The sequence below is a fragment of the Hemiscyllium ocellatum genome, chromosome 32 (genome assembly GCF_020745735.1).
Source record: "Hemiscyllium ocellatum isolate sHemOce1 chromosome 32, sHemOce1.pat.X.cur, whole genome shotgun sequence".
NCBI lineage: Eukaryota > Metazoa > Chordata > Chondrichthyes > Orectolobiformes > Hemiscylliidae > Hemiscyllium > Hemiscyllium ocellatum.
This window is the reverse complement of record NC_083432.1, coordinates 25,770,776-25,898,584: the sequence shown is the minus strand read 5'-3', so window position 1 is coordinate 25,898,584 and position 127,809 is coordinate 25,770,776. Positions and strand designations below refer to the sequence as shown.

Here is a 127,809-nt window from a genome sequence, read left to right as displayed (position 1 = left end):
ACATCTCAAACCATTCACCCAGCCGTTTGAACTAACAGACCCTCTCAGCTGTCTAAATATAGCTGTGAAATCCAATCTTTCTTTTGATAGTTTGACCATTATTGCCTTAATCTGTAATGTGTTATGGGAGTGATTTCTGTTCACAATTAATAAAAAAAAACACAACAATGGTATCAGATGTTTAGATTTTGCTTAGCGCATTTTTTGTTGCACTTTTTAAGAGAATAATAATGCTATCAGAAACAGCCATCACTATTGAAATGGCCTAAAAAGTTGGCCCTTTGGCTCCCACACAAGTATAAGTGCATCGAGTATTATTTCCCAACAGGAAACATGGAAATGTTTTTTGCAAAGCATGTGACAGGAACTTTGAATGAGGACATATCTTTTTGTGATGTATGCCTTTTTCTAGTCTCGCGTGGAAATGACAACTTGTGGCAAGCTGTAGAAGATGAAGTGTCACTCAATATTGATGGGAGCAGGAAGAGTTTTGATAACAACTGGTCTCTTGGACAGGTGATCTTTAAAAATAAGTTCCAGGCATAGTCTGTTTCTATGTAGGTTTGTCAATTTTTTTTTCTCTGTTCAACTTCAGCTCAGACTTACGGATAAAAATTCGTTCACTTTGCAGGAAGTAAATATTTGGAATGATTCAGCCCAGATAAAATGGGATTGAGTTCACACTATGACTTCATTGGATCTACTTCATAATTTGTATCGATTGTCTATTTGAAGGACATTTGTTAAGAGAATTGGAAAAATTCACATTGGTTAGCAAGTTTAAAAAAAAATGGGATAAGCCAAGGTTCTTCACATTTCACTTTATTGTTAGAACTGTTGGGGAAATGGCTGATAATGTCTGGAGTGATAAATGTGGGAACAGCAACTTTGCGCATACCAATGATCTCAATCTTACACACTAAGGTATTTGAAATTTTTCAGGCTATTTCATTTTATCCAGTTGAGATCCTTTTACCATACACTTGAATCAACAAATAAGCAATTGTGAAGCAGAATTGAAACAAATGAAATCAGCAGTTTTATTTCTCAGTAATTTATGGATTAAAAATACTTTTAATCAGTCAGTGGTCTGTGCACAGAAGTCATTAAATTTGAATCTTGAAACCAAACTGATGTGATTAAGTAGACTAGTGTTTAAATTTTCATGTATCCAATGAGTTTTCACTTTTTTAACATGCCATCCCATTTTCTAAATGTAGTGCATCGAAGTGGACTTTAAGGAACCAAGAGTGTAACTGCTATAGTGTACTGATGTGCTGTGAAAATGTAACCAGCTGAAACTGAATTTTTACCAATACTGACCATCATTTTGTTCTGTACTAGGAAATAGTATTGGAAACTCTGCCTGAATTTTAATTAGTCCCAAGCCCTATTTATTTATTTTCCCTTCACTTCAGGTAACACCTTGATTGTAAAAATAATTCTTTTCAAAAAGTTCCATTTCATATACCCCCCCACCCCCCAAAAAAAATTAACTGACCGTCACAATAACTTTCTAATTCTGGTGCCTTGAGCATTTCTGATTTTCAGTTGCTCCACCCTTGGTGATTTTCATCAGCTACCTGGGTCCCAAGTTCAGGCAGCACGGTGGCTCTGTGATTGGCACTGCTGTCTCTCAGCGCCAGGGACCTGTGTTCAATTCCTGCCTCTGGCGACTGTGCAAACTCCACACAGACATTCTCCTGGTGTCTGTATGGGCTTTCTCCCAGAATGCAAAGATGTACAGGTTAGGTGAATTGGCCAAACTAAATTGCTAATTCAGGGGTAAATATAGGGTGGATGAATGGGTCTGGGTGGGTTATTCTTTGGTGGGTTGGTGTGGACTTGGGCTGAAGGGCCTACTTTCATACTATAGGCAATGTAATATAATCTAAGGAGTTACCTTCCTAAGTCTTCCAGCTTACTTTTTCTATTTTCTTCAGACAACTTTAGGGTCAGCTTTTGGTCATTTGCCCTGAGATCCTGTGTGCCTTTGTCTTGAACTACATTGTTTCAGTCAAGTGCCTTTGTGTAGTAAATAACTAAAAATACACTAATGCAACCTGTCCATATCCATGTGATATATAAGGTGAGTTTGTGTTTTCTATGCTAAATGAGAAGATTCCCAGTGTCATGCTTTTACTTGGGTTTCCATGTAACATTTTGGCTGTTCCAGTCACGTGTTGTCCTGAGGTTCTATGGCTCTAGCAAAGAAAACTGAATAATTTAGTCTACAATAGGAAATTGACTTGGCTTTGAATTTTCATCATCATACCTTCAATTGATGCCACCATTCCTGGAAGTAGATATTTTTGCTCCTAATCAAGACATTGGGTGAAACTTAAACTGAGTTTGGTAGCAAATTTGATTCATTTGGTCATTAGTGAGTTTAAATAGAGCTGGAGCTGGCCTCAGAGTGCCTTGCAGTATGTTTAAATTACCTTGCCTTGATGAAACAGCTGCCTGATTGACATAACTGATCCTATCAGCTGAATGTAGATGGTTTAACTGCTGTTGATTTTTACTATGGAAGGAACCTAAACTAGTTGGTGACTCAGTTCTATCTCAGACATTTCTGAAACTGCATGGTCAGAAGATTACACCTGAATTGACACACATCATAGGGTAACAAACTTCTTTCTATAAGACCATAATAAATAGGAGTGGAAATAAGGCCATTTGGCCCATTCAATCATGGCTGTTGGGCATTTCAACACCACTTACCTGCACTCTCCCTGTATCCCTTAACTTCTTGCGTGATTAAGACTTTATCAATCTCTGCCTTGAAGACATTTAACCTCCCGGCCTCCCCTACACTCCACGGCAGTGTATTCCACTCTGGCTGAGGAAATGTCTCCTCCTTTCCATTCTAAATTGCCCCACTCTAATTCAAAGGCTGGGCCCACCAGTCCTAGTAACCCTGCCTGATGGAAACAATTTCCCAGCTTCCACCTTTTCTAAGCCATGCATTATTGTGTAAGTTTCTATTAGATCTCCCCTCAACCTTTTGAAGTCTAACAAATACAATCCCAGGATTCTCTCAGCCTTTCATCGTATGTTACGCCTATCATTCCAGGGATCACACGGTAATTCATTGTATACAGTTAACAGGAGTTGCTTTAAGGTTTATTGCAGGTGAAAGTCTTGCATATTGTTGGAAGCTTGTTGTGTCATTCATTACGATCATGCTTGATTATCCAACTTCTTGAAATCTTACAATGTTATGGTCTTAGCTGCTTTCTATGGTACTGAACTTCACTGGCTCACTACTTGTTTGAAGAAATTGCTCCATATCTCAGAATGAAAAAAAACTGACTTTGTATCCTTAAAATATGACCTGATTTTGGACATTCGCATACAGTCGGAAGTACTGTTTGTGTCTATCCTGTCTAGTCTTGTTAGAATCTCAGAGAAACCTGAAATTCTCAATTTTCTGAACACCAAACATAATCCTAATTTGCTTTTAATAGTTTGCATCAGTTCTGCTATCCAAGGAATCAGTCAAGTAAACCTTTTGCTCTCCCACTATATCCCCTAAATAGAGACAGTGTACAAAGTTTTAGGGTGTAGTCTCATGAAAGTACTGTATAATTGCAGGAAGGTATCCCTGCTCATATCCTTGAATCCCCTCACTATGAAGGCTAACGTGCCATTTGCTGCCTTAACTGCCTGTTGCACCTGCATGCTTCCCTTGGGCAATTGGTCTACCTTCCCCTCTCCATAAATTGTCAATCGGATGATCTTCCTGGTTTTTGCCATCAATATACATTTATTGACATTATGCTGCATTTGCCAACACTCCCCTTGTCCAAATCACAGACGTATCTCTGCATCCTGCTCAGTACTCATCCTTCTAGCCAGCTTTTGTCAAATGCAACTTCGGAGGAGTTAGATTTAGTTCTTTCAATCAAATCATTTATGAATTGTGAAGATATTTCATGAGTACTTACAGGAGTTTTCCATGAAATTCTGAATATTTGAGTAATTCATCTGCAGTGTGCAGCTAGAACTGGGTTCATGACTCTATAGGTGGGCTCACAGGCTCTGTGTAGTCTCCCTTTATTCCTAAGTGATCGGTGAGGCAATAGTTTAAGGATTACTTGGGAGGCAATTCCTCATCATGGACTTGCTTGCAGCTGCAGAAACATCCATGTGCCTGAGTCATGGATGTCATTGGTTGTAGAACACACCTTGAGTAGTGGTGAACAGCAAACAGCTGTTGTCCAAATTGGTGCTCATGATAGGAGTAGAAAAAAGGATGTGGTTCTGAAATCAGCATTAGGGGAACTAAATAGAAAACTTGAAAATTACTCAGTTGCACATAGTGCTGTGAGTATAGAAATAGGTGGACATGACAGCTGCATTGTTTGTCCAGCAGCCAAAAGCTCACCTTTCAACTTTGAGACTGTCCTGTGGGAGAGGTGACCTGCAATGAAACAATCAGAGCTGAGATCCTTGGGCCATTTTGCTTTGGAGAGCATCAGGAATGCCAAGGTGCATGATACTTATGAAAGAGAGCATTAGAATATAAGGACATTGGTCAGGCCATTTTTGGAGTACTGTGTTGCGTTCTGGTCTGCCAGATATAGGAACGATGTTGTGAAACTTGAGGGTGCAGAAAAGACTTAGCAAGATGTTGCCAGGATTTGAGCTATAGGGAGAGGCTGAATAGGCTGGGGCTATTTCCCTAGAGTATCAGAGGTTGAGGGGTGACTTCATAGTTTTAAAAAACCATGAGGGTCATGGCTAGGGTGAATAGTCAAAGTCTTTTTGCCAGGGTAGGGGAGTCTGAAACTAGAGAGCATAGGTTTTAATGTGTGTGTGTGTGTGTGTGTGTGTGTGTTGGGGGGGGAGATTTAAAAAGGGACCTGAGGGGCAACTTTCTCATGAAGTGGTGGTGAGCTTCCAGAGGTGGTTGTGGAAACTGATACAATTACAATATTTAAAAGACACTGGATGGGTATATGAATAGGAGGGCTTAGAGGGATATGGGCCAAATACTGGCAAATGGGACTAAATTAATTTGAAATATCTGGTCAGTGTGGATGATTGGACAAAAGGTTCTGGTTTCATTCCGTACATCTGACTCGACAACAGTAAGTTAATTGGTGGGATCAAAAAGTAATTGAACCTAAATTAGGCTTACTGTATCTGTGCATGGAACATAGGAACAAGTGCAGACAATTTAGCCAGTTGCCATTTAATATGCTAATGTGTTTTATTCACCCTATCCCTAAAAGGCTTTACACAATTATTGATCAAAAACTTCTACTTCAAACACATGCAAATTGATTGTCCACAGCCCTCCTGAAGTGGTAAATTCCAAAATTTCACCATCTCCTGAACTTTTCAAAACAAAAATCATCTATCCAATCTGGCATTTCCCCTTATTTTTACATTTGCCCCCTGTTTCTTGACTCTTCTCTAGCAAGGGGAGACCACTTGCCTGCATCTACCCTCACGAAGGCACATTCACGATGCTGATTTTGCTCAACATCGACTCTCCTCTTCGGATGATGTCTGACCGGCTGTGCTTTTTCAGTGCCACACGTTTTGACTCTGATCTTGCAGTCCTCACTTTCTTTCTATCCTGTCTAACCCTTTCTATATATTGCACAATGGCTTTGCAGAACATCTAGATGCTGTGAATAAACTAGAGTATCATTTAATGTCAAATTGACCCTGAGCTTCCAATAGTCTGCCACTTGAACAGCCCAGTGTGTTTCTGCGCTAATGTTGCTATCTCAGACCTGCTGCAGTGTTCCCATGAGCCTCCATGCAAGCTTGAAGAACAACTTATTTTCTGCTTGTGCACTCTGCAGCTTCCAGGACTCCAAATAGAGTTCAATAATTTTTGAGCCTGATTCCAACCTTCCACGTTTTTTACCTACCCCACACCCTATCCTGTTATTACATAGTCATACAGCATGGAAACAACCCTTTGGTATGGAACAGTTGGACCAGGTTTCTAAAAACTTAGAGTCCCATTTGCCTGCATTTAGCCCATACTGCTCTAAACCTTTACTATCTATGTACCTGTCCAAATATATCTCAAATGTTGTAATTGTACCTGCATCTACCACTTCCTCCGGCAATTCATTCCATACATGCGTGGTAAAATGTTAGCCTCTGGTCCCTTTTTAAAATCTTTTCTCCACTCACCTTAAACTTATGCCCTCATTTTGGACTCACTGCCCTCACCTTATCTCAGTCTTTCAATTTTATAAACCTTGGTAATGTCAATCCTCAGCCTCCTACCCTCTTTGGTGGTGGGGGGTGGGGGGGAAGAAAGGAGAAGAGAAGCAGGGGAGGAGTCATCCCAGCCAATCCAGCTTCTAATTCAAACCTTCCAATGGTTCTTGCTCTCTGGGCTTCACCTCCTCCCCATCACTGCTACCACTTCTGGTACAGTATAAATACCAGTTTTTCTAAGCCATGAACAGTTCTGATGGAGTTACTGAACTAAATGTTAACTCGTTCTCCCCACAGGCTGCCATATCCTTATTTTCTCCAGCAATTTCAGCTCTTTGTTTGAAAAGGATAGATAAAACACCAAATACAATGGGAGAATCTCACTGTTTAAAACTCTATAGAATACAGGTCAAATTTGACCAATTTCTCTCTCTGGACTGCCCAACCATCCCAGGAATAAGTAGAGTGAATTTTTTAATGCACTCCCTCCAGGGCAATAACATCTTTCCTGAGATAAGTGGACTAAAACTCCACACAGTATTCCAGGTCAGGTTGAACCAAACTCGTAGAAAATTGCACAAGTGTGTGGTGGTCACTGGGGTATGTTAAATAAGATTGAGTTGCAGGTACAGGTAGTGAAGTGGAAATATGATGTGGCTGTGGAGATTTAGCTCAAAGGTGCCAGACTGGGTGTTAAATAATTTTGGATATAAAATGTTTGGGAAAGGATTAAAAAGTGGAATGGGATGGAGGTTTTAGATGAGAGAATTGCAGTGCTGGAGAAAAGTGGATGTCCCAAAGGTTTTTCAGGATATAATCAATTTGATTTTAGTGGAGGGGTATAAAGGAGTAAACTTGCAGTGAAATTTGAGGTGAAAAATTAGTCATTACAATGGGTGACTTTTATCTCCATGTATATTTGAGTAAGTAGTCTAAAGCGCAGAATGTCGAGTTTTTAATGTGTACAAAGTTTTTTCTAAGGACTGAAAACATACCAAAATAAAGGCAAACATTGTTTTGGATAGGCTGTCCATGCTCAAAGTTGATAAGACAACAGGTCTGGATAAAATGCATCCAAGGATGCTGAGGGAATTGAGAATAGAAATTGCAGCGGCATTGGTGATAGTTCAATTTTCCTTCAATTCAGGAACTATGCCTTTGCTCTTATTTTTTAAAAAAAAAAGCAAGGATAAGCCAAACGACTTCAGACCAGTTGGTGGTTGGGAAACTTAAAATAATTTGGAGCAAAGTAATAATCAGCCCACAATTGTGCACGATTAAGGAAATCAGCACTGATTTCTGAGGGAAACATTGTTTAATAAATTTACTTTCTTTTATAATCAAAGGATTGATCAGGGCAATGTTATGTCTGTAGACTTCCAGAAGGCATTTGATTCAAAATTTTGAGAGAAAGTTAAAGATCAGGGAATATAGGGAAGTAGCAATAGGGATGGGTGTAACTGCAAACGCAATGCTTTTCAGTAATTGATCCAACTGCAGATGCTGGAGATCTGAAATGCAAGCAACGCGCTGGAGGATCAGGCACTATTTGTGAAGAAGACAAACAGTTAAGATTTTGAATCCAGTGACCCTTGGTCAGGACTTTTATTTATTCTGTGAAGACTTTAGTGCCATTCATGAGGGTTCAATTTAGGGAGTTTTTCTGATATGTCAATTGTATTGACCTTTTTTGGTAGTTACACAAATTCAGAATTTACAGATGAGATCCAGTTCTGATGTGTTGTAAACTGTACAGTTTAGAGATTTGTAAGGGCATTGACAAGTTTGTGGAGTGGGTGGATAGGTTGCAGATGAACTTCAATTTGTAGAAGTATGTGTCGGATGTGATAAAACAAAAGGGAGTGGATGAATAGGAAAACCTGGTTGTATAGCTGCATAAATCAGTTTTGGATGCTATGCTTTAGGAAGGATGTGAAAGTATTGGAGAGACTGCAGAAGCGATTTATCAGAATAGTTCCAGGGCTGAGGTATACCAGTTCTAAACATTGGAGAAGCTGGGATGACTTGAAATAGGTTGAGAGAAGTAACAACATTTGAGTAAAACAAATAGGGGGGAGAAACGTTCCTTACTTGTGGAAAGGATCACAATGAGAAATGTTTGAAGTAGTTCTTAAATGAAACAAGTAATGAGAAACATGTCCACACAGTGATTTGTTCAGGTCTGGGTGTAGTTATGGCAGTGGCAAGTTCAACCTTCAAAATTCAAAAGGAATTTGGAAGGAAAAAAATTGCAGTGTTGTTGGGTGAAGGCAGGAAACTGACACGAGTTCCAAAATTCCTTTGGAGAGCTGGTGCAAACACGACAGGGCAGATTCTCCCTCCTGCCCTGTAATAATTCTGTAAAATTTAACATCTGGTCAGTCGTATCTTTGGAATTTGCACTTCCAAACAAGATTGTTTCAAATCCACTGTGGACTTATGAAGTTCAGCAAAACAGATTACTTGCTGATCAATTAATAAAAGTAAAACACTGCAGATGCTGGAAATTTGAAACAAATACAATGCTGGAGAAACTCCGGTAAAGGTGCAATGATGTAGAGAGAAACAATGTTTTCAGTACAGTATGAGTTTCTTCAAAACGGAAGGTGTTTAAAAAATGTCTATACTGTACTTTTTTTGACGAAAGGGGTGAAGTGAACAGGTGGTGTCAAGACCCAGTACAAAACACAAAGGGGTTGTTCACGGTGGTGAAGTGGGGAAAAAAAAGGGGTGAAACATGGAAGTTAATTAAGGTGTGAAGGGGGAAAAATGGGTCCTCTACAAAGAGCAAAATAAACCGTTCAGTGGTTTGCATTGCTACTTCACATCGCCAGGGACTCCGGTTTGAGTCTACCATTGGGCAACTGTTTGTATGGGCATCCTGCCTATGCTCTGGCTTCCTCTCACAGTCCAAAGATATGCTGGTTAGATCAATTAGCCATACTAAATTGCCCATCGTGTCCAGGGATTTTTAGGTTTCGCAGATTAGCCGTGAGAAATGCAGGGTTAGCAGGATAGGATAGGAGTTGGGTCTGGGTGGGATGGTTTTGGAGGGTCAGTATGGACTCTGGGCCAAATGGCTGCCTTCCACACTTGGGATTTTATGATAAACAAGAAGCAAGACTAGGCTATGGGATAATAAAAGCTGCAGATGTTGGAAATCTGAAACCAACAATACTGGGGACTTTCAGCAAGTCTGGCAGCATCTATAGTGAGGATTATAGTTGATGTTTCATGTTTGTTGTGGTCGGAGAGAATCTAAGAAAAATAGAGAACAAACATCAGGCAGCCAGTTTCTGAAACTGGAGAATTCAATATAGTTTCTTCAGATGTGCACCAAGCCCTACTGAGTTCCTTCAGCATTATGTTTATTTCAGAAATTCAGCTTCTGCAACATTTTTGCTTTCATTATCTTGCTTAATTCACTGCCACTTGTCTTCCAGGTATGCCTACCTAACCTTCTCTCTGGGATTTCAGTTCTAACCTTTCAGCTTGTTCACTTTAATTGCTTTCTATCTCACTGCTTGTGTTTGATACATAGTTTGCTAAAAGTTGCTTCAGAACCTAATCTCCTTTCTTACTATCTCCAGCTTTGCCTTACCCCGTATGAAATCCAGCTGAAGTTGCATCCTTCATGTTTTAAAACCTCCCCCCCCTTCTTCCCACCTGCCCCAGGATTACGTATCCCAATACTCATCACAGCTACTTGCACTGCATCTTAAAATTCACACTCTGCATCTGCAAGTGGCAGCGCAAATCGAGCCCACTACCTCCCACAGTTACCTCAACTATACTTCCTCACATCCTGCTTCCTATAAGGATTTCATTCTATTATCCCAATTTCTGTCATCTCCACCTTCCACCAGGCTGCCTCTGACATGAGTTCCTTTATCCTTAACCTAGGATTGACCCATTGTGATTGACTGAACCTTCAGCCTGTCTAGATTCATCTCCCACACTCTTACCATCACCCTTTACCATCCTTCCCTGAATGAAATTAGGGGTTGGTCATGTCCTCACTTTGCATCCCACTAGTCTCTCCATTCAAAGATCATCCTCTGCCATTTGAGCACCTCAGGCAAGATGTCACCACCAATCACACCACCCCCCACTGTCAGCATTTCCCCCAAGGCCTGTTCCCTCTGTGACAGCCTGGCCCATTCCTCCATTACTCCTGACTCTTCCTCACTCCCCCATGGTACTGTCCAGAAAGTGCAACACTTAGCCATTTGCCCCAAACACGCCTTCCAAGTGAAGCAGAGTTGTACTTGGACTACTTTCAATCAAGCCTACTGCACTTGCTGCTCACAATGTGGTGTCCTGTACATGGGCAAGTTCAAATGCAGACTGGGTTAATACGTCTGATCTTGTCATAGGAATGACCCTGATCTCTCAATTGCTTGCCATTTCGATAAACCATCTTGCTCTATCGCCTAACTACGCTAGTGCTTATTTTTTCCCCCAGCACCCATAGTGTGTGTGTGCAGTTGAGAGACACAAAGTGTACAAATCTTTATTTAATTTCAACCACCAGGAAGAAAGGAAACACTCGAGTGGCCAGTGACAAGCAGTGCCCTTCACATCAAAGGGCAATGCTTGTGTGATCAAAACAGTGAAGGAGAGAGCAGGGACTAAATCAAAATAGAGTTGGAGGGGATCACCTTGCTCTAATGCTAATGCTTCCATCTTTGCAATAGGCCAATGTTCCAACAAAGCACAATGTAAGCTGGAAAAGCAATTCATTTTCTGCTTAGGTACTTTACACCCTCAAGGTCGTAACATTGAATTCTACAACTTCAGAAAATACCACTGTTGCCTGGTTTCCCTTTTGTCTTACATTCTTCTCTCCCAAACCCCTTCTAACTTTCTTGTTTGGTCAAAGAGAGGACTCTTTCACACATTTTATATTTCCTTTTCTCTTTCACCATCATTAACAACTCCTTTGTCTCTTGCACTGTACTTGTATCCCACCTGCCTTGCTCCTCTGTTAAAAGTATTAAACAAGAAAAAAATTTGCAACTTGTTTCAGTTCTAAAGAAGTCATACTAGACTCATAGTTCATCTTGTTTTTTTCTTCATTGATACTGCTAGACCTGCTGAGTTTCTCAATGTTCTTCAAGTTTGTTCTTCATGGCAATAATATTAGAAACTAATTACTGCAATTTTACATCTTTATAATTATAAAGAAGTAGTTTCCAGTGTTGTAGTTGCTGAGTTTCATCAGCATTTACTTGAATTGTTTTAACCTGATCTGAATGTACTGATCTAGCCATCTGAACTCTGAGTATTCCAATTAACCACACAAGGATCACAGGCTTATAATCTGGCACAAGAAGCTTATGATAGAGGCATCCAATTCTAAATCTGCATTCTATTTCTAGTCACTTCTCAAAATAAATTCTCCTTGTGTTTTTCCCCCAAAGCAGTAGGCCATTCATGACACTGACTGCAAAGCAGATTAGTTCAGACAATTTCTTGCCCTGCAACAGTTTGGCTTTTTCTCTTACTATGCAACTCAGATGGAGCTTTGCCCTGCATCTTTCTCTTTGACTGTTCAAAGTCCTTTCTTTGCATACCAAGATATTCTGAACCTTAATAGAGGCTGACTGAACAGTTTGTCGTTAGCCTAACTTGTGCTGGGATTCTGCCGTTACTATAAAATGAACTTAATTTGCCACCGTGTAATCCTGTGGACGATATCCGATCTAAACTAACTTGGCAAGGAACAAATAATTATTGCTGTACCTTTCAACATATAATTAACACTCGTTAATATTTTGCATGTACACTCCTTTTTCCAAAAAAATCGTACCTTTATTTCAAAAAATAGTTACTACATTTGCACAATTTTTCTCAACTGGTGAATAGTCAGTTTTAGAACACTCATAATTAAATAGAAGATGGGTGTCATGTTTGTGTATTAAAAAATTAAATTGCAAATGCTAGATCTGATTAATTACTGGCTAATGTAAAGTCACAAAATGCTGGACTTCTGTAAAAGGTTTGCCAACATTCAGGGGTATCAGTTTCGAATAACAACTGATAAAGATGATTCAAAACCATTGCATCTATCCCTCTTTATGGTTGACTGGAGTTTATTTTCAAGATAAAAACAATGACTGCAGATGCTAGAAACCAGGTTTTGGATTAGTGGTGCTGGAAGAATCTGCAGTTCAGGCAGCATGTCTCTGATTTGGTTGTGTTACAGTTACTTCCCCTTGCTAATAAGTGTCTATCAAGCTCAACGTGAAACGTTCGGTTGAGCATTCCAAAATCTGACCTTTTTAATTATTATTTTAAGGCTGCTAAGCTTTAACTAGTGTAGGGATTGCATTTGTTTTAAGAAGCAGAAGTAGGGAAGGCAAAGGTCTCTCTTTAAAGTGCACTGCTGATACCTGGAAACAATTGATTGTGATTTTTAAAGTGCAAGCCCTGCTCTGGGCCCTTACACCGAGAGGGTCAGGGGGAGAGGTGGGTGGAGAGGTTTTCACTTTGGGGTCACTGCTGGACTGGCGGCGGAGTCACGCTCTCGCTGTGAGGTACAGGGGTGTCCGCGGTCCCGGTGTGTTCCCAGGCGCGGCCGCTCTGAGGGAGGTCTTTGCTGTGAGACACGTGAGCACCGTCACAGGTTGTCTCGCTTGGAGACGCACGGAGGCGGCGGCGGGGGCCGGGAGCCGGGTTCGGGTGAGTGTTGTACCGGGTCAGCTCCGTATTTGAGCCCGAGTTTGTACACGGCCCGGGTGTGTCGGGGGACGGGGACGGGGTTTGAGCGCTGCTGGCGGCACTTTACCCCGGCCATGACTGGCACTCGAGGCCTGAGGCCTGGCCGGGGTTTACCGGCTGCTGGGCCCCGGACCCCCCTCATCCCGGGGGTTTACCGGCTGCTAGGCCCCGGGCCCCCCTCATCCCGGGGGTGTACCGGCTGCTAGGCCCCGGGCCCCCCTCATCCCGGGGGTTTACCGGCTGCTAGGCCCCGGGCCCCCCTCATCCCGGGGGTGTACCGGCTGCTGGGCCCCGGCCCCCCCTCATCCCGGGGGTTTACCGGCTGCTAGGCCCCGGGCCCCCCTCATCCCGGGGGTTTACCGGCTGCTAGGCCCCGGGCCCCCCCTCATCCCGGGGGTGTACCGGCTGCTGGGCCCCGGCCCCCCCCCTCATCCCGGGGGTTTACCGGCTGCTGGGCCCCGGACACCCCTCATCCCGGGGGTTTGCCGGCTGCTGGGCCCCGGACACCCCCTCATCCCGGGGGTTTACCGGCTGCTAGGCCCCGGACACCCCTCATCCCGGGGGTTTACCGGCTGCTGGGCCCCGGACACCCCTCATCCCGGGGGTTTACCGGCTGCTGGGCCCCGGACACCCCTCATCCCGGGGGTTTACCGGCTGCTAGGCCCCGGGCCCCCCTCATCCCGGGGGTTTGCCGGCTGCTGGGCCCCGGACACCCCCTCATCCCGTGGGCCGGAGGCTTGATCCACTATTTCGGAAAGGCCGGTGTGAATGATGACAGATTCCCCAGTCAGTGTGTGTGCAGGCCGCTGGATCCCAGAGCTTTCTCCCCTGGGTTAACCTCCCCTACTCACCTACAGGCTCCTTCCTTCAGAGCACGGTTCCAACATGCTCGAGTTGTTCACACATTTGCTGCAGTTTTATGTTTTCTTTGTGGTTGAAATTGTGATTCAGCATCAGAGATCGGTTTCTCTATTGAGATAAGGGTAAAGTTGGCTTTCTAGGATCTCCAGCCCCATCCTGCTTTGCCGAACAGGATTAACTGGACTTGATGCCCTGTTTGTGTAACTATGGATGGTCCCTGTCATTCGCCCTTTTCACATTTGGAATTGCTATTACACTTAACAAACCATTTATTTGCAGAAGAAAGGTTCAGAGATACTTGACATGTTGTCATAAGTTGAGTTCCTATCCATTTTCAGCCTTTAACAAAGATAACTGTGTGTGTGTTGTCAGGCAATATTTGGGTGCTACACTAAATTATGTCAAAATACGTTCCTTGTTTTTTTTTAAAACAAATTTATTGATGGGATGTAGACAAAGTCAGAATTTAATGCCATTCCCTAGATAACTGAAGAAGGGTGACGGGACCTGAAATGTTTCCTGTTTTTCTTCTCCAATGCTGGCAGACCTGAGTTTTTCCATCAATTTCTGGTTTTCTTCTGCTTTCCAGTATCCACAGTTCTTTGGTTTTTTTTAAACTGAACGTATTGATTGGTCCAGCATGCAGGAGCCTCGGTGTTTGCAATTGTCCAAAAAGTTTGAGGTTTTCTGAGCTTGTTTTCCAATTACTTTGCCTTCGCCAATATTCCCAATTCCTTCGCCTCTGCCGACATCTGCTCCCAGGAGGACCAATTCCAATGCAGAACAACCCAGATGGCCTCCTTCTTTAAAGACTTCAATTTCCCCTCAGGCGTAGTTGACGATGCTCTCCACCGCATCTCCTCCATTTCCCGCTCCTCCGCCCTTACTGTGTTGCCTGACTTACTGTGCTTTTCCAGGGCCACATTTTTCAACTCTGATCTCCAGCATCTGCAGTCCTCACTTTCTCCTAATCTATACTGTTAAGACCAGCTGCACCTAAACTATTGTCATCCAGTGCTGCAGCATGCCACATGATTAGGCAAGTGGAGAGGGTTTTTAACTAAGTCATGGGGCAAGGGATCGAATTTAACAAGATATGATAAACTATAAAGTAGACACAAGGCAAGAGACATAGCAATTAAGGTGGGCAACGATAAGTTGGTCATAAAAGGAAGGAATAAAGATTACGCATGTAAATGTAAATGGACTGAAAAAACTCTGAAAACAAATCCAGGTAAGCAAAATAAGTACGACACGATGGCCATTATGCAGATACAGTAGTGGGATGACATAGATTGCGACCTGAATGTTGAAAGCTGTAGGATGTTCAGGAAGGTCAAGAATATAGAAAAAAATTCGAGTGATGTCTCTGTTGCATAAATATTTTTATTAACAGTGAGGGATGACCTAAATTTAGGAAACCAAGAAGTTGATTGGGCCAAGATGACAAATGTAAAGACGAGAAGGCACTTGTGGGAGTGTATATAGACCCCTGAACAGTAACCCACAGGAGGATGGAGCAAAGAAAGTGAGAAATCATGAGAGCTTGTCAGAAATGTGCAGCTATAAACATAGGGGATTTTAATGCACATATAGATCTTAGAAATCGGATGGGGAGAAAGTACCAAAACAGGAGTTCCCTTATGGTTTGCAGAATAGTTTTAAGCATGTTTTACAATCAGAGAGCAGGCTGTACAAGATCGGGTATAAGCAAGGAGATGGGATTAATTCGCACTCTGATTGTGCAGATGCCATTTGATTGCAGTCATCATAATAAAATTGAATCCTACATCCAGTTTGAGCGGGGGTAGGAGTGGGCAGTGGAAGTTTGGACAGCATACGAAATGCAGCAGAGTGACTATTTTCCTTAATCATGTTTGAGTGCAAGAGAGAGCTGGCTAGAAATGTAAGAATAGACTTAGTCATAAAGATGTACAGCACGGAAACTGACCCTTCAGTCCAAGTCGTCCATTCCATTCAGATATCCCGACCCAATCTAGTCCCACCAGCCAGCATCTGGCCCATATCCCTCTAAACCCTTCCTATTCAAATATCCATTCAGATGCCTTTTAAGTGTTGTAGGTGTACCCACCTCCACCACTTCCTCTGGCAGTTCATTCCATACATGTACCACTCTCTGTGTGAAAAAGTTGTCCCATGGATGGTAAGATTTTTGGTAGATACTTAAGAAGGAAAAGAGTTAACAAAGTAAGTGTTGGTCTTGCAGAACATGGAATGCTGTTAAAATCCCAGAAATGGGAGGAGGTAAGACAATTGAGCAGGCAGGTAGGACTCGTTTAGTTTGGGATTCTGGTTGGACCGATGAGTCTCTTTCTATGCTAGATGACTCTGTCCAGTGAAGTGATACTGTCCAAATCATTGGAGCTGCATCCTGACAAGTATCTGGGTCCTGCTAGAATTCATCCCAGGCTCATACAAAAGTTACTATTGAAGTAATTGATATTTCATTCTAATTTTGCAAAATTCTATGGATCTGGGAGTGTTCCATTTGAATGGAAGATAGTGAATGTAACCTTGTATTCACAAAGGGATAGAAAGTGGGACACGACAGACCATTACTTTAACATCTGTCATAGGTGAAGTGTTAGATGCCATTTTTAAAAACAAATCTGTTTGTATTTTTATTTCAGATCTCCAAAGTCTGCAGTACTTTTAGCCAAGTTTCTTCATGTTGCTTGAGTTCAGCTTCATTCGTCTTCTCTTCCCTGACTCCAGGGAAGTTCTTGTGTCTTGGGTACCAAACTAGGCAAAGTGCTCAGTGCATGACTCCGCTACATTTTAGATGGACGTAGCATGTCAGTCAGACCCATTAGACTAACTCTAACTCGGCTAGTGGTCATGAACAGCAGGGTGTGGCTGTGAGTGAGGCAGGTGGAGGGATCCAGGAGGGAGAGTTGCAGGAGTCTCAGCCCTTATCCTTGCCCAGCAGACTGAAGAATATTGCTCCCTGTGTGGATGGGAGTGGGGAATGCAGGGAGGATGAGCTGACGGACCACAGCACCGTGGTGCAGGGAGCCATTCAAATGGGGGGAGAGAAGAGAAATGTAATTTTGGAGAATATACTTAGGGTCATACTTAGGTTCTCTGTGACCACGATCGAGAGTCCTGAAGGTTGTGTTGATTGCCTGGTGCTGTGGTTTGGGATATCTCATCTGGGCTGCAGAAGAACTTGAAGTAAAGATCCAGTGGTCGTGGTCCACGTAGGTACCAATGATACAGGTAAAACTAGGGCAGTGGTTCTGCTAAGGGAAGGAGCTAAATTTAAAAGCAAAACCAAAAAGTTAGTAATCTGTGGATTACTACCTGAGCCATGACCTAATTGGCGCAGGGTCAATAAGATTAAGCAGGTAGGTGTGTAGCTCAAAGATTGTGAAAGAATGGGTTCGAATTCATGTGTCACTGGCACCAGTACTGGGGATGAAGGAACCTGTTCTGATGGACAGTCTTCATCTGAACCGTGCTGGGACCAGAGTCCAAGACAATTGCATAACCAGAGCTGTAGACAGAGCTTTAAGTAGTGGGGGGAGGGTTCACTTATCTGGGAAATTAGAAAACCAGAATTAAAAGAGGAGCTAAGAGTGCACAACTCAGGAGAAGTTAATATCTCCAGTACAGACACAAATAGGACATGGTTAGCAATCAAACTTCAAGTATATTGAGCAAATGAATGACACTGAGAAGAGGGATGATTAATACAAGACTGAAGATGTTATATCTGAATATATACAGTATAAGGAATAAGGTAAATGAGCTTGTCACTCAGATCAAAATTGGCAGGTGTGACATGGTGGGCATCACTGAGATGTAGCTGTAAGGAGATCAGGAGTGGGAGCTCAATGTTGAAGGATATACATCCTATCGAAAAGATAGGCAGGTGGGCAGCGGGGCTTGGGTTCCTTGATTACTAAGAAATGCCATTAAATCAATAGTAAGAAACAAAGTAGGGTCAGATGATGTAGAATCTGTGTGGGTAGAATTGAGGACTGCAAGGGTAGAAGAACCCATAATTAGAGTCATGTACTCCAAACAGTAGTCAGGAGCTGGGGTACACTATACACCAGGGGAGATAGGAAAGGCAAAGTTACAGTGATCATGGGGGATTTCAATATGTCGGTGGATGGGGAAAATCAGGTTGGTAGTGGTTTGCAAGAAAATGAATTTGTGGAATGTTTGCAAGATGGCTTTTTAGAAAAACTTGTGATGGATCCCACTAGGGAACAGGCAATACTGAATTTAGTGTTGTGCAATAAGGCATATTTGATTAGGGAGCTTAAAGTGAAGGAACCCTTAGGAAGCAGCGATCATAACATGATCAAATTTACCCTGCAATTTGAGAGAGAAAAAAGAGAATCAGAGGTAATGGTATTTCAGCTAAATTAAGGCAACCACAGAGGCATGTGTGAGGAGTTGGATAGAATTGACCGGGAGAGGGACCTCGCAGGATACACAGTGGAACAGCAATGGTAGGAGTTTCTGGGAGTAATTCGGGAGACATTGCACAGATTCATTCCGAGGGAAAAAAAGCATGTTATTGGGAGGGTGAGGCAATCATCCCTGACTAGGGAAGGCAGGGACACCATCTAATCAAAGGAGAAAGCATATAAAGTAGTAAAGAACAGTGGGAAACCAGAGGATTGGGAAGCTTACAAAGACCAACAGAGGGCAATTAAAAAAAAATCAGGAGAGACAAGATTAAATGTGAGGGTAAGCTAGCCAGTATTGTAAAGGAAGACTAACTGTTTCTCTTTTGCTCTTTAGATATCTAAAGAGACAAAATTGGACATTGGAAATGATGCAGGAGAGATAGTAGGGAACAAAGAAATGGCTGAGGAACTGAGGAAGTTTCCCAAAACGTCAAGAGAGTGAGGGGACAGAGCTGAGTATGGTGACCATCACTAAGGAGAAGGTCCAAGAAAAATTGAATGGCCTAAAGGTGGATAAATCAACTGGACCAGATGGACGACACCCCAGAATTCTAAGGGATATAGCTGAAGAGGATAGTGGAGGCATTAATAGTAATCTTTCAGGAATCACTAAATTCAGGAAGAGTCCTGGGGACTAGAAAATCACTAATGTAACACTTGTTTAAAAAGGGAATAAAGCAGAAGATGGAAAGTTGCAGACCAATTAGCCTGATCTTGGTCGTGGGTAAGATTCTGGAATCCATTGTGTAGGATGAGATTTCTGGAAGTGTATGGTAAAATAGGGCACCCATTCAGCATGGTTTCATCAAGGGGTGGTCATGCCTGACAAATCTGCTAGAATTCTCTGAGGAACTAACAAGCAGGTTAGACCAAGGCGAGCCAATCAATGTTATCTACCTGGCTTCAAGAAGGTCTTTGACAAGTTGTCACACAGGAAGCTACCGAGTAAGGTAAGGGCCCATGGTATTAAAGGCAAGGTGCTAGATGGATAGAAACCTGGCTATCTGACAGAAAGCAGAGAGTGGGGATAAAAAGGTCCTTATCAGGATGGCAGCCGGTGCAAGGCTCAGTATTGGGACTACACCTTTTGACCTTCTGCATTAACGATCTAGATAAAGGAACTGAGGGCATTCAGGCTAAGTTTGCAGATGTTACAAAAGTAGATAAAGGTTTAGGTAGCATTGAGGAGATGGGGAGGCTGCAGAATGATTTGGGCAGGTTAGCACAGTGGGCAATGAAGTAGAAGGTGGAGTACAACGTGGGAAAGTGTGAGGTCATGTACTTTGGGAGGAAGAATTGAGGCATAGACTATTTTCTAAATGGGGAGAAAATTCACAAGTCTGAAGTGCAAAGAGACTTAGGAATTCTAGTTCAGGATTCTCTCAAGGTAAATTTGCAGGTCGAGTCAGTGTTTAGGAAGGTAAATGCAATGATGGCATTTATTTTCAGAAGACTCAAATATAAAAACAGGGATGTACTCCTGAGACTCCGTTAGGCTCTGGTCAGGCCACATTTGGAATACTCTGCACAGTTTTGGGCCCTATATAGCAAGAAGGATGTACTGGCTCTGGACCGTGTGCAGAGGAGTTCATGAGAATTGTCCCAGGAATGAACATATGAGGAAGGTTTGAGGACGCTGACTGTATACTAAATGGAGTTTAGAAGGATGAGGGGAGTATCTAATAGAAACTTCCAGAATACTAAATTGCCTGGACTGAGTAGCTGTTGGGAAAATGTTTCCATTGGTAATAGAGACTAGGACCTGTGGGCATAGCCTTAGAGTAAAAGGAACACCTTACAATAGAGATAAGGAGAAACGGCTTCAGCCAGAGAGTGGTGAATCTCTGGAATTCATTGCCACAGAATGCTGTGGAGGTCAGGCCACTGAGTATGCTTAAGCCAAAGATAGATTGGTCCTTGATTGTAAAGGGGATCACTGGTTACGGGGAGAAAGTGGTTGAGAAACTTACCAGCTGTGATTGAATTGTGGAGCAGACTTGATGGGCTGAATAGTATAATTTCTGCTCTTATGTCTTATGGTCTTATCCTCTGCCTTATATTCTGTTGGTTAATCAGTATAGCTCACCATTCTATTTGTTCTGTCTCAATTGTAACATCTGTATGTCCCCACCTCATGTCAGGAAAGTCTTCAGTTCAAGTCCCACCAGATCCAGATATATATCATAATATATCTGAATAGGTTGTTTTGAAGCCTTATTATAGTGCAGTGATAGTGTCCCTACCACTAGATTAGGAGGCCCAGGTTCAGGGCCCACCTGCTCCAGAGGTGTATAATGACATCTCTGAAGGTGTTGATTATTAAAATAGTCTAAATAATGTAAAAACAAATCAGGTCATAGAATCATGGAATTCTTACAATGCAGAAACAAGCCATTCAGCCTGTCAAATCTGCACTGATCTACAGAGCAAGACCAAGACACAACCCAGGACAAAGTGAGGACTGCAGATGCTGGAGATCAGAGTAAAGTAGCCCACCCTTGTAACCCTGCGTATGTTTTTTTTTAATGTGGGCCAATCTGCCTCACCTGCCCACCTTTTGGATTGTGTGAGGAAACTGAATCACTTAGAGAAAACTAACGCAGACACAGGGAAAGCGTATAAACTCCACACACAGTCACCCAAGGCTGGAATTGAACCCAGGTCACTGGTGCTGTGAGGCAGCAATTCTAACCACTCTACCATGCTGTTATTACTCTGAACCAGGAAGCCTGGTTTTCATTCCCACCTATGTAATAACATCTCTGAACAGGTTGCTGTAATTCTGTTCGTAGATTTGTTTGCAAGGTTAATGAATGGTGAACCCTTGTCATTGATGTTTTGATGGGATTACACTTAAGACACCTTTTTTCGCCGTAACAGCCAGTGCTACCTTTCATTTAGGCTTGGAAATAGTCCCATTACTTTTATCAGCACTGAAATATTTTCACACACAAAATGTTTGCTGATGAAGAGCTCATGCTTGAAACGTTGACTGTCTTGCTCCTTGGATGCTGCCTGACTGGCTGTGCTTTTCCAGCACTACACATTTTGACTCTGACTTCCAGTATCTGCAGTCCTCACTTTCTCCTACATGTCTGCAGAGTCCAAAGTTATACTTTCATAAGAAAGCTTATTCTTGACTTGACTTATCAACAGACTTAAGTTGAACTAGTCACCAAGTTTTAGATAATAAAGTGGTGGCTTAGTGCATCTGGATGTTGCCATGCTCTAGGGAAATAGTGATAAAGATCCTTTCACCACATCTATTGCTGTTCCCTGGCACTGTATTTATCAAGTTGTAATTTGACAGCATGGAATCAAAAGGCAAGATTGAAGGAAATCATTTGGACCACAGGATCTGTGTTAGTTCTTTCAAAGAACAACCGTTGAATTCCAGTAAGATTGTTTTCTTCCAAGTATATATCCAATTACCTTTTGAACGGAGCATGTCAAACTGAATTACTGTGCCATCATGTGCTGCATTGTAAATTCTAACCAGTTATTCTGTTTTCAAAAACAAAATCATGATGCTTCTCATTGTCAGCAGAGCTGTAGTAGAGGAGGTAGAGCAATTTCACTAAATATTATAATTCAGGCCTAACTGTAGTACAGATTATTTAACAAGTTAATCTTGGACCTGATGTTATGTCATAGCAACTGATAGCCTGTCTGTCCTGTGCCCAACTGTGCACTACTTAGAGATGCTCCAATCACATTTGAAAGATGTGGAAAGATGGTATGAGCACCTTCCTGGCAAGTTCTTTGCAGTTTTGTCAGATTCACCTGGAGAGTAATGAAAGCAGCGTTGGGGTTAGTGTCAATTTTCATTTTAGCTTCAGGCCAAAAGCAAAGGATATCATGACATGGATGTTGGAACCTTAAACATTATGAACAGTTAATAAATAGGCAACACTGCACTTTGCAATAGCAGTGATTTTGTGTATATGTGCCTAGCTTGAGATTTCCCCCAAATAAGTTGAGTTACATTATGCCGCCATGGTAAGTGAATGGTTCAAATCTTTCAGTGTGCACACACTAACAAGCAGGTAATCCAGCCTTTCACATTGCCAGTGCTTTATCCCCACCCACCCAGTGTCTGAGGTAGGCCGATACAAACTAACAAAAACAATTCCTGTGTGTTGTTTGATTGTAGTATTGCTACCATGGCCCCATATTTTCTGCTCATCTGATAAGAACTGTTGCCAACTTTGCATTTTGATTTTTTTGTTCTAAAATGAGTGGCCGTGTAAAAATATTGGAAATTGCTATACTCGAGTTGTTAGAGTGTAAAGTCAGAGTGTGGAGAGAAACAGAATCGAGGAACTTTCTTTTTATTGTGGAAAATTTAGTTAGTGCTATTAACTCCCAGTAGGGGTCAGTACTCTTGCAGAATCCTTATAGTAGTTCCACTGTAAACCTGGCTAAGTTTGCACTGACACTTAAACCATTTTTCGGAGTGAATTAAATTCCCTTAATTGTGAATTACTTTTGCTCCCAACTTATCAGATTTACTTTTCTTGAATGTAAATTACAGCAATTGCATGTTATGTTTGATTTCTTAAAAGAGACATTATTCATTGTGGATTTGCTGACCAAATAACTCTCAATACTATTGTTTTCTTGCAGTTGGTAAATGTTCAGTGACATTGTGAGATCAAAGAGTGTTTGAAGTGCTTTTTTTGGAATGCGATTGAAGAGTTGAAAAGAAACTTAATATTTCAAGTAGATTTTTATAGAAGTTGATTTTCTGAAGATTTTGTTCACAAATCCTGTTTTGGTTGTGGTTTTGAGGGAGTTGAGTGTGGAGGTGCTGTACCATTCGAGATGGAGACAGGCAGTTTAAACAACAGAGTTTTGTGACTGTCGGAGGCTTTTAGTAGCAGAGACATTTGTGCCTTTCTTATTGACCAGGTATTTAATCAAAATGTACAACAGTTTACAACATACAAAGGTATATGTTGTACCACTATATCCAGTCGTGGTTAGTCTTTAGAGCCACAACAGTGTTAACCTTGTGAATGCCCTGCATACTGTAATGTTTCCAGCCAAAACATGTGAAACAATTAAATTATTGGAAGCAGTTACATGGTTAACTAATAGGTCAGGTGGAAATTTGTAAAATAGCATGGTCATTCAATCATAAATGTTATTGAATGTTTGTGGGTTTTATTTCACCCATTTTCACTCTTGTTAAACTGCATCATGTGACACAATCTAGTAACTAGCCTACGCCGTGGACAAAAGACTAGTTTTCATAAGTGAACATGAGTTGACAATTTGAGGAGACTGTTTAACTCTGGACCATTGTAACCAAGGCTAGTCTCATCGTCAGCAAGAGACATTGGATAATTGAGAGTTGTGACTATGTCTCCCTTTTCCGCTCAAATGTGTGGAGATCAATTACACTCCTACTGAAAGAGCCTAACTCAACAGCTGAAGAATTGAATCTGTGACTTATTGATCTGTAGAAACTGGTTACTGTATATATGTTGTGATGTTTTGGGAGAGTTATTGTAGGGAATTCTGATTGGGGACAGTCTTAATTTCTGACTTACATTGCTTTAAGTAATTAAGTGTAATACCTAGGTTATTCTAGATATTTGCTAGTCTTTCTCATCATTTGAATGTTTGGCTTGAATTTGCTGTATAACTATCTAATTTGAAGAAATATTATTCTATAAATTAGTAGGGGGATTATCAACATTGGTAATGCTGCCATTGGATAGACTGTGTTGTGGTTCATAACTTCTCTGTTCCATGTGCTAAGCTAGTGGGCTGCAAGGTAACTGTTTTTATTTTTAGTGTTCCTCCGTGATCTAAACAGGACTTCAGAATGTCTGAATTTGAAAGTTTTAGCTTCACTTTTGACCTTGATAAAATTACAGCTGTTAGGATTTGAAAAGCATCTGTATATCAAGGTAGAAGTTGATTCAAGACATCTCGACAATGGTATTTCATTTGGTGATGCTGCATCTATCTTTTGGGTGGTTGGGATGGAGGAGTAATTTTAAAATCCTGATTCTTCTTTTGATTTACAAAATCATTTAAAATTTGTTTTGGTTCTACATTCTCCATTTTGTAAATTGCCAAAATTAGTGCATTGCTCCTATACAAGATTCTGTTAAAAAATTTCAAATTGATCATGGATTTAGGATCATGCACTTTTTAAGGTTAAACCAAATGACATCTTGTCCTTTTGCTTCTGCAGGTATTGTTTTGCCGGCTTAACAGCTCAGCAAGTGCCAGCAAATTGTTATATTAACGAAAAGAATCTATTTCCAACACGATGAGGGTAAGTTTGGATGTTGAAAATACTTGTTTCATTGATTTCATAACCATTGTAAATTCAGGTTCTTGCAAACAGGGACGGCTCTTTCTTGCAGTCTAAATGAGTTTTTCTTGGTCGTGCCTGAATTAGTTTATATTTTAAAGGTGCTTTTGCTTAACTCCCCGTTCCCAGAATTTTATAAAATGCTATTTTGGAATGAGTGGCAGAGAAATTTTTCACGACCTCAAATACCTGCAGTTGATTATTTAGCTCAATATCTATCTGTTTAGATATATTGCCTAATATTAACTGAAAATGTGAGGGTTACAGTTTGGGGAAAATTTTACCCAAATTGCTGAAAGGGTGATCCATGTGATCAAGTGCTGTGCTGATTTTGTTCTGCCCAATATCGTTGACTTCAGTCAACAGTGAAACCAACCTTACACCCAGTCCTGTGTTTCCTGACCAGATGAGAACAATGTTAACTGTAGGGCAGTGTGTAAAATCAGGATACTTGCACCACCTAGGAAGTATGGTGAAAGTTGCAATTTGTGGCCCTTCAAATTCAATCCTATGCTTTAATTTGTAAAGCATTACATTGGCAATTTAATGATTTTGATGTTAGGTTTTCATGTATGTGTAGCTCTGCTTACTGTATTGCAGTTGACTGTAGACAAATTTTAAGGTTTTGTTTCTGGTTTGAGATGCTCATGCATATAATTTCTTCTTTAACAATACAGGAGCAATAATTATAAAATGCAAAGTGTTGAACTCTTCTATCTCTAATCCTGAGCTATTTGGAGTCTGATTGAATCCCGATTCAAAATTTTAAATTAGGGTGCTTAACAGTTTTTGCCGTCTGTACCGTTTGTTCCTGGTAGTTAATTTGCTGTTTTGTCTAGCAAGTCATTGCTCTTCAAAAATAACCTGTGAAAAACTTTGAGATGCTTTGATGAAATGCTATTTTAAAAAGTTTGCAGACCATAAGCGTGTAATTTCAGTAACTTACGAAACCTTCCTGTCTGCTGCATCATTGTAGTCGCAGCAACTTTTTAGTAATTCTGTTTTTGATTTCAGATGGACATGGAAGAAGGAAAAGGAGGGACAGGCCTCCGCCAGTATTATCTGTCAAAAATTGAAGAACTCCAGGTGACCGACCATGCCAGAAACAAACCTTTGGGAAGTTTAATGGGAGAAACAACTCAAATAAATAACTCAAAACCTCAAAACAGTGAAAATTGCTAATCTGTATTTGTAGTAACTAACTTCTTGCTTGAACTAATTGAAGTGAAAATGTTAATTTTACATGAATTTCATCAGCTCCTTCACACTGATGTTTTTTGAAGAGGGATGCTCCTAACTTGGTTTGGAGGTACAGTGGCAAAGCCCCTCGCTATATCCAGCATAAATCAATAAAAAAACTTTGTTGCTTGTCTAGTCATGCAGTTTCAATCATGTGAGTCCAAGATCAGTTGCCAACTAAATTACGAAATAACTTCAATTTACCAACTGACTTTGGATTTTTATGCTGTCATCAACCTTTCAGTGCTGCAGTATACATTTATTTACATTGAGAATTGGTTAAATATTTTAATGATTCCTTAGGCACTCCCATCTCGTGTGTGAGAATTGATACCACCCCAAATGAATAATACTGTGCTCAAATGTTCTCGGTTAATATTTTCTTTCTCTCTCTGTTTCTCACAGCTTATAGTTAATGATAAAAGTCAGAACCTCCGACGTCTGCAGGCTCAAAGAAATGAGCTCAATGCTAAAGGTAATCAAATATGTTGTGGGTAAGGTGTTGAATTGGGATTATGCTACACCTCTGATCAGTGATATGTAAACTAAGCTTTTACTACTGTAAAAGAATTGAAAACTTAATTTGCAGATAGTAAAAGTCTGTCATTAGCTATTGCTTTACTTTATAAATCACACCAAGTGTACGACTAGTTTTGGTAAATGACAATGTAATACAGGTAGAACTCATTTTGTGTAACTTATTTGATTACTTCTGTTAAATGAATTTTCATGCCCAACTTCATCCACCCACTTGCTGCCTACTCCAATGTAGTTAGTCCTGATGGGCCAAAGGAATATATGTGGAACTAGGGGTATTGATATAATTGGATAATTTTTGTATTTATCTTGGATTTAGTTTTGGTTCAGTGACTTTTAGTTTAACTGGAATACACTAATTCTGAAGTGGGTAATCAACCAGATCAATAGGGCAATCTGTTATGTGTTCTACAGTTATTCAGAAAAGCCACGATCTTTTTTTTAATTTAAAAAAAAGGATAAATTCCTTTGTTTATGGATTGTCCTGAAAATAATTTTCTTGGGTTCAGATGATGTGAAATGGAGGAGTAACCATGTCCTTTTTTTTTTGGTTTGAATCTGAGATTGATTTAATATATTTTTGTGAAAAGTATTTTTGGGTGGTCTGTAGGATGATACCATTTTATGATCTGACCTTAAATAATACTGAAACTTGCATGAATGTAATTGTAAATGTTTCTTACAGTACGCATGCTACGGGAAGAACTACAGCTGTTACAGGAGCAGGGATCTTATGTAGGGGAAGTGGTGAGAGCAATGGACAAGAAGAAGGTGCTTGTGAAGGTAATTTTGCAATGTCTTATGCAAGTGTGTACCATAACAGATGTATTGCATATGTGTGCAATACTAAATAGAGAACTTAGTCTGATAATTTGGATACTGTACAGGCTTATTTTTCATAAGCAGAATAAGTTTTGTAGCATCTCTGTATTCTATTCCCAGTAGCCGGTTTCAATAATTATGTTTGATTATAAAACAGTTCTGAATGACAAATTCCTAATACCTGTTGGTCTAGAGTTTGACCGTACAAAATAAAGATTTTAATCTAAAAATTGAAAATTTAAATATTGCACAGCATGATTAAATTTATGCATTGCATTGTCTCTTGAATATCTTAATTTTCATTGAAGTTATTGATTCAAGATCTAAGTCACACCTGAAAGCGTGGGCATTGACTTAGTGTTCATATAAGCTGTGACTATGAGTTTAATATAGTTTGTAGAGTTTGACAGTGAGGTCTAACATCGAAGACATCAGCATTGAAAAAGTCAAAGGGACAAATTTCTAAGTTTTCTTTGGATAATTTTTAAATTTTTTCTTTAAGCAACAAACTTTTTGAGTGAAAAGAGCAGTACAGGTAATTTCCTATTCCGTGTTACTGACCCTTAGACCCCAGAATTAAAATGGATATAATTCCGGGAGTATCTTGCATGGAATCTGAATGGTGCACTGGAGGCTGATGGGATGCTTGCTCAAGATAGCCATTTTTGTAGAAATGACAGGCATCAAAATTACATGAATGACTTCTGTTGTAGAATAGCTTTCCTATCAAGGTTTGTTGTCCTCGTGTCCATTTAGTAATCGTAATAGATTGACATTTGTGCCCCATCCTTGTTGACCACACTGACTACTGTTTCTGCAGCGGTGTCTGAGAGAATGGAGTCTTCGTGTAACAGTGTAAGCAGATCAATTTCCTGTATTTGCGTATTTTCTTTTTCAAACACTGGTGAGGCTGATGTGTGCTGCTTAGTGGAACATAATGTTCTTGGCACTGCTGCAGAAGATGAGATTCCACACTTAACTGATCATTCAAGCATTTAGGATTATGTTAGTGGATTACAGGGCTGGTTGCTTAATCAAATATTTAGCTTTCAAATAATGGAAATAGGGTAGGACTTCATTAGGGGAATTGTATCTCTGCTGATTAATAACACTCTCTTGCTCATCTTGCTTCAAATAATGTAATACCTATAATCTTCCAAGTTCCTCTTTAGTTTTTTAAGTTGCTGCTTACGACATGTAAGGCATGTATTTGAGTAGGAATTATTAAAGGTTGATCTCTGTATTATTAATTGATGGGTGGTTTTAAATAGTATCCTAGCTGTAAGTGATACAGCTTGAAGCTGTAATGTATGGCCTCATGCAGTGTAAGGCAACTGGTTTGCATTTGAAACATCTTTATTATCATTTTGTGAGTATAAATTTAAGGGTCATTTATACCATCCTACTGACCAATAGCAACTTGTATTTCCATAGTACTAGTTCATGTAAATGTGCTTAGGAGATCATGAGTTGAAACAGGCCACTATGCTCCAAAAGACGACTGATACCTAATGATTATTGTTAAAGAGGTAAATGTTTAATGGAGGTGTCCAAAGTGACTGCTAGCCAGAGAGCTGTTTGAAAATATCCAAAATGGAGTGAAATGATAATGAAAAATTGGAGATGATGCAAGGGAAGGCTACAAGTTTAAACTGGCAAAAAGGGCTAGATGAGGTTGGAGGAGGAGGAGGAACCAAAAGATGGAAGGAAATGCAGGTCAGTTTCTTGAATTCCCTGTGTAGAGGAAGGCAAAGTAGGGAAACATTGACCAACATGATTAAAAGAAAGCAGGAGTCCGGATATGGGTGCAGAGTTTTGGACATATTGTTATAGTTTGTTTACGGTGAAATTTAGGAGACTGTGTCAAGAGCATTGGAAATTTGAATGTGGAGTTCATGATATGAATAGCATGGCAACTGAAGGAAAAGATGCACTGCTGTGAACCGCAAAGTGGTAGTATTGGTGGTGGCTTCACTGTGGGGATTTGAGCTCTGCTTGGTGCACTAGAGTGAAAAAGCACAATTCAGGTTGAGTGAGATGGTGAAATATCACTAAGAAATTTGGAGCAAAAGCCATTTAGCCCTTTTTAAGGCTGTGCTGCAATTCACTATGATCATGGCTGATCATCCAACTGCAACTTGATCATGCTTTCTCCCGATTCCCTTTATCCCTGAGAGCTATGTTCAACTCCTTGAAAACATTGACTGATTTGATCTCGACCACTTTCTGTGGTAGAAAATTCCATAGATGCCTCATTGGGTGAAGATATTTGTCGTCATCACAGTCCTAAATGGTCTCCTTGTTTTCTTAAACTGTGCCCCAGCTTCTGAATTCCCTAGTCATTGGGAACATTTTCCTGAAGTTACCCTGTATAGCTTGGTTAACATTTTTAAAATAGTTTTTGAGATTCTTTGTTCCTTTCCCACCCCACCCAAATTCTAGTTGTACCTCTCCCTTTCCCAGTTTATCACCATTCAGGTAATCTGCCACCCAAGTGGATAACTTCACATGTATCCACATTATACTTTATCTGCCATGCATTTGCCCACTTAGCTTGTTCGAATCATAGCGAAGTATCTCTGCTTCCTCCATAGAGGTCAGCCTCCCACTCAGCTTTGTGTTGTCTGCAAACCTGCACGTTATATTTAGTTCCTTCACTGTCTGCCAGCCAGTTCTGTATCCATGTGACTCGACGTGCATTAATCCAGTGGACTTTAATTTCACATTCTAATCTCTTATGTAAGGCCTTCTGAAAGTCCAAGTAAACTGCACCCACCAACTCCCCCTTAACAACTCTACCAATTACATCCTGTCAAAGTTCAAATTAATTCTGTACTGGAGGGTGATCCTCTGCTATGGTGCAGTGGAACCTGAACTGCAAGCTAACACATTACCACCTTTGCTGTCTAGCACAGTGTCAGAGTCATACAACATGGAAACAGACCGTTTAGTCCAATCAATCCGCACCGACCATAATCCCAAAACTAAACTATCCTACCTGTTTGCTCTTGACCCGTATCCCTCCAAGAATTTCTTATTCATGTACTTGTCCAAATTTTAGATAGACCAAGGTTTTCTTGTGTAGTTCAGGAAGGGAAAAACACAATTTAGCTGAGAACAGCCTCTCTCTTTCTTCTCAAATGTCTGTTGTCCGGGTCACAATCTGCACAAGATCATAATTCAGTTTATTTTTTGTTTGAATGGCATGACTCTCTTTTTGAAGTGATTCAGTCTTTGTACATACACTACAATATGACATTCCATTGTTCCTTATCGGGACTCTGTCTAAAATCCCTGTCTGGATTACACAGGCATTGATTTTATGCTCTTCACCAAGTTTTGGCTTGAATACCTTAACAATAATGTCTTTTCATGGTTCAGTATCTGTTAATAATTTGGAGTTCTCCATTGTTATGATATTTGAAAGAAGTTGAGCAAATTTATCTTGAAGAGGTTGTATTGGAGAATGTTCTTCTTTGTCCTCAAGGTTTATATCCGTCAGCAACTAACTACATGAGGAGGAATTTTGGATTTTGGAGCCTATAGGTGAGGAAGTAGCAAGAATCACAGCTGTGGAAAAAAAAATTGGTTTGGTGTACAATTAACTAGGTATTGCTCTATCATACAGATCCTTGCCATGGTGTGACTAGTTCGCACTCGCTTTCTACCGGCCAAGTTTTTAAATTTTAGGGGAAACACTATGCAGATGTAAAAAGTAGAAGCTTCTCTACAGTATGACAACTCTGGCCCACTTATACCTTGTGTTTGTTCATAACAGGATTGATTCTTAAGAGCTCCGAAATTCATGAGAAAACTTGGGATTTTATTTTTAATATTTTACATTAGTGTTGATCATTTCACATCATTTTTGAATTAAAATGGAAAGATTGTTAACTCTTTTTAGTCAGAATATACAGAACTTAATCTTGTGTTTTTTCTATTGTAGGTTCATCCAGAGGGAAAATTTGTTGTGGATGTTGACAAGAATATTGATATTAATGATGTAAGTGTGGGATTGCATCTGCAGATTTATTTTATACCTTGTGTTAAATTAAAAGTCTTCGAATATGCTAGCATTGATTTTTTTTTAAAATTGTCTGTATTGACTGTAGAGATTGAGTACCAGAAAGTGCTTAAAGATTAATGTACAGTCCTTTTTTAAAACAGATGATCTTCTGAATAACTCCTAGCAAGTCATATTTTAATTTTTTTTTTAGGTGTGCTACCTTTTTGCATTGGATGGGGATTCAAAGGCTAGAGACTCGATTATAAAGATTTGTTTTTTTTTCATTGAAGCATAAGAACATAGAAGATATAAATTGGGTGCTGAAAGGATTGATTTAAAGGGATTCTAACACATTTAACAATGAATTAAAATGAGGTTAAAATTAGTCTACTTCAGATGAGGCTAAGAATTCTGTTGCATTTCAGTAGAATCCCGACAAAAATTGTAACCAACATTAGAATTTAAGTAGATAGCTTTCTGCTCTGAATTTATTTCGAAATGAGCGTGCTGTACTCTGCAAATGCTATATTACTATTTTTATTCCAATTTGTATATGTAAAACAGTGTCTTTGAAATGAGTATGGATGAATTTCTAAGTTGCCGCTTTAGACTCAGACAGCCATGTGGTCAGATTTTCCATTGGGTTAATTTTGAATTGAGTTTCCTTGATTACTTTCAGGACTTGGGAGATGCATTTGTAGAGTGCATTTTTCAGTATAAGTATGATTGTCACATGGATGTTTTGGGGTTGAGTCACATCCAAGACAGAGAATACAGTAGATCTGTGGAGTATGCCCATTTGGCTGAGAGTTTAATTCAGTTTTCGGTCTTGCATCAAATTCCTTGCAATCAAGATGATGTGTGCATTGCTCTTTGTAAAAGAAACTGGATTTGAATTTGTTTTTGAATGTCTGGCATTCATGATGTGATAGGAGCACTAATTATTTTTCTAGACTTGGCTTACTAAGAATAAAAAATTGTTGACCTTTATTGACATTTTAACTTCTGATATTTCAAACTGGATATCATCAAGTCTGGGGTGTAACCTAACGTCTATACTGGTCCATCTGAATGAACCTCCCCTATTATGTCACAAATTTCAATTTTCACTCAAACACCTTTTCCAATAATTTGGTCTCTTAGAAAGATAAGGGCAGTAAATCCTTGGGGATGCCACAACTCTGCAAGTCATAATCATACAGCATGGAAACAGGCCCTTTGGCCCAACTTGTCCATACCCATCAAGTTTCCTAACTTGTCCCATTTGTCTGCATTTGGCCCATATACCTTTAAATTGTTCCTATCAGTGTGCAAGTCCACATGTCTCTTAAATGTTATAATTGTACTCGCCTCTACTATTACCTCCTGTTAATGCTTTCCGTATATACAGCACCCTCTGTGTGAAAATGTTGTCCCTCAGATCCCTTTTTAAATCATTCCCCTCTCACTTAAACCTATGCCGCCTAGTTTTAAATGAAAATGACTAAAATTGGAGGAAAAGACCCTGGTTCTTTGCCTTATCCCATGCCCCTTGTGATTTTATAAATATCTACAAGGTCACCCCTCAGGGAGAAAGTGAAGACTGCAGATGCTGGAGATCAGAGTCAAGAGTGTGGTGCTGGCAAAGCACAGCAGGTCAGGCAGCATCCAAGGAGTAGGGTAGAGAGAGGAGAGCGTCTTCAAATCACCCCTAAGCCTCCAGGGGGAAAAAAAATCACAGCCTCTCTTTATAAGGTAAATGTTCCTCCATGTTAATTACCATCCTGACTTTGTTTTCCTTTATTGTCACTGGGACAAGATTCTGAAACTTGCACTCTTGTAGCACTGGATACGACGTGGTTTGCAGTGTTTCAGAAAGGTGGCTGTCCACCATCTTCTTGAGGACAAATAAGTTTGGGCAGTATAAAGTACACTTGTCAATGTTTGCACCCTTGAATGAATATAAAAGAAAAAGGTTTACCTGTATTTATGAAATGTGTGCATTACTTTCTTGAGTAATGAGGATGATTTATGCTTGAGGCCAGGTGTCTGTAATTTTCTGCAGCTATTTAATAGTAGCAAATTGATTGCTAAATGATATTTTCCCTTGCGTGTTCATCTCTTTTTCATTTTGAGAACTTGCTGATTCCTTACATTCTTTGTTATTTACAGGGATTAGTTGTTTTACCTTAACTGTTGCTTACAACTGAAGTATTTTTGTTTTAAAAGGTAACTCCTAACTGCCGTGTAGCTTTAAGAAATGATAGCTACACTCTACACAAAATCCTACCCAACAAAGTGGACCCTCTGGTATCTTTAATGATGGTTGAGAAAGTTCCGGATTCTACCTATGAAATGATTGGTGGCTTGGACAAACAGATCAAAGAGATTAAGGAGGTTATTGAACTGCCTGTGAAGCATCCTGAGCTGTTTGAAGCTCTTGGCATTGCACAACCAAAGGTAAGTTTGACATTTTTTTGCCGTCTCCTTTTTGCTTCCTGTTCCCTTTATGAAATTAATCTATAATCTTGCTGAGTATTCTTTCATGTGTAGTGAAGATTTAATAGGAGAAAGTGAGGACTGCAGATGCTGGAGATCAGACTAGGAGAATGTGAGGACTGCAGGAAGGCTGAAGACGGGCTTATGCCCGAAACGTCGATTCTCCTGCTCCTTTGATGCTGCCTGACCTGCCCTGCTGCGCTTTTCCAGCAACACATTTTTCAGTAGTGAAGATTTAATATTGAGTTTCTGCTTAAAAACAGTGACGTGCTTGCCTTGTTATGTGCATGCATTTATAATAGACAACTTTAAACTTTCGAGGTCAAAATTAATATTTTAGTATGTAATATGTCAGCAGGCCTCTTAGCTTCCTGGGGGCTGAAGGGAGGCCTGTCATCAACAGTGCAAATGCTTGCCCACCCTTTAGATTATTCTTCTACAGATGTCAAACCAGTATCTATAATAATAAGTACAAATTTATTTGATTTAAATGCCACCTGCTTTGAACCAGTTGTTCAGTTGCGTCCTTTCTTGGGCATTTGCTTTGATTTAAAACATTTTGGAATTCAAGACCAGATGATGAGTTAATGGTTTCCCATTTAATGTGTGTATTGATAGGATAAGCCCAGAATATCACTTTGAGTTAAGAGATGAAAAGATTTAAATTAGTGAGAAATAGTTTTAGTTAATTGAGAACATTCACTTTACTGGGAGTGTCAAATATTTGAGCTAGTCTGCTCTTTTAGAGGAAAATGTTTTTTCCGTATATATTCAGAATAAAGGTAGTGTTTTCAATATATTAGAATAGTGGAAAGCTGAGCCTCCCAGGATGTGTCTGTGTCCGCCGAAGAACTGGGTTCACTTACCAAGGCAGGGCAGACAAAACAACAGGAAAAGAATGGGGTCTAAGGCTGTCCTTGTGGTTACTCCAATCCATGAATAGTAAATCAGCTGATAATGGGAACTGAGTACTTGTTGACCTCTTCTCAAACATAACCACACTGGTTTCAACTAAGTTTAATAAACACATGTAATATTTCTAAAGAATCATTTTATTCAGAGTAAACACATCAACTTTTATTAAACACCTGGTATTTGGTTGTCATTATCTTTCAAAATCATCTAGTTGCAATGTTTTAATGGATTTTCAAAGAAACATAGAAATTAGGGGTAGGCCATTCAGTGCTTCAAGCCTGCTCCTTCATTCATTGTGAGCATGGTAGATCTTCTAACTCAATAGCCTGTTCTCGCTTTTCCCCTTTATCCTTTTTGATCCTTTTATCCTTGAGTGCTATATCTAATTCATAGTCATTGAGGTCTACAACATGGAAACAGGTCCTTTGGCCCAATTTGCCAATACCGCCCAGATTTCACAGTTTGAACGAGTCCATTTATCTGAGTTTGGTCCACATCCTTGAAATCATAAAATGATTTGCTCTTGACTGCTTTCTGTGAGCGAATTCCAGGGGTCAAGAAGTTTTTACTCATCTCAGTCCTAAATGATCTACCCTGTATCCTTAGACTGTGACCCCCCACTTTCTGACTTCCTGGTTATTGGGAACATCCATCTTGCATTTAACTTTTCTTGTTCTTTTAGAATTTTAGAGGTTTGTATGAGATCCCCTCATGTCTTAATTCTGATAAATATAATCTTAACCGATTTCAACCTCTCCTCATCGATCAGTCCTTCCATTCCAGGAATCACTGGTAAATGTTTGCTGCACTCCTCCCAGTAGCAAGAATATTTTTCTTCAGATAAGATGAAAGCTCTGCATAATACTCCAGGTATGATCTCAGTAAGACATCCTTGGTGCTGTATTCAAATCTTTTTACTATGAACTCCAATGTTATTTATTGCTAGAAGTGCCTGCTTACCTTCAACAACTGGTGCAGGAGGATGTCCAATCTCATTGCATATTCCTCTTTGGGTGTAGTTATTGAGGTATCTGCCTTCCTGTTTTTGCTCCCAACATGAATAACTTCACACTTGTCCACATTATATACATCTGCTCTGCATTTGTTCACTCACCCAGCTTGTCCAGATATAAAGGCATAAAGACAAGGAGCAGAACTAAGGTATTTAGCCCCTTGAGCCTGCTCCACCATTAAGAATGCTCCTAGCTGATCTCACCTTTCTGCCCATTCTCCATAATCCTTCAATAAATAAAAATCCATCCATCTCCTCCTCAAATTTGCTCAATGTCCCATCATCCACGGCACTCTGGGGTAGTGAATTTGTGTCCATTTTGAGAGAAGCAGTTTCTCATCTGAGATTTAAATTTACTACCCCTAACCTTAAAACTGACCTCCTTTCTAGATTCCCCCACAAGACGACACATCTGTTCTGTTGACTTTGTCAATTCTGTCGAGCATCTTATATACCAGAATTAGATCTCCTTTCATTCTTCTAAACAGTAGAGTATAAGCTTAAACTGCTCAATTCTCTTTGTAAGGCTAACCTCTTGCCCTTGGAATCGATCTAGTGGAGTAAGGGGACTGAAACTGAGTGTTTCCCCAAGTGGGGTCTCACTAATGCCTTATGTAGTTGCAGCAATATCTCCCAACTTTTATATTCCATTCCCTTAACAATAAATGTTAAAATTCCACGTGCCTTCCTTATTACCTGGTGTGAGCTGAAAATGTGTTGCTGGTTAAAGCGCAGCAGGTCAGGCAGCATCCAAGGAACAAGAAATTCGACGTTTTGGGCAAAAGCCCTGGTGTACCAACAAGTTTTCTATGATTCGTGTACAAAGACACGGATCTCTGTATACCGAACCACTCTGAAAATTTCTCTCCATTTAGATACCTTCAGCAACTGGTGTTGGGGGATCTCCAGTTTCATTACATTCAGAGAGAGGAATATGCATAGCTACTGAGACATCGACCAGAAAAAGATCTAATCATTCTGACTCTGCTTTTTTTAGTTAGCCAGTCTTCTAGCCAAATTAATAAATTGTCCAAATCCCCAATGTGATCTTAACTTTATGTGCAAAACCTTTATTAAATATGTTCTGGCAGTCCAGATATACTACAACTGCAGGACCATTTTTGTTTTTCTTTGTTATATCTTCAAAGAGCTCTACAAATTAGTGAAACACTTCAATATGAAGATTAAATCATGTTTTTGCATCTTCCTCACAGCTCACCACCTCCCCTAGCTTTGTGTTGTTTACATGTTTGGAGATAATACATTTAGTTGCCTCAACTAAATCATTAATATATATTGTGAATAGCTGAGATCCTAACATTGATCCGTACAGTACCCCACTAGTTGCCTGCCATTCAGAAAAAGACCCATTTATTCCTTTTTGATTCCTGCATGCCAACCAGTTTTCTATCCATTTTATTATGTTAGCCCCCCCTCTCCAAAATTCCTATGTACTTTAATATAAAATTAATTTCTTACATGGCACTTTTTCAGAAACCTTCTGAAAGTCCAAATAATCTCCCACATCTATTGGCTTCCCTTTACTAGTTACATCCTCAAAGAATTCCAGTAGATCCTGCACTGTTTTCTAAGAGCCTCTCTAATTGATGAGTTTATGCTTAAATGTTTTGTTCTTTATTTTACTTTCCCATTTGCCGGTGTTTTTGTACCGATGTTTGTTTTTCTTTTTCCTGGTGAAAGTGAGGGTTGTGAGAGTTTGGAACTTTCCCTCAATAGGTAGTGGAGGTGTGTTCACTAAATACTTTTAAGATTGAAGAAGGTAGATTCTTTATAGTTAAGAGAATCTATGGTTATCAGGGATACATGGGAACAACATTTCCCCATAAATCTTTGCTGCTGCACAGACCTGGGAGGCCCTTCTGCAAGTGGAAGCCATCGATTGGCATGTCAGTATGGAGGTTCTCGCCAGCTGCACAGCTCACAAGGAAATGTGGAATTTGAAATACAAACCAACCGGGCATGATTTTACTGAATGCCTTTGTTAGCTCAAGGGGCTGAATGGTCTGCATCTATTCCTATTGCATGTCCATGTGTGTATGTAAAGTTAATGCTCTAGAGCCTGGTGCTGGCGGGGGTTTACTCATTGCTTCTCCACAAAAGCAGAATCTGAGTATGATGTAATTCATAGTGGATTATTTGAACACATTCCTTGCCTAATAAATTACACTGCTCCAGCACTGTACAAATCATGCTGATTGGAACTCTGTTGAAAATGTAATAAGCTATTCATACTTAATGTGTAGGTTGGGAGTGAGTACATGGTTTAATTTCCAGTGCTATTTTTAAAAATTGATATCTGATATCCAATTGAATTAAAACTCTTATGTTGTGACTTGTTGTTCTGGATTTCCAGCACTGCGGCAATATGTTTGTTTATTGCTTTTGAGTGAAAAGTGTTATTATCTGGTACATTTTTAAATGTGCAGTAATCCTTTCCAGAAGGAGAAACAGATGTAGAAAAATTACAGAAGAATATAGTCATTAATGTCTTTCTCATTTCATATTTTAAAATTTTGCAGAAGTGCAAGTAATTACTGAGATACTTATTGTTTTGAGCAGTTAATTTTAGTGCTTTGGAACCAAGTTTAGAAAATAATCACTCAAGGTACTCTGTCCTTTCAATCAACTTTAATGTCTCTATTACTCCCAGATGATAGAATTTCAGTTTTTAAAACGTGTTACTTGCTTTTACTGATTTTCTTTTTCCTCCATGACCTGTTCCTCAGTAAAGAAAGCAGTTCAGATTGTTATTTCAGAGAAAAAAGAAGTCTGTGAAAGGTGCTGGCTGGCAACTGATCTGTACAGGATCCAAGTACTTGGTGTTCAGGCCCACTGTGTACCTGATATTTATGGAAATGTTCAGTTCAGTTCTTGCTGTAGTCATGTCCAACTTTTCACTCATTTTATTCAAAAGATTTGAAAATAAATATAATCTTCACAGAGATGAATGTGGCTGAGTCTTAACTGCCCTTTGAAATGCCTTAGCGAGCTACTAAGATTGAGAGCAGTTTGGGATAGCAACAAATGCTGTGTTCACATCCTATGGGTTTCTTAAGAAAATAAATTTTCAGAATAGAACACTTTGAAAATCTTTCCCTTTTAATAAACTACCCTCTTGGCAATTAGGTCAGACTGAGACAGCAGTTCATGAAGGTGAAAGCAGTTGTTAAATTTTTCTTATTTACACATTTTACAATGTGTGTTTATTACAGCTGAAGTAAATTACTTTAAATGAAGACAGGGAGCCAAAAACTGCTTGGTTTTGGAGACTATTTTCAAACACAACACTCCTCTGCTAAATAAGCTTTAAAGATATGCTATTGCCAAGCCAGAAATTGTGTTTTCAAGGTTAATTTACAGGCTGCTTGCTGGAATGCCATGGTAAAGATAGTCTCTTGAAACTCTCTTGTTTTTACACATTTCCTTGGTGACTTGCTTTCTTGGTCTGTAGCTGTTTTTCTGGCCCACTGCAGAGCACAATCACTTCCTGTCCAATAAGGTTCATTTATAGGGCTTTTACAATATGTTGCTGTGAATGGAATGGAGTGTTTATTTCAACTTTGTGCCTCTTAGTATTTTGCACAACTTCAAATCTAATTTCACTGGCAAGAGAATGCATGTTCTGTGACTGATCTGGTGGCGGCTAAGAGCATTTTTCTAAGAACAACAAGACATGCTATCTTCTGTTAAGGAGCAAAAGTAGCCTTTAGTAGAGGGATGTGCTCTTCCTGTCAGATGTGGAAGTTTAGGGAGAGCTTTCCATGTTACTGATGATGATGTCTGCAGAAAATGTCTTTGGTTGTGAATCCTATCAGATCACATGGATTGGTTGGAGCGGCAGTTTGAGGCAATGAGGAATTTACAAGAACTGGGGGTGTGATGGATGGTACTTTTATAAGAAGGGAGAAAAGCCACAGTTACTATCAGGTAGATGGATTAACTCCAGGAAAGGTAGGAGGGGTAGGCAGATACTGAACAAGTCTCGTATGGCTATCCCTATCTCAAACATGTATTCAGTTTTGGAAAATGTAGAGGGTGATGTACTCTCAGGGGAATGTAAGACAAACAGCCAAATTGGTATTGAGACTGGCTCTAATGTTATAAGGGATAAGTCTGGTTCCAAGTGATTGGTTTGTGATAGGGGACTCTCTCTAGTCAGAGGCAAAGACAGACCTTTCTACGGCAGTGAGAAATCAGAATGGTGTCACCTTCCTGGTGTCAGGATCAAGGAAATCTCTGAAAGGGTGCAGAATGTTCTTATACGGGAGAGGGACTAGCAGGACATTATTGTACACATTTGGAACAAACAATATAGGACGGGGAAAGAATGAGATTCTAAAGGGCGAATATAGAAAGTCAGGCAGGAATTTAAAAAGGAGGTCCTTGAGGGTAGTGTTTTCTGGATTACTCCAGGTGCTATGAACTAGTAGAGTAGGAGTTGCAGGATAGAGCACATGAATGTGTGTGTGAGGAGCTGGTGCAGGGAGAAGGGTTTACATTCTTGAATCATTGGAATCTCTTCTGAGGTAGAAGTAACATGAATTGGAAAGGGACTGATATACTGGCAGGGAGATTTGCTAGAACTGCACGGGAGGATTTAAACTAATAAAGTGGGGTGTGTGGCCCAAGGAGGTAGTGAGGAAAGAGATCAATATGAGACTGGTACAGTTGCGAAAAGGAATGAGTCAAACAGTAAGGACAGGCAGGAATAAAGCAGAAAACAAGGTAGAATTGATAAATTAAACTGCATTTATTTCAATGCAGGGGGGAGGCCTAACAAGGAAGGCAGATAAACTGGGCATGATTGGGAACATGGAACTGGGATATCACAACAAGTACAGAGATCTGGCTCGGGGATGGACAGGGCTGGCAGCTCAATGTTCGAGGATACAAATGCTATAGAAAAGATGGAAAGGAGAGCAAGAGAGGAGGGGGGAATAGCCTTTTTGATAAGGGATAGCATTACTGCTGTACTTGGGGTGGATAGTCCTGGGAATACATACAGGGAAGTTATTTGGGTGAAACAAAAAGGTGTAATTTAATCTCCCAGTGACAAAAGGTTCTAGAAAGTCTTATGAGCGTGTTTTTGTTGCAACTTTAACAGAATCCTTTGTGTGACTGAGTTTAGCTTCAGATACTCCGCTGAATTCATTCTGGTTAAAGCCAAATAATCGAAGGCTCATTCGTGCAGGGTTTTACTAGGCATTAGATCTCATCTATTTTTAACTGTTTTTTTAGGGCGTGCTGCTTTATGGACCTCCAGGCACTGGGAAAACATTGTTAGCAAGAGCTGTGGCCCATCACACTGACTGCACTTTCATCCGCGTTTCTGGCTCTGAACTTGTACAGAAATTCATTGGCGAGGGTATGTGCTCAAGACCTCTGTTTAATGTTTCCTCTGAAGAATGGCATCGCTAATGTGCTTTCTCACATAATGTCAACTTTGGTTAAATGAACAAGTCATGGTGTTGGGTTCAACTCTGAACCTTTTGACTTGTCTGTTTCAAATTTTAATTTTTTGTTTGCTTGCAGGCATTGCTGTCTAGGCCAGCATTCGATGCCCTTCCTAATTGCTTTTAACAAGACAGTGGTGATCTGCCTACTTGAGCCATTGCAGTCAATGGACTGTCAGGAAGGGAGTTCAAGGATTTTAACCTTTTGTGGTCGTGAAAGACCAACTATATAGTTGCAAGTCAAGATACTGTGGGGTTTGGGGAGGAACTTGCAGGTATTGGTGTATCCATATATCTGTTAACCTTGGCACTCCTAAATGGTAAAGGTTGCCGGTTTGGATTGTGCTATCAAAGGAGTTTTGGTGAGTTCCACAGCCAAACAATAAAGATACGTACATAATGTAACTAACAGAATTTACTCAGCCTTTGTTTTCCCCCCCATCCCCACTGCCGAACTCCTTTTCGGTGGTTCTTTTCTTTGAATTTAGTTAATTATTTATGCCTGGGCATCGTTCTGTTGGCAGTCATCTGGATTCTCATTAAACTGCCTATTTTTTTGATGTGTGTCCTGTCGATGCCCACGTGTCTCTAAACAAAAGTTGGATCCTGTGCTCACAAACAACATTCACATTAGCGTTTTCCAGTAAAGTAATTCAATAGGGATTCAGACTGGCCTGTTCCAAACCCTGCCCCTGTCATACTGTGTTGGATTGTAGAGGTTAGTTGCATCCTCTTGAGGTCTGGCTGAGATCAGATCATTCAGTGCAGATCTAACATGTTAGCTGATCTCTGGTTGTATAAGATGTTTGGGAGTGACATGTAGTTTAATTTCCTTTTCATTTTTTTCTTTCTTGTTTGATTTACACTGATACAAGTTGAGATTCACATTCATTGTCACTATTTCAGATAGTGGTTGTTCATATGTCTGCCCAGATATTGCACGATAGGCTACTCAATAGTGAAAGAATGAAAAGATATCCATCAATCCGGATTTAGTCACCTGATATTCTAACACCAGTATTTTCAGTGGGTTTCACTGGATGTTGATTACCAGTTAAAATTACTGATCTTCTTTCCCACTTTTGTCCCCCCCCCAAGCGTGGGCGATACTGATGCCAGTGTGGTTGCATATCACCATTTTTCCTGAGATCGCCTCATCTCTAATGCTGGTGACTCCTTGTAAATATCAAAACACTCCAGAAGACTTCCTACTAATGCCCTGGAGATGTGCCAACCAGTGTGACAGCTGAGCAAAGGAACTATTATTGTAGGAGATGTTCTGGAATTCAGCAATAGAAATTGTATGCTGGCAAATGAACAAGTATTATAAATGGAGAAAAATCATCTTGGACTCTTGGAACTTTTGGTAGTCTTCAGCTCATTCAGTTGCAATTTGCTCCCACCCTGATTTGAAGTGATCCCATGAGTGTGTTGCAATTGTCTCCTGAGCCATTGAGTAATACTGTCTATTCTGATCTCTTAAAATGTGAAGTTAATTTTAGTTTAGAATAGATGTGGAATAATTTAATGCACCTTTTTTCTGTAGTGGTAGAAATTGGGCAAGATAATACATGCTGTTCACAAAACTTCAATGAATTGTCAATAACTTTTACATAACCAGTGCAGGCTTAAGCAATAATTTATCATCAGTGTTTATGTATGCAATTTTGTTGAAACATTGATCACCTACCTGCATACAGGAATTTGTAATTCAGATCGATACACACTTTAAAAATATAATGGTTTAACAAGAATTTTTAAATGTATTTTGCAGGTGCTCGTATGGTACGTGAGCTGTTTGTTATGGCGAGAGAGCATGCTCCATCTATTATTTTCATGGATGAAATTGATTCTATTGGCTCTTCGCGATTGGAAGGAGGTTCGGGTGGTGACAGTGAAGTGCAGCGCACCATGTTGGAACTTCTCAATCAGCTTGATGGATTTGAGGCCACTAAGAATATTAAGGTATGGTTTAACTTTGCTAAGTGTTTCTCTCGTTTGCACGAACTAACAGTGTGCACCAAAATATGGTTGCTTAACTGCTGGAAAGGAAGAGAGGGAAAAAATATTTGGAACCTTTTTCTGTAGGTGAGCTTCTCTTCCTTAATGCTTCAGTACTGCTAGAAGTAATTGAATGTCTAGAATTTGTTAATTGGAAATTGCCTCCTGTGCATCAGGCCATGATTATTTATGTGGAGAAGTACATCCCTTTGTGCATACAGAGGAGCCGCAGCTGAATAGTAGTTCCTGGCATTTATCTTGGCAATGAGAGGCAAAGTTTCTGATTGCACAGAGGGCTAGAAGAATAAACATGTAGTTGATGTCCGGCCAGAGAAAAATGAAAATAATCTGTATGGGTCCTGAACAGAATCTAAATTATATTTGTCCTGCACATCACTGATTGCAGCTGTTTCCATGTTTGGCACAGGTAATTATGGCAACTAACAGAATTGACATTCTGGATCCTGCTTTGCTGCGGCCGGGACGAATTGATCGGAAAATTGAATTCCCTCCTCCAAACGAAGAGGTGAGTTTGGAATGGTATCATGCCTGTGGATGACCAGAATGATGCTCTTGAGATGTTGTTATTTCACAAAGAAAATCAAACTTGCTTTGTACCATCAGTGTTTAGTCAGAAAGTGACATTCTTTGGAAAGACATCTGCATTTTCTGTTTGCCAACAATTCAACATTGGTGTCTGTAAATGGAAACTCTGCATCTGTTTTGGCCCTACTCTACTAATTTGTTGCAGATGGTATCCTGAGATTGTACTCTGTTTCTGATTTTTGTGTTGAGTGCCTGAATGTTAGAAAGATGAATGTCATCAAGATAAAACTAAATTTTCTAGCCATCTTTATGAACCATAACTGGAAATGAGAACTCTGTGCTTAATTAAAGAAACTTGAATAGTTTTTTTTATTGCTTAGAAGTATTTAATTAAAAGGGTGCTACTCTTAGTTTCTAAAGCAGTTTTTTTTTCTTTTGCTGCCACAACACAAGCTTTTAGTTAAGCATGGCACTTTGATTTACAATGACTTACGAAAATCCACGTGGCTGGGTACTGATAATATTTCTCTTCAAAACCAAGTGAATCCAGATTCTGCTTTGATATTAATCTAATACAATTGACTGGCCTTTGAGCGAAGCAATCTGATTGTCAACACATATTCAATAACATGCACACACTTGAACTGCTTTGATGAGTGGATATCTTGTTTTTGCTTCCTGACCCCCCTCCTTAGGCTCGTCTTGACATTCTGAAGATTCATTCTCGCAAGATGAACTTAACACGTGGTATCAATCTGCGCAAGATTGCTGAGTTGATGCCAGGGGCATCAGGTGCAGAAGTTAAGGTGAGGTGTTGTCTAGGCACTAGGTATGTGCACTAGTGCCAGCCCATGACCTTTTTTCATTTAAAATCTGGCTGTATTGGTAAATCGTATTCATTGTAATCAGCAATAGTATTTCCTAAGACTTGAATCTAATCCAGTCAAGAAGCAGAAAGGTGTTATAAATTTAGATATTTCCACTTTTAAAGTTCTTCATTAAGAGATTTGTTTTAATGTGAAAATTAAAATGTTTAACTCACTGCACACTTGTTAATTTGCAACTTAGTACATCTGACTGGATGGTAGATCAGTAATGTTCAGTTATAGCTCCACTGTAGTGATTAAACTTTTTCAATACAATGTACTGTGCAGATTGTGTATTACGTCAGCATCACTGTGACCTCGTATCTGCAGTAACTGTTGGAATAGTTTTTGAGGGATGCTTGTATTCTGCAGGGTGTATGTACAGAAGCTGGCATGTATGCCTTAAGGGAAAGAAGAGTCCATGTCACACAAGAAGACTTTGAAATGGCAGTGGCCAAGGTATGATATTTTAAAAGTTGTACAGATCTGACCTGATTGAATATCTATAATTTTTCTGACCAACAGCAAGAATGCATTGCAAATTATTTCTCTCAAGAAATCTTTGGAGTTTCATTAACAAAAATACAATACTTTGCAACAAGATCTCATGGCAAAGTACTCTGCACTAGAAACATTCCTTGTAAAAAGAACTTTATCCTAACGTGTGCTCTTTCACGTAATATTCTGTTTAACATCCCATAGCCTGTTTATTGCATTGTGATCCCTTTTGAAATTGACTTCACGTGTGGTACCTTTGAAGGGCTGCGCTTGCATGTGGCACTCCCTGCTTGTGCATTCTGAAATACTGAGCTGTTACATTCAAGTGACTTGTTTAAATTGATAATTACCTCACTAGTAATTCCTAAACCAGAAGACATAGTCCTACTGAAAATTTTGTTTGGCTTTGATGAAGATATTTATTAGTTCAGCTTACCCTTCCTATTAGAAAATGATTTTAAATCATTGACCTGAATTATTATCCATGACAAATCTCTGCTGTATGCTTTTTATCTACTCACGGCCCATTTAAAAATCCTTTAGCCAAGGTCTAACCAGTGTTTTGTACAAATGTTTTAAGTTCTTTACTCTTGTGCTCTTATAATCCTATTTATAAGATCCAAAATGTTGGCCATTTTTATATGGTTATTTAGTCCTGCACTTTTAAACAGTCTTGTCTCTCTCTCATCTTTCATTCACCCACATATACTTGAACAGCACTGCTCCTGTGATGGATAATTTCAGCCTTCAATCTGAACAACAAACTCTACATTTCTTGTTTTGCTGGCAAATTCTATCAGGTGTTTTAAGGGAATTTTGTTTTCTTCCTCCCTTTTAATTTTTTCACTCTGCCACTTGTGCAGCAGAAATTAAAAACAAAGCTGTCAAAGAGAATCCTTATACTTTGTGTTTTTGCTGATATACAATTGCATTATTTTCTAATTTTGAGAAAGGAAGGCTTCTATGTGATCAGCAAAACTGATCCATGACCATAGTTGAAAATGCGTTGCTGGTTAAAGCACAGCAGGTCAGGCAGCATCCAAGGAATAGGAAATTCGACGTTTCAGGCATAAGCCCTTCCTGATGAAGGGCTTATGCCCGAAACGTCAAATTTCCTATTCCTTGGATGCTGCCTGACCTGCTGTGCTTTAACCAGCAACGCATTTTCAACTGTGATCTCCAGCATCTGCAGACCTCATTTTTTACCCATGACCATAGTTGTCAACCTGTACATTTACCAATAATAAAAGTTGTTTGAATCTGCTTTCAGAACACATGAGCATCAATGAAGATTAATTTAATAAAGGTTGCTTTGTTGATCATGCTGTTACACTCTACTGTTCAATGATTATCTACCCTGTTCATTTGCTAATCTTTTCCTTAATTGCAGGTTATGCAAAAGGACAGTGAAAAGAACATGTCTATCAAGAAGCTTTGGAAATAAATGCATGTAAAAAGATTTGTTACCATGGTGATGGAAGATTTTAATGGTTTGAAAATATCTAATCATTGTAAACTTTCCTGTCTTTAATAAATATTCATAAAACCTGAAGCTCAATACGGTGGTGTTTTTGAATGCTTATTGGTCATTGATTGTTGATTTTAATTTGTTTTGCACACAACTTTCTTTTCTCTTCCACTCCAATTACCCCCTCCCCCCCCCCCAAAAATCTAAATAGTGTGAAGATTTCCATGAAGAATTAAGAAACTTGTTTTCTCAAGAAATTTGCTTAACATTTAGTCTAAGAAACCTACACTTGGTATATTGAATGACTTGTCTCAAAATTGTTTTTACTTGGTCCAACAATGATAACAAATATTCATTCTGACAAATGGCAGTGAAACTGCCCAATTTGATGGAACACACACAGACTCTTGCTATTTTGTGGTTAATATTATTTTGAATTACATCTGTCGCAAGTAATATAACTTGGGAGAATCCCTGCATCCATTTCTCCCAGTTCTACGCCATTCTAGAAAAGAGCAGTTATAAAATAGAATACAAATCAACTTTGTTATGGTCTCTTTCCAATGCAAGAATCTCTATAGGAGACTTTTACATAACTTTATTGGCTCTGGTACAAATGTGGTCCCAAATAGAACAGAAGCACCAAATTGCAATGCATATAGACATAAGCGTTTTTGTACCTGTACAGCAGTGCCTGTAAAATGTATCTGACATTTTTTCATGTTGAAACTTCCACCCAGTGAGTGTCAGTGAACTAGTAACATTTTGTATTTCTTAAGTACAACTCTGCTTAAGGGCTTCAGAGTTCCCATGAATCCACTCATGGAATGCAGTGCATAAACCAGTATTAGAGTATTTATGTTGGTGCTTTACTGGAACTGCTCCATAACATGGTTGTAAAATTAGAACCGTGGTTGTCTTGGTCATATTTTAAGGAACCATTAGCTCTTTGGAATGAAATAACATTTCAGCCTCCTTTTCCAAGGCTCTGCAATATTCAAAGTGTCAAAATTAACAATTTAGGAAATATATAATGCAATACTTGAACAAAATTTCACTTTTTAAAAATCAGTCTGGTACCTAACTAATACAGGCATTCTCTATAAATATCCACATATTGTACCTTAGTCCTGCACACCACTGCATTGAATATAAAAGCATCAAAACATTACAAAACTGTAAATATAAACATGTAAAAGCATAACTTCGGTCATTACAGTATTGGCTGTATGAAACAGGAAGAATGTCTGTCATATTTTTCAATCAACTTTTTGTTCTAGTTTTGTAGCATATATTCCAACATCCCCACCTTGTGCTTGAAAGCAATTGTATTTTCACTCTGAATTTACTACTGGGAATGAAGCCAAATGCTGTTTGTCTGATTCCTGGTACACCTCATCCATCTGCCATGAGGTACGTTTTGTTAATTATTCAGTCCTGTTGCAAGGTTTGTGAAGGTTTATAGCTCCGGTTGAGATTTAGAGTGTAGGTTTGCTTGCTGAGCTGTAGGTTTCATAACCAGACATTTCGTTACCTGGCTAGGTAACATTATCAGTGGTGACCTCCAAGTGAAGCGAAGCTGTTGTCTCCTACTTTCTATTTATATCTTTCTCCTGGATGGGGATCCTGGGGTTTGTGGTGATGTCATTTTCTGTTTGTTTTCTGAGGGGTTGATAGATGGTATCTAGATCTGTGTGTTTGTTTATGGCGTTGTGGTTGGAGTGCCAGGCCTCTAGGAATTCTCTGGCATGCCTTTGCTTAGCCTGTCTTAGGGATAGACATGTTGTCCCAGTCAATGGTGGCTTTTTTCATCCGTGTGTAGGGCTACGAGGGAGAGAAGGTAGTGTCTTTTTGTGGCTAGCTGGTGTTCGTGTATCCTGGTGGCTAACTTTCGGCATGTTTGTGGCAGTCCTTGCATGGAATTTTGTAGATGATGTTGGTTTTGTCCATGGGTTGTACTGGATCATTTAAGTTTTAGTTTTGGTTTGAGAGTGTTGGTGGGTTTGTGTGCTACTAGGATTCCGAGGGGTCTTAGTAGTCTGGCTGCCTTTTCTGAAACTACTTTGATGTATGGTAAGGTGGTTAGGCTTTCTGGCTGTGTTTGGTCTGCTTGTCATGGTTTGTTCTAGAGGAATCTGCGCACTGTATTTTTTGAGTATCCGTTCTTCTTGAATACATTGTATAGGTGGTTCTCTATTTTGCGTAGTTCATCTGTGCTGCAGTGTGTAGTGGCTCGTTGGAATAGTGTTCTGATACAGCTTCATTTGTGGGTGTTGGAATGGTTGCTGGTGTAGTTAAGTATTTGGTTAGTGTTTGTCGGTTTTCTGTATACGCAGGTTTGTAGTTCTGTTGTCCTTTCTTTCGACTGTGACACCCAGGAATGCGAGTTTGTCGTTTCTTCCTCTTTGGTGAACTTTATGCCTGTGAGGGTGCTGTTGATGATGTTAAATGTCTCTTCTATCTTGTTTCGTTTTGTGATGACTAATGTACCGTCTACATAGCAGACCCAGATTTTTGGTTTGATGGTTGGTAGGGCTGTTTGTTCTAGTCTTTGCATTACCGCTTCTGCTATGAATCCTGATAGCGGAGATCCAATGTGTGTGCCGTTGGTTTGTTTGTAGACTATGTTGTTGAAAGTGAAGTGGGTGGTGAGGCACAGGTCCATTAGCTTCGTGATGTTTTTGTTGGTAGTGTGATTGATGGTGGTTGGTCTGTGTGTGATGGTCTCTTCTAAAAGTGTGGTTAGTGTTTCCTTTGCCAGGTCGATGTTGATGGAGGTGAACAGTGTTGTTACGTCGAATGAGATCATTGCTTCGTCTTCCTCTATTTTGGTGCTTTTGATGATTTTTAGGAATTCCTGGGTGGAGTGGATGGAGTGCTGTGACTCTTCTACTAGGTATTTCAGTCTTGCGTGTAGTTCTTTGGCCAGTCTGTAAGTTGGTGTTCCAGGTAGTGCGACTATAGGTCTGAGGGGGGGGTTCCTGGTTTATGGATTTTTGGTAGTCCATAGAATCGTGGGGTGTTGGTCCCATTGGGTTTCATTTTCTGGAATTCTGACTTGTTTAATTATCCGGAATTGTGTAATTTTCTTAGGAGATATGTAATTTTGTTTCCTAGTTGTGGGGTCGGGTCTAGTGCCACCTTTTGGTAGGTGTTGGTGTCTGCGAGTGGTGCATTGGCTTTCTCTATGTAGTCCCTTCTGTTCAGAATAACTGTGAGCCGACCTTTGTCTGCAGGTAATATAACGGTGTTTTTGTCTTTTTTGAGGTTTTCTAGAGCTTTCTTTTCTTGTGTGTTCGGTTTGTTTCCTTCCCTCTTTCACTCAGAGTAGGTGCAACTGTCTGTCTGATCGTTTGTTGTGTTTCTTCCGTGAGATTGTTGTCCCTCAATGTGGTTTCTAATGCCGCTAGGAAATCCTTCAGGTCAGCGTCTCGGTAATTGAAATTTAATCCTTTTGACTAGTACCGCTTTTTCTGTGTCCGATAGGGTCCGGTCTGATAAATTCTTTATCCATGCCCCTGTTATCGGTTTTGTCTTTTTTTTGTGAGTTTGTCAAGTTTTTTTCTTTAGGTCCCGATTTTTCTTTATCTGTGTTTGTCGCTGTTTGGTGTTTATGGCTCGTTCTACCGCGCCTGTCCATTCTTGATTTGTTGCTTGTTTGAATAACGGTTTTTGGCGCGCAATTTCCTGTTTGTATTTTCGGAGTCTGTGGTGGGTGTCATTGATTAGTTCTCAGAGCATTCCGGCCGCACAGACTCCGAAAATACAAACAGGAAATTGCGCGCCAAAAACCGTTATTCAAACAAGCAACAAATCAAGAATGGACAGAAGCGGTAGAACGAGCCACAAACACAGATAAATAAAAATCGGGACCTGAAGAAAAAACTTGACAAACTCACAAAAAAAGACAAAACCCGATAACACAGGGGCATGGATAAAGAATTTATCAGACCCAAAAAGCGGTACTAGTCAAAAGGATTAAATTTCAATTACCGAGACGCTGACCTGAAGGATTTCCTGGTGGCATTAGAAACCACATTGAAGGACAATAATCTCACGGAAGAAACACAGCAAACGGTCAGACAGACAGTTGCACCTACTCTGAGCCAAAAGAGGGAAGGAAACAAACCGAACACACAAGAAAAGAAAGCTCTAGAAAACCTCAAAAAAGACAAAAACACCATTATATTACCTGCAGACAAAGGTCGGCTCACAGTCATTCTGAACAGAAGGGACTACATAGAGAAAGCCAATGCACTATTTGCAGACACCAACACCTACCAACATGTGGCGCTAGACCTGACCCCACAACTAGGAAACAAAATTACATATCTCCTAAGAAAATTACACAATTTCAGACAATTAAACAAGACAGAATTACAGAAAATGAAACCTGACGGGACCAACACCCCATGATTCCATGGACTACCAAAAATCCATAAACCAGGAGTCCCCCCTCAGACCTATTGTCGCACTACCTGGAACACCAACTTACAGACTGGCCAAAGAACTACACGCAAGACTGAAATACCTAGTAGAAGAGTCACAGCACTCCATCCACTCCACCCAGGAATTCCTAAAAATCATCAAAAACACCAAAATAGAGGAAGACGAAGCAATGATCTCATTCAACGTAACAACACTGTTCACCTCCATCAACATTGACCTGGCAAAGGAAACACTTACCACACTTTTAGAAGAGACCATCTCTCACACACACACCAACCACCATCAATAACATTACCAACGAAAACATCATGAAGCTAGTGGACCTGTGCCTCACCACCCACTTCACTTTCAACAACATAGTCTACAAACAAACCAACAACCTACCCATGGGATCTCCGCTATCAGGATTCATAGCAGAAGCGGTAATGCAAAGACTAGAACAAACAGCCCTACCAACCATCAATCCAAAAAGCTGGATCCGCTATGTAGATGACACATTTGTCATCACAAAACGAAACAAGATAGAAGAGACATTTAACATAATCAACAACACCCTCACAGGCATAAAGTTCACCAAGGAGGAAGAAATTGACAAACTCGCATTCCTGGATGTCACAGTCGAAAGAAAGGACAACAGAGAACTACAAACCTGCGTATACAGAAAACCGACAAACACTAACCAAATACTTAGCTACACCAGCAACTGTTCAGAACACTATTCCAACGAACCACTACACACTGCAGCACAGACAAACTATGCAAAACAGAGAACCACCTATACAATGTATTCAAGAAAAACGGATACTCAAAAGATACAGTGCGCAGATTCCTCCAGAACAAACCACGACAAGCAGACCAAACACAGCCAGAAACCCTAACCACCTTACCCTACATCAAAGAAGTTTCAGAAATGACGGCCAGACTACTAAGACCCCTCGGAATCCTAGTAGCACACAAACCCACCAACACTCAAACAAAAACTAACAAACTTAAAAGACCCGGTATATCCTATGGACAAAACCAACGTCATCTGCAAGAACTACCACAAACACTACATAGGACAAACAGGCAGAAAGTTAGCCACCAGGATACACGAACACCAGCTAGCCACAAAAAGACACTACCTTCTCTCCCTCATAGTCCTACGCACAGATGAAAAAAGCCACCATTGACTGGGACAACACATCTATCCTGGGACAGGCTAAGCAAAGGCATGCCAGGGAATTCCTAGAGGCCTGGCACTCCAACCACAACGCCATAAACAAATGCATTGATGGCATGTAGATCTATCAACCCCTCAGAAAACGAACAGGAAATGACATCACCACAAATCCCAGGAACCTCACCCAGGAGAAAGATATACATAAAAATCAGGAGACAATAGCTTCGCCTCACTTGGAGGTCACCACTGATGATGTTACCTTGCCAGGTAATGAAACGTCTGGATATCAAACCTACAGCTCAGCGAGCAAACCTACACCGTAAATTCAGTCCTGTTGCCTACATATTTCAGTGACATGGTATTAAATCACTTATAAAGTTGAACAAATAATGTCTATTTGCAGACACTGAACTACTTCAATTCAGTTAAATCTCAAAGTAGTATGTACTCAAGTCAACTGACAACATGACAGGGAGTCTGGTTTTTTTTTTGTCAACTGCACTCTAATGTACTTCCTACTCAGTATTTAACAAAGAAAACTATTCCTACATTTGTGAATAGTTTTAAATACAGGTATACTTTGAGCAAATATTTAAGGGTATTTGAACAAAGGGGCCTCCTTTTGAATTGAAAATGTTTTAAGTTTTCAATAATTGTCCTGCAGTCGCCCAATTCTGCACTTGGCCGACAGTTGATAAACTGAATAAAATTTGGATTTTATGCTCAGATTTTCTCTCTCAGTGCATTCAAGCTGATTGTTTATATATATGTACCATTTGCAGCATTTTGTTTAGGACGAGGTTTCATCTAGTGACGTCCTCAGATAATTGTCTTTGGTAAGGCCTTGCATCTTTGCATCTTGTGTAAAATAACCTCATGGAAGAATCAAAACAACCTCACAAAAGAAAAATGTTTGGATTTGTGGAACCTGGTGGGCAGTGAAGTGTAACACTGAACAACTATCAGTAGGTAGCTAATTTTGTTTACTTTTTGATGGCAACATAAACTAGGTGGTTTTAACCTAAGTAAAATGACAGTGTAACTGGACAGTTTATCCAAAGGCCAATTTTAAGTAATTTTGATTCCATTTTTTAAATTTGAATTTAGAAAGAGTTTCCATTATGGTGACCATTAAACAATCATGACTTGTCACAAAAAAAATCATGTTGTTCACTGTCCTTTGTGGAAGGAAATCTTCCATCTTTTCCTGGCTGGCATAATATGTGACTGTAGATCCACTACAACTGACTCCTAATTGTCCTCTGAAATCGCCTAGCCTAGTCACTTGGTTTAACGGCATTAGGGACAGCAACGAATGCTGCCCTTACCAGCAACTCCCTTCCCCAATTTCATTAAATAATATTTTTCTAAAACAGTTACATTAAGTAACTTTATAGAATTCTTCTAGTGCAAAATTTCCTTTTCTGGATTTGACTTGGGTTGTGAAAATGGAACTATTTCCCATTTAATCTCTATCCAGTTATACTTGCTGGAAGTGGATGTATATTTTGGATGAGGGAAGATGTGGTGTTAGATGAGATTGACTCAATGGCTGCTTAGCTACTTACTTTAAGAGAATGGTTACTTGAGTTGCCTCTAGGCAAAGAAACCTACCCAACATTGCTGTCAGTAATCAATCAGCAGTGAAGGAAAATCTGTCAACTTAAAAATTCATGTATTGTATGACATAAGTTATTGATGGTTGAATTATGCTGACTTGCTTTTAATGCGACTAAATGCAGTAACTTAATAAAAGCAAAAGCATATTTCAGAAAACTGCGCACAAACCACATTATCCCAAAATGTACCACAAACTCAAGATCCTACGTTCTATAAATAAAACGCTTTCTACGGACATTTAAGAAGTTTTGACTAAAAATACCATCTCGATGGAAGCAGATCCATTAAGAATCCGATGACTAGCTGAAGCAAGATCAGCTAACATTCTGGTTGGACTGTATGACTTTAATGTTCATTTGATATAAGGAAATTGCTACCCCAGTTCATATCTTCCCTGAAAGAACAATGTGAGGCATAATTATGCAGTTTAATGACTTTTTCTTAATATTATAAATGAACAGGACAGAGACATCACCTCCTGGTTGCAGATATTTTGATGCCTTTTTTGCCCAGCCACCTAACTAACCACAATCTTGCACAATTTCTCAACACTTCAAAATGCATTCTAAACTATTCTACACTTTCACAGCAGTCATTTCTGTAAACCATTAAATCTAAAGCTTTGCAAGATCTGAATCTCAGATTTAACATTTAAATTTGCACTCAGCATTTTGTAATTACAACAAATGTAACTTATACCTGAAATATTCAACAGTCAAGTACCTTTATAAACGTTGTTTTCCTTAATCTTGAAAATGAATTTTTGTTGTATATTTAAAAAAAAATTGTACAATGCTATAGGAAGCTATTTTTTTCCTAAATTATATTTCTTAAGGAAATCCTAATAAAATTGCATTTTTAAAAACTCTACAAAGGTGGAATTAGAACTTCTCAGTATTCCTAATAAGATCCTCTAATTATTTGCTTGGATCTAGCTCTCTGTTCAGATTTACATTAAGGACCCAGATCTTTTTCTATTTATTGGGCATTAAGGCTTTGGCTGGTGTATCCTAATTATATTACACTCCATATGGCTCTAGATCTGACAGACTTTATGATGATTATTTAGAAACTGAACAGAACACCAATTTGAAATTGAGTTGTACAAACCTAAAATCAAGTTCAATGTTTATTACAATTGGGTTGAATAACACTTTCACCCCCCGGTGACTCTTGATTACATCAACTTTGTCCTGAGAGTCTGTTTTCAAGTTTAAGTTTTCAAGTTTAAATTTACAATGGCGTTCAGCAGTATTGGAAAGGAATTTAAAAAAAAATCACTGGTGCAACTTCAAAGGAACATTTTGAATGCCAACAAACAATTATTGTTTTGAACTAATTAAACAAGAGAGGAGATACACAACCAATGCCTTTTTCCTATTATCCCCTACTCTGAACTTCGAAGTCCATATATTATTTAGAAAGCTATAAAATGGGATTCTCCTCTTGTTTTCAAAATTGCTGAATGATTTGTCAGAAACATTACCTTATATCTTTTTGTAAAACCTGATGGTGTATTCTGTTAAAGGCCCAAGTCTATCCCGAACCTCCTAAAATGATGTATCAAACCAGAATTCTTTTTGATTCCCCATTACATCCACAAATGGGGAAGAGATTCAAAACACAAGTTTTTCTTTTCAGCATCAGTTATCTTGGCAATTCTTAACACCATGATTTCTTTGGGTTGGATGAAAACTATTGTGATGGTACATGTTTAGATTCGTGCATGCAATGTGAATGATGTTTTAACACTGACAAAATGTCCTTGGAAGAGATGAGTTCATAGGATGCTAATAAAGAAAAGGCAGATTCTACAGCTCAGCAGAAACCGTGTGAAGCATTTTCCCATAAGTAACACACCTTGGAGTCTGTCACTGCAAGAGGACAAACTGGGTAAGATGCACATTTATCGCTGATCTAAACAGGGCAGTTATCTGGGTAATAGAATACATATTCGATTGATACAGATTGAAATAATCCTTCAAGCAGTGCACAATGACTTTATTTATGACCGTTAGATTGGCAAACTGGAATTGGAACTATCTTTTGAGACTGAACGGATTAAAACTGTAGGACAAGAGAGGATTTGAGTTTTACAAAATGTGAATTGGGCAGAGACATTGTTTGGTCAGGTCAAATGTCTCCACAATATTAACCAGAAAAGATATAAGAATTTTTTTATTGCAATCTGGTAGCTGCATAGTCTCCTAACGCAATATCAAATTTTGGGCAAACATACTCCAGGATAGGTCTGACAGGGTAGGTGTTCAAATTATACACCCCCGCCCTCTGGCCACACCCATACACCCCCCTTCCCAGTTAGGAATTTAGAACAAGGGTGCGTACCTTTCAGGATAAGGGGCTGATCATTTAATGTCTGAGGTGCAAAATATCTTGAAGGGTTGTAAATCTTTGGAATTCTCTGCACCATGATGGAATATATTTTAAGACTGAAATAGAGGGACTTTCTGGTCTCGGGAATCAAGGCGTGTGGGACGTGTGTGAGAAAGTATTGTTAAAACTTAAGATCAGCCATGATTGTACTGAGTGGCACAGCAAGTTTGATAGGCTCCATAAGTGTTGATTTTTTTTTTGTGTGTGGCTTCAGGTTTATTACTTTGCTTTGAATTTCGAGTGCAAATGTATTCATATGTCAATAGTGCAACCACCAAGTTGTAGGCATAAGTGTACCATTAAACTTGTTTCTGATTTAAGTGCTAGGATGCCTTACAAGAATAAAAAATGGCTTTTGTTCCTGTGAGACTGCAGCTATCAGAAGTAGTTTTAAGTATAACCCTTCACTGTCCAAGGGGGTAATTAAGCTCCTGAAGTTCATGAAATCATCATGCTCTTTATGAAGCCACCAGGCTACTTTGTGGACTTCTGAGCACAGTCACTCAGTTGTGCAATCTTTTTCATTCCAACACACAAAAAAAGTGCAAATCTAATGGCAGATTTGGGCCATGCCAGAGGCCTTTCAATCAAATTGAGTTCCTGGAGTTTGTATATAACCAAACAATGGGTGAACACCCCTGAAAAATTGAGCAATGGCTTTTAAATAGATCATTTTTTTCCTATTACAGCTGCTATTTCTCAGCCACTAGTGCAGCAGAAGGGTAAGGAATGCTACAGACAGGTATCAAATTTACAGTTTTTTTTATATAAAAATATGGCTAGAATGTCCCTAGCAAAGTAATTTCTCTGCTTGTGATCTACAGTCTAACCAGGTGTGTTTCTCTGACATCGAAGAAGCAGTGCGAGTAACATGAATGTGGAGCTCCAGTTACTTTGGAAGGGAGGCATCATTATACCTAAGTGATACGGATTCCTAGTACTTGTTCCAGTTCTTGTCTGCGTTGCTGAACCTGTATGGAAGAACCAGAGATTTCAAGTTTTGAATACTGTAGCCCTGATATTATACTGCACAACCTTTTACTATGTAGCATTAATAATAGGATTGATGTTGTCACCCTTCCAATGCCTGCTAAATCAATTGTTAGATGATGTAGCAGTGCACCTTTCTGACAATGACTGGGATCACAGCAGTGCTTTTAAAATAACCCTTCCATGAAAACATTGGAGTGGGCCATCATATTTAACACTAGTGATTTTGAGGCTTTTTCAAATGTTTGTCTAGACTGTATAACACACCTGCTCCTATCAAACCATCTGCCTTAGAGCAGCAAGTCTGGGTTTGCTGTGTTGCCTTTGCATACTGAAGTGACTGAGATCAGGATTGTGCAAAGGGGAGAGATGCACTTTAGAAAGTAAATATTTTTGGTCAACTAAGCATCCTTTCAGCCACTCCAAGGGCATTAAAATTAAATCACAATATGGTACGCTGGCGAATGACTTGGCATTTACAGCAAGTTTTCTTTGTAAACCTTTGGTACAAGCCCATAAATAACCACTTCATAAAAATGGAATTGGGAGTTGATGAGATTTTTCTCCAGTTATGTCCTGATCTTAAAGACGCAATTAACTACATCTCCATTTGGAATGAACACCACACATATTTTGCTATCCTTTACCTTCTATGACAAGTTGTTAACTTAGGGTCCTAACATTAGGAACAGCAGCTAAATGAGTTTTTCCCTCCAGAAACCGGAAGAGTGAGGAACTAAAAATAGCAAATGTATTGCAATTCTGTAAAAATCAGACATGAGATGCAAAGACCATGAAACCTCCCAGACAGTGTCCAAATGCTCCTCATGGCTAATACAGATCAATCTGGTGAAGGTGATCCAAAATCAGGCTTCAATTTTAATCTATCATTTATATCTCTCAAAATTCCACAATAAGAATTCTGATCTAAGTATTTTACCAATAGGGTTTGACTGCATGTTTCATTGTAAAGACATCTAAACTCCCCAAGTCTAACTCCTATTCTTTTTGAGATGGTGATGGCGAGAATCGTCTAAGTTTGCATATGTTCTCTTCATCAAACTTCCAGGCAGCCTCAGAAAACTAGTGAGCAATCAAAAAGGCAAAACGGTTACATAATATTGAGGGTGTTGTAGAAGGGAGAGAAAAAAAAGATTTTGTAGTACAGCATGTGGAGTAAACTTGCAAGTGTGGATGAGTTCTGTGAAACAGAGTTCTGCAGAAGGTTAGCAATATCGCATGAGTCTTCATTTTCACATCTCTGGGCTTTAGATGTGTCTGCAGTTCAAGATTCTGAGCAAAGACCCAGCTATTTCCTCAGAAGAAAAGGAAAGAAATAGAAACTTAGGAGTAAGTCAACCCATAAACAATGTTGCTCGCACAGAAAACATATCCAAGGTTAACCAGGAAACTTGAGAGAGTAGAAATCTCATGGTAAGTGTGGTAGAAGGAAATAGCTGATTATGACAGGTTTTCTCCTCAAACCTGTGATCCCAGCTTGCCAATATGGTTCTAATAATCCAAGTAATCAGTGACTATATGTTATAACATTTCATGAGTCCAATTTAGAGGAAAGATCATCTGAAAGTTTAATTCTACTTTATTTTCCGTAATGCTGTCTGATTTGTTGGCCACTTGCAGCATTTCTATTTAATATGGCCATTCAGATTTCCATAATATTATGCTCTATGGCTGTCTTATTTTGTTGACTCAGTACTAAATAGAAACATCAGCAACTGGAGACATAAACAACAGGAATGTGAACTTCAAACGTGATCCACATTACTCCATTGTGTAGGGGATTTACAAATGGCCAACTTATGAACACTTGTACTTACAAGCACAGTCCCATACAATGCTGTAATGTCAAAGACCCTACATTGAACATTTTCTGTACTTACGAAGAGCTGCTTTATATTGCCCTGCACTGTGTTCCAACTTGCGTACGAATCAACAAACGGACTCCAAAAATGGAATCTATTCGCAATCTGGGGATTTGTCTGCACAGTCTTTACAGACCATGCAGACAAAAATATATCATTGTGAACAATATTTCTTGTACCTTTGAGAAAATGAATCGTCCAACCCCTTCCTGTGTCCATGGCTCATGATAAAACTCAGCCCTTCTCTCCTCTTCTGGATTTCCAATGACATCAGTCATAATCTGGATCCAATTCAGAGCATAATAAACTTAGAAGCTTGGCACATAAAATGTCAAAATTAAACAACCACAGTGCAACTCAATTGCAATAAAATTAAACTGAATTTTAACCATTTAGCACAAGATAAATAATTTCAGAAAATGATTTCTTCATAAACACCCTTTCACTAGCAATGCCAGCAGCGAGAACGGAGTTCTACCTGCCTTCAGCTAGGGCTGCCCTACTTCCATAGGATCACTCTGAAATTACTCGGGCAAGTAGATCACCAAGAGCTTTGCAGACATTATCACAATCCTACAGACACAAATTACATTGAGCTACGAGTTGCTTGACTTTTATAATTTTAAAGTCTGGTCGTTGTATTTTATAATTTTGAAGAATGTGGTGTTTAATACAATTTTACACCATGTATTAAACACCAACTGTAATTTCACCCTTTAATGATTTTGGTGGTGGTGTTTAAAATGATTAAAACCTTTACTGAAACAATGGCAATAGAATGTCAGGCCAAAACGTGCAACATTCTTTTGCCAGTTTCCCACTACATAATTGCATAGCCAATGTCTTTTGAAATGGTATCTGCAAAAAGATAATTAGGGTAATCCTTTATAGTACTTCCTTTCTCTTTGAACACTTTACACACAGTTAGTTGCTGAAGGCAGTGTGCAAAAAGCCAGAACAAGATGTCACTTGTATACAACAGTAATTCAAGATCAGCTCATGTTCCCTGACCTGCTGGTCACTGGCAACTGTTCAACTATGCAGGTGGGAGATAATATTTAACTTGTTTTCTCTGGACTCCAATGAATTGACTTTGTTTGTATTGATATGAGAGTTTCAACTAGTAAAGAAGCAGTGCTAATACTGCCTGAATAGCTAAGCGTATTTGGGCAGAGATAATTAACTTCTTGCGAGATATGGGGGTGAAAGGTGATGGGACAGGCAGCAATATGGAGTCATCAAATCAACTATGATCGTACTGAATTGGTGGAACAGACTCAGGGACAAAGCAGCTGATTCCTGGTTCTAATTCTTTATGGTCACCAACTTCCTCAATTCTGCATATTTATTCACAATATGAGGTCAAATATGGAGCCAAAAATCTTCATTCAAAATGATGCAGATATTTTAACAGCCTAAACTTCAGGAGTTACTTAAGTAAGGAAATAGTCATGGTTCTTTTTTCCCCATTGCTGATGTGTTTATGTCTTTTTCCCCTGTTCATGTTAAGACATGGGCTGTTTTCTGGTACTGAAGTGAATCAAAGCTCCAGCAATACCTTTGAAATATAACACGATGGATAAATCCTAGATGAAAAGATATTTAATTATACAGGGTAAATAGAAAAGCCAGGCCCTCTGAACTAGATGGTATACATTAAAATCACTGTAAATTGAACACAAGTAATTATTTCAAATAATCTACAAGGCATTTGGACAGAAGCGAATGAGCTTGTTATAGAGGGGGTTCTTTTTCAGACATATTGTCACCATACTAGGTAATATCTTCAGTGAGCCTCCAGATGAAGGTTTCATCCAGAGGCTCACTGATGGTATTACCTAATATGGTGACAAAACATCTGAAAATGAACCTTCCAGCTCAGCGAGCAAACCTACATCCAGAACCTCAACCTGAGCTACAAATCTTCTCAAAACCTGTCAGAGAGTTTGATGTATTGAGGGGCTGAACTGCTGATACCAAAAAAAAAACTTGCGTCAGGAGGACTAACCTTAATATCATTCACCAGGTTGTTGCATTTCAGGGACAGCAAAGTTTGGAAAATTGGTTGCAAACTTTATGATCTTCAATGATCTTAGTTTAGATTATTTTGGTTCCCATATTTTAGACCAGTATTATCGATAACTCGCAACATCCTGTCCTTTTCTCACCTCAATATCTAGGTGTAGTCAGTCATGTGCCCAGGAATCAAACAGGAAATCCTGGTAATTCCTTTGATATTCTGGCCTCGTCTTTTGTATTTTGAAGATTGCAATAAGTCACAACTGAATGTACTAAATGCAGTGGCTTCTTCTTGTGTTCTTACCTTGTAATCTCGACATTGTGACTTTATCCAATCCTGGATGAACTCTTGTGGGTGGTTGCTGAAGCTCAGCATGAAGTCACGTTGGATCTTCAACTGATTGATAGATTCAATTGTGTCATGAATCTAGAAAATAACATAATTACTTATTATTCTATCAAAACACTTTCAGAATCTTCCCTGTGTCATCAGATGATCAAAATGTAGCAAAACAGCAAAGTGTAAAATGTGTGTAAGTCAGCAATTGTTACTTTTGCTCATCTCTTGCAGTGTAGTCTGAGTGTGTTAATGGCAAAAACATGGAAAAAGCCATCCTGCTTCGTTTAGCAGACAATACACAAGCCACAATTCATATTTCAACATGGCTAACATTGTTTGGCAAATGCATTCTTGATGGCCCTAATAGGGCAGGAAGCGGCATTCCATAGATTAGCTGGTTACTCGGTGTTACCAGCGCAAAACACACCATTTTTAAAGATAAAATATTAAAACATAATTCACTAAGTTTCGCTCTCTTTAACATTAACGATTCAACTCCGGGTCACAGGTTGTGTTGAGTGGACATTGACAACAAGGCAGTGATTGGTCAGGTCACTGACTGCTAGATACCATGTAAATGAAGGGCCTGCAGTGAGGGCCATACTTTGCTGAAGGCGCAGAGACAGACAAGGGAGAAATCTGAGCTACCTGAGGCATTGCGGATACTGGAATACATTCAGGGTATGGCCGGGTGGGGGTTGCTGGCAAACATATTTCTTCATCCATGTTTGACTTCCTATTGCCCCCAGTGGTTGCTCAGCAGGTTCCTTGTGGTGTCTTTGCACCATTATTTTCAGTCTGATCACAAACCCCTTCAAGTGAATTCAACATAACTGAATGCCACTCCATTGTTAAATCCCTCCAAACTGAGGACAGACTGACCTAGTTGTGTGAAAATGAAGTGCTCCTCTGCTCCTCTCCATAAAGCCTCGCTACTAGCCCTCTGCTAGTTGCTTAATAGCCACCAGTTTTCACCGGTCGGGTTTCAGGAGACAGGGGAGAGTGTGCAAGTTGCATAAAGTTGTGCAATCACCAGTAAATAGAGGGAGCCTAATCACTTTGCTGCTGCCAGTGGGCGAGTTGTCCATACTGGTCTGTTCTTGCCTCTGGTTTAATTGGGGAAATTGCCCAGCAGGAGCAGCAGGCTAACTCAGTGCCTTCTGGACAAATCACCAAACCCAGATTTGCTGCTTCAGCAGGCAGCATTATGGTTTGCCGTATGTCAGTCCCAGCCGTGAGGAGGCACTGAAATCTCAAAAAACAAAGCTTCTCTTTTGCAAAAATCAAAACAAAAATTGTACTGTGGCCATTAATGTGAAGAGCAGAATAATTTATTATACAAAAACAAAAGAATCCAGAGGGTGGATTTGTGTGAGGATTTGCTTTTTACACTGGAATTGGCAGGTCATCTTTTTATTTGTCAGTACTGAAGGATCTTATCTGTCATCCCATCATTTGCTGTTTCTATTCTAGAGATTACTCTGCATCACACAGCAGGGTCACCACAGTCTGAGGTAATCACAGCCAGTATGATTCTGTGAGCTCATGGCTTCTGTAATCCCTCGACATGAAAGCAAACCAAATCTCCTCAAGCGAACTAGAAAAATAAACTGAGCTCAACTCTTGGACCTTCACATCGCTACCCTTGCATACCAATGTTCATATTAATTTCCATATAAACACTGAAGTGCTAATTTATTAAGCAGCGTGAAAAGAGATCAAAGTCATGAAATGGCTGATGATAAATCAATAGGAGTACAAGAATGTGAGGTCGGCAGTGGTCAGATTTCAGTACAGTCCCTCAACCCTTTGCCTCCTGGGCACTTACGGACCAATTCTTAGCAAATCCACTAGAACAACATTCAGAACTAACTGACGAATGCCACTCAGAATACAAAGACTATTAGAGATATCTGGCATCAGTATTGTTAAGTCCTAGGGGCACTGACTATATATACTCTCTCCTTCTCCAGTACTCAATCAAAATAGGAGGTGACCTATACTCTGTTGAGAAATTTAATATTTTAATCAAAGAACCTTTAACACCTTTATAAAAACAAAATGCTGTCACTCATTATAACAATAAGAGAACAAAGAAGGGTTGTGACTTCTAGTTTAAAAGGGGCAGAAAAGCTAATACAGCATTCATAAAGCAAGATGAGGCAAAGATCAGACCGAGGCCAGTCTTTGCTCCAGAAGTTAACTCGAGAGTTTATGTAAGTATCTGCTGCAATCCAATTCTTAATTCCATTGAATCATAATACCAGTTCTCGTCATAAATTTCAATTACACTGTTCTGATTTTTAACTGAACTAGGTTAATTTCCCCTTAACTATTTCCATGAAAACCTGTTTAATTTCAATATCCTTCCTTCATAACCTTTATTATATTACCATAAACCATTAACAGCACATCAATATACAACTAGAGGCAGAGCATTCAAAATAAGCATAATATTTCAAATGTATTTTTTTCCGATTAGCAGAAGACTATATCCCTGATGAAGGGATTATGCTCAAAACGTTGACTCTCCTGCTCCTCGGATGCTGCCTGACTGGCTGTGCTTTTCCAGCACCACAATCTTCAACTTTAATCTCCAGCATCTGCAGTCCTCACTTTCTCCTAGGAGACTGTAATAACCAAATTCGACTCATCATCATATTTCAATGCATACATCTCAAAACAAAGCTAACCTTGCTAACAAAAGGAATATTGATGAATGTTTTCTAGTGCACAACCTCACAGCTAAGACTTTTTGATTTTCACCTTTGATAAGTGACACAATTTATTACCATTGAATCCTTGTTCAGGTATAACCTCGCATTTATAAATTCATGTTAAATTCAACCTCTTAATCCACCTAATTATTATGCTGAACTCACTCCCCCATGTCACACATTTTTTGTGTCATTGTATATTATTTCCAAGTCTCTCAATTTATAAATTCTGTAAACAAAATAACCCAGTTTGAGAAATGTTCATTTTTTAATCCCTACTCATCAGCCTCTACTCTCCATTTCCAAGTCAATTTTCAAAAATGTTTACTATTTTACAGTTGATTTTTAAAAATTAACCAATAGAACCATTATCAAATGGAATTTGAAAATCTAAGTCAATTTCCACACATTTAGAGTGTTTACCTTCTTAAAGAATTCCAGTAAATTGTTAGGCGTGACCCTTTGCTTTTAAATCTATGCCAATGCCTCCTTATTGAACTCTTGCGAAAATATTGTTCTGACTCACCGAGGCAGCATGCTGGAAATTGAATGTTGCTATTCTCAGAATCGCCTCAAAAAAAATGACTTTATAACGTACACAGAATTATAGAGCATGGAAATACACTCTTCGGTCCCATCAGATCATGCTGACCATAATCCCAAACGAAACAAGTCCTACTTGTCTGCACTTGGCCCAAATCCCTCCAAATATTCCCTATTCATGTAGTTATCTAAATATCTTTTAAATGTTACAACTGTACATGCATCTACCACTTCCTCTGGAAGTTCATTCCACACATGAACTACCCTCTGTGTAAAAATATCTTTTTAAAATCTTTCTCTTCTCACCTTAAAAATATTCCTCCTCGTATGAAATCCCCCTGAGAAAAAGTAACCTGCCATCCAATTTATCTGTATCCCTCATGATTTTATAAACCTCCATCCGGTCACCCCTGAAGTCTCAGCCTGTCTAGCTTCTCCTTACAACTCAAACCCACCATTCCCAGGAATACCCTGTTAAATCTTTTCTGAACCCACTCCAATTTAATAGTATCCTCCCTATAACAGGATGACCAGAACTGGACACAGTAATCCAGAAGAGGTCTCACCAACGTCCTTTACAAACCCAACATCCTAACTCCTGTAGGAGAGAAAGTGAGGACTGCAGATGCTGGAGATCAGAGTTGAGAGTGTGGTGCTGGAAAAGCACAGCAGGCTAGGCAGCATCCGAGGAGCAGGAGAATTAATGTCTCGAGCAGAAGCCATTCATCAGGAATGATCCTAACTCTACTCAAAAGGTCTGAGCATTGAAGGTCATGCAAAACCGTATTTTACAGAATACAGGTGACAGAAACCAGGATTCTGTATCGACAAAAATTACTATTTATTACAAGTAAATGGAGCATAGCTAAAGGTAAACATTTCTGAAGTACTGGTGTATATATCTCTACTAAAACTCTAAACCTCTTATAAACGTACCCTTCACTATACATATTCGGATAGGGGAAAAAATGGGTGTTATGGATGGAAGGAAAATTGGGAAAACAGTTCAGTGATTTCTGTTCATAGGATTTGCTGAGATGGTTCCGGTGTTGATCAGAGACCTATTCTCAGTATTCCTTCTCTGGATCGTTTCACAGGTTTGCAAGAACCACAGGATGGTTGGTTCAAACTTATAAAATGTCTCTGACCTATTAAACTTCACAGCTTATAGCAATAGCAGAAAGAAAGATAAAGTGGCTTTCACTGCATAGAACAGAGAATGCTCCTGAGCTGGTTTGATCAGAAGGCTTCTCATTCTCTTGTTCACAACTGTTTAGCAACGTGAGCTACCATCAAATAGTTGCTGGCAAGCAGAAGACCTCTATCATTGATATCTGGTTACTGGTCCACAGACCAATCAGCTACTGGTTGCTGGCTGAATCTCAGCTCCGATTCACCTGCAAACTATACTTCAACTATGCTTCAATCAGCAGATCTGTAATTTGGGCTAATAATTAGTACTGGGTTACTTGCTTTTAAAAACTGCAGTAACTGTTCTGCAATCCTACTAAATTTGCTTCATTAACTATCCTTCAACTATGATTTCTATTCACCTACTTCAAACCCCATCTTACCACACTCCATTCCAAGAGCAGCTTGCCACTCTCTGTATATCTGCTGACAAACAGCATAACTGGCACCCCCGCCATCTTTAAGAGGCTGCTGTGCACCCAAACAAGAAGTGGCAATCTGACATTGTCCCTCACCAGCAACGTAATTGCACAGCAGTTATTGCTGCTTATGGCACATAGCTGCATTTCCCTCTGACTCTACAGTCATCCCTTGCACTCACCTCAGAGATCAGTGCATGGACCCAGGACTGTATTAGGCCCAGACCTCTGACCGACTCCAGGGAGCAGCTCTCTAGACACGATTGAACAAACCCCTAACTGTTCGTATGATGTTGGCTAACAGCTTGTGATGACCCGAAAGGACTGACCATGCCCACACGTTGTAGCCAGACGTACCTGCATGAGCAGTCCAAGATGTCTGACTATACCAAATCCCTGTGCCTATGACTGATGGTACGGGGACTCCCTGACAGATATAGACCTCCATGACTGTACGGAGTATTACTCCCCACCACTTTCTGACGTGGTCATTTAGTTGAAAAAGCTTGCATTCCATTTGCATGCAGGTAGCTGACACAGTGTGCCATGCAGCAAGATGCCTTTCCTATCTTGGAAACATGCATACTGACAAGCAGTCTATCTGTGTGGCAGACGTGAAGACTGCAGATGCTGGAGATCAGAGTATAGATTAGAGTGGTGCTGGAAAAGCACAGCAGATCAGGCAGCACCTGAGGAGCAGGAAAATCGATGTTTCGGACAAAAGCCCTTCATCAGGAATGAGACTGGGAGCCTCTGGGGTGGAGAGATAAATGGGAGGGGGGTGGGGCTGGGGAGAAGGTAGCTAAAAGTGCACTAGGCGGATGGAGGTGGGGATGAAGGTGATAGGTCGGAGAGGAGGGTGGGGTGGATAAATGGGAAGAGAGATTGGCAGGCAGGACCGGTCATGGGAATGGTGCTGAGCTGGCAGGTTGGAACTGGGTTAAAGTGGGGAGGGGAGGGGATATGAGGAAACTGATGAAGTCCACATTGATGCCCTGGGGATGAAGTGTTCCGAGGTGGAAGATGAGGCATTCTTCCTCCAGGCATCGGGTGGTGAGGGAGGGGCAATGGAGGAGGCCCAGGACCTGCATGTCCTTGACACAATGGGAGGGGGAGTTGAAATGTTTGGCCACGGGAAGGCGGGGGGGGTTGATTGGTGCGGGTGTCCCGGAGATGTTTCCTAAAGTGCTCTGCGAGAAGGCAGCCAGTCTCCCCAATGTAAAGGGGACCAAATCAGGAGCTACAGATACAGTAACGACATTCCCACCAGTACCTTTCCACTGACACTTTTATTCGTTTGGCTGAACTGGTCCTCACCCTTAACAATTTCCCATTTGAATCCTCCCACTTCAGACAGATGAAAGGGGTAGCGCCATGGGCACCTGTATGGGCCCCAGCGGTGCCTGTCTCTTTGTCGGTTATGTAGAACAGTCCATCTTCTGTAGCTACACTGGCACTACTCCCCACCTCTTCCTCCGCTACGTCGGTGACTGCATCGGCGTCACCTTGTGCTCCCGCAAGGAGGTTGAGCAGTTCATCAGCTTCACCAACACATTCCACTCCAACCTTAAATTCACCTGGACCATCTCTGACACCTTCTCCCTTTCCTGGACCTCTCCGTCTCCATCAATGACTAACGACGTAACACTGACATTTTTTACAAACTCACCAACTCCCACAGTTGCCTGGATTACATCTCTTCCCACCCTACCTCCTGCAAAAATGCCATCCCGTATTCCCAACGCCTCCGCCGTATCTGCTCCCAGGAGGACCAATTCCACCACAGAACACACCAGATGGCCTCCTTCTTTAAACACCACAATTTCCCTTCCCATGTGGTTGAAGTTGCTCTCCAACACATCTCATCCACGTCCCGCACCTCCTCCTTCAAACCCCACACCTCCAACCACAACAAGGACAGAACCCCCCTGGGTCATCACCTTCCACCCAACCTCAGCATAAACTGCCGACGTTTCCGCCACCTACAAACCAGGGATATATTTCCCTCACCACCCATTTCCGCAAAGACCTTCCCTGCCTGAATACCTGGCCAGGTCCACGACACTCATCAACAACCACCGCCACCGCATCCCCCACCCCACACCTTCTCCTGTCACCGCAAGAAGTGCAAAACCTGCACCCACACCTCCTCCCTCACCTCCATCCAAGGCCCCAAAGGTGCCTTCCACAACCAAAGTTTCACCTGCACACCCACCAATGTCATTTATTGTATTCTTGCTCCCGATGCGGTCTCCTCTACATTGGAGAGACTGGACACCTTCTCGCAGAGTGCTTTAGGAAACATCTCCAGGATACCTGCACCAATCAACCCTATTGCCCCATGGCCCAACATTTCAACTCCCCCTCCCACTCTGCCGAGGACATGCAGGTCCTGGGCCGCCTCCACCGCCGTTCCCTCACCACTCAACACTTGGAGGAAGAATGCCTCATCTTCCGTCTTGGAATTTCAATGTTTTAGATTAGATTACTTACAGTGTGGAAACAGGTCCTTCAGCCCAACAAGTCCACACTGACCTGCCGAAACGCAACCCACCCAGACCCATTTGCCTACATTTACCCCTTCACCTAACACTACAGGCAATTCAGCATGGCCAATTCACCTAACTTGCACATCTTTGGATCGTGGGAAGAAACCGGAGCACCCAGAGGAAACCCACGCAGACACTGGGAGAACGTGCAAACTCCACACAGACACTCGCCTGAGGCAGGAATTGAACCCGGGTCTCTGGCGCTGAGAGGCAGCAGTGCTAACCACCGTGCCATCAGTTTCCTCATTTCCCCTATGCCCACCTTACCCCAGTTCCAACCTGCCAGCTCAGTACTATCGTCACGACCTGTCCTACCTGCCAATCTTCCTTCCATTTACCCCAGAGGCTCCCTGCCTCATTCCTGATGAAGGGCTTTTGCCCAAAACGTCGATTTGTCTGCTCCTTGGATGCTGCCTGACCTGCTGTGCTTTTCCAGCACCACTCTAATCTTGTGTCTGTCTGTGCAGAAGAGCACCTGAATAGGGCAGCACTGATAAGTTTAATCTCTGGCTTAAGAACCAATGTGCTGACTAGCATGGCACATCATGGAAGCTATGACCATGCTAGTCAGCACTAAATGAGCAGGTCAACAATACTGAGACTCAGCCTGGCGCAATGCAGGAGCTGGGTCCCTGTCCTTCTGCACAAAGTGACATTGAAGCAACCTTTCAAAGCTGGTCTATTTTGCAATGGAACTCTGTGCTTCCTTAGCATCTTACCGGTGGATTGGAGTGGTAATATGAGGATCAGGAGGGATGATTAGATGCCAATGTGTGAGGATGAAGGATGCTATGGATCATGCCATGAGATGCTGTTTGTTGCTGAGCAACATGGAGGCTGCTTGCAGCCAGAAGTGAGCTGGAGTTGCCTGGAACCTCTCTGACCTCCATGATCCAGATTCCCTGGCTTCTGGTTTACTCGGATAGTTTGCAAGATAGAAAGCTGTACATTAATAAGGTGAGTTGTGCCATTAATAGGATGGTTAACAAGCAATAGCTCCCCCTCCTGCCCCTGACTTAATGGTTCCATTGCTTTGATGTCCAGCAGATGCACAAAATTTGCAGCAAGATGCACCTAATATGGAGACAGTCATTTCCAGACTTCTCACGGGGCAATTCTGCCACATTTCTCAACGTTATTCACATTGCTCAGACATCTAAAATGTTCTGTTAAATCGACTCAAACATTTTTGTTTTACTGGTCTTAGATACATCAATTCCAAAAACTATATATTCCTTGGAGAATCTGAGATACATCGGATCTTATTGATTCTAGCTACCCCATTGATATTTAATACTTTTGAGCTATTTCTACTGCATGAGCGATCCTACCCTAAACATCTATTTACGGATCTGTTTCATTAGAACTGGAATTTGTTTATGACCATCAAGGAAAACATCCTTTAGCATTTTTGATTCCCTTCATAGATTTGTCAATTTATCCTTTCAATGATTTTTGTAAGGCCAGTTCTGCTAACTCCAAAACTTGTCACTGTCTATAAACCTCATGTAAGGCATGCGATGGAATACTCTGCACTTGCCTAGATGTCTGTAATTCTTGTAACAGTCAGGATGCTCAACAAAGCAGCCTGCTTGATTGGCACCTTATCCACTATCTCCAACATTCACTCCCTTCACCATCAACACACCATGTGAGATTAACTTGCCAAGGCTCTCTGGACAGCATCATACTACCTGCAACCTCTACCAGCTAGAAGAACAGCGTCCGCAGACACATGGGAATACCACCATGGAGGTAAGTTTGCTCGCTGAGCTGGAAGGTTCATTTTCAGACATTTCGTTACCATACTAGGTAACATCTTCACTGAGCCTCTGGACGAATACCACCATCTACAACTTCCTCTCCAGATCACACACTAGGAACTATCCTGCTCTTACTTCAATGTGTTGGGACAAAAACCTGGAACTCTCTTCAACGCCACACGGTCGGTGTCCCCACACCCAGAGACTACAGCAGTTTCAGAAGATGGTTCATCATCTCCTCCTCAAGGACAATTAGGGATAGACAGACAGACAGTTTCTGCGTTAATGGTGCTGGAAGAGCACAGCAGTTCAGGCAGCATCCAAGGAGCAGCGAAATCGATGTTTCGGGCAAAAGCCCTTCATCAGGAACAGACAGACAGTGACATTCACATCCCATGACTAAATAAAAAGAAATTTGGAAGACCCATATTGGACTTGAAACATAACTCTCTTTCCCTCTCCACAGATGCTGCCAGATCTGCTGACTTTCTCTTACAGTATCTTTGATTTCACATTTGCAGCATCTGAAGTATTTCGCTTTACAAAAGTGGTGTGTTTCAGTGCAATTCACCCAAAAATCGACCAAAACCATTTGCTGAACTTCATGTGCAAATAATCCATGTGTTTTGGCAACAGTTAGCAAAATTCTGCAACAGAATGGTCACTATCTTGGGAACTACCCACTCCTGCCCACCCCCCAAAGAACAAATTAATCAGCATTTCCACTATTTCTATCTATTTGTGGACCTTCAAGGAGATTTTAAAAAGTTAAGCTGTTTCTTTGAACCACAAGGACAGAAACAGACAGGCTGTAAAAGATTTTCAATATAAGTTTAACCGTATGCCGATGTAACTACTGGATGTACAGTTTTTGCTTGAAGTCATTTTCAGTTATTTTTATTCAAGCTAGGATTTTACCATTGGTGTAGATGTGCTGATGTAACGAGGAAATACATGGGCATGCTACAAGACCTGCCCCAAATTTTGGTGCTGACAATAGGTGCGGCACAGTGGCTCAGTGGCTAGCACTGCTGCCTCACAGCACCAGGGTCCCAGGTTCGATTCCAGCCTCGAGTGACTGTCTGTGTGGAGTTTGTACATTCTCCCAGTGTCTGCCTGGGTTCCCCCAGGTGCTCTGGTTTCCTCCCATAGTCTAAAGATGTGCAGGTCAGGTAAATTGGCCATGCTAAAGTGCCCATGGTGCGAGAAATGGGTCTGGGTGGGTTAATCTTCAGAGGGTCGTCGTGGACTGGTTGGGCCAAAGGGCCTGTTTCCACACTGTAGGGAATCTAATCTAATTAATTAAGTCTCAAGAGCTGCTGGCCAATCAATGACAATGGCAATTTTCAAGTGCAATGCTGCACAGTTTAAAATATTAAAGTGAGGGGTCTGCTTCCATGATTCTATGACTCTTTTATATACTTAAGTAGGCGAACTAAATAACCATGTCCCTAAACAGTGCAGCTTGTTGAGTTACTCCAGAAGACTTAGAATCCCTATAGTGTGGAAACAGGCCTTTCAGCCCTTCGAGTCTACGCCTCCCCTCTGAAGAGCATTCCACTCAGACCCATCCCCTACCCTATCCCTGTAGCCCTACCTTTCCCAGGGCTAACCCACTGAATCTACACATCCCTGGACACTATGGGCAATTTAGCATGGCCGATCCACCCAAACTTCACATCACGAGGAAACCAGAGCAGCTGAAGGAAACCCACGGAGACACAGAGAGAATGTGCAAACAAGAAGAGTTGCCCAAGGCTGGAATCGAACCCTGGTCCCTGGCACTGTGAGCAGCAGTGCTAACTACTGAGCCAATGTGCCGACTTGATACACAGTAAACAATGAACGTACAATAACAGTGCACTGATCACTAATTACCGGAGGCTGATGTTGCTAAATGTTATAAGGCTTTATTAAAAACTCTTTCAATCAACAACTCTTCCAAAAAATTCACCAAATACCCTTAGATAACACTTTCCATACCCATGACTATTTCCATATAGAAGGATAGAGGCAGCAAAAAATGGGTACATCACCATGTGCAAGTTCCCCTCCAAGCCACTCATGACCCTGAATTGTTAATATATCGCTGTTCCTTCAGTATCATCGAGACAAAATCCAGGAATACCCTCCCTAACAGCATTGTGGGTCTACATACAGCACATGGGACTGTATGGGGTATCATGCTGAGGTTGTACAGTACATTGGCGAGGCCTCTTCTGGAGAACCGTGTATAGTTTTGGTCACTCTGTCATAGGAAGGATATTATTAAATTGGAGAGTGTTCAGAAAAGATTTCCCAGGATTTTGTCGCGGCTGGAGGGTTTGAGTTATAGGGAGAGGCTGCATCGGCTGGGACTTTTTTCACTCAAGTGTAGCAGATTGAGGGGTGACCTGATAGAGGTTTATAAAATCACGAGGGGCGTAAATGAGGGGAATACCAAAGATCTTTTCCCTTGGGTGGGGAGATCAAAACTAGGGGCATGTTTTTAATGTGATAGGAAAAAGATCTAAAAGGAACCTGAGGGGTAACTTTTTCGCACAGAGGGTGGTTCATTTGTGAAATGAACTGTCGTAGGAAGTGGTTGATGCAGGTATAGTTATAAAAACATTTGGACAGGTACATGAATAGGAAAGGTTTAGAGGGATATAGACCAAATGTAGGTAAATGGGATTAGTTTAGTTGAGAAATTGGTTGGCATGAACGAGTTGGACCGAAGGATCTGTTTCTGTGCTGTATGACTACAATACTTTCTCCCATTCCTCTTCCAAATGAAGGGGAAACCCAACAAGATGCCCATTTTACGTACACCGCATTATAGAAAGGACATGGAAGCTTTGGAAAGGGTTCAGAGGAGATTTACTTGAATGTGGTTTGGTATGGAGGGAAGGTCTTACGAGGAAAGGCCAAGGGACTTGAGGCTGTTTTCATTGGAGAGAAGAAGGTTGAGAGGTGACTTAATTGAGACATATAAGATAATCAAGGGTTAGATAGGATGGACAGGGAGAGCCTTTTTCGTTGGATGGTAATAGCTAGCACATGGGAACATAGCTTTAAATTGAGCAGTGATAGATACAGGACAGATGCCTGAGGTAGTTTCAACAGTAGTAGACTTGCCAACATTAATGGCATTGGATAGATATTTGGATGAAAATGGAATAGTGTAGGTTAGATGGGCTTCAGATTGGTTTCACAGGTCGGTGCAACATCGAGGGCTGAAGGGCTTGTACTGTGCTGTAATGTCATAGATGATGTCCCAAAATGTTTTAAAGGGCTAAGGAAGTGAACATTGTAAGCTGACCATGGCTTTAAGCAGTGTTCAAACTCTCAGTAGAATTCTTTTGCTGTTTATTGTTAGGACATGGCATTATTGCTCACCCCTGATTTCCATGTAACCTCTTCAATTACTGCCAAATAGAAAATTTTTGTTAATCAGACCTGAAGGATATTAATTGTCCTTCAGGAAGCTAGTCTTTTGTACACTGATTCCTTCACGAAGGTGGCATTCCATGTTAAATATAAGCTAAACTGGTGTGTTGCAATTTAAGACCTGGATCTTGGTCACCTTTAAGACTTAGTGTCTAAATTATCCGGTGGGCGTTATTTCAAGTAGGTTGGAGTGTAAGAGCAGGGAATTCTTACTGCAACTGTATAAGGTGCTAGTGAGACCAGATCTGCGATACCGCAAGAAGTTTTGGTCACCTTATTTAAGGAATGATATCGCTTCGTTGGAGGCAATTAGAATCAGAGATTCATACATTATGCAAACAGACCCTTCGGTCCAACTCATCGATGCCAACCAAATTTCCCAAACTAAATTAGTCCCATATCAGAAGAGGTTTCCTAGGATGATCATAGGGATGAGGCTCTCTCTTCGGAGCAAAGGCTAAACAGGTCAGGACTCTACTCACTGAAGTTTCGAAGAATGAGAGGTGCTGTCATTGAGACATAGTGGCATTTCAAGGGGCTTGACAGAGTAAATGCTGAGAAGATATTTCCCCTCGTAGGAGGGGCCAGGACCAGAGGACAAATTTCTTTTCTCTAAGGGCTGAGTGTCTTTGGAACTTCTTGCCTCAGCGAGCTATGGAGGCAGAGTCCTTCTGTATAACTAGGCCGAGATAGATAGATTCTTGATCCGTAAGCAAACCAAGGATTACAGAGAAAATTCAGGAAAGTGCATATGAGGAATTAAGTTTCAACTACAATCCTATTGAATGGCAGAGCAAGCCTGAGGGGCCCAATGGCCTAATTCAGTTTGTACTTCTTATGGCCTTATTATATAGCTGCAGAAAATAGAAATGGAAAAGGAATTCATATTCATTTTCCTTATATTTCTTTACCTTAATATCCAGCACTGCAATTTCCTGCTGATTGGTTGTTGAAAGGAGGAAGTTGTTCATTTGACTCTTCAAAGGGTCATCAACTTCTACATCAATGTCATAACATGCTGTTTTCTTCTGATCATTAGGATCCACACTGTGTCAAACAATAAGAGATTTAGTGCCATAATGCTCTGTATCATTATACTTCGTCACTAACACAACGTCTAAATAATTGCAAAATGTCACACAGATTATATAAACCTTTGCTTATTATAACAGCTGTAAGATAGAATTGGATATTATCCAGCCTCCACGTTACTGTATTGAATGTTTTATGGATATTCTCCTGCTTTACCCAATTGCTAACAGTCTGCTACTGCACCCAAAATCACATATAGCCTCTACTGTGGACCGTATGCACAGTTATAAGTGAATACTTTTCCAGTTTGTGATAGCATAGGAGCCTCTTAATAGAAATCACTGCCAGTTATCCCATTTTAGAACATAATAATATGACTATGTAGCTAAATCCATTGTCTGATGTGATGGTGTATAGTACCAATGCAATTCATTGGAGCTGGTGTTATGGTATTCAGGGAGAATGACCTGTATCAAATTTGGTGTACAATGTACTGGGAGAGAACTGCCCTTCAGTTTCAGCAACCTGAAAATCTCACGAGTAATTCCAGTCAATGATGCTTTAGCACAATTATCAGCAACTTTGCCCATTGAATTATATTCTTCCAGTCTTCTTTGACCATTAGGCAAGGGCTTTATTGACTTTTTCATTGCTTCCTTGCTAGATTAAAAACCCCACGTGACCCCTCATTGTTTACTTTGCAGGGGTCATGATAAGAAGCACTTTTACATCAGGTGCAAGGTCAGGAGGTTGGTGGTAGTTTTCAATGTGAATAAAGTTACAGAAGAAGTCCGTCAAGTGCTGTGTGACCTTTAAAACAATGTCCAGCATTGGTCTAGATATTCAACTACTCACGTTGTTGTTGAGTCAAATAATTGTCACAAGTCTGAGCGTGTGAACCACAATATCGACCCCCTTTCACTTACCTAATCATGTGATTGATAATGATGGGATCTGGGTGCTGCAGGAGACCAGCCAACTTTATCGGAATTTCAGAGAATTTCATTCGCATGCAGTTAAAGATCTACGAAAACAGATTCACTGTTAACACAGGAGACACAGCAAAAGGCACCAGTAACTGTTGTGCCTCTCAGTGTGAATCTCAGCTTTATTGACAACTAGGCTATTAAGGGTTCTGTGTTTACTACTGACTTGGGACTCCTTAATGAAGGGTTCATATGGACTCCCATGTTAAAATTGTGCTTAAGTAGTTCGACTCAGATGGACTGATCCAATTATAAATAAAATATGACTGTCCAAAATAACCCAATGCAGCATACAGCAACAACTCAATTAAATATCACAGTAAAAATGTTGCTAACTGGCACACACTGGAATTGGTGACACTGGTAAATCAAAAATGCTGGTTGGGCTTTTGCAGTTTTTGGTGGTGGGAGAAAATCGAACAAAAATATATCCTGACATTTACTACTTGTAGTAGATCTCTCCACATGGGCTCTGTGGAGAGTAAAAGTACTTCAACTGTTCCTATTATAATCAGTTCAGACTAACAATGTAGGTACTGAATACAGTAACAGTGTCACTTGTGTTGGGAGGTCTAGGTGTATTGGGGAGAGGGAGATATGGGATAATTCAGCTGCTGGTAGCATCGTGGTGGGTTTTTATTGTGGTTGGACTTGGACAAGAGCACCAACCTGGGAATAGACCGAACAGTCAGACTTTAATTTCTAAGAGTCGAAGTTCCTAAATTCAGCCTTATTGTGAGAGCGGTAGCACATGAAGTCTGTGCAGAGGGATTATGTTAACCTGATTCAAATATGGCACGAGGAGAGGCCTGGATTATATTGCATGTATTGTGGTTTCAGTTGGTGTAACACCTTCTGAGAACATTGTGAAAGCAGTAAAGTGATAAAAGGAAATTCAGCCACATTGATGAGAGCATTTTGGAGATACTTTATTGGGGAATAATGCCTTTTTCTTCTTTGTCAGGAATGTACAAGTACTCAGCTGGTGGAATTGTGTGTGTACACGAGGGTGGGAGCTGACAGCAGAGACGTATGGAGCATTAAAATTCTTTATTCAGCACTTATCTTGAAATGCTAATCCTGAAAGATCATGGTGTTCTGATTGAGGATTTATCCATCAAGTCTTTTTCAAAATCCTCAGGCTGACAAAAGAGATAAGGACTGACAGCCATGGCTTTGAATCATAGAATCCCTACAGTGTGGAAAGAGGCTATTTGGCCTATTGAGTCCATTCTGACCCTCTGAAGAGCATCCCATCCAAGCCTAATCCCCCACCCTAACCCCACATTTCCAATGGCTAATCCAATTAACCTGCACATCCCTGGACACAGTGAGGCAACTTAGCATGGTCAATCCATATTGTTAAGAGTCCAGGACTTCATACTAACCACTGTGCCTGTGTTGGCTCTTTGGAAAAGCCATAAACATTTACAGCACAGAGCAAGGCCAATCCGCTTATCATGTCCACGTCTGTCAACAATGATACTAATTCCCTTTTTCCAGCTTTTGACCCATAGCCCTGGAGCGTCTGGTAATGCAAGTGAAAATCTAAATACTGCTTAAATGCTGAGAGTTTCTCATGTAACCATCCTTGCAGGCAGTGAGTTCAGACACCCACCACCCACTGAGTTAAAAAAAATTCTTCTCAACTCTCCTCTTAGCCTTCTACCACTTTAATCTCATGCCTTGTTGGCACTGCCCAAAGTTCATTAGCACACACTGTTTCAGATTGAATTCCATTTGCCATTGCTCTCCATATCTGAGTGATATTGTTCGCAGTTTACATCTACTCTCCTCTCTATTGAACATTCTACCAATTTTATTGTCATCTACAAACTTTTTGATAAGACCCCCTACATTTATGTCCAAATCATTAACATTCACCACAAATAGCAAGGGTCCCAGTACCAAGTCCCACAGAACCCCACTGAAAGTCAGATGTTCAATCACAGTAACATCCTCTACCATCACCCTCTACTTCCTGCCTCAGCCAACATGTCACTTTGTCTTAGATTCATACCTTCTTGACCAATCTTGACCATGAGGGACCTTATTTAAAGTCTTCCTAAAGTCCACAAACACTCATTAAATGCATTACTCTCATCAACACTTCATGGTCACCTCCTCAAAAAATTTAATAAAATTTGTCAAACATGGCCTTCTGTTAGCAATCTGTTCCATTGCCTTTTCTCTTCAGGTAAAAACAATGACTGCAGATGGTGGAAATCAGATTCTGGATCAGTGGTGCTGGAAGAGCACAGCAGTTCAGTCAGCATCCAACGAGCAGCGAACTTTGGATGCTGCCTGAACTGCTGTCCTTTTCTCTTCAGCCCTGGCTAGTATTTCCTTTGTGAGACCTTAATGAGGTTTTGTTTTTGTCCAAACTTGCAGCACATAGATTCTTGAGAAGAATTGGACTTTAATGTAAGACACAGGAATGAAAACATTGTGTTATTCTAACAAAAACTTGGGAAATACCAAAGACTGGATCAACGCTTTGGAATATCCTGAGCCTTTTACTGGTTTTATTTTTGTACTTCCTTCATGTTTTATGTGGTTTATGCCATGCATTGACTGCTCTCCAATATGCCTCTGAACTTAACTGTCATTTCTGAAACTTGCAACAGCAACTTTTAATCTGCTTTTCCTCTTGGAGAAATTTCCCTTAAATCTCAGTGGCTCTCCCTCCAAAGTCTGAGGTGAGGAACTCACAACATCAGTGATCCTGGGAGAGACCTCTGCACATATACACTGCAGGTAAAAGCTATCTTCTCACCTGTTTGAAGTAGCGATTGCAGTTGATGTATTCTTTTTCATGGCTATCTTGCAGCTTGTTCTTCTTTATGTACAGCCACAGTGCCTGCATGATATTTGCCCGTGTCTGAGTGTGGACACCCAGTAATCGTGCCAACCTGGCGTCCAGTTTGTACTGTGGGGGCTGAAATGGAAGGGGTCTTTATAGGCGATCCTAGGCTACACTTTTTGTTCAGTTTCAGAGATTAGTCAGGAAATACCCATAAAATAATATAACAGTGCATCACATGAAATGAAACTGCCAACCCCTTTGACAAAGCCTTGACTGCAGACTCAGAACAAGGCAAGTCCCCTTACCAGCAAACAAATACATGTTCTACTGTACAACAGCTGAGGTAGGCAGAAGGGAGGACTGCAGATGCTGGAAACCAGAGTTTAGATCAGAGTGGTGCTGGAAAAGCACAGCGGGTCAGGCAGCATCCGAGAAGCAGGAAAATCGATGTTTCGGACAAAAGCCCTTCATCAGGAAGGAGCCTCTGGGATGGAGAGATAAATGGGAGGGAGGGGGTTGAGGCTGGGGAGAAGGTAGTTAAAAGTGCACTAGGTGGATGGAGGTGGGGATGAAGGTGATAGGTCGGAGAGGGGGGTGGAGTGGATAGGTGGGAAGGAAGATTGACAGGTAAGACCGGTCATGAGGATGGTGCTGAGCTGGCAGGTTGGAATTGAGGTAAGGTGGGGGGAGGGGAAATGAGGAAACTGGTGAAGTCCACATTGATGCCCTGGGGTTGAAAGGCTTTTTCCTGAAACTTCAATTTTTCTGCTCCTCAGATGCTGCCTGACCTGCTGTGCTTTTCCAGCACCACACTAATCTAAACAGCTGAGGTAGGTCACCCTCAGAGTAACATGATCTAACCAGTTCTGTTCAGTGTAAAGAAGGGGCTGGAATGTTATTTTCTTTATAAACAACATGATGAGGTTTCCTTCATTATCCTGCAGCTTTCTGGTCCAACAATATTTTCTCATCCTCCAGTTAAGTGACTAAGTTAGTGCTCTGTCTGTGTTTCCCAGCTTATAGTTCTCTTACCCATTATGGTGTGACTCCTAAGCAATGGCTATTTTCTTTTTTTATTTGTTCAGGGGATGAGGATGTCACCGGCTAGGCAGCACTTATCGCCCATCTGGTTAAGAGTCAACCACATTGTTGTGGGTTTGGACTCACAAGTAGGCCAGACCAGGTAAGGATAGCAGTTTCCTTCCCTAAAGGACATTAGGGAACCAGATGGGCTTTTTTGGACAATCAACAATGGTCATCATTACATTCTTAATTCCAAATTTTTTAAAGAACAGAATTCAAATTCTACCATCTGCTGTCACAGGATTTAAACCCAGGTCCCCTGAACGTTATCTGGGTCTCTGGATTAACAGTGTAGCGATAATATTGCTAGGCCATCACCTCTCCCTGGTTTTGTAGCTATTTACAAATTAAGAAATCTTAAGATACTTCCAATCAACACAATGAATGCAGGTAGTTACAAGTATCTAACTGACATTGTTTGTTGTTTAATTTGGGTACAGCACTGTAGTGGTTCATTAGGGATTAGTGATTGAGAATATGTGAGCTCCAACTCTACCAGATAGAGGTTTTGAACTCAAATTTAATAAACAAGAAATAAAAAGCAGACACAAATATGAAGGGACTATGAAGCTGTTGGACTGTTACGACAATCTAACTGATTTACTAATCTTATTAAGAGAAGGAAAACTGCCATCCTTGGCCAGTCTAAACGATATCTGACTCATATTTCTCTTAACAGCCCTTTAAAAATTTACTCAGTTGCAATAAACAGCTGCCATAAAGTTGTGGAAAGAACCTCACTATGTGGACTATGAAAATATGAGAAAAATGCCCACAACCATCTTCTCTGATCACACTAGGAGAAGTAATAAATGACACCTTTCCAACAATGCCCACATCTTGAAAATACAACTGCAAAACAGCCTCATACAAGATATTAGTAAGTACTGTCTAAAGTAGCTTAGGTTCCATTGAATTAAGGAATTCCTACCTGGTGGTCCAGCATCAATAGCAGGGTACACTTTACATTCACATCTCCTGGTCTCTTCACCTGAAAGCCATCTGTCTCCTGCGTTGTGGGCATTCGGTGCCACTGTAATCCAAGAGATACAAGTCAACTTATACAGCACATCTAAAGAATTTATAATTTTTCTTTTGTTAAGTATTTATACCCAAGTGGGCAATGATCATATCTCAAGCCTCTGCTAATGTTTCCTGTGCCACACAAGCCAGTAACATGTCTAATTTTCTTAAAGTCTGTCTAATTAGTTTGGTCAATGTCTCAGGGGGCAACTCACTCAAAACATAGTGAACTGCATTTAATAATCCAGCAACAAGCACAAGTTACATTGTATACTAACAAAGAAAAATGTCCCAATGCACTTCGCAAAGGTCTAAGGAAAGTAATAGACACTTAAGCCAGGAAGGAGTGATTAGCATGGACAATTAGTTGGTTGGTCGGTCAAAGATAGTTTTGAGTAAGGGTCTCAAAGGAAGAGAGAGGGAAATGGAAGGGCAAAATAATTTTGTGTAAGTATCCCAGAGTGTGAAGCAAAATTAGTTAATGGCTCAGTTGTCAATGTTGGGACAAAGGGATTGGAAGGGTTAATCTTTGAATGAGGTGATTTCAAGCTCAGAGGAGAAAGTGAGGAGTGACACCAAGAAACCGGTTAACAAGAGCATTAAATCTGAGGCACCAGAGGACTGGTGCACACAGAGTAACCTATTCCAACTGAATGCCTGAATAGCATTTCAGGTGTACTTTTACTCGGTGATAACATCTGGGCCAATAAAATGCACCAGATCTCCTTTTGTGAAGGTTTGTGTTCACCCCACAAGGAGTGGCATACATTGTAAACATCACCTTGAGATTTTTAATGGTGTCAGTTGATAATCTTTTCCTTTTCTCACTGTTTATATTCACCAAGGCCTGTGTCTACATATGACACTCAACGGTCTAAAGCCTTCTGCTGAGCAAACATACGATAGCTGTACTGAAAACTGCAGGGTTGCTATTATAATCCCTGTTACCGTTTGGAACATAATATAGATCCACAAATATGAACAAAAGCAATATGTTCCACAGCCTGGGGCTGCCAGCTCTTTTGTGCAGTATTAATTTTGCTAAGAAACATTTGATTCCTCTGAGGAAAGAGAAAAAAAGAGGGAGGCAGTCACAAAAACACACACACAGGGTTTCTCACCTCCCACAATAGGAACAGATGGGAGTCACTAGCACACACATAGTAGCAGCTGTCAAACACATTGGCACCTTATACAGAGCGATCAGATTAGCTTTATGCAGGGCAAAGCAAATGGGATGAAAGCCAACAAACAGGGAACTTTATGAAATGTGTCATGGTGACTGATATTTAATGTACACAGTGAATGGGTGAGTTGTGAAGGAGTAGCAGTCACATTATGTATGTCTCCTGCTGTATAACTGGTTATCTAGCTGGCTAAGGATATCACATTTCCCATGTTTTGTGTTGGTTCTTGTGATATATTACCCTCCACGCTGCAGGTTTCATCTTTAATATTAACGAGGTTTGCAGTGGCCTGGTTCTGCATAATTATCATACCTTTTTGGCAGTGGAAGTTTCCTGATTATCAATTTTAGTGCTTCCTGCGCAGCCTAGGAGTGAGGGGAAATCACACTGTGATCTTGTCTTGTTATTTAACAGAATTGTTGCACGGTGGTCAATCTTACCTCCACTAAGTGATTGTCCGGTCCATAGAGATCCTTGTCCAATTCGATAACCAGGCTCTTGAAAAAGGATGAGAATTTCCTTTTCACTTTTCCAGGCTGTGAAAGGAAAATCAATCCATTTAAGTTGCCTGGTTAAATGCACTTCTGCTTATAAATGGGCATATTGCTAAGGTAGGATGTTAACTTGCTATGAAAGCCATTCAAACCTACTCACTAACTTGCTACTAAGGGAATTTGAGAGTGAGTCTTCCATTTTCTCTATCTGCTTGGATTGTGCTCCATACCAGCAAGGCCAAGACAAGGAACTCACTGCAACAATACCTTGATTGTAATTAAGTGCTCTTACAGTTTTGTAGCATTGATAAACTGTTTCCCTATTCCACAATGTTATTTCCATTTTCAGAGATGTTATACAAATCAAATTGAGGTCATTTATTTCAATTATGTACAGGCATTTTAGTTTCAGATGGCTTTACAAAATATACAAAGTATAGTTTATGGATCTATTCAAGTAAACATTACATGTTATTGCAAATAACATATACCTATTGCCGTTTGGTTTTGAGGTTCTGTTAATTGTCAATTACAGTGTTGCAATTTATAATTTAGACATAATCTCACAACTGGAGTGAAGCCTTAAACCCTCTGCTGGACAGTCACTACTGTGATCTAGTATCAAGTGTTCACTAAAACCATGTTAACTAGCTATTAGCCAGGTATTAGTTAAACCTTTCATAAAAGGCATGTATGCCTACAGTATTCAGTTAAAAGAGCTCTAATATACAAGGTACCCCAGCAGCTTCACTGTGAAATCACCAAACATTCTCTACCAAAGATCCTCATAGCACTTTCCAAACCCACGACCATTTCTATCTAGAAAGACAAGGGCAGCCGATACATAGGAATGCTACCTCTTCCAAGTTCCTCTCCAAGCCACTCATCATCCTGACTTGGAAATATAACGCTGTTCCTTCAGTCGCTGGGTCAAACTCCTGGAATTCCCTCCCTAATGGCATTGTGGGTCAACCCACAGCAGGTGGACTGCAGCAATTCAAGAAAGCGGCTCACCATCACCTTCTGAAGGGCAACCAGGGACCGGCGATTGAATGCTGGCCAGCCAGCCACACTCACATTCCACAGATGGAAAAAAAGTTTAAGTTAAAAAAATATTAAAATGGCCATTCACAAGCAAACACTGTATTCTCAGACTTATTAAAAGGGAGCAAATAGGACAAGCTTTCTAATTCATACATATAAGACCATCATATGGTGGTACAGGAAACAGTTCCAAGACAGAATAATCCCACTCACATCGTCAAGTAGCTTTCCTTCCACCCGAAGCTCCCATGATGCAATAGTTTCTCCTTCATCACCCTCCGGCTTGGCTGGAGTGAAGGTGTTTGAGATGTAGATCCTCAGTTTACGCTTTTGCTGAAATTAAGAAAACATCAAGTGTCTCAGAACCTTTCCAACGGGGACTTCTGCTGATGATAAGAAATTTTGGAAGCCTTGGTGTGGAAGTGGGCACTATCAGAAAATATGTAATACAGACAGAGAAACTAGAAAAATGAAGAAAAAGGAAGTGGATGGGAAGTTGTAAAATTAAGGTTGTGAAAGAACCAACCGAGACCTCCTGCTCCAAACCAGGGTCTCCTAGTCAGGATGATTTTGGCCAAATACTTGACCATGGCTGGTCCTAGGCTAATCTATGATTGAGGCGGCACAGTGGCTTAATGGTTAGTACTGCTGCCTCACAGTGGCAGCAAACCAGGTTCGAATCCAGCCTTGGGCAAATGTCTGTGCGGAGTTTGCACATTCTCCCTATGTCTACGTGGTTTCCTCTGGGTGCTCCAGTTTCCTCCCACAGTCCTAAAATGTGCAGGTTAGGTGAATTGGCCATGCTAAATTGCCCACGTTGTTAGGTGCGTTAGTCAAAGGGAAATGGGTCTGGGTGGGCTACTCTTTGGAAGGTCGGTGTCGAATTGTTGGGCCGAATGGCCTGTTTCCACACTGTAGGGAATCTAATCAAAGATCTATTTTTCCTCCAACTGAGCAGAAAACAGTAACATCCTGTCTTCAGCAGGTCTACATACCTGACCTTCTAAATGATGGTACTAAAAAGCTGACCCAACCCAAACGGAAAAGAGACCAGTCTTAAACTCACAACCTTGTGATTGGCAGCAAATCAGCTCTTCAACCTTAGGCGCACGGTTGATGCACTGATGGATACTGTTTCCTGGAAACCTCTTAATCTGGTCGAACACTGAACTGCCAGTGAGTCAACTAATTTAAAAATCACTTCTGTGAATGTTTTGATTATGTAGCCTTTGTCTTGTGACATCTTTTTGTTAAACACGGTTGTATAATCGCAAGACACTGCTGATGTGCGACGAAGAAACATGACCATGCATAATTGAGAACAGAGAATGAGAACATAGGAGACTATCGATTAAAGCTTAATAGTTAATAATCCCAAAACAAATGCAATAGAATTGAGCCTTTTGACGTGCTGTACCATTAAGGGTTTCTTCATAGACTCTTGAATCTCCAGCCTTTTCCTCATGATTGTCTGATCCAGTTTGCGCTCAAAAGCTAAGAGGTCCATGTAAGCTTGGGATTCAGGGACAAGCTCTCGGATCTGTAAAGTTAAAGTTAACAACATATTGAAGCTGCTTTGGACTGAAACAAAAACAACCATACAGTAACAAATTTCTTTCTGTTGTTGCTTGCGAGGTGTTTCATTTACTGTTGCTTACTGTATTGTTTTCACTGAGCAGACTAGAATATAATTGTAAAATTATAATTGTAAAAGTGTGAATATTTTACACTATTTTCATTTGAAATTACAAAAACATGCGGGCGGGGATCCATTTGCAGACCTTCTTGTCTCAGTCTTAATATCTTGAAATAGACAACAGAGAGAAATACTGATGCTTCTTAGCCTGTGGTTCCAATATATCATTCCTTGAAAATGCTAAAAGCCTTTTGATTTTTATATGGAGGCATGGAGCACAAAGCAATTGCTAGGGTGCAATTAGCTTACTATGTGCAAGTATGGAATGCCCCATTGTGGAACAGAAGACAGGGAGTGGATTAATTCTCGGGCCAGACATCGGAGACTATTTCCATTGAAGCAGCCTAAGGTGAAGAGATGTTTTAATCGAAGATTTTTTCCAAAAACTATGAAGTGTTTTAATAGGCAAAAATGAGATAGACTATTTCCTGTCATAGGAGTTGGTATAAAATCTTCCAATTCGTAGAGAGGTGCTGAGGTAAGACCAGTTTTAATTAAAAAGAAAATGATGAAACTCTTGTCCAACCAAGTAACCTCTATGACAGCTGACTTCATTATCACAATGGGGCATCTTTCCTATCACTTTCTTATTTTAATTAAAAAGAAACTACAAAACCATTAAACAAGTTTTCCTGCTTTACGCTTGGCTGTAGTTTAATCCTAAAATTTGCGAACAGGTAGAAAAATGACCCCTCCCCGATACCACACAGTCACCATTGTAACAAGTATTTACCAATGTAGCTATTAAGTCACAAGGTGTGCGATCTATTAATGTGGGAGTTTGGTCAAGTCTTGGCACTGACAGCACTTGACCACAAGACATCTTTCTGCAGGGCCATCCATGTAAGCATGAGGAACAGAAAAAAAATCTGCTCTAATAAGGAGAACCTGTATCACTGCATTTGGCATGCTAGGTAATCGCAAACTCAGAACTGTTATGGCATGGAAGGAAACCATTTGGTCCATCATATGCCTGTACTGGCTCTTCAAATGAGCAACATGACCTCGTACCAATCTCATGCTTTGTCCCCATACCTCGCACATCATTTTTATCCAAATAATCATCCATTGCCCTCTTCAGTGCCCCAATTGAACATGCTTCCATCCCACCTCCAGGTAGTACAATCCATACTCCCAGAGTGAAAAAGGTTTTCCTCATTCTTTTTAAAATCCCTTTACATCTATGCCTTCTCATACCTGTTTCTTTTATAATCCAAAACGGAATCTCCTTTTCTACTCATGATTTGAAAACCCCCCATCAGATCTCCCCTTAGATATTTCTCCAAAGAGAACAGTCCCAACATCTTCATTCTTTCCCCATAACTGAGCTTTTTCATCCCTGATATTATTGTCGTAAATGTAAACCTGCAAACACATCTGTAGTATTCAACACTTACCCTTTGCGGTAGAATTTTGTCAGCCATTTTCCGTCTCTTGACACTGTGGACAGCAAAGAGACAGAGTTAGGTAACAATTAAGACTGATCGAGTAAATATATGGCTTTTAAAGATCAAGTGAACAGAAGAATTTATATTTGCTATACTTGATTCTACTACATTTTAAATTTCCTTTAATTATTGTGTGCAGTAAAATCCTGCTGCCAGTGAAAGATACATTCCTGGTAAACCTCACAAACAGCGCAGTTGAAAACACTGAAGATGTCTTATGATTGCAGGGAGCTGGATAGGTTCCAACCATCCAACATTTTGATATCTACAAACATTACTTCAGTAAATAAATGTGTTACCAACGGAGTACAGTACAATAACATGTCCAAAATATAAATCTCAGGCATAGATTCAATGCTAACTGCTAGAATGCAAGGCAGAATGGATTTCTTCACTTTGCACAGAAACATTGAAGGGACTTGCCTAAATGTCTCTGGTGACCTGGCAGGTTATTAAAAGTGCATAGCAACCCAATTCTCGGCTATTGCACAAAAGCGAAGTGTTCAGTCCTAGAAAGCCAGTTCTCATATGAAGTAGTACTGATGTGTAGCTTACCCCAAGACAATCACTGATACATGAACACTGACACAGCAATGGTAGTATGGTGCAAAAAACGCTATGCAAATAGGGAAGAGGTGAATGGCAAGACCTTACAGTATTTATCAGCAGAAATGAGGAAGTCTTCTCAGAAACAAAGACTTTGTTCACTTTTGCAATCAGCTGTAAAACAATGGATAGACACCATAGTCTTACCATAGGGCTGGTCTCTCATTAAAGAGAGACAACTGGTGGGTTTAACCTGAGGGTCATCAGGCTTCAGATGACAGAAGTGTCCTTTGTGGTCATCTTGGCTGGTGTAGGAATTGAACCCACGCCATTGGTCTCACTCTGCTTTGCAAACTAGCCATCCAACCAACTGAGCTAGCTGACCCATACAGTAAAGTTCATTTACCCTTGACCATATTGAAAACTGACCAGCACAGAAAAGGGTCATCGTAGAACGTCCATTCAAACCACCAAGTATTACCACGGCATTGGAGTAAATTTAGCAGTACGGTACACAGTTCACTACTGAATAAGGATGAAGATCTTTCTGAAGAAAAGTCAGTGAACTTGAAATATTAACTCTTTCTTTTCTCTCTGCAGATGCTGCCAGGTGGCAATGCCAAACCACTGGCCAACTCAGAAGCCCATGGTCACCAATCACCAATGGTACTTGGAGTGAGACATTAGAAAAAAGCATTAGGGGTTGGTTCACCATCGGCAGAAGTTCAAGCAGCAAGCCTTTCAGCTATTCCATGATAATCAGCGTTATTCATGGAATATTCATAGAACAGCAAGGTCCTGAGTTGGGTGGAGGAGAGCCAAGATTCTAGTTCATTGCTTTTAAAATACCGATTCAAATTGCCCTGGTTTCTAGCAGCTGGTAACCACTCAATCTTTGACAATTTGTAAGATTTGCTAAACATGGCCACTAGGAAGACTCTTTTTCCCTCCAAAACCTTCCCAGTGGTACAGAATTAGTGAACAGGCAAGTATGTTTAGGGTTTTCATCATCACTAACATCTTACTGGGGCTGTGTGTTCCAGCACAGCTGCACTTCAGTTCCGTTTCAGGCATGAGACACAAGATACTGAGTTATCTGTCAAGAGTGAGGCAAATCGTTTTTGAGGAGGATTTGCAAAGGAAGCCAACCTAAATTTATATAAACAAAAGAAAATTAAATGAACTCACATTACTTCCAGATTTGGTGATTGCATTCTTGCTTTTTTGACAATTTTCTGGTGTCTTGTGTTCCCTGCCCTCTCATGGAACTGACTCTCTGCTGGGCCAGTGTTATGTAGATAATTGTTTCTTTCCAAGGGTATTAAGCTGCACATTCACAACCTCTCAGTCACTGGACAGCAGTCAGGAACAAAAAGCTTGGCAAATTTTCTCCGCCAAATCCAAAAGAAGCAAACCAACTGCCATACCCTATCACTGCCAATACTAAGATCAGACAAGTTGACATAGACGTGGCAATCATGCTACAACCTTCTTGGTTGTGTGTGACTCATGTGTGCACTGGATAAATGCAGACACACTGGGAAGCCCCAAGTTATAAATATTAAAGCATTCCATGAACTTGGCTGTTCTCTCTGACTGCTGTGAATAAATGCTTTGTTTTCTGTACGCAGGGACCCGGTGCACACTTCCAGTTTCTTACCCTCTCCCACGATTCTGCATTGACTGTGGAGGCTGCTGCTGTGGAAGCAGACGTTTCCGGAACGGGTCCATCATTGGCTGCGGGATACCTGGTCTCATAGCAGGGCTGCCCATGAAAGATGAGCCAGATGGCATTCCCATCTGCATTCCTGGCATTCCCATGCGAGCTCCTGGAGGCATCCCTCCTCGCTGGGGTGAGGGGAAAGAGGAAGGGAGAAACCAGGAAAATATATATTATATTATAGCAAGCAGGCAACATACTTTCTCTAATAGGTATTTTATACTGGTCCCAGGCAGAAGTGAAAATCGAAAGATGGTGGTTCTTTTCAACTATGTTTTTATTGATTATGACAACTGAACAATGAACTAAAGCTTCATACCTTTGTATGAGGTACTTTATTTTGGTTCTATAAGTTTACAGTATTATCACAGCCCATCAGTAAACTATCCCACCAATCTCTTGGCCACTGTTATAAATGGGTGATATAGGTACAGAATCATACAACTACAGAATGATTGCAAAACCGGTCATCATTCAGCCTGTTGTCTCTGTGCCAGCTCTCTGCAAAAATAATTCACCTGGTCTCCTGTCTTTGCTCCATAGCCCAGCTCTTCAGTCTACTAACTAATTTTCTTTTGGAAATTCTGCACCTCCACTACACACTTAAGCAGTGCACTTCAGATCCTTACCACTTGCTGCATTGAAAGGTTTCCTTCTTGTTGTCACTGCAAATCTTCCAGCTTTGTTGTAACACCACACAAACTTAGTCCTTCCAATCTGAGTTTGAGCTCCAGCTGCATTTTCATGCAGTAAACTTGGACTCTAGCAAGTTAGCCTGTCTGCGATCAATAACTATCAATTCGGAAAACCTGTAACGTTCCCAAAGCTCATTCCTATGGCGATGTGAATCACAAGGACCTTGTATTATGGTAGGAATGTTGCTTAGAGAGCCAAACTCTTACATCTGGGAATAAAAACTCAATAGTTTAAAGTAAAATAGTTTACAATCTGATATTCTCAATAATTTTTGGGGACTTTGGACAGCTTCAGTCTATCTATTGTTAGCAAACAGGCTGCTTCCATTCTCTACAAGTGTAAATACCTTGCTAATTCTTCCTAGTCTTGAAAGACTTTGAACAAACAAACCATCTAGGCTTGATGTCAGGAAGATTTCAGAACAAGTCATATGAATCACCTTCATTTTACCTTAAAAATAAAGCCCCAAAATATAATAATCATATAAACTTCATAATTGTTAACAAGTTTTGTTGAAACAATGCTTATTCCAAATAAAAAGTACTGTTATAGGGATCTTAATCAGAACAAGCTGTCCCTGTCTTTTCATGCAGAACACATTGTCATGGTTCTGCTGAGATATCTTCCCTGACCGTTATTTTCTCGGACACTGGCTCTGTTTCCTGCTCTCATCATGAAATAAGACTATTTCAATAACTTTGATCACTATTCCCTCACTGTCACATGATCCAAATCTAACTCTGTACTTCCCTCAATTATCTGTCTCACTTTTGTGAATTGACTATCATCAATTAATATCCACTATCATACAACTGATTCTCTTAGTTAATTTGACTTCAATTCCTTTCATTTAGATTCCTAGGACTTTATTATATTCTCTCAGTTTTTCCAACACATTTGCATCTGTTCTGAAGATGTCAGCTTCATTTTATAGTTTCTGATCTTGTCCTTTTACCAAAGTTCTTCAAAATGGTAGGATTCCTACCACTATATTTGACAAGGTCCTCATTTCCATCTGTTCCACTTAGAAAATTTTTCCCGTCACCCCTTCTCCTGCCTTCAAACACCAACAATATTCAAGAAGGTGGATGCTACCAAGAACAAAACAGCCTGGTTGACTGACACACCTTCACCATTTACTTCAGCCACCACTGCTGCATAGTGGCAGCACTGTGCACAATCTACAAAATGGATGACACCTACACACCAGTGCTTCTTTGACAGCAAACCTGCAACCTCTACCGTTTAGAAGGACAACAGCAGCAGATGCAATTGAACAACACCAGCTGCAGATTCCATTTCATACACAGTCCTGACTGGGAACTATATTGTCATTCCTTTAGGGTTACAGGTCCTGGAACTCCATTTCTATCATTAACCCCATGGACTGTTGTGCGTTAAGAAGGTGCTTACCTTCTTCTCAAGGGCAACTGAGGACAGACGATAAATGTTGATAGTCAACAGTTTGTGAATGAATTTAAAAACTCACGATAGAGCTCCTCTTGTTTCTTAACTTCCATTTCACCACGTTCCACATACAAATCATCCTGCCCCTTTTCCTCCACTTCAGCAGCCTACTGACCCACTCTCACTAGTATCTTTACATACAGATGAGGAAGGACACCACTTCAACTGGAACCACACATCCATCCTAGGACAAGCCAAACTGAGACACACATGAAAATTCCTACGAGCATGGCATTCCAACTGGAACTCTATCAACAAACACATTGACTTAGATCCCATTTACCACTCCTTGAGAAAAGGAACAGGAAATTATGTCACCTCAGGAAATGACATCACCAACCTATACTCCCCGCCCCTATAATTCAAATACTTTATATGCCCCGTCCTTGTAAGACAGATCCCCTACAATCCATTGTCCTCTATCTCTATAATCCAGATCCCCCACATTTCATTATCCCCATAATCAGGAGATCCTCTATGCCCATCCAGATCTTCCATACAGCCTATGTTTCTGGAATCATAGAGTCATAGATTCCACAGCATGGAAACAGACCCTTGGTCTCTTCTGACCAAGTTTCCCAAATTAAATTTGCCTCATTTCAGAGAAGGTTCCCTAAGCTGATCCCTGGACTGCTGTAATGTCTCATGGTATATTCCAGTACAGACGGCATAGCCTCAGAATAAAGGGGCACCAATTTAGGACTGAGATGAGGAGGAATTTCGTCTCTCAAAGGAGTGAGTGTCTTTGGAACTTCTTGCCTCAGAGAACAGTGGGGGCAGAGTCCATGTGTATATTTAAGGCAGAGAGAGATTCTTGATCAGTCAGGGAAATCAAGGATTACAGGGAAAATGCAGGAAAGTAGAGATGGGGAATTAAGTTTCAGCCATGATCCTATTGAATGGGGGAGCAGGAGGGGCCGAATGGCCTACTCCTGTTCCTTTTATTTTACAGTTTTATAATTCCAGCCATCCTGTCCCAGATATATCCCCTCACTCAGACAATTCAGTTCTACTACATATTTTACCCCTGCAATCCAGGTCCCTTATTTCGCCAGGTCTGTATAATCCCGATCCCTTACTCCCCCTTCTCTCAATAATTGAGATTCCCCACATGCTCCTGGTCTGTATAATCCAGATCCCCTACTCCTGAAAGGCTTCTGCCCGAAACATCGATTTCGCTGCTCCTTGGATGCTGCCTGAACTGCTGTGCTCTTCCAGCACCACTAATCCAGAATCTGGCTTCCGGCATTTGCAGTTATTGTTTTTACCTCGTTGATTTTAACACTACTGCGAATTCTCTTGCAAGGATGCCTGCCTTGAAGAAGTTTTCCTTCTCTCTCTACAAGAATCTCAGGGAGTCTCTCTCCCACTGCAACTCCCAGGTCATTCCCTCTGCCCTGAAGCAGATTCCTGATGAAGGGCTTTTGCCCGAAACGTCGATTTTGCTGCTCCTTGGATACTGCCTGAACTGCTGTGCTCTTCCAGCACCACTAATCCAGATTGCATAATCCAGATCCCCTACTCCCCCTTCTCTCAATAGTAGAGATTCCCCACATGCTCCTGGTCTGTATAATCCAGATCCCCTTCCTCCCAGTGGCCCTATAATGCGAGGCATGTGATGGCGCTCATGTGCCTCTCCTCAGTAACAGGACTGACCACGTGTAAGACTATGGTCCGGGAGGGTAGGGGTTGTGTGTTTTTTTTTGCTGAGCCCCGGGCGGGTGGGGGGGGAAGGCAGCCTCTGCAGATTGAGTGGTGGTCCACCCCAGTGTGTGGGCGCCCCGGGGCTCCTGGTGGAGAGGGTGAGGGAGCTGGAGCGGAGTCTCCGCGATCGCGGAACAAGCTTTCTGGATGCGACACTGAATGCGGAAGTAAAGCAAAACGGGAACAACAACACATTAAAAAAAATAATTGAGCAGGGAGGATCGGGGAGGGAGCGTTTAGGCCGAGTTGCAGTTAAATTTCAACCATCAAAACTGTGTGTCTGTCTAGGTCAGCTCTTTCCCAATGTGAGCAACACCAGAGAGAGAGAGAGAGAAAACAGCAGCTAACTCTTTTATTCAATAAAAACAATCACCTTTAGAACTGTTTCATTTCTCTTGCACGTGTCTAAACCAAAATTTTAAAAACTACATTAATCTATGTTACGCCGCTGCATAGAAAGTATTTAATTATAAGAGATTAAGAAACAATTACTGAAAAAGGTGGGGGCGGTGGAATCGATAAAGCGGTGAGTCTCAGTGCTTTCTGATCGATTGTTTCAGATGAATTAAGGGCAGAAGTTGGAAAGTTTGGTATTGCTGGTGAGCAGTGGGGTTTGGAGGGTCATTACTCACGTTGTAAACGCCGCCGGGACCCATCGCCCTGAAGCCTGGAGGCTGCTGCTGGAGGTTCATTGGCATTCTCACCGCTTGTCCTGGCATCGCATTCATTGGGTTCGCCCCCAAGGAAGGATTCAGAGGGCTCCCTGGGTTCATGGGGTACCCTCCGCCTACTCTTGTCGCCATGTTTTTTTTTCAAAGTGGATGCATAAACGGACACAAGCAAGAAATATAAAGCAAAACAAAAGACAATCTCACTCGACGCTAACAACTCTCCCTCCAACAAAGATCCCACTGACTCAGCTGTCACTTGGTACAAGTCACTCACTCCTCCAATTGGTGCTCACAAGCGTCCGCGGCTCAGGGAGATGTCTCTGGTTTCATTCCACAAGTATTCCTACCGGCTACGTTAACGCTATTTTCTTTTTAAAACAACAAAGCACACACATTGCATTTAACAACAGGCACAAAGGTGGCAATGTTTGGTGTCATCATTACCCATGAATCTGCTGGAGAACTATAAGCCCCCATTTCTGCTGGCACTGACACATTTTCTAAAGTGCCTCAAAACCAACAAAATGTCTAAAGATAAAGATCAAGAGTGTTTTCCTCTGTCTCTCTCTCTCTCGCTACACTCTTGTTTGCTGAGAGCTGCGCCTCCCGCCCACTCTGTGGCTTTGGCAGATGGGTGGGGATTGCACTAGCAGGTTAGCAGGGAACTCAGACTGCGCGCCCTCTACCTACACTTAGCAGGAGCACTTCACCAGGCAAGTCTGAACATTGTGCTTTCGGAAGGAAGCAGAAACTCTCAGCCTGCGCCAGGTAAACTGCAGTCAGCAGGACCTCTGTTACACTGAGCCCTCTGTCTGGAAAATCCACCACACATTTCCTCAGTTGTTTCTAGCATCAGGTTTACTTTTTCTTAAAAAAAATTTGTAATGATTCATGGGATTTGGGCTGGGCCAGCATTTATTGTCCATTCCTAATTGCCCTGGAGAAGATGCTGATGAGCCATGTTCCCTTTAAGTGGCCACGAATTTGCTCAAAGGGTCCATGTCCACCAAATCTTATTGACTACCAATGCTGCGTGCCCATTTCGGAGTTTGGAAAATTATAGGTAACGTGGATGGTGGTGAGCTGGCTTCTCACACTGCTGCAGTCTATTTGGTGTAAGGATGTTTACAATGCTGTTAGTGCTGGAGTTTTGGCACTGAAGAAATAGTGATACATTTCCAAGTCAAGATAATGTGTGGTTAGAGGGGAACTTGCAAGTGGTGGTGTTCCCAGCGATCGGTCCTCCTTGTCCTTCTAGATGGTAATAGTCAAGTGTTCGGAAGGTTCTCTCTGTAGAGTCTTGGTGAATTACTACAGTGCATCTTGTAGGTGGTACACACTGCTGCCACTGAGCATTGTGTTCGAAGGACTGAACTTGGTAGGTATGGTGCCAATCAATGGGGTTGCTTTGTCCTGGATATTGTCAAGCTTCTCAAGTTTTTTTGGAGCTGCCCTCATCCAGGCAGGTAGCGAGTATGCCATCACATCCTGACTTATGTCTTGTTAATGGTTGATAGGCTATGGAAAGTCAGGATGTAAATTACTTGTGAGATTCCGGACTTCTGGTCTTCTCGTAGCCAAGGTGGTTAGCACTGTTGCCTCACAGCGCCAGGGACCCGGGTTCAATTCCCGTCTCAGGCAACTGTCTGTGTGGAGTTTGCACATTCTCCCCGTGTCTGCGTGGGTTTCCTCCGGGTGCTCCGGTTTCCTCCCACAGTCCAAAAATGTGCAGGTTAGGTGAATTGGCCATGCTAAATTGCCTCTCGTGATAGGTGAAGGGTAAATGAAGGGGAATGGGTCTGGGTGGGTTGCTCTTTGGAGGGTCGGTGTGGACTTGTTGGGCCAAAGGGCCTGTTTCCACACTGTAAGTAATCTAATCTAATTTATATTGCTAGTCCAGTTCAGTTTCTGGTCAATGGTAACCTGCAGGAGGTTAGAATATTAGCAAAGTTTGAGAAGATTTGTAGCTCAGGTTGAGGTTTTGGATGTAGGTTTGCTCGATGAGCTGCAAGGTTCATTTCCAGACGTTTCATTACTCAACTAGGTAACATCTTCAGTGGGCCTCAGGCGAAGTAATGCTGAAAATTTAAGTTTATTAGCTGCTGTTTTACTTGAAAGACCCTATACAGACAACGAGCAAAACTAATGTCGTTTACAAAATACCGTGCAAGGACACTAACAAACACTACATTGGACAAACAGGCAGAAAACTAGCCACAAGAATACATGAACACCAACTAGCCATGAAAAGACATGACCCTCTTTCACTAGTATCCTCACATACGGATGAGGAAGGACATCACTTCGACTGGGACAATACATCCATCCTAGGATAAGCCAAACAAAGTCCCACACAATAATTCCAAGAAGCATGGCTTTCCAACCAGAACTCTACCAATAAACACATTGAGTTAGACCCCATCTACCACCCCCTTTGTGGGCGGCACGGTGGCACAGTGGTTAGCACTGCTGCCTCACGGCACTAGATATCCGGGTTCAATTCCTGCCTCAGGTGACTGTGTGGAGTTTGCACATTCTCCCCGTGTCTGCGTGGGTTTCCTCCCACAGCCCAAAGATGTGCAGGTCAGGTGAATTGGCCATGCTAAATTGCCCGCAGTGTTAGATAAGGGGTAAATGTAGGGGTATGGGTGGGTTGCGCTTTGGCGGGTCGGTGTGGACTTGTTGAGCTGAAGGGCCTGTTTCCACACTGTAAGCAATCTAAAAAAGGAACAGGAAGTGACTTCACCACAGGAAATGACATCACCAACCCAAAGAAACCCAAACATATAAATAGAAAGCAGGAATTTTCAGCATTGCTTTGCCTGAGGCCCAGTGAAGATGTTACCTAGTAGGCTAACGAAATGTCTGGAAATGACTCTTGCAGCTTAGTGAGCAAACCTACATCCAAAAGATTAGAATATCATTAGCAATTCATGAGGCATAATGATGTGTTTAATAACAAATAGCTTTACAAATACTGTTTATAGGACATGAGGATCCTTTATTGCAATACCCTGAACAGAAGTTTTAAAATGCCTTCTTTGTGAAAACCAGTCACTTAGGAAGAAATGACTAACATTCACAAAGCACCTTTCATGACATCAGGTCATCTCAAAATATTCTACATTGTAGTTTTGAGTTGTAGCCACTCCCCAAACATAGCAGCCAATTTGTCTATGTCTGGTAGGAACTCATAAGCAGCAATGAAATAAATAAGCAGTTATTTCAAATTTAAATATATTGGTTGAGGGATAAATGATAAATCTTCAGAGAATCTAGTGACAGACTAGTGTCAGCTACATCCACCCTGACACTTCGGTGCAGTACTGAGGGAATGTTGCATTGTCAACACTGTCACTGCCTTTCAAACAAGGCCTTAAACTTGGGCTTTTGCCCGAAATGTCAATTTTCCTGCTACTTGGATGCTACTTGACCTGCTGCGCTTTTCCAGCACCACACTTTTGACTCTAATCTCCAGCATCTGTAGGCCTCACTTTCGCCTTAAACCTAGGCTCTATCTGCTCTCACGGTGAGGTATAAAACATCACCAGGCATGATATTGAAAACAAGGATGGGATACCTTCTTCCTGGCGTGATCAGCTTTTACAATTGCATATTATGTGTTTAGATATCTTTGCTGGGGCTCAAATTCCCAACTTTCTGACTCTGAGATGAGTAGGCTCCCAAAGAATCCCAGCTGATTTATGTAATCTCATGGTCAGTCACAGAAACTTTCTGTCATGAAACAAAACACTGTCAGGACGATCAAATCTCAGTCATTGGTAGTTAAAAATTGTAACCTGCTCTTAAAGAAGTTTACGTGTTGATATAAATGACAATATATTCAATTTTATTTGATCTGAAGTCCATCCTCAGTATTTCCTTAACGTTGACAGTCCTGCACAGTTAGTTGAAGCAACCATCTGTAGTCTGCCTAGATGACAAAGCAAATCTTACATATTTTGTTCAATATATTTTTTTATCAGGGAGCATCAGATAACACCCATCTATCCGTTTGCAGGCACATTTCGCTTACAAACCAGACAAATCTAATATTGCATGGTTACAAGGAGCCCTCAGACAGATTGATTCCCCTGTAAACCAAGCAGACTCAATGTGCAACACCAATATAAACTCTTAGGCTAGCCTAGGCATGGAAAACATGATTGATCTATCACAGAAGATCATAAAATACTTATGACTAAAAAGGCAATTCAGTGCAGTCTGTCCAGAAAAGATGTAAAGTCTTCCCCTTGCAGTATCGAATTGTCTCTTTTCATCTACTGCTTTACCGAGACACATGAACAGAATAAAACTTCCCAATTTGAATTGTTTAATTACCTTTTTAACAGTTTGAACCTGTAAATTCTGAATTACTCTAGAATTCAGATCCCTGACTTTGGGCTGAGCCTTGTGGTTCTAATGTGCTCTGCTTCCAGCATGTGAATACTTTCATTAGAATCTTGGCAACCACATCTAGATGCAGTTTTTAAGGTGTGGTGCGACCAGATCACAATGCATTTCAATCACGACATCTCCTGACCTCCATTCTACACATTTTGCTACATAGCTCAATCTTCTGTTGGCATTGTTCACGACTCCCCAGCCTTGGAAATGCTGTCAATTACATTTGCTGAGATGCTTATATCTCTTTTAGCTTCATCTTTAACTGTGCCAACACCAACCTTGGAATACATGCAATGAATATTTTGCCTTCCAGTGCTCAGCTTTTTACAAATGTCTATATTAAATTTCATCTGCCACTGTTCTGCCTGATGACATACATTGTTTGTCATTTTGAGTTTCAACAGAGCCTGCAGATTGCAGTCTCTGCCTGTAAAAGCAGACAAATGTACAGCAGAATCTACAACTTTAATTTCTTAGTGTCTATAATGCAGAAACCATGTCCTGAGGCAATTTTGCATTAGCATATAAGAAGTGTTTTGAGAAATTTTGAGGTCATGATATATGTTATATAAATGCAAGTTCTTTCTTCGTTTTCTTTGATAGTAGAGGTTGCTTGAGGCAACTGAGGGAGAGATACTGAAGAGATATCAAGAGGTTAGGAAAGCCAAAGAGAAGCAGGGGAATCAAAGCCCTGTGAATTTCAGTGGAGGGAGCAAAGAACCCGGCACTGAGCCATCAGACAGAATGCCAGGAAAAACAAATAAATATATGGCTTCCAGTAGTCTACTGGAGAGAACTGGAGAGAAAATGCTGTGGGCTACAGCAGGCACTGTTTCTCTGTACAAGTTAAAAACACAACTTAGTCATGTGAGATTCACAGGAAAATAAACTGTTGTGAAATTATGGAGGTTTGCAAATAATAGAAGTTTGCAGGACTTTGGAGAAATGACGTGGATCTGCGACTATTTGATAGCTCTATCAAACACCCAGCACATATATGTTGGGCAGAATGGCCTCTTTCTGTGCTATTCCATTCTAGGTTTTACAGGAATGATCTTCAAGCATGGAACTGAGGCTGGTACAATTGCAACATTTAAAAAACATCTGGATGGGTATATGAATAGGAAGAGTTTGGAGGGACATGGGCTGGGTGCTGGCAGGTGGGACTAAATTGGATTGGGATAGCTGGTCGGCATGGACAGGTTGGATCGAAGGGTCTGTTTCCATGCTGTACATCTCAATGATTCTAAGTAGGTGAACTGCTAATGAATATTCTTAAGAATGGGTGACTGTTTTTCAGACAGAAGGCCCTAATGTTTGTCAATGTCCAATGGCAGACATGACCTGAAATTGTAAGTCCCACTCATGGTCACAGCTTCTATTCCATTTTCACAACAGTGGGAATTATGTCAGATCATGTTCTGCACATGCACATGTTACGAAGGCAGCTGGCCATTTAAGTCCCTAGCTGCCTCCACTGAAATGGGATATTGGCATCCTTGTAGCGAGGAACCAAGATTCAGATTTGCTAAGTGCCGGTCTGAACTTTGTAGATTCATTTGAATTGGCAGGATATCCTTTTGTGGAAGTAGGATATCATGATGGATATGGGCTGGAAAACGGAATGGTGTTGGGGAGGTGTAAGGTGAAGTTAAGTACCTTTAAAATCTGATTGAAGATTTGTAGCTCGGGTATCCGTTGTTGTGGTTCTGCTCGCCGAGCTGGAAGTTTTTGCTGCAAACGTTTCATTCCCTGGCTAGGGAACATCATCAGTGCTGTTGGAGCCTCGTGTGAAGCGCTGCTTTGATGTTTCTTCCGGTATTTGTATTGGTTTGTTCTTGCCGCTTCCGGGTGTCAGTTTCAGCTGCAGTGATTTGTATGTGGGGTCCAGGTCGATGTGTCTGTTGATGGATGTTCTTGCCGTTTCCGGGTGTCAGTTTCAGCTGTAGTGGTTTGTATATGGTGTCCAGGTCAATGTGTCTGTTGATGGAGTTTGGGGATGAATGCCATGCTTCTAGGAATTCTCTGGCTGTTCTCTGTCCGGCTTGTCCTATGATGGTGGTGTTTTCCCAGTCAAATTCATGTTGCTGGTTGTCTGAGTGTATGGCTACTAGAGATAGCTGGTCGTGTCGTTTTGTGGCTAGCTGATGTTCATGGATGCGGATTGTTAGCTGTCTTCCTGTTTGTCCTATATAGTGTTTTGTGCAGTCCTTGCATGGTATTTTGTAAACTACGTTAGTTTGGCTCATGCTGGGTATTGGGTCCTTTGTTCTAGTGAGTTGTTGTCTGAGCGTGGATGTTGGCTTGTGTGCTGTTATGAGTCCTAAGGGTCGCAGTAGTCTGGCTGTCAGTTCTGAGACGCTCCTGACGTATGGTAGAGTGGCTAGTCCTTTTGGTTGTGGCATGTCCTCGTTCCTCGGTCTATCTCTTAGGCATCTGGTGATAAAGTTGCGTGGGTATCCGTTTTTGGCGAATACCCTGTATAGATTCTCGTGTGAATCGGATTCCTGTGAGTGTGGCGTTGATGATTCGGTGTGTTTTTTCTATATCTGTGTTTTTGATGATTACAAAGGTGTCATCAACATATCTGATCCAGAGTTTGGGTAGGATTTGTGGTAGGGCTGTATGTTCTAACCTTTGCATAACTGCCTCTGCTATGAGTCCCGAGATTGGTGATCCCATGGGTGTTCCGTTGATTTGTTCGTATATCTGATTGTTGAATGTAAAGTGTGTGGTGAGGCACAGGTCTAGTAGTTTATCACCAGATGCCTAAGAGATAGACCGAGGAACGAGGACATGCCACAACCAAAAGGACTAGCCACTCTACCATACGTCAGGAGCGTCTCAGAACTGACAGCCAGACTACTGCGACCCTTAGGACTCATAACAGCACACAAGCCAACATCCACGCTCAGACAACAACTCACTAGAACAAAGGACCCAATACCCAGCATGAGCCAAACTAACGTAGTTTACAAAATACCATGCAAGGACTGCACAAAACACTATATAGGACAAACAGGAAGACAGCTAACAATCCGCATCCATGAACATCAGCTAGCCACAAAACGACACGACCAGCTATCTCTAGTAGCCATACACTCAGACAACCAGCAACATGAATTTGACTGGGAAAACACCACTTTCATAGGACAAGCCAGACAGAGAACAGCCAGAGAATTCCTAGAAGCATGGCATTCATCCCCAAACTCCATCAACAGACACATTGACCTGGACACCATATACAAACCACTACAGCTGAAACTGACACCCGGAAACGGCAAGAACATCCATCAACAGACACATCGACCTGGACCCCACATACAAATCACTGCAGCTGAAACTGACACCCGGAAGCGGCAAGAACAAACCAATATAAATACCGGAAGAAACATCAAAGCAGCGTTTCACATGAGGCTCCAACAGCACTGATGATGTTCCCTAGCCAGGGAACGAAACGTTTGCAGCAAAAACTTCCAGCTCGGCGAGCAGAACCACAACGAAGTTAAGTACCCTTTAGGTAATGAGGGTGGTGTTGGAAAAGCACAGCAGGTCAGGCAGCATCCGGTGAGCAGAGGAATCGATGAAACATTGATTATCCTGCTTCTCAGATGCTGCATGACCTGCTGTGCTTTTCCAGCATCACACTCTCAACTCTGATCTCCAGCATCTGCAGTCCTCACTCTCTCCTATTTGATTTTACCCTTTCGGTAATGTCAAGTATCCTTGAGGCCATTGGGTTTCTTTTCATATTGTTAATCATTGAGACAATCATACTTAAAAAGTGCATAAGCCTGTCTGTGGAGGATTAAGTGATTTAGGGCTGTGTTCACGAGAGTTTAGAAGGAAGAGAGGCAATCTAATTGAGACATATAAGATGCTAAAGGGGATTGACAAAATAGACATGGAGTGGATGGTTCTCTTTGTGGGGCAAGCTAAAATGAGAGGCTATCGTTTCAGGCTAAAGACTGGCAGAAACAAAACAGAGATAAGGAAGAAGTACTCCTCTGAAAGGATCATGAATGTGTGGAATTCACTTTGCCAGAGTGCAGTGGGTGCTGGGACACTAAATCATTTTAAGGAAGAAATGGACAGACTTGGTAATGGGGGTTTGAGGGTTATGGAGAACAGGCAGAAAAGTGGAGTCAATGCCAAGGTGAGATCTGCCATGATCAAATAGCAGAGCACGCTCTTCCTCCTCGTTCTTACATTCTTATCAACTCCCTCGAACTGTCAAGAACTGTCGTATCGATTAAGAATTGTTCAAATGCACTTTTACAAGAGACAGTGCATTTCTCATGAGAATGTAATCTGCAATATAGAACTTTACTTTCTTCTCCTGTGTCTATGGGTACGGATGGTTATAAGATGCGGCATGCTAGATGAAGAGAGTGAGTGGCGAGTTGAAGTACAAACTGGCATCATTTGGTGTAGAGGTGTGAGGGACCATGTGAGATGGGTAAAGGGGCAAAAGGGTGGCAGAAGGTTATGAGAGCCCTGGGTGGTTTAAGGGCTTTAGGTAACATGTGTTGCGATATAGCCACAGGGACTGGGCCAAACAGCCCCTTGCACCTGTTCTACCAGAATGATTTGCCTGAGCATATTCCTTAATTCAATGAGAGACCAGAATCTATCTCAGATGTGTCTAAACTTGGCAATAAAGCACGCATAACCCTCCCAGTTTGGAAGGCCAATAATTCATAATTCGCCGAGTGAAATAATTTCTCCTGACCTGAATACTAAACGATCGGCCCCTTTTCCTAGATTCCCCAGCCAGGGCTAACAACCTCTCAGTGTCGACTGTAACAAGCCCTTTAGACTCTTGCATGCTTCTATGAGATTACTTCTCATTCTCCTCTATTTTAGAGAGTATAGAATCATAGAGATGTATAGCACGGGAACAGACCCTTGAGTCCAACTCACCCATGCCAACTAGATATCCTAACTTAATCTAGTCCCATTTGCCAGCCCCCGGCCCATATCCCTCTAAACCCTTCCTATTCATATACCCATCCAGATGCCTTTTAAATGTTGTAATTGTGCTAGCCTCCACCACTTCCTCTGACAGTTCATTCCATACATGTACCACCCTTTGCTGAAAAAGTTGCCGCTTGGGTCCCTTTTAAATGTTTCCTTTCTCATCATAAACCTATGCCCTCTAGATCTAGACTCACCCAACCCAGCAAAAAAAAACCATGTCTATTTATCCTGTCCATGCCCTTCATGATTTTATAAAGCTCTATAAGGTCATCCCTCAGCCTCTGACGCTCCAGGAAAACAGACCCAGTCTACTCAGCCTCTCCATATAACTCAAACCCTCCAACCCTGGCAACATTGTTGTAAATATTTTCGGAACCCTTTCTTGTTTCACAACATCCTTTCTAAAAGAGGAAGACCAGAACTGTGCGCAATATTCCAAAAGTGGCCTAACCAATGTCCTGGATAGCCACAATATGACCGCTCAACTCCTGTACTCAATTCTCTGACCAATTAAGGAAAGCATACTAAATACTACCTGCGATTCCATTTTCAAGGAACTATGAACCTGCACTCCAAAGTCTCTTTGTTTAGCAATACTCCCCAGGAATTTAGCATTAAGTGTATAAGTCCTGCCCTGATTTGCCTTTCCAAGATGCAGCACCTCACATTTATCTCAATTAAATTCCATCTGTCACTCTTCAGCCCATTAGCCCATCTGGTCAAGATCCCGTTGTACTCTGAGGTAACCTTCTTCGCTGTACACTACACCTCCAGTTTTGGTGTCATCTGCAAACTTACTGACTGTACCTCCTCTGCAGTATAGTTCGAATATAGCCTCTCAATAAAGGAAACCTTGTCACTCTAGAGACTAATCTAATCAATGTTTATGTGACTGCCTCTAGTGTAAGTAAGCATTGCAGGGTGCGAGGTGGGTGTGGTGCTAGCTGGGTGAGATGATTAGAATGGATATACTATAACATGATGTAATAGAGATTAATTTACATAATAATTGTTTGCCCTTTGCTGGTTGGGTATTCCTTAAATACAGCACTGCTACTTAGGAAAGGAGGCAGAGAGAAAACTGCGTACAACAGACCAGTTAGCCTCATTTCAGTCATTGAGAAAATAGGGATGTTAGTGAATTTTGGTAAATCAGAACCAATACATCATTGTATCTACTGCCACTTCTTTTACATCTCTAAAATGTACGTCTCTAGTCCTGGGAATTTGATTGCTTTTAGTCAGTTAAGTTTCTCTAACTCACTTTCTCTGCAGACATTAACTAAAGTTGAGCACTCAGCTGATGTGCCAGCTCAGATTAAATGCTCAAGACCCTGGAGTGAGTCTTGAGCCTGCAATCTTGACATTGTAAAGAGTTCTACCACTGACTAGAAAGTGAGGACTGCAGATGCTGGAGATCAGAGTCGAGAGTCTGGTGCTGGAAAAGCACCGCTGGTCAGGCAGCATTTGAGGAGCAGGAGAATCCACGTTTTGGGTATAAGCTCTTCATCACGACTTCACGATGAAGGGCTTCCTGATGAAGGGCTTATGCCCAAAACGTCAATTCTCCTGCTCTACAGTTCTACCACTGAGCCAAGATGACACAATGTTTTGCCCAGTGATGTAAATCAGAAATCCAGAAGCCTTGAAATATCTGCTACATATGTGTATTCTTTCTCCGTTTTCGAGAAAAGATGACAGAATTGGAGAGGTTCAGGGAAGGAATTCCAGAACACATTGTTCAACTAAGTGTGGTGCTCTTGACCTGTAAAATTTATGGACAGAGTACAGTACAGCGCTTCCTGTGAATTAGACAGTCAAAATCTTTTATTTTCATGAAAATCATTTGATTTCTCAGTATTGCCTGAAAACAGAGTAGGTACAATTTCACAGTCTTTGCTGTATTTGTGATGGTCTGCTGCATGTTCCTTTTGTGTCAGAAGCTGTTTTACTAGCTCAACAGGTAAATGCACTGATCTAACAGTGAAGGAAAGGAGAGATATCAATTAAGTTCAAATTTTGTCATGTGTTAAGATAAATAATCTTAGTTGCTACAGTGACATTTATTTTTGTTTCTAATTGTACTGAGAATGGCACTTAAGTGCAAAGGCACATTTTAGTGGTCATCTGGTGATCACAGTCTATGAATCCCTCCGTGGTCAATAGACGGTCGCTGATCATTGTTACAGCTCACGCAAGAAGAATGACTCCTTGGCTGAAATGCATTTGAGTTGGATAATGGAAGTAGTAAAGGATATAACAAGAACAATTGATGTAGTGAAGCTTTATTGTCACGATTCAGGGCAGACTTCTGGAATTACTGCACAATTAGCTCATACCTCACATCTCTTGGTACCAGTTGTTGAAGTGGTGTTTTTTGCTTTGTCAACTTTGCCCAGATTTTCTTCATGCATGTTACTGTGCCACTCCCAATTACAGATCTCTCTGTCCTGTTGAGTTATACAGAAAATAGGTTGTCTGAGTCACTTTATGGTGCATACTGCAAGAGGTCCTCAACTCTGAATCTCTGAACAATCCTATTCAGTAATAATTTCAATCATAATTCAATAACAATGAGTCCAATAATAATTTTAACAACCCCATGATATTGATTCCAGCTGTCTTGCTTAGGCATGGCAAGGGAATTTCCGAAGGGTATTAAGGGATTACAGTCATTTAAGAAAAACAGTAATTAAGATATATTGCTAAGTCTGAAGTGTGCATCCAAAATAAAAATTATACCATTTTCTTTAAATTAAAGCATTCAGGATGCTGAACAGACCTAATTATGCACATAGTTATAATGTGTGAAACATATTGCAGGCTGCTTTATCAAGTTGGTAAGAATGCTTGAATTTCTGACAGAGCCACTGATACCAATTCACTGCATTACGCTAACGTGATACAAGTCTGAGAACAGTAGCTACTGAATCAATTCACAGCCAGTTATACCTAATCTATATTGCTGGTCTGCAATTGTATCTTCAAATACACACTAAATTCCATGCACAAGAAGCATTGAATGGCTTTAGATTGGAGGGTACTGTTTGACTCCAAAACCTATTCTGCTGCGTTCATGGGGGATTGATTGAATATTGCAAGATCAATGTTTTGAGGTAGCTCTTTAAACCTGCTTTAGTGGATTTAAAGGATGAATCCATTGGACTAATGGGTTAAGCACTGAGTTGGGCTTCATGATCCCTGTTGCATGTTATGACCTAACAAAGAACTTTAATCCCTTTATTTGAACATAATTATAGTTTCTAACAGGCCTTTGCAACTCTCTCATGCATGGGACAATGTAGGCATAAGCAAAGTTATGGGAATTTTGGAAATATAATTGAGCACACTAAATGACAATTTAAACAATAGTTAGGTGTCTGGGCAGGTTGGGTGTCCCCAGCGTTCCTATTTGGTGGAAAATTCCCAAGATTTACCACCTCCCCTTAAACTGGAGAAATTTCTTCCTCCTAGAATCAAAGAATCCCTAAGTGCAGAAAGAGAAGGAAGCAATGACCTAGTCATCAGGCAACTGCTCGGACTTGTATGTCAGGAGTTCTCAGCATCTCGTTCCTAACTAGCAGCTGAGGCGATGGGAGCATGCCTATTACTGAGGTGAGATTAGGTAGTAATGAGGGCGATACTGAATGATAATCTTCATTAAAAAGCTTCTTGCTGTTCTCTAGAGAGAACTGCACCTCAACATCAAGGTCAAAAATCAAATAACATCAGGTTATAGTCCAACAGGTTTATTTGAAATTGCAAGCTTTCGGAGCTCAGTTCCTTCCTCAGGTACGGTATGATAGGGAGGTCTAAGACATAGTATTTGTAAATAAAAAGTTAACAATTTTTAAACTAGCTGCCCATGTTGAATCCTTTAATCAGTTAGGAGGTAGACTGCTAATTAAAATGCAAAATCCAGATTCCTTTCAAGTCTTTGTCCCTAGATAATTAAAGGTTTTATCACTGTTCAAGAGGTGACATCTCAGGTTAGACATTGCATTTTAGGTATGAGGTCCTGCTTCTAATCAATGTTTTAAGATGAGGTCCAGTTTTTTTTAAAACAGAAAAGAATCTTGAATGAAATCATTCCCTGCAGTGTGTGTTTGTGGGTGGCTGAGACAGAGAGAGTGTGTGAAAGAGAGAATGTGTGTGTGCGGGTGAGAGAGGAAGTGTCTGTTGTGTGTGCATGTGTGTGAGGGAGAGAGGGAGAGAGAGAGAGAGAGAGAGACAGTGTGTGTGTGTGATTAGTTTAGATTATCTGCAGTATGGAAACAGGCCCTTCAGCCCAACAAGTCCACACCGACCCTCTGAAGAGTAACCCACCCAGACCCATTCCCCTACCTGATATTTACCTCTAACTAATGCACCTAACACTATGGGCAACTTAACATGGCCTATTCATCTGGCCTGCACATCTTTGGATTGTGGGAGGAAACTGGAGCACCAGAGGAAACCCACGCAGACACAGGGAGGATGTGCAAACTCCACACAGACAGTTCCCTAAGGTGGGAATTGAACCCAGGTCTCTGGCACTGTGAGGCAGCAGTGCTAACCACTGAGCCACCCCAAAATCATAATGGTTGGCCACTTTTGAACCTGGATCCTCAGAACATTACCAGAGTAGAGAAAGAGAGTGTGAGAGTGAGAGATAGAGAGAGTGTGTGTGAGAGTTGTGTGTGTGTGTATGTGTGTGTGTGTGAATGAGAGAGAGAGTGTGTGTGAGTGAGAGAGAGAGTGTGTGTGGATGTGAGTGAGAGAGAGAGTGTGTGTGAGTGTGAGAGTGTGCGTTTGCGTGTGTGCGAGTGTGAGAGTGTGTGTGTGTGTGTGAGTGAGAGTATATGTGCGTCTGTAAGAGAGAGTCTGTGTGTATGTGTGTTCAACATCAAGGACTTGGTTGGAAAATGTGACTTGTTAGTCTCAACATTGAGGAAGGCCTTACTTCTCATCTCACAGTATACTGCCACATTTCTAACCATAGCCTACTTTGTACAGAGCTTCCAAAGATTCCTTCTATTGATCAGTTATCGTGGCCATGAAAGCTATCCTTGATTGTTGTAAAAATCCATTTAGTTCATAAATGTCATTTAGGAAAGGAAACCTGCTGTTTGTCTTTACCTGGTCTGGTTTGCATGTGTGACTGCAAACTCACAATAATATTATTGACTTCCCTCTGAAATGGCCGAGAAAACCAATCAGATTAAGGGAAAGGAGGGTTGATGTGGAGTCATTGAGTCATAGAGATGTACAACTCGTCCATGCCGACCAAATATTCTAACCTAATCTAGTACAATTTGCCAGCACTTGGCCTGTATCTTTATAAACTGTTCCTATTCATATATCCATCCAGATGCCTTTTAAATGGCGTATTTGTACCAGCCTCCAACACTTCATCCGGCAGTTCTTCCATACACACACTACCCTCTGTGTGCGTGTCCCTTAGGTCCCTTTTGTATCTTTCCCCTCTCACCCTAAACCTATGCCCTCTAATTCTGGATTGCCCACCCCAAGGAAAAGACCTTGTCTATTTATCTGATCCATGCCTTCATGATTTTATAAATCTCTATAAGGTCATCCCTCAGCCTCTGACGCTCCAGGGAATACAGTCCCAACCTTTCAATCTCTCCCTATAGCTCAAATCCACCAACCCTGGCAACATTCTTGTAAACCTTTTCTGAAACCTTTCAAGTTTCACAACATCTTTCAGACAGGAAGGAGACCAGAATTTCAGGCAATATTTCAAAAGTGGCTTAACCAATGTCCTGTACAGCCACAACATGACCTCCAGACTCCTGTATTCAATGTCCTGACCAATAAAGGAAAGCATACCAAATGCCTTCTTCATTATCCTATCTATCAGCATCTCTATTTCCAAGGAACTGTGAACCTGCACTTCAAGGTCTCTTTGTTCAGCAACTCTCTCCAGGAGCTTACCATTAACTGTATAAGTCCTGCTCTGATTTGCTTTTCCAAAATGCAGCACCTCACAATCATTTAAATTAAACTCCATCTGCCAATCCTAAGTCTATTGGCCCATCTGATCAAGATCCCTTTGTACTTTGAAGTAACTTTCTTCGCTGTCCACTAGACCTCCAATTTTGGTGTTATCTGCAAAGTTATACCTCCTATGTTCGCATCCAGATCATTTATATAAGTGATGAAAAACAGTGGACCAAGCACTGATCCTTGTGGCACACCACTGGTCACAGGCCTCCAGTCTGAAAAGCAACCCTTCGCCACCACCCTCTGTCTTCTACCTTCGAGCCAGTTCTGTTTCCAAATGGCTAGTTCTCCTTTTATTCCATGAGGTCCAACCTTGCTAACCAGTCTCCCATGAGGAACCTTGTTGAATGCCTTACTGAAGTCCATATAGAACATATCTACCGCTCTGCCATCATCAATCCCCTTTGTCACTTCTTCAAAAAACTCAATTAAGTTTGTGAGACATGATTTCCCACACACAGAGCATTACTGACTATCCCTAATCAGTCCTTACCTTTCCAAATATATGTAAATTCCGCCCCTCAGGATTCCCTCCAACAACTTGCCTAACACCGAAGTCAGACTCATCAGTTTATAGTTCCCTGGCTTTTCCTTACCAATTTTCCTAAATACTGCTACACATTAGCCAACCTCCAGTCTCCTGGCAGCTCACCTGTGACTATCAATGATACAAATACAAGAGGCCCAGCAATCGCTTCCCACAGAGTTCTAGGGTACACCTGATCAGGTCCAGGGCATTTATCCACTTTTATGCATTTCACGACGTCCAGCACCTCCTCCTCTGCAATGTGGACATTTTTCAAGATGTGACCCCCTACTTCCCCATATTCTATATCTTCCATGTCATTCTCCACAGTAAACACTGGTGCAAAATACTCGCTTAATATCTCCCCCACCTCCTGCGGCTCCACAGCCTTGCTGATCTTTGAGGGGCCCTATTCTCTCCCTAGTTACCCTTTTGTCCTTAATGCATTTATAAAATCCCTTTGGATTCTCCTTAACCCTATTTGCCAAAGCTATCTCATATCCCCTGTTATGCCCTCCTGATTTCCCTCCTATTCCCTTTATACTCTTCTCAGGATTCATTCAATCTTTCATGTCTATACCGGACATATGCTTCCTTTTTTTTCTTAACCAAAACCTCAATTTCCCAAGTCATCCAGGATTCCTTATACTGACCAGACTTTCTTTTATCCTGACAGGAATATACTGTCTCTGGACTCTCGTTATCTCATTTTTGAAGGCTTCCTATTTACTAGCTGTCCCCCAAATCTGCCCCCAATCAGCTTTTGAAAGTTCTTGTCTAATACCGTCAAAATTGGCCTTCTTCCAACTTGGAACTTCAACTTTTAGATCCAGTCCATCCTTTTCCATCACTATTTTAAAATAAACGGAATTATGGTGCTGGCCCCAAAATGCACCCCCACTGACACCTCAGTCACCTGCCCTGCCTTATTTCCCAAGAGTAGGCCAAGATTTGCAGCTTCTCTAGTAGGTACATCCACATACTGAATCAGAAAATTGTCTTGTACACATACCAAACGCCTTCTTCATTATCCTATCTACCCGCATCTCGATTTCCTCTCCATCTAAACGCTTAACACAATGGAAGTCCCAGTCTAAGTTCGGAAAGTTAAAATCCCCTACCATAACTACCCTATTGTTCTTACGGATAGCTGAGATTTCCTTACAAGTTTGTTTCTCAATTTCCTGTTGACTATTTGGGGGTCTTTAATACAATCCCAATACCTTTCTTATTTCTCAGTTCCACCCAAACAACGTCCCTGGATGTATTCACAGGAATATACTCCCTCAGTACAGCAGTAATGCTATCACTTATCAAAAACACCATTCCCCTCCTCACTTGCCCTCTTTTCTATCCTTCCTATAGCAGTTGTATCCTGGAACATAAAGTTGCCAGTCCTGCTCATCCCTGAGCCATGTTTCTGTAATTGCTATGATATCCCAGTCCCATGCTCCTAACTATCCCCTGAGTTTATTTGCCTTCTCTGTTAGGCCTCTTGAATTGAAGTAAATGCAGTTTAATTTATCAGTCCCACCTTGTTCTCTGAGTTGTTCCTGTCTGCCCTGACTGTTTGACTTGCTTCTTTTCCCAATTGTACCAGTCTCAGATTGATCTCTTTTCTCACTATTTCCCTGGATCCCCCAACCTTAATAGTTTAAATCCTCCTGAACAGCTCTAGCAAATCTCCCTGCCAGTATGTTAGTCCCCTTCCAATTCAGGTGCTTGTACAGGTCACTTCGACCCCAGAAGAGATTCCAATGATCCAAAATGTGAACCCTTCTCCCTGCACCAGTTCCTCAGCTATGCATTCATTTGCTCTGTCCTCCTATTCCTGCCCTCACTAGCTCGCAGCACCAGGAGTAATCCAGAGATTACTATACTCAAGGACCTTCTTTTTAAATTCCTACCTAACTCTCTATATTCTCCCTTCAGAATATCATCCTTTTCCCTTCCAATGTTGTTGCTTCCAATGTGTGCAATGACCTCCTGTTGGGCTCGTTCCCATTTGAGAACATTCTGTACCCTTTCCGAGATATCCTTGATCTTGGCACCATTTTGATTTTTTACTGCTGGCTGCAGAAACGTCTGTCTGTGCCTCTGACTAGAGAGTCTCCGATCACAATCGATCGCTTGGAACCCAACGTATCCCTCAATATGTTAGAGCCAGTCTCAATGGAAACTTGGCTGTTCTTACTACATTCCCCCGAGAGTCCATCACTCCCTACATTTTCCAAAACTGCATACTTTTTTGAAATGGGGATAGCCACAGAAGACTCCTGCACTACCTGCCTAGCTCTCCTACCTTTCCTAGAGTTAACCCATCTACCTGACTGAATCTGCAGCTTTTCTCCCTTCTGTAACTGCCATCCATCACAGCCCCTAGCTCTCATAAATTCTTCATTGCCTCTAACTGCTGCTCTAACCGATCCATGTGATCTGCTAGGATTCACAATCAGACACTTCCTGCAGACATAATCATCAGTAACATGGAAAACCCTCACTAAATTCCCACATCCGACAGGAAGAGCAAATCACTCTACTCAAGGCCATCTTTGTTCCTTCACAATCTACAGACCCAGAAAATAGTCTTTTTGCTATAAAAAACAGTGCTCCAGGCTAACTTAGTACTTATATTTTTTAAACTTAATCAAGAGACAGATCTCAATAAAACATATAATCAAGAAAGAACCCAGTCTACTCAATACTGCAGACTTACAGCAAGGTTACATGTTCAAAACTGTGTACTTATCTGTTCATGTGCTGTGAGTTCTCCCACATTGGATCCTCCAAGGTCAGCTGTGAATTTCGCTGTTTGTTAATTTTTCCTCGACGCATTCCAGTGTCCAGAGATCCATGAACTCAAACAGCAAAGGCAGTAACTGTGCAGATTCACTGCTGTGTAAGTTAGCATTGTAGGTTTAATTCTCTTTCTCCCTCACTGACCAGGTGGTCACTGCCTTTTGTCTGTCTTCCTCCTTTTAAAAGTGCTCTTGTTTTCATCTTTTTTCCTCAAAGTTCCAAAACAATGCACAGCATATAAAACAGTAATTGCTGCTCCTGGAATTCGAGGAAATCACCTCCAACACCTAAAATCCCTCAAAAAAGGAGTAGCTCTTACAGCCACAATGTTTCCCTGTCCTCCATTTTAGATTACCCAGAATCCTTTGTTGGGCCAATGATTCTGATTCTGAATTGATTTCCTGATTCTGTGAATTCTATGGAAATTAGGGAAATTATGCAATAAATACTGGCCTTGCCAGTGATGTCTACACTCCATGAAAGATTAAGAAAATACAACCATGCCATCTCATATTCTTCCCCCTGAACAGGGATTTTAATTTCTCAGTTCCTCCATCATCCCATTATACATCTCTATTAGCTTAGGGGGATGAATTCCAATGGTGGTGTTCCAGATCATCTCCTGTGGCTCTACCATGGAAGTTAATAATGGCTAATACCCAGCATTAAATTGAGGTTTACTGCCATCAATTTTAATCATAACACTTAGTAGGTTTATGTATATACATCACACATGTATGTATTTAGCAATCTTATTCTTTTCAAACCCTTTCCCTTCTGATCCATTTCTTATAGCATTTGTTTTTCCTTTTTCCTGTTCTGAACACTCATGCTGTCCTGCTTTGCTTTTTACTTCCTGATTTTGATTCCCTTTTTCTCTTTCTTACTGTCTATATTTAACATTCCCCCTCCCACCACCACCATGACTACAATCCGCTTTCAGTGTTAACTGTGATTTGGATCCATAGCCTTTGACCCAGAAGTGAGAGTGTCATGGGGTGAACCAGCATAATGGTGAGATAGGTGGGCAATTAAGATATTTTAGATGCTGTAGGTTATGCAACAGATCAATCAGATTGAATCTTTTACCCTTGTTTGCGAGTTGGCTAAGCACTTTGTAATCCTTCACTTTTCATTTGATGAATTGTCTCCCTGCATTTGCAGAGAGTTTTCTGGTGCTGGGCGTCCTCTGAAGTGCTTTCTCTTATAATTTCCATCGTTCAGGCCTGAGACTTGATTTACTGCTGAAGGCTGCCCAACAGCAGAGGGCATCATAACTTGACATTAACCTCAGCTAACAATAGCAAATGGATAATGATCAACAGTAGGAAAATAATGGCCAATGGAGAGGCTAATTATGTGAACTACTACCAGCCGAGATCCAATAAAATCAAAGATCAAGCCCAAGTATTGGACTGCAATACTTCAATGTTCATTGCAAACATTTTCCAAAGCCTGACATATCTCTGGCGTAACAACTGAAGCAAATTTTAAACAGTCTCCTGACCATCCTGGCCTAGAGTACCTGCCCTCTTTTGTGAACTTGAATGCATTACTAATCAAAGTTTTCAGGTGTTCACTGGCATTTTGGAAATGTACAGTTCAGTGCCAACGTGATTCAAAGTTAACCCTGCTCACAGAGCAACCCTGTGGCACAGCTGGCACATTTTTCTCTCGGGCCAAAGTGTTGCCTCACTGAAAAACATAAGAGAATCACTTGGGTCATTTTTCTAAGAAATGTAAGGGTTTTTTTGCATTAGGAAAGCCCCCGAGGATAGTGTTGTGTACCTGTTTCCAAGTTCTGAAGACTGAAAATCGGCCATAGGGTCATATTTTAAAATGGTTACTTAAAATAATAAGGTACTCGACAGCCAGGGGAATAAAAATTGAGGGTCAATGAAAACTTCTGTGTCATGTAGAAAGCAGTTTGCAGAGCTTTACAAACAGAGGTTTCCCATTTGTGTAATTATTTTAAAAAGTCACAATTTATCAGCCATTTTCGGGAACATTTTGCAGTTACCCGTTGCCATTCCCTCCACAATTGAATGGGTAGATTCTGGTGTTTCAGCTGGACCTTGACCTGAAAACAAACCAATCAGAACGCAGTGGTGAACTTGTGTCAGCTGTAGTTCTCTCCCTTCAGTGGTACGAGGCACTTTGGCTTTGGGCATGGTAGAGAGAATGGCAACTACATTGGTCATGAGTGACAATTAAATGTTTAAATTATGATATCTAGGAAGCTGGGTAAAGTAAGAAAGTAAAAGGGAGATTTTCTGAACATTTTCCAAACCAGATTGCAAGGAATTAACTTTTCTGCCTTTCTTACAGTTTCTTACAAAATATTATATTCAACGTTTTCAGTTTAGTGTGAGGTGAGTAATAGATTAAGAAATTGCGTAGCTGTCTCTGGGTATTCATGCAATATTTTTTCTGATTTTGCCTGAAGAAACACTTTAATATTCTCCTACAACTTCAAATGTTGTATATATGATGAGGAAATTATGCAAACAATCCATCAGTTATTTGCAGTTTGTTTGCATGTCCTATTTGCTTGTTTTTCTTTGTTTTTTGTCGGTCATAAGCTGTTCACATTCCCCGGTAGCCTTTATTACCTTTGTGACTAAATTACATTGCAGTAAAGAACTTTCAACTAGAGCCCATATAGTTATCTTCTGGATCAAAGTCTGCAAGTCATTGTCCACATGGGTTTGGACAAATGAGTTTCTTTAGGAAAAGATGTTGAATGTTAGTTTAATTTAATTGCTGATAAGTTTAAATGCGCATGAATGGGATCTTTAACTGAGATAACTATGCCTCAGGAGACAAACTTGATTTATTACACCTTAAATATAATACTCAGGGCCAAGGTGAACCGTGAATGCTACTGGTGGATGGAACAAGTTTTCTTGAGTCAATTAGTGAGCTATGTAGGCTGTATCAATTTTTCATGACTGCTAGGGGACTTTAGAATATAGCTGACACTGTAAGCCACTACACCATTACTTTCAATCCCAATGCATGACTTAAATGTTGCTAGCAATTGAGTTGCTTTTCTCCCTATACATCCTTCAGTAACACGTTTAGTTTTGATTTGTATCAGTGAGCCTGTGTTGCTCACACTTGATTCTGGAACAGTTTCCTTTGTAGGGATTCCTTCTATGGCATATCCTGATGACTTAGCTTTATTATCAGTGTGAATGCTTCCAGTTAGCTTTGAGATATTTGCATCTGGTGTTACGTATGTTGATTCTGGAGTTTCAAAGGAAGCTTCCACAGAAGACTTGGATATGGTTGGAGCTGGCGCTGAGGATGATAAACGAACATGCATAGCTTGGAATCTATCACTTGGTTCGAAAGTAACATCTTGTGACACAAATAATGTTGTGTCGAGTGCAGTTTCTTTGGAAGTGGTGTCTTCACTGGATGTTGATGGGAACACATTTAGTACATCACTTGATGATTGTTTGGTTGGGACAGTTTGCTTTGGCTGTCTTGATGTGTCCATGTTTGACTGTGCAGCTGATTTAAATAACACAGTATTTTTTTCAGGTGCTCTTTTAGCAGAAGGTGATGATATAAGTACAGCAGGTGCTGAAGCTGACTTGACAGCCATATTTTTTTTGGTTCCATCATGCATTGATGAATCTGGGTCAACTACATTTGCTGGCAATGAAACAACGTGGATCTGCTTGGCCCGAATCCGTGCACGTTTGGTGCCTCGGTTAAATTTGGATTTGCAAGGAGTAGGGATGTAGTACTCCAGCATCTCATAGTTAAACCATTCATCACCCAAAGTTGCTTCAGACCCTGTGCTCGGGGTGTGCTGGCAGCTGGTAGAAAATGATTGCTCATCACCATCCTACCAGCAAAAATATAGAAAGATGATATGAATAATCAACCAGTTAATTTGATGTCACAATTGAGACAATATAAAGACAATTTTAAGGAAGAAATCCAAGAAATAAAATAAATGAATAAAATTTAAAGCTGTGTTTGGCCTTAAAAATCTGAAATACTAATTATATTAAAAGGATGCAATATTTGATCTCTGTATAGTCTAGTTCACAAGCATGTGTTAGGAAGGTGTAGAGGATACTGCATCTTTAAGAGAGATGAAGAACTCAGAGAGTACTTGAGAATTTACAATGTAATATTTGGTCCAGCAGCCAGCAGTACCTGGGTTGCTATGAGATAAAAAAACTAATTCAAATTTGGCCAATCAGTTTAAATTATGCCCCAAGTTACTAACGTCCAATCAAGTTTTAATTTAGTATTTTGACATTATTAAAACCAATGAAACAACCTGATGCTTTGGGGTACAAGATGGGGAAAAATCAAACAGTTGGAAGAAAACTGCCAAGCCACCAACGTATGCAGACTGCCCGCAGAATAGCTCTCTTAAAGGTACTTTCATCTTCAATGACCTGTGAAACAGAAATCCCTAAGAAGAAGAAAAGAAGACAGAGGAAGACGCAAACAGAAGATTTTGGCTGGCTGGGTTTGAAATTAGAATTTTTTGGTAAATCTTAGTTGGGAGTTTTCTCAGAGCAGTATGCTAGAAGGGAAAGTAAAAGATAGGTTCGAGAAAGAAGTTGTAAATAGTTGTTAGTGAATATTCTATGTTAGACTTAAAGAATAAAGTTCTTAAATTTTTTGTACTTTAAATAGTGACTGTTGGGATAGATCTTGGCCTCTCAAGTTTTCACAGATTACCGCACGGGGTAAACCTTTTCTGTGTTGCTGGTTTAAATTAGTGGGTGGGGGGAGGGGGGTTTACCCCATGTCCTAACGCATAATTGCCTTTTTTTTGGTGTGTAACTTCCTCCAATAAAAGAAAAGCATCAATAACACACCTAAATTATTTTATTTTCAAAATTCATTTTAAACTATTACGTTTAATGTGCTCCCACCACACCCCACAGAGAGGAAGCTAAAATGGGACTATTGACAACTATTGCAGATATTGTGAATTTACTGTTCAGGGATGGAATTCCCTGCCTATGGGCATTGTGACTTTACCTTTTGCACATGGTGCAGCAGTTCAGGAAAGCAGCCTCTCTACCACCTTCTCGAAGCCAACTAGGGAGGGTGAATAAATGCTAACTTAGCCACTGATACCCACATCCCATGTATGATTCATTTTTTAAAAAATATGTCTCTGGAGAGATGGGACTTGAATCCAAGCCTTCTGACTCAGATTTAGAGAGATTACTACTGCAGGGCAGCATGGTGGCTCAGTGGTTAGCACTGCTGCCTCACAGCGCCAGGGACCCAGGTTCGATTCCTGCCTCAGGTGACTGTCTGTGTGGGTTTCCTCTGGGTGCTCTGGTTTCCTCCCATAGTCCAAAGATGTGCAGGTCAGGTGAATTGGCCATGATAAATTGCCCTTAGTGATAAGTGCATTGGTTAGGGGTATATATAGGGTATAGGTCTGGGTGGGTTACTCTTCGGAGGGTCAGTGTGAACTTGTTGGGCCGAAGGGCCTGTTTCCACACTGTAGGGAATCTAATCTTATCAAATTAGTCCCTCAGCATCTGTTATATAAAGGGCTGAATTGAAAAAGACAACTTTTTAAAAGGTTTTTTAATGGCATGTGTGGGTGCTTGGTGAGTGGTCAAGTCTAGTCCATCTGTCACTTATCACCCTGAATCTTTAATAAGTTGGTAGTGAAGGCCTATTCTGGGAACATTTGTTCTGATCCTACAACCTTATGGTTTTCAACAGCAGCCACTTTACAAATCACAAAGTGCATTTCTAATGTGCCTTTAATACAGAAAAAAAATTCCAAAGGACTTTATAGAAGCAATATTAAACAAGAGATGACACTGAGCCATATACAGAAAAATTTGGATAAGTGACCAAAACTTTGGTTGAAGAGGTAGATTATAAGGAGTATCATAGAGGAGAAGAGATAAGTGCAGAGGAAGAGAGGGTTGCTGAGTGATTTCCAGAACTTAGATGTAAGTTTGCTCGCTGAGCTGGAAGGTTCGTTTCCAGACGTTTCATCACCCTACTAGGTAACATCTTCAATGGGCCTCCAGGCGAAGTCCAACCAGAACTCTATCAGCAAACACATCGAGTTAGACCCCATCTACCACCCACTGAGAAAAAGAACAGGAAATGGCCTCACCAACCCAAAGAAATCCAAATATATAAATAGAAAGCAGGAATTATCAGCAGTGCTTCGCCCTGAGGCCCACTGAGGATGTTACCTAGTAGGGTGATGGAACATCTGGAAATGAACCTTCCAGCTCAATGAGCAAACCTACATCCAGAACCTCAACCTGAGCTACAAATCTTCTCAAAACTTGTCCAGAACTTAGAGGCTAGACAGCTGAAGGCACAATCACTAATAATTGATCAGTTACAGTAGGGGGCTTACAAGAATTGCATTTGGGAGGAGGGTCGATATTTTGGAGGATTATGGAGTTGGAGGAGATTTCTGAGATATGGAGCCTGAAGCTATGAATAGACTTGAAAACATAGATGTAAACTTCAAAATTGGGGCATTACTTATTTGGGTGCTAATGTAGGTCACCGAGCATAAAGATGATGGAAAAGTGGGATTTAGTGTGACTTAGGCTACAGACAGCAGGATGCTGGCTGAATGCGGAAAGGCACAAGATGGCCAGGAGAGTGTTAAAATAATAGTCTCAGGCTAACAAGGCATGGATGTAAGTTTCAGCAGCAAATGAACTGCTTATTAAGGTGAAGGTAGACAATCTTGGCATTGAGTCAATGGTCAGAATCCCAGCCTCTGGGTTAATTAGGGTAATCTGTTTCTCTATAATAAATTGTTGTTGGAAAACTATCAATGTGAATGCAATGTCTGATTGTGAGCAACAAGTACATCTACATCATTTTGATATTGGGAACATCACCCATCAAACATAGGAACACAGGAAATGGGAACAGGAGTAGGCCATTTAACCCTGTGACCTGCTATACCATTCACAGCTGATTGTCTACCTCAACACCACTTCACACAATATTCCCCATATCTCTTGACACTTTAATATTGCCTTAAGTACTCAATGACTGAGCTTCTATAGCCCCCAAGGTGGAGAAGTTCAAAGATTCAGTATCCTCCCAGTGAAAATTTCTCCTCTTCTCAGCCCTACATGGTCCATCTCTTACTCAGATGGATCCTGATTCTAGTCTGTGTTCCCTGATTCTAGTCCTCTAGCTCGGGGAGGCATATATACAACTCCTAGTATTCTGTTCCATTGCAGGCAATGGCATTAAATATGGGACTGAATATAACAGGTGCTAACATCCATTTTATACAACTGCATGAGATCGATTTTTACCCACTTTGTTTTCAGAGTCTAGGAGGCAGACTGGTGGGTTCTGTGATACATTGGAATTCCCAACAGTCTCACCTCACTGTTTCACAACAGGGCATAAAAGTCATCTTATCCTCCTCTGTGCAATTGGACACAAAGGGACTGAGATTTGGCAGAACAAGGCTTGAGCTCAGATTTAGGCCCTTCCTCGCTGCTAGGAGAAAATGAGGACTGCAGGTGCTGGAAATCAGAGTCAAAGATTGTGCTGCTGGAAAAGCACCTCAGGTCAGGCAGGACTTATGCTCGAAATGTCGACTGTCCTGCTCCTCGGATGCTGCCTGACTAGCTGTGCTTTTCCAGCAACACACTCTTCGACCCTTCCCCACTGCCGCCAGTTTTATGTTCCCCCAACTGCTGGGCAGGTTCAACTTTCCCCTTTATCCTCTCACTTGTCTCTCACTAGACACAATCAAATATAACTCTTCCCCACTTGAGTTGGGCCTACCAGGTTAGCCCCTACACTATCCAGATTTACTTCTGAGTGTGGGTTGCACTTTGATGAGGGCGAAAGTGAGGAATGCAGATGCTGGAGATTAGAGTCAAGAGTGTGGTGCTGGAAAAGCACGGCAGGTCAGGCAGCATCCGAGGAGCAGGAGAATCGATATTTCGGGCAAACAAACCTTCATTAGGAAAAAGCCTTGCAGTCCAATTGAATCAGTGTCACCAATTTCCAAATCTCCCCTGTCTCCAACCCATCCCAGATCTAATCCTCAGATTCGCCTTCTTGACTTGATCTACCTGTCCATCTTCTTTCCCAGCTATCTGCTCCAACCTTTCCACCAACCTATCACTGTCACCTCCTATACAGACTGCACTTTTGTTGAGTCTAGCTGTAGTTCCAGAAGTGGCCACTGTTTCTGCCTGGTGCTGCTGAGCCTACAGAATTGTCAATCATTTGGTTTGCTGGTAGTTCTTTAAGGCAGGACTTAAATTGAGGTAGAACTTGTAAACTCAAATTGAAGCAATTTGGACTGTTCCCTGTATTAAATTAATGTGGTCAACCATCTGGATCATGGATGGTCTCATCACTTCCTTGTAGGAAAGCTAGTAAAACATGTGAATGTCACATATTGGTCTGGTGCATCTTGTATATCTCAAAATGGAGCACCAGTGTGACCAGTAAGTTCATTGTCAGGTATTAGTTTTTCCTGAACTGCCTTTGCCCTCTGTGTGATCTTTAGTCTGAAGATAGCTCCAGAGATCACAGCACTGCAGAAAATCTAGCTGATAGTATTCACTCTTACTCAAACCTCCCAGGGAATTAACCTTCAGAGAGTTGGGGGTTAGAGCTAATAAAAAATGGGGGATATAGAGGATCTAGATTGTATGTCAGAATTTCATATATCTTTTCCAGTGGTATGAAAAAGATTTGAAAATGTTATCTGTCATTGATTAATTAATTGCACTGGGAAAGGATGTGAATTATAGAATCCCTACAGTGTGGAAGCAGGACATTCAGCCTGTCAAGTCCACACAACTCTCTGAAGAGCATCCCACCCCATCCCTGTAACCCTGCATTTCCCATGGCTAATCCACCTAACCTATACATCCATCAACACTATTGGCAATTTAGCATGACCAGTCCACCTAAGCTCTACATCTTTGGATTGTGGGAAGAAACCAGAGCACCGAGAGGAAACCCATGTAGACATGGGGAGAACACGCAAACTCCACACAAGTAATTGCCCATGGCTCAAATTGAGGGCCTGGAAAAGTACAGCAGGTCAGGCAGCATCCGAGGAGCGAGAGTTGATGTTTTGGGCAGGACACTTCTTCAGGACTGGGAAGGGGCAAAGGGGGAGAGAGATAAATGGGGGAATGGGTGGGGCTAGGGGAAAGGTATGCGAGAGGTAGGCAAAGGTAGAAGGTGATAGTGATAGGTTGGTGGGAAGGATAGAGTGGATAGCTGGGAAAGAAGATGGACAGGTAGATCAAGTCAAGAGGGTGGATCTGAGTTGGAGGATTGGATCTCAGATGGTTTGGAGAGAGGGGAGATTTGGAAATTGGTGAATTCAATTGGACTGAATTTTCCCAACTCAGTGATCAACCGTGCCCTCAATTGTATTTCCTCCATTTCCCACAGTTATGCCCTTGAACCCCACCCCACCAACCCCAACAAAGATAGAAATCTCTTTGGTCCTCATAGTCCACCCCACCAGTCCCCAAATTGAGTGCATCATCCTCCACCACTTTCGCCATCTACAGACCCCACCACCAAAAATATATTTCCTTCCCCTCCCCTATGTGCATTCCTTTGGGACAATTACCTCTGTGACTCCCTCGTTAGGTCCACACTGCCCACTAACCCCCATTAGGTGCAAACCATGCCTCACAAGCTTTATTGAGTTCTTTGAGGATGTGACGAAACACGTTGATGAAGGTCGAGCAGTGGATGTGGTGTATATGGATTTCAGTAAGGCAATTGTTAAGGTTCCCCAGGTCGGCTTATTCAGAAAGTTAGGACATATGGGATACAGGGAAGTTTGGCTGTCTGGATACAGAACTGGGTGGCTGAAAGAAGACAGAGAGGGGTAGTATTCCGCCTGGGAGTCGGTGACCAGTGGTGTCCCGCAGAGATCTGTTCTTTGGCCTCTGCTCTTTGTAGGTTTTATAAATGATTTGGATGAAGAAGTGGAAGGGTGGGTTAGTAAGTTTGCTGATGACACATATGTCAGTGGTGCTGTAGATAGTGTTGAAGTCTATTGCAGGCTACAACATGAGATTGACAGGATGCAGAGCTGGGCTGAGAATTGGCAGATGGAGTTCAACCTGGATAAATGGGAAGTGATACATTTTGGAAGGTTGAACTTGGATGCTGCATATGGGGTTAAAGACAGGATTGTTGGCAGTGGGGAGGAACAGCGGGATCTTGGGAACCACATACATAGATCCCTTAAAGTTGCCACTCAAGTTGATAGGATTGTTAAGAATGCGTAAGGTTGTTTTGGCTTTTGTTAATAGGGGGATTGAGTTTAAGAGCCGCGAGGTTTTGTTGCAGCTCTTTAAAACTTGGTTAGACCACTCTTGAAATATTGTGTCCAGTTCTGATCACCTCATTGTGGGAAGGATGTAGATGCTTTAGAGTGGGTGCGGAGGAGATTTACCAGGATACTGCCTGGATTGAAGGGCATGTCTTATGAAGAAAGATTGAGTGATCCAGGGCTTTAATACTGGAGAGAAGAAGGAAGAGAGGTGACTTGATAGAGGTGTACAAGGTAATGAGAGGCATAGATAGAGTAGATAGCCAGAGACTTTTCCCCAGGGCAGAAATGTCTGTCATGAGGGGGCATAATTTTAAGGTGATTGGAGGAAGGTATAGGGGGATGTCAGAGGTAGTTCTTTATGCAGAAAGTAGTGGGTACATAGAATGCACTGCCAGCGATGGTAGTAGAGTCAGAGACATTAGAGACATTTAAGTGACTGTCGGACAAGCACATGGACAGCAGTAAATTGAGGGGTGTGTAGGTTAGGTTGATCTTAGATTAAGATAAATGCTCAACACAACTTCACGGGCTGAAAGGTCTGTATTGTGCTGTATCTTCAATGTTCTATGTAATCCCCTCTCCACACCTGACACCTTCCCTTACTAATGTAAGAGGTACAAAATCTGCACCAATACCTCCCCCACCTCCATCCAGTGCTCCAAAAGTTCATTTCAAATCTGGCAGAAATTTACTTCTACATCCTTCAACCTCACTTGTTGCATCTAGTGCTCTTGATGTGGTCTTTACATCGGAAAGACCAAGCAGAAATTCAGGGAACGGTTCAGGGAACCTCTCTGGTCTGTATGCACCAACCAATCCCACCTTCCGATAGCCATCCATTTCAATTCCCTCTCCCATTCCCCCGATGACATGTCCATTCTGGGCCTCCTCCACCACCTACACAAGGACAACCGTAAACTGGAGGAGGAACACCTCATCTTCTGCGTCGGGACCCTACAACCATATGGCATGAGCCACGTGAATTCACCAGTTTCCAGATCTCCTCTCACCCCTTCCTACCCCAGATCCACCCTCTTGACCTGATCTACCAGTCCATCTTCCTTCCCAGCTATTCATTCCACCCCCCTCCCCACCGATCTATCACCATCATCTCCTACTTCATCCACCTATCACCCTACCTTTCCCCTAGCCCCACTCACCTTCTCCTTATTTATCTCTCCACCCTCTTCCCCCTCCCAGTCCTGAAGAAGGGTCCCACCTGAAACATCAACTGTCTTCGTCCTTGGATGCTGCCTAACCTGTTGTGCCTTTTCCAGCATCACACATTGCTAACTCTGACTCTCCAGCACCTGTAGTTCTCGTTGACTCCTAGGGTGGAATCGAACCCAGGACCCTGGGGCTGTGAGGTTGCAGTGCTGACCACTGAGCCACCATGCATAATACAAGTTTTTTTTTATCTGAAGCAGATATATCAGTAGGATTATTTGATGATAAAGAGGAACCAACAAGGGAATAGAATCATAAAGAAAGCCAAAATGTTGGAAACGTTGGAAATACAGTTAATGAATGACTCTCTACATAGAGGGATCTAAAGGAAAGTAGTTAGCTTTGATGGAATAGCTGCTAATTATTCCATTTTGAGACATTAATTGTCCAAGGCATAATAAATGAATCAGCAAAATATTTAAGGCCTCTATAGGCACACCAAATCCTCTAGAAGGTAAATTGTACAGGCCTTGTGCTGAAAACCATATCACCATCACTGATGAAGTCATAAATGTTAAGATTATAAATTGTTCCATAGCCAACAATTGCTTCCATGCTCTTTGAAAATATCAGTGTCAACACAATAGATAGTAATATACACGATAATAGATCACCGAGTTAAATACAGGGTATAAACAAGAATGACAACTACTTGATGAAATAATCTACTTACTCTATTGTAGGAAACAAAAGCTTTGTCTGTTGGTAATCTCTTGGTATCTGGATTTCTAAAGAAGTTTGTCGTGTAGTTTCCCATTCAACCTAATTGAAAAAAGAAGTACTAGAGAGAGCTCTGCTTTAAGAAAACAGTCACCTAGATGTACTAATGTAAGGATCATTTCCATTTTTCACAAACAGGCTCATAGTGGAATTTTTAAAGTTGATATCATCCCTACAGCAGAAATTTCCTTTGTTTGGACTGTGTTAATAGGAATGAATGTATGGTTTATTTAAATTTATATTTGTGTTTGAAGTAAAGTGGATGGCACAGTGGCACAGCAGTTAGCACTGCTGCCTCACAGCGCCAGAGACCCGGGTTCAATTCCCGCCTTAGGTGATTCTCTGTGTGGAGTTTGCACATTGTCTGCATTGGTTTCCTCCCACAATCCAAAAATGTGCAGGTTAGGTGGATTGGCCATGCTAAATTGCCCGTAGTGTTAGGTGAAGGGGTAAATGTAGGAGAAATGGTCTGGGTGGATTTGTTGGGCCGAAGGGCCTGCTTCCACATGGTAAATAATCTAATCTAATTTAATTAAACTCCACAGAGGCTGGTATCCCATCACCAAGCCACCCTTCACTTAGATGTGCACAGTACTTGACATTGGTCTGGCTTCCTCAGAGCCAGCTCTCAGAGTGAGCAGAACATCTGACACTCCTGTTTATTTCTTTTTCTTTTCTTTCTGTTTTTTTTCTTTTTTTTCTTCTTAGGAGTCAGATTTCCCCCCCAAAAAGCAGAAACCAACAGCAGCAGTAACACACTGATTGTAGCACCAGCCAGCACAAAGTCAGTGCCCTAAACTGAGGAGACTCTAAATCTCCTGGTTATATTGACACTCCTGTTTATATCAGTCAGCCAATTCTCCCCGATTATCCCAGGTTAACAGCCCCAATCAGGAACTCATATTCTACATGGTCCACCAGGCTAACCTCATTGCAATCACTACAGTGTTGTTATCAATTCGTTTTGTTTGTATTTTTGTGCTATTGGAGCCAGCACTTGGTGAATGTTATAATTTTCAAGAAGCTGACAGTTCCGGTGGTTGTATTTGAATGGGTCTAAAACATTTGTCACATTGGAGTTTTGCTGAAGAATAAACATGGGGCTTGTTTTCAGCAAATCGCACATAACAGTTCAGGGGTCCCTGATGGTTTTTTCTGGGTCAGAGTTGGGGTGAGAAAAAGTTCAATGCAGAAAATACTGTTAAATCTTATTGCTAAATAAGTAAGTGAACTACACTGGACCTGTGTAGGTGGAAACTCAGTGAGAAGCCAAGAGCAGTTGGATGAATCTGTGCTGTTTGAACTTAGGAAGTCATTCTAGGTGTTAGTAACCTGCTGTGTTGGTGTCAGGGCCTGGGACTAAGCGTTTGTAAGAATCAACGTACCACTATTATTTCAGTGCATCAATAAGTGAGGGTGAAATAAACCCGTAAGCAGTGTTTGCTTTATGCAGTTGAGCCAGATCAGAGCTCAGGAAACAAACTCAGCAGCAGCACTGGCTTGGCAGAGCTTGCTTTCTTCATGAAAAGCTGCAGTTGAGCTTCTAAGTGCTGGAGTGCAGTTGCCATGAGTGCAGGGGAGTGTAGTTGCAGGAAAGCAGGGTAAATGACCAGAATGTGACTAGCCACTGGGACACTCCATGACTGGAGAGCTTTTGAAGAAGTTTCAAAACCAGCTTGTTAAAAGTAAGGAATTGTAACCTCTTGTGGCATTTTGTTGAGATTTAATGATCCACTATGTCACCAACCGTTTGGTGGGGGATTTCTGGGAAATCTGTGGGATCTGTTTTGATCACAGTTGCTGTTTGATGTCTCCTGTGGGACATTCAACCATGTTTTACCTGTTACCCATATTTGCCTCTTGTTACGTTTGGGATGTTGAAATATAAGTCATATCAAACCTTGCTCAATGCAAACCATTTTTGTCGATAATCATTGCTTGTTTGTTTGACAATATTTCATTTAACCTGTTTAGCCTTTGTTTTCTCAAGAAACCTAGTTTAACTGTTCCTAATAATAAACCAATCACAGTTTAGAGCTACATAATTGTCTGCAGCATCATCTGTTTAAATTTAAAAATTGCTGTGATCAGTGGAGGAGTGGGACTAGAGACATACTGTGCACCCATTCAGAATAGGGTCACTGACCCCAAAATGTTAACTCTGCTCTCTCTCTATAGATGCTGCCAGACCGGCTGAATTTTTCCAGCAAGTCCAGTTTTCGTTTCTGATTTCCAGCATCTGCAGCAACTTGTTTTCTTTCATGTTAATTATCTACTTATATTTCTGATTGCTCCTTTGCCATAGTGGGAACCGAATTTATTACAGGGGATTAGAAATGTAGGTACAGATCCACATTGCAATGACAGCCTCCTGGCCATGCCGATACTTCTTACTCAAAAATGATAAAAGCTGCTTTCAGCCTGAAACTCTTCTTCAAGCACCATTCTACCTGTTTTTGTTTTATCCCATCAGAACCATTTTTAAATCTCAGCTCAGCAGCTCTAGTTGGATAGATTCTTGGAGGTTTCAGTCATAGGGTTTCCCACATCCTATCACTTTGACCTTATATCAGTTGGCGGTCATAGCCTCCCTCAGGGTCCTTAACTTATCCACATCATTTGGAAAGGCAATGGATTTTTGCTTCTAAGATTTACGATTCAAGATAGTAATCAAATAGCCTTTCTAATCATCTGTAATATTTCTACAACCTAATAAGCATGTGTCTAAATAAACAAGAAAGTAGATAACTTTGTTTCTTAAGGTCAGCTGCGCTGTTATTTTCAATTTGAAATGTTCATGATGAAATTGTTATCACTTATCACCCTGATTTAATTAACTTCTGGAAACGTCAGGAGGGTTAAGGAAGATTGGAATTCTTAACTGACATCCATACTATTGGTCATGTTCCCTATTTACCTGTTCCCTAAAGGAGCAGGAACCTGTGGCTGGAATTTGTCAGAGCAGTGGTGGCTCATAAAAAGGGCTAGAAAACCATGGGCAATCCCACCTCAGCTGTTTGTAGGAGTCCCTCCTGCATTCTCTAGCAATCTCTCAGCTAACAAGATCCTGGGCTTGATTTTAACTGGGATAGTCACTGAGAATGTGCCCAGCTGCAAGACTCATTTATGGACTCTGGCCTCCCAGCAAGGTGAGTGGGGAATCACTTGAGCCTTGTGAAAAGGAGAGACAGTATTGGTAATAGCAGGGGAGATGGAATGGGGATGGCCACTCCATGGGTGCCCAAGGAGGAGACTTACTGTTTTCAGACAAACATGATATCCAATTGGTGTACCACAACACCTCACCAGAGCAAATGGAATAATAGTTCAAC

At 41.0% G+C, this 127,809-nt stretch overlaps 2 protein-coding genes across 2 annotated transcripts; one reads left to right on the top strand and one right to left on the bottom strand.

Moving 5' to 3' along the window:
* Positions 1 to 12,717: 12,717 nt before the first annotated feature.
* On the top strand, positions 12,718 to 46,504 carry psmc5 (proteasome 26S subunit, ATPase 5). The gene is made up of 13 exons (XM_060848902.1): positions 12,718 to 12,876; positions 24,430 to 24,513; positions 25,567 to 25,638; positions 26,197 to 26,266; positions 27,014 to 27,111; positions 31,097 to 31,153; positions 33,365 to 33,595; positions 40,821 to 40,947; positions 42,810 to 43,000; positions 43,464 to 43,562; positions 44,278 to 44,388; positions 44,821 to 44,907; positions 46,337 to 46,504. Exons 2-13 carry the CDS (start codon positions 24,508 to 24,510, stop codon positions 46,388 to 46,390), a joined length of 1,203 nt encoding a protein of 400 aa, XP_060704885.1. The 5' UTR covers positions 12,718 to 12,876; positions 24,430 to 24,507; the 3' UTR covers positions 46,391 to 46,504.
* Positions 46,505 to 46,957: 453 nt separating this feature from the next.
* Positions 46,958 to 94,091, bottom strand: LOC132830938 (SWI/SNF-related matrix-associated actin-dependent regulator of chromatin subfamily D member 2-like). Its single transcript, XM_060848901.1, has 14 exons — positions 93,447 to 94,091; positions 88,888 to 89,075; positions 86,631 to 86,673; positions 84,955 to 85,077; positions 83,751 to 83,870; positions 82,440 to 82,535; positions 80,721 to 80,822; positions 78,677 to 78,838; positions 75,841 to 75,938; positions 74,794 to 74,929; positions 61,236 to 61,358; positions 59,092 to 59,193; positions 56,957 to 57,010; positions 46,958 to 47,402 (listed from the first exon to the last, which is right to left on the bottom strand). The coding sequence occupies exons 1-13, from the start codon at positions 93,615 to 93,617 to the stop codon at positions 56,957 to 56,959; spliced, it is 1,518 nt and encodes a 505-aa protein (XP_060704884.1). The 5' UTR covers positions 93,618 to 94,091; the 3' UTR covers positions 46,958 to 47,402.
* Positions 94,092 to 127,809: the final 33,718 nt, after the last annotated feature.

Coding starts and splice junctions, on each gene's coding strand:
- psmc5 (XM_060848902.1), top strand. Junction 44,389..44,820: donor CATCAGGTGCAGAAGTTAAG/GTGAGGTGTTGT, acceptor TGTATTCTGCAG/GGTGTATGTACAGAAGCTGG. Junction 44,908..46,336: donor TTGAAATGGCAGTGGCCAAG/GTATGATATTTT, acceptor CCTTAATTGCAG/GTTATGCAAAAGGACAGTGA.
- LOC132830938 (XM_060848901.1), bottom strand. CDS start 93,617: ATGGCGACAAGAGTAGGCGGAGGGTACCCCATGAACCCAGGGAGCCCT. Junction 86,674..88,887: donor ATGCAGAATCGTGGGAGAGG/GTAAGAAACTGG, acceptor TGCTGTCCACAG/TGTCAAGAGACGGAAAATGG. Junction 74,930..75,840: donor ATTATCAATCACATGATTAG/GTAAGTGAAAGG, acceptor TGTTTGACACAG/TGTGGATCCTAATGATCAGA.